Source organism: Haliaeetus leucocephalus, unplaced genomic scaffold (genome assembly GCF_000737465.1).
Source record: "Haliaeetus leucocephalus isolate CR32 unplaced genomic scaffold, Haliaeetus_leucocephalus-4.0 Scaffold162, whole genome shotgun sequence".
NCBI classification, from domain to species: Eukaryota; Metazoa; Chordata; class Aves; order Accipitriformes; family Accipitridae; genus Haliaeetus; species Haliaeetus leucocephalus.
The window spans coordinates 15,333,837-15,478,015 of NW_010972598.1; the positions used below are offsets into that span (position 1 = coordinate 15,333,837).

The window sequence follows — 144,179 nt, forward strand, 5'->3', positions numbered from 1 at the left end:
AGCTGCAAGTTTCAGAAGAGGGCCCACAGATACATATAAGGGAGTAGATAAGAAAACCTGCTGATACCACTTCCCCCATCATTTACATATGCAAATTCTATTCACACACCATGGGCATCAGCAGGAGCTTAATTAACCATTGAACTGCTGTGCAATTAAAACACCTTATTTCTTGTCACTTTCATGCAAAAAAAATACAACACACCCAGTCTCTCCAAGAACTGTTAGGTATTTCACACAAAAGCTATAGTCTTCATAATGTTTTTGTTTCTAGCATTTTTAGTGAGGGAGGGACAGACAGAAATTCCAACGCCCTCTCCTGTGTCTCACATGAGCTTCCCATTATGGAGCTGCTTTTCTTAGAGTGTTGATGGTGCTATTACCAGATCATAAACAAAAAGACACATTCTTAAGCATATGAAGAGGACTAGCCCTGGAGAAAATGAGAGTTACAGCACAAAGAATGATGTTTCATTTTGTCAGCAGCTCCGTCCATCTCAGAGTGCTCTAAGCTTCATCTGATGCCTCATTCCTTGGCTTTTCCCCAAGCTTTCCCAGGCCTTCTGTCAGCCTGAATCCACAGCTACACAGAGAATCTGATCTCCTCCTCCATTCCCCCAGCTAGCTTCAGGCCAAAGTTATTTTCCTGAGGTACAGGGTTTTTTTCATTGGTTTTTTGGGTTTTGTTTGTTTGTTTGTTTGGTTTTTTCCTTTTTAATCTCTATATATTTATTCATCTTGGGGCCAGTCAGAAACAAATGAAAGAGACTATTAGTCTGTTTTTAATCTTTAGGCAGACACAGGTCATAAGCTAGTGACAAAAAGATACTTTATCCAGCTGCAGCAGGAGCCTTAGCTGTACCTCAGATCACAACCTGGCCCTAAGTACTTTTCCAAAATTTCTCAAAACCAGCACATCAGTCCCTAGAGAGGAAGCTTTTCTTCTACCCCTCCTATTTTTTTTACATCCTCCATTCAGCTCATTTTCTTTTAAAATACCAAAAAAGAATCCATGGACTAGTCTCATTCCCTTCCCCAGGGCAGTACAACCTTCAAAGACACACACAAAACTCTCTACACATAACCTCATGGTTTGTGCAATTCAAGCTTCATAACTATAAACAGATTTGTTCCAGAGCATCCATATGAAACTTTAAAATCCTCAAATACTACCTGCTTACCTAACACACCTATGCTGGCTACAGGAGCCACAGCTCTACACTTTATAATATCTCCCAGCAGCCTCCTGTCACAGGATGTAAGCAACCACATCACTCAGATATGCAAATCAGCAGGTGGCAGCTCCACCTCTTTTCCACAACTACACAGAAAGGAGCACCTGCCCTCACATTTTGCCTGCGCAAGCCTGGTGCAGGTGCTAACCCTCAGTTTGGGCAGCACCACAGCTACCTCAGCAAAAAGCTCTCATATATGTTTCTGACATTGTGCTTTATTTCTGTTCCTTATAGAAAACCTGATATAGATCTTTTGCCTATTTGGTAATGAGCTGTGTTACTACTCTCGTTTCAGGCTAAGAGATAAATGACAAGACTCATACCCGCACTCCCAGCTCCCCTTGAGTTTAGGTATGGAAGCGCAGAATATACACCGACAAAACACCTGGTTCTGCTCCTGTCTAGCCCTAGAGAAGCTTTGACTTCCAAGGGATCTCCACTTCTTTCAGGTCTGATCAGGATTTGACAGCAGGACCGAGGAGGTACCATTTGCCCATGTCTCTGTATTATCCACATTAGGGGTGATGGAGCTGGTGTATTTGCTGAGCATAGCCAGGTGTGGGAGGGAGAACACTGCCAAAGTTTTAATCATCAATGCAGCAAGGTGCCTGACTAATTTGTAATCCAGGTGTTTCCACTTCGGTCACAAGTCTGTTATCATGCTGTTTGTCATTTTCCCTTTAAACCTATCCTGCTACATTTCCTGGTCTTTCCTCAGATTGTTTGCTTTTGCTAAGAATTTTTTAAAGACAAATTTAACTCTTTAAGCGATGAAGAACAGCTTGAAAGCCTGACTCAAGTGCACTTGCATCTCCTGTCAGAAACCTGACTTGGTCCCCCTGCACTTGATGCAACACCTGAAGCTGCTCTACTAACCAGCAGTTAGTACTGGGAGAACAGGTGTGTTGCTATAGCCTGAGAGGATTTGAGAGGGAAGGCTAGGAGCCCCTGCTCCTGGGATCTTTAGTTTAGCTTTTGTTGGTAGGGGGGCTGCTCTGATTGGGGAATGCTCTTGCTCTTGAGCTGTCTTGCTTAGGTTTTGGAGTTTGTGGTGCTGTTTGGGGAAGGAGACAGAAAATGCAAGTGTAACTGAAGTTACATTTTCCAGCAAGTTTTCTTGGAAGAGGAAGGGTTTAGGCTCTAGTAGCTGAAATGAGTTTGCGAAGGATGGTAAGAGGGGGAAGCCTGTTTCACAGGCACAGATATAGCTTGATATTTCTCAGGGCTGAGAAAACAAGGGATGAAACCTGGTGTGGCCTGTCACTTTAACCTTTGTGAAGCTACTCCAGGTCTTTAAAGGTCTTTAAACTCAGATGTTGCCTACGTGGGAAACAAAGATATCTTTGCACAGTACTGTGTGACTGCTGTAAGAAAACTGCTTCTATGTTCGTAGCTAAAGCTGCTGTGGTATGTGTGCGCTGTGTGCTCGGTGCACGAATGAGATGCTTGAAACTAGAGACTCCAGTCAGCTTGAGTTTTGGCCACAAGGTGGCATTCTCTGAGCCTTTTTTGCTAAGGGAAAATAAAACTTACCATCCTTAATAATAACAATAATAATTGGGGGGGGGGGACACGGGCCCCCAAACCCCCCCTGTGTTTTCTGAAGTCTGTGACAAAGCAAGATTTGTTAGGAGGCTGCTCCTTCTCTTGCAAAACAATGGTGCTGCTTTCAGAGAGCTGCAAGTGAGACTGAGGGTCAAGTCCCTTTAAAAAAAAAAAAAGTTAAATACAGTATTGTGCATCTTGAAATCTGAAACCAAGAAACAGAAGTGCAAGGGAAACAAGGGGGAAAGTCTTGCAATTCCTGAGGACAACTGTTGCAAGTGGAGTTTTAAGGATTAAAATACACATATATATATATTTAAAGGTCATTGAATGGCTTTTGTGGAGAAACCTATGAAATAAAGGAGCCTTGGAAGAAGAGATTTCTTTTTCTCCTCATCTCTGGATATAATGGCCATTGCAAAGCAAAGCATCTTGAGATTTGGCTTCAAATGTCTCTTCCTAGCAACTTTTATGCTAGCCTGTGATGGACAAGGTGGAAAGAGAGAGAATGGTGGTCCTGCCTGTTACGGAGGATTTGATTTGTATTTCATTCTAGACAAGTAAGTCAATTCTACTCTGTTCTTTTTCAGAGAAATCTTTCTCTAGGCATGAACTGGAATGGCATATACTGATACTGAGGAGGTTTTATTTGGATTTTGGTTTTGTAGAAGTCCCCAAGGGACCTGAGAAACTCCTTACTACTCTAGCTTTGTTTTTGTTGTGGTAACTTTTTTGGTAGGTCTACTATGTAATCCCATTGTGCTCTGTAAATTAAATTGTTATAAATTTTGCTGTGGCTGATATAGAAGCTTTATTGTGTACTTGACCCTGTAGTTTCTTAAAAGAGTGGTTGGGAGGAGGGCAGCACCCTGGTCACCTCTAGTTTCCCTATGAACCATGAAGGTTGAGGCACACACGAAAGCAGGGGCTGGAGAGTTATTATTGCAGGCATTAATTCTGTAGCTGAAAACGTGGAGGAAATGCTCGCCTGCCTGCAGGTCTGCTTCTGTACTGCTTGCTCCTTAGCTCTGAACGTTCTAGAGCAGCAACTTGCAGGTAAAGACCAGGCTCTGAGAGGTGGCTGCTCTCTTTGAAAGGGTCCAATTTTGGCCATTGTGATGGAAAACAGCTAGAATGCCTTATTTAAAGAGAGCTTTATTTTCCTTACGCTGAGTCACATTTTCTTTGTTTCCTGCTAATCAAATGCATATTTTTGACTGCTTAACTGTTTATACTGCAGATAACTTCTACCTCACTTTTTTTATCACTAATTGTGATAGTGTCATCTTCTTGGCACTGGTAAGTTTGCCTCTTTACAGGCCTTTAGATTGTAGGTGGAGCAGTGTGAAATAGGTATGTGCTGAGTTTTGGAAAGCTTCGTATTGAAGTAATTAAAAAATTTACAAAAAAGTATTAAAAAGTACTAGCTAAAATGATTCTCCTAATTTTCTTGATTAAGAGTAGTTGTTTTGAGCCAAAGGTTTGGAAATACTGGGGAGTATGCATGCCAGAGCCATGGTACTGACATTATTAACCATAAATTTCAGAGACAGGAAAGTATTTGCAAGTTGCCAAAAGTGCTCACAGACGAAGCTTTCTGACTGATCCTCTTGAGTGTTTTGCAGTAGCTCCCACATTCCGTTAGTATAAATGACTTGGAATTACATAACACTTTATTACAAAATACTGGGTAAAATGTAATACTGAGACACTGGATATTTTAGTATGTCAGTTGTTCTAATGCTTCAGGGGGAAGATTTTTTTTTTTTACTTTATTCAGTGGAAATATCTACCTGTCTAATGCATTTTGTTGCTTTGGCTGTTTAGTTATTAGCTGGAATACTTTTATTGCTGCATATGGAAAAAAAAAAAGAAAAAAAAGAGCATGATTTGTACTGCAGATGGCTTTGCAAACTGCATTTCTGTGAAAGTTGAAGCAGAATTGAAGGTTTTCTCAAATCTGATGGTTGTGCTGTGTTACACCTCAGAGCTAATGTAATTTTAACAGTCACTTATTTCAAGTTCTGTGCTGTCCTCTTACTAAAAGGCATGACTTTCTAGGCTTGCTGAAGGGATTATGAATTTGGGTGGAAATATGAGGCTTGGCATAAACTTTAAAGTAGGCAGGTTTACCTCAGCGTATGTATCCAAGTATCCAACAAAAAATCCTGCTTTGACACTTGCAAGATTTCTATTTCTGGGATTTTTCTGGTGCAGAAATGTACACAATCTGATGTAAAAATGTCCTTGGTCTCCAGTGGAATTTGGAGGAGGGTTTATGGTGTTTAAGCTACTAGTGTGTACAACATGGTGTGGACCTAATTGTTTAGCCTTTGAGGAGGCTGATGAAAGACTTACTGTGGTGGAGTAGATTATCCCATATCCTTTATCTTTAAAACTTTCTTACATTCTGCAGAGGCTAAGCTGAAGTTCTAAAAAAATTGAGTCTTATTTAGCCTGGATTTTTCTACCTTCTAATTGTCTAGACAATGTTTTGAAAAATGCTGCTGAAGTCCTGAATGCAGAGAGAGGTGATGCCTATAGAGGCCTTCAGGCAAACTATGAAGTAATAGTTCAGGGCTCACTGCTTTTCTTTAATAATTTTTAGAGCTATTTCAAAAACTATTAAAAGTCATAAAGGACACTGAAGCAGAAGAGATACAGATTTTTAAACATCAAATGTTAGTTTCAATGGTGGAAGAAAGCCATTAAAATATTAAGCAACCTGCTTTCTGGGATCAAAGGAGTAATATAAAAACAATAAACACAGCCCTGGAAGGCACCACTGCTAGAGCCCTCTACTGACCCTTTTGCCTCAGTGCCTGATTGGATTTAGTGACTACTCAGTCCGTTTAGCACCCTGTATCTGTGCTGCTCATAGGATGTGTTCCAGCTGCCGCACTGTATGCAGTCCTTGTCACAGTGCTGGCTCCTGAAGCATACTTCTGGCCACAAGAAGCCCCATCAAAGTGAACACCTAACCCACTGGGGAAGGGACACGTGTTATAGGCTGTTCTCATGAAGTGATGCTCTAGCTCCCTGCAGCATTCTCCTTGGGAGACTCCTGCAAACTTGCTGTGTGAACTGTTGAATGGAAACCAGGTTTCCTCTGGCCATCTGCAGATGGCTGGACACATGACTTCCTGCAGATGGCATGCTTAGAGGACCTGAAGCAAATCTCCCATTTCTCATGGGCATGAAGTAGAAGAAAATCCAGTATTCAGCCATTCAGAAATAATCCTGTTATGCTACACAGCCTTGATGTACATGTACCAAACAGAACAAAAACTTGAATGATACCAGATGTGCTTGCTAGGTTACAATAGCATCCTTAATCTTTGTGCATGCACTTGCATGTCCTTTATCGCTTCTAAGAGTTCTCACAGAGCTTAGGTAGCAATAGAGAAGGCCTTTCATGCTGTGACTGTTGGACCTCAGGCTAGCAGAGTTATGTTCCAAAAGTGATGCAAAGACACCCCAGAGGACTGCAGTTCGAGTTGGGCAAACTCCTTGCTGAATGAAACTGATGTTGTCACGCTGTTGTTGGTGCAGTGCTCCAACTTTGGAGAAAACTATGGTTTGCCAGCTCTGTTGAAAATTGCTGCTTGACATGCAGCAAACTTAAAAGGACAAAAATAGTGTTACACGCAGAAACACCTAACCTGAAATTCTGAGCTGCCTGACAGCAGTTTTAGTGAAGGAATTGTCTTCCATGAATTAAGACTGGATTAATCCATTTCTTTTGTGCCCTGATTGTTGGGGGGGGGGGAAGGTGGAGAGGGGCTACAACTCAAGCTGTATGCTATTTAGAGTACAGTTGTATACACAGGATCAGAATCATTAAGTTTGGAAAAGACCTCTAAGATCATCACGTCCAACCGATAACCCAATACCACCATGCCCACTAAACCATGTCCTGAAGTGCCATGTCTATGCGTTTTTTGAACGCCTCCAGGGGTGGTGACTCCACCACTTCCCTGGGCAGCCTGTTCCCATGCCTGACAACCCTTTCAGTAAAGAAATGTTTCCTAATATCCAATCTAAACCTCCCTTGGCGCAACTTGAGGCCATTTCCTCTTGTCCTATCACTAGTTACTTGGTAGAAGAGACCAGCACCCACATCACTACAACCTCCTTTCAGGTAGTTGTAGGGAGCGATCAGGTCTCCCCTCAGCCTCCTCTTCTCCAGACTAAACCACCCCAGTCCCCTCAGCTGCTCCTCGTAAGACTTGTGCTCCAGGCCCCTCACCAGCTTGGTTGCTCTTCTCTGGACACGCTCCAGCACCTCCATGTCTTTTCTGTAGTGAGGGGCCCAAAACTGAACACAGGACTCGAGGTGCGGCCTCACCAGTGCTGAGTACAGGGGAACGATCACCTCCCTGGTCCTGCTGGCCACGCTCTTTCTGATATGGGCCAGGATGCCGTTGACCTTCCTGGCCACCTGGGCACACTGCTGGCTCGTATTTAGCCGGCTGCCTACTGGCACCCCCGGGTCTTTTTCTGTCGGGCAGCTTTCGAGTCACTCTTCCCCAAGCCCGTAGCGTCGCATGGGGTTGTTGTGACCGAAGTGCAGGACCCGGCACTTGATGTTGTTGAACCTCATACGGTTGGCCTTGGCCCACGGATCCAGCCTGTCTGGATCCCTCTGTAGAGCCTTCCTACCCTCGAGCAGATCGACACTCCCTCCCAACTTGGCATCGTCTGCAAACTTGCTTGGGGTGCACTGAATCCCCTTGTCCAGATCATTGATAAAGATAATAAAGAGAACTGGCCCCAAAACTGAGACCTGGGTAACACCACTCGTGACCGGGCACCAACTGGGTTTAGCTCTGTTCACTACAACCCTCTGGGCTCGTCCAGCCAGCCAGTTTTTCACCCAGCGAAGAGTACACTTGTCTAAGCCATGAGCTGCCAGCTTCTCAAGGAGTGTGCTGTGAGAGACAGTGTCAAAGGCCTTACTAAAGTGCAGGTAGACAACATCCACAACCTTTCCCTCATCCACTAGGTGGGTCACCTGGTCATAGAAGGAGATCAGGTTGGTCAAGCACAGACCTACCTTTCATGAATCCATGCTGGCTGGGCCTGATCCCCTGTTTGTCTGGGATCTAGTCATACAGGGTGCTGAGCATCTCAAAGTGGAGGTCATACCAAGATGAGCCCAGTGTTGTGGAACGTAAGGCTGGCTTATCTTGGGAGAATTGTTGGGAGAGCTGGTCCTAGATGGCATGTCCTTTTGTGTTACTGTGGTGCTGAAGGGTTTCATGGATTGAGGGTCCCATAGACTGAATGGTAGCAAAACATATGGCAGAAGATGGTGCCAAAGAATTTACACTGATGTGAACAGGGCCTTCATTAAGAAGGATGAATGAGGAAGCAGTGAGATGTTGGTAAAAAAGCAAACATTTGGTTTTGCTGATGTCGTCCAGTTATTCTAAAAATATCATCCACGTGACTATGAAGACTATGACCCATCTCCTAACTGACATGGTATCTAGTGCTGTAGTAACCACCCTCCACAAGCACGGTTGGAACATTTAGAGGCAGCTCCCCGATTAATTTATTTGCAGGTAGGGAGGAAGGAATAACAATGAGTAAGTGTCTCAGTAATCTTTTACTATATCCTCTGTATGTCAAAGGTGTTATTTCTTATGGCCTTGCCTGTTGTGTGCAAATAGTAGGCATTTTATAACCATGTGCAGAAAACACACAAGGAGCTGTACATGTGTGAAAGAAAACTTGGCTCTAAAAGATCCTTGGCAAAATGAAGCCAGTAATCCAAGCTGTTTTCTGTGATCCCTTCGTTATTCAGCCAGACAGCTGATCTATTTTTAACCAGTTGTATTGAAGTGAAACTCCTGCTCTAGAGAGGCTAATGGCTGTTTCTCTGAATCTAGCTTTAGTAGCTGCAGTTACCATGACTTAAGCAGGACTAAGTACAGATTTACACTCAGAGTATGGAAGCATATAGGGGCCACAGTGGGATGGAAAGCAGACAGACGCTCTGCATCACCAGGCAGGGAGACTGACCTGATGAACCGCTTCTGGTAGTAGTGACTCTTCCCCTGGGAAATGGAAGCCCTCCAACGGAGCTAACCACAGGACCCTTACAGAGCTGAATAATACTCTAGCTGCTGTAATGTGAAGAAATACAAATCTTTAGTAGGTAATTGTAAAATTGAACATCTGCAGAAATAGATTCAAAATAATCTCTGATCTTCATTGACCTAGCTAGTGATTCCTTGACTGCTTTTCTGGAATCACAGGCCTGAATCCAGAGCAATGTATGCATTTTGTTTGGATGGCAGGGGGTTGCAAGTATATGGAGGCATAGTTTTTCTTTGTTTTAGCATGAGGTTTGAGGGATGTTAGCAAGGTAGGGTGGAGAAATTTGCACATTCTTGTGTCTTTTTGCTCGTTGCCTGAAGGAATGTAATTAACTTCTAAGTCTGCTGTAGGCATGCAATTGCAATGAGCTATATTAATATTTTAAATCCTTGCCTGTCAAGACCTGTGTACATGTTTTTTACCCAGTGGTGAATCTAAGTTAACTATTCCTTAGTAAAAGGGATGGGTTGGAGCTACCTTACATTCAGGATTAAGCGTATGCCTGCAGCACTCCGCACTTATCTACTGCTTGATATAAATTCAGTCCATGGTTACTTGTTTATTAGTTGTTTTTTTACATATCCCGTGCCAAGCAGGAAAAGAAGAATGTTCTTGGACTGTGATTGGGCTTAGAGGCTGATCCTGCTCTGAACTGGACCTCTATAGACCCTGTATCTGAAATGTTTGACAGTATCTCTGGTGACCTGTCTCATGTGAAGTGTGGCACAAGATAGTAGTGTTTCCTCAAAGATGCATCACATCTCTAACATTTTTGTGTTATGTAGTGTTTTCAGAATTGCTCCTGAAGTATTTGGAAAGACAAAGGACACATTTTGGCTGATTTGTATATTTTTTAAAGAGCTCAATAAAAAGATGCTGCAAAACTTCCTGGGTCAATGCCACCTCTGACAGCTATGAGACTTCCTGAAGTTAGTCCAAAAATGTGCAAGTTTAAGGAGAATTTGGGTCAATATCAGTCTCTGAATCAGGTGTGTTTATGTACTTCTGTCAGCTGCAGTGCACGTAACTGGCGTGAAGTCTTTGTGTAAGAGTTTGTGAGCCTGATTCTGTTTTCTTCTAGCTTGTGAGTTAAATAAAACCATGGGTATTCTGAGAAGGTACAATGCCAAAAATGGAAATACAGAGTTTAAACTGTAAGGAGGTTTGGGTTGCTGCAGCTTTGGGTTACGGTGCATCTTGTCACAGTGAGTAGAAGAAAAGCACCTGCTGGAGGGCAGGGTTTAGCCAGCATGTGGCTCTCAGTGTCTGGAACCACAGAGCCACATGGAGTGTGTCTCTCACCCTTGCATTTAGTTCACGTGTACAAAATGCCAGCACAGTTGACCACAGAATGTATCATTCTTTTGTTAAAGGCTTAATGGTTTAGTTAGTCTTAATTTCCATTTATTGGGCTTTTGTCCAGCAAGAGAATTTGGCATCCTCGCAACGAGCCTTTTCTTAAATTGCAAGTTTACAGCATCAACCATTCAGCTGCAAAGTGTTGGCTCACTGATCAACTTGTTTCTCTTTGGGAATATGAAGAGATAACGATTTTAAATTTGGCTTTTATTGTCTTACAGTTAGGCTTTAGAAATACTTGTCCTGCTCAGAGTCTTGGCCTGCCTTATGAGAGGCTTTACAAGTGACAAGTGTCTTTCACTGCAGGGCTTCTGAATTACACAGCTGAAAGCTGTGGAGGTGAACACAGTAAGCTAATGTTGGTTTTGTAAACTTTCTGTTGACTGCAGAAAGGATAGTTTTATTGCTTTTGTCCATTTTATGCCAAGTGAAGACTGTAAGAAGTCTGAAGTGTGTTTCAGAAGATATATTTTATGTGTTAGAGGAGTACTTTTTTCTAAATGCAGACCTGGGCATTTATGGCCACTCACACCTGGGCTTGACTAGATGGAGAAATTAGCTGCAAGTAGACTGCTAGCTGTCTAGCTACAGATGGAAAACTTGCTGTGCTAGGAGGAACGATGTATGGTCAGCAAAAGTATGAGTCTTTGTTTTGGGACCCTTTTATAGCTCACTCTGGTAGAGCGGAAGAATAAATGGATTGTAGACTATTCCAATTACCCCACTTCAGTGACTTTGGAACTGAGAGCAGAAACCATCCTCCTTTTGTGGAGTAGAGTAGGTTTGTTTTTATGATTATAGCAATGGTAAGAAGTTTCCTTAGAATAGATGTTTAACATTCTGCTGCTCTTGAACTTCAGCTTGTTCCTTTTGTGCGTTAATAGATGTGTGGGAAGGTTTCATGGAAAAAGAGCTATAACTTCAGATGCTTGGAGTTTTGTTCCAGAGGGCATAAAGATGGGACTGTTGGTGGGAGAACAGAGTGAGGATGATGAAGGAGGAAGTGCAGCAGGAGCTGAAGCCATACTTGTGTGAAGAATTAAAAAGCATTGCTTACCTGAAAAGGCAAACACTTAAAGAGGATGTGCTATTGACTTATTGACAGGCACATCATTGAACAGAGCTATTGGTTTGTAAGCTTTATTCTGGCAAATGTTCTTTTCAAAAAATGCATGACTTCTCAGAGCCGTGGAAAATGACAGGAGTTTTATATGGTGACCTACATACCTTATGTGCTCTGTGGCTGGATCTCATTCCTTGCAGCTGCCTTGCTGCAATAGTACATTTAAGTGATGATCAACTTTTGTTCAGAGGTGAAGAAATAATCATACTTTTCAAGGCTAATGTAGCTTCTAGGGCAGCGTCCTTTTGCAAGCAGGGGCTGGCTAGAGCTTCTGTATTGGCAGAGGCTGAGAGCTAAGTTTTCCCTTAACATGAAGTGTAGTATGGCCATCTTATCTGATGGCTAGGAGAAGGTGGGTAAGGGTATGCTTGTGAAAGGGTCCTAGCTACATGTGTCTGCTACCAGATGGCTCCGAAGGCATGTGAAGCTCTGATGAAGTGTACTTTTTTTGAGAGGTGGATATATGGTCTAAAGCAACATACATTTCACTGAAGGAGGTAGTAATTGTTTTATGGTTAACAAAGCCTTGGCTTTATGTGTCTTCTGGAGACTGATGTAACTATTGTTATAAAGTCAAGTATTTCTTTTATGCCTCACCATATAAAGACAATAAATACTTATTTTCCAGACCAGTTCTCAGAAATTATTTGGGCTATTTGGCATTGATGGAACTGGAGTGCCTGTTACATTCAAGGTCTCAGAGTTATTCCACTTGTACCTGCGGTTAACTTTGTGTCTCCTATCAGTTTGCAGTTTGGATGCAGCAGGGGTTAAGTTTCTTGTTTGAGAGTAAGTTGTGATGTACATTGCCCTTCATCTGTGATAAGACACCAATTTTCCTGCTGTGTGGCTTAATTAGTTTATAAGACCCTTACTGTTGGTGATTCTTTGGTCCTCTGTGATACACATTTGCATGGAGAGCAAGTAATGATTTCAAGTCCGGGTCTGATGAAAGTAAAGAGAGCCAAGAAGTAATCTAGTACTATTAGCATTTGCTTATGAACAAGTCTCCTCCACAATCTGTCCCTTACAATCATGGAAAAAAACAGAGGTGCCTGTAAGGTTATCTTTAAAGAGGTGCATTTGGTATCAGGTCCTTTGTGCAATGAGAGCTGGAGAGTTCACTGTTTTCACAGATGGACCATATGCTCTTGTACCTGTGCAAGAGTCCTCACTGCATGTTGTCTAAGGTTGCCTTAGGACATATCGGGGTCATACGCAGAAAGAATGGCTTAAGGTATCATGGAGCAAGTGGGTAAGGCCAAGGTTTTTACTGAATGGCTGTAAATGAAAACCAGGTGTGGGGAGGGTAGGGAAGGAAATTTGTATGACCTGCACAATATGGTTTGCATGCTTGCTGTGCTGCTAGGAAGTGAAGTAATGCTCTCTGCAGCCAGGCTGGGGTTGGCTGTACCAGGTGTGCAGTACTTGGGTGAATCTATTCATGGCTATTCCTTTGCATTCTCAGATCTAAGGTAGAACAGAGTCGGGTCAGATGCCTTTTCTTTCTGTGAAGTGAAAAAACATCTTCTCAAACTTGCATCTTTCCTTCCTCAGGCTGCAGATCAATGAAGTTTCTATTAAAGCTAGAATGGTTATTTCCCCTAGAAATATTTTTAATTGTAGTCAATGAATTAAGTGATGACACATTTATTTTCCAACTTTAGGAAGAAATTTTTTCCCAATATTAATATTCCAGTGTTCATAGAAGTGTTTATGCCAGAAGGGGCATTTAGTGCTGAAAGATTCTGATTAACCTAATTTTTTCCTGGTTCTTGCAACATAAAGAAGAATAATCCAATCCCATTATAGTCTATGGTTTATTTTTCTGAGGAGCAAAGTTAGTTTGTTTTGCCTTTAACTGAGGTGTGAAAGAATTAGCCAGACAGTTGAGATGTGGACCTAAGGTGTTTTGCTTTCCATAGTCTCTAGCACAGTGGAAATCCTAGAGAAGTTTAATAATTTGTTCCTGCAACTGCATTTTATTCTCAAATTATACTTGAGCTAAAAGCTCTGCATAATGGTATGGCAAATGAGTTGGTGGAGTTAGTCTAACATACTGTGCAGAGACACAGGTCTTCACTCAGGGTTTACTTGTTTAAGGCTGTGCTAAAGGTCTAGCGTAACTGCCATATGTTATTGCCAAGTGTAGCTTCAAACACTTGCATGAGGTATAAATTGTTGCTTTTCAAAGTTAAGTAGGAAATGTCATTTACAGTTTAATATATCTTTAAAGGAAGAATATGGATAGTGAGTGTTAAAGAAAATAAAAAGAAATGACTAGCTGAGCAATGTATAAGAAACATTAGGCTGGGAAAACTACAATAGCAGCAATTAAACTAATAACTCCTGTAATCATTGTTTCCCTAGATCAGGAAGTGTCCTGCACCATTGGAATGAAATATATCATTTTGTGGAACATTTGGCCCGCAAATTCATAAGGTAAGAAGTGCACCTTTGCAGATAACTGAATGAGGAGGTGTGTGTGTGCCAGCAGCTGGGAGATGAGCTCTCAGTTGCAGAGAAGCAGCACATGCTGGTGCCAGTCCCCTGGTGGAGAGAGAGTTCTTAATGCTTTTCTCAGATCATCCCATTGATTGCTTTTCCCCAGATTTCTGTCATGCAGGAAAAAGGAGTAGATAAGCTAATTGTTCCCTTTTTTCCTGCCTGACTTCTATGGATCAAATCATATTTTTGTGGGGAAGGAATCCTCTTGTTTGAGATGGCTGTCTACTGCTTGAGGTACAGAAGTCTGGGTCTGAAGGGAGAGGCCTGAGGCTGTACCTTTCAGGCACAGAATGCCTTGAGACTGGATGAAAAATCCTCCAGGCCAGTGGGTGGAATGTGTTATGATAAACATTATTAGCCTTCCTTTGTCTCCATGGTGATACCAGGATGCATTTAAGCTTTTCTTCCTTTAGCAATCCTAAGGTCATGATGCAAATGCTATTTACGTCTTTTAGAAGGATTCCTTGTGGTTTGCCTTGACTAAGAAGGCCCAGGACAAAACACCTTTTGCTGCTCAGTTTTGTCTTTCATCCTGTTGAGTTATAATCTAGATAGCAATCAGAGCGCCCTGTGTGTTTGCTGTTATGTGTACAGTCAGCTTTGGTCTGGACCACCAAAATAATTTACTCTTTTCTCCCCTTTTCCAGCCCTCAGCTGAGGATGTCCTTCATTGTTTTTTCAACTAGAGGGACAATTCTAATGAGGTTAACAGAAGACAGGTAAGAAGAGATTTAAAGGTGTACAGCAGCTTTTGTGTCCTTTTTGTAGCTTCCTTCACCTTCCTTGCTCAATGATTTCCAGTCCACTGTGAGCAGTGTTGTGACACCTTTGTGCTTCTCAATTTAATTGTTTGAATCACCTGCCCATTTTCACGTATGACAATCATTCTGCTAGAATGCATTAAGGCCTCTTGAGGCAGAGGTTGCCTTCTTAATTTTAACTTCTAAATGTCTGTCTTTCAGCAATTAGGGTTTTAACTCAAACTGCTTTCATTGAGGGAGTCTGCCTGCCACAGATTTCCAGACTTTTGTCAGAGAACAAGAGCCTTGTTGCCTTTGAAACATCCTTAGGGAGTTTCTTCTGCAAACAAAAAGGTGAAACTCCTTTCCAATAAAAATAAACTTGAAAGCTGTAGGTGATACCCATACTCTTGAGGTAGAGGTGAACATGATTTCTTTGGAGGTCTGAAGGTATGTTATAGGCAAAGTGTCTAGGATGGATTGCAAGGGTGTATGTTTTTTGGCAATGACAATTTGATTGCCATGTTTCTGAAGCATGTTCCTGTCATCCCCTTGTAGATCCCCAAGTTAATCCTGTAAAATCTATGGGATGGATTTTTTTTTTTTCACTCTGACTTCAAGGAGAGCTGGATGAGGTCCTTTAATCGCTCTTGCTTCCTCTGTTAACTTCATTGCCACGTGGAGCAAAAATATATGTAACACATGTGAAGGCTGTATAAGTCAGCATGTGTTTTACATATTGGATGTCTATGAAATTGCATACCAGAGCAGCTACTATAGAGGAATGAATAGGAAACTGGCTGCTTTCCTAAAGAGCAGTCCACATACATATCAACCTTGAAAAATGTCATTAAACCCAGCCAGCCTAAGCATCTCTTGTCACTTATTGCTACTATATGTATAAAGAGAGTGAACTGTATCTAACTTGGTGTCAGAGGAAAACCTGTTCCCTGCCTCTTTCTGTCCCCCACCCTGTGAGCACACCCCATTGCAAAGATCTCTAGTCCGTTAAGGCTCTAAACTATGAGACTTCAGTGTTTCCCATGTGGAAATGTATTTCATATTTATCCAGCTGTCCTAGAAATGTTGACTGGGAACAGGATATTGATATGGTATTAGTCTAAAAGCCAGCTGACTGGAGAGCTGCTGGTTTTTATTGGAGGACTGATGAACAAGGTGTGGGCTTTGTGCAGGTCCTTTAGTTAACACTGGCCTTTCTTAATCTGGAAGCTGGAGTAGTGGCAAAACCTCTTCTACCTTGGCCGTGCCTCCATGTGCTGTATCAGCACCTGAATGTGAAAACTGAAGGTGCTTAGCATCCCTTTTTGGAAAAACTCTGTGCATCTAATGGTACTGGATTGACATATTAAAGACTTTTGCTGTTTATTTTAAAATTTCAGTGTTCAAGTTTGAAAAATAGTTCTGATCGCAGGAAATGCTTTTGATTTTTATATACAGCTTTGGCTTGGTATGTGCATGGGTAGCCGAATGGAGGAAATATCTGCCCCTAGCCCACCTGTGATACACAGTTCAGTGTCTAACTAGTTTGGGATATTGCAGGTACAGAAAGAGTTCTTGAAAGTTTGATAATTCAACCTACTGCAAAAGCAGATACTCTTTTCTCCCTGTGGGAGTTTCTGCTCTGTAGACTGAATAATGTTAATGCACTGCTGCAATCAGCCTCACAAATGTCAGATAGAATATGTGATGGTCACACAAACTGGATTTTCTGAAGGAGTTGAAAAATGCAGGGAAAAAACTGACTTCTGGCATTCAGTCTTTAGGAAAGACATTGAGTTGCTGGAGCATGTTCGGAGGAGGGCAACCAAGTTGGTGAGGGGCCTGGAGCATAAGTCTTATGAGGAGCGGGTGAGGGAACTGGGGCTGTTTAGTCTAGAAAAGAGGAGGCTGAGGGGAGACCTTATCGCTCTCTACAAATACCTGAAAGGGGGTTGTAGTGATGTGGGTGCTGGTCTTTTCTGTCAGGTGGCTGGAGATAGGACAAGAGGAAATGGCCTCAAGTTGAGGCAGGGGAGATTTAGGTTAGATATTAGGAAAAATTTTTTTACTGAGAAGGTTGTCAAACATTGGAATGGGCTGCCCAGGGAAGTGGTTGAGTCACCATCCCTGGAAATATTCAAACAGCGAGTGGACAGGCTACTTCAGGACATGGTTTAGTGGGCATGGTTAATGGTTGGACTTGATGATCTTGAAGGTCTTTTCCAACCTAAATGATTCTATGATTCTATGAATGTCAGTGTGGTCCTACATGCAGTGACTTAATCTGCTTCCCATGAAGATTGTATAGTTTGCTCAGAGAGACACCCCACATATTGCAGGGTTTTATCTTGGTATTAAAGACTTCTGGCCTGTACTTGGCTTCCAGAGTTTGGTGTCTGCAACTCAGTGGAACGACAAATGGGTCCCCATCCCATTTAGCCTGCAGTTGATTTGTCAGTGTGCCTGGGATTTCTAGAAAAATTAAAACAGATACCCTGAATCACAACAAGCTATTGCGAAAAGCTTTAATCTTCAAGTCAGTTTGAACAGGAACTGAAGGTGTAATGTCCAAATAAACTGGAGTTGCCAGGATGGGCTCCTGTCTCCATGGGTCTGCAGGTCCCGGCAGGAGCCTGCTCCAGCACGGGCTTCCCACAGGGTCACAGCCTCCTTTGGGCATCCCTCTGCTCTGACGTGGGGTCCTCCCCAGGCTGCAAGTGGAGATCTGCTCGACTGTGGACCTCCATGGGGTGCAGGGGGACAGCCTGCCTCATCATGGTCTTCCCCACAGGCTGCAGGGGAATCTCTGCTCTGGCACTTGGAGCACCTCCTCCCCTCCTTCTTCACTGACCTGGGGGTCTGCAGGGTTGTTTCTCTCACATATTCTCATTCCTCTCTCCAGCTGCAATTTCTGTGGCACAGCAACTTTTCCCCCTTCTTAAATCTGATATCCCAGAGGCACTACCGCCACTGCTGATGGGCTTGGCCTTGGCCAGTGGCGGGTCCATCTCAGAGCCAGCTGGCATTGACCCTGTCGGACACAGGGGAAGCTTCTAACAGATTCTCACAGCAGCCACCCCTGTAGCCCCCCTGCTACCAAAACCTTGCCACGCAAACCCAATACAGTCATTTTTTGTGGCTGTTCGATTGTGTGTGTATAGTCAAGTCAGCAAGCATAAGTAAGGAAAGTGAGCCAGGTGCAAGTCAGCTGCTCTGCTTCTGCATCAGAGGTTTGACCAGGGTTACACAGGGAATATTTATTTAGAAAGAAATGTATGGATATTGACCAAGGAGATGGATGCTGCTGTTGTGATGCTTTCCCCAGGCTGTGGGAACACTGGCAGCGCATCTGCTCTATTTTCCACATCCTTAGAAAGATATCTACCCAGACATTACCTTAGCCTAAATAAACATTGGGTTAACTCTTTTTTTCCCCTCTCTGTATCTGGTTCTGCCATGCCTGTCTTCACCTGGATATTGGCTCCCGATAAATTTGATCTTGGATCTAACAATGATCTGCATTAATTTCAGGGAACAGATACGCCAGGGTCTAGAAGAGCTGCAGAAAGTCCTTCCAGGAGGTGACACATACATGCATGAAGGATTTGAAAGGGTAACTAGATGCATGTTATAGTGCCTCTAAACTGTGTTTGGGTGCTCCTCAGGAAATGTTAAACAGAGGAATATGGTTAATAATTCTTTGGTAGGTAAGTGGGGCTATTTCTCTTGTATGCAATAAGTACACTAAGTGTACACATTCAGTGTAGGAGCTGGTACAAGGGAGCTGCAAACCCTGCTACTTTCTTTTTGCCTCCAGCTTTTATGGGGGGAGCTGCCTTTTCAGCTTGAGACAAGGCAAGAAGGCTTTGGCATTGTAATCCCACATGGGACCATGTTCACGAAGGGTGGAAAGCTATAGTACGGATGCTATAGTAGGCTTGTCAGAGTGGGGTGGGGGTTGAGGCCATGGCTCTAACCTGTTGTCGCTGGTGGACAAATAATGCTGCATAGAGGTTATTGCCTGCTCTGATCTTCTCCTTCTGTATATTTTACAAGCTCAGGAGTTTCTCTAAACCTGAACTCCTGACCCCACTCCCACTTCTGTGCTATGCATGCATTTGGGAGGATTGTGGAACTGTGTGCCTATTGAAAATGCATGTGAACACACAACAAAAATTCAGGTGACCTGACAGAGATGCTGGCTCTTAACTAGGAGTCCAGAACCAAATCCCAGAGTTTGGTGACTTCAGAGACTTTGCAGAAGAAGTCCAAAAAATCAAATTTAAATTCAGAACAGAAATTAAATTTGTAAGCCAAATATGTTCAGGGTGGCCTACTTTTTAATTTTTAATGCTCACTGAAGCATTTGCCCTTCTACCTTGCAGTATATGCTTATCGATAGATCAAGTGGGAGGTAGAAGCACAAGAATATCTCTCTGCAGTTGGTTTATTTGCAATTAGAGTAGTTGATCTAGAGGTGCTGGGGAATATTTATCAATGGACCTAGGATGTTTCTCAAGGAGGAAGGTGAATGTGATTTTTCAGATAACAAAATAGTGGGAGACTACTTTATTGTTGGCCAATGGCCTTAGGATTGGTTTGACTGAGTTATGCTTTAGATAAGACCTTGAAGTAATGGAATCAAAACCATACGCAGGAAACTTGTTCTGTGAAGCAGATATCTCTGAAAGCAGAGGTTATGTGCGGACTACAATCATGACATCATCATTGCCATCTTCTCTTTCTTTCTGGTGCATGTGTAGATGCCCACAAAGTATTATTATTCATTTATTGCTAATAATCTTCTGATTTAATTTCAGGCAAGTGAACAGATTTACTATGAAAATGTTCACGGTGAGAGACTTTCTTGATCCATTGAATTTTTTTTTTCTCTTTTTGGCTGATAACTTTAATAGATTTGAAATGCAGCTTCACTGTGGGAAAGGTGGGGGGTGGCTTCTATTCTTACAGGAATGCAGTGCTCTTCAGGGTAGTTGTTTCTGAAAAGAAAAAAGAACAGGTGGAGCATTAAGGATCTGGAGCTGGACTGAATGCGTTTCAGGCCAAAAGTGCGAAGCTGGGCTGACTGAAGGTGCCTACTCTTACCAAAACTGTCTGGTACCTTATTTTGTTCATTTTGTTTGAGGACTCAGGTAGTCATTTCTTCTTTGTTCTGAAACATGATTATGCAGAGGTGCTGTTAGGTAAAAGGTCTTTTTTCAATAAGCAATTATTAAATCCAGAAGTAAGTGCAGACAATTGCAAAAATCTTTGTCCTTTGCTTCCTTGTAATTAATGTAAAAACTTTCTGCACTGCAAAGCCTGAAGTACAACTATAAACATTGCTGGTTGAAAACCAAAGGACAGGTGACCAGATGTTTGAGTACAAAGCCAGTCCTAATACTTTTGCAGGGCCACTCATGAATAAAATGTAGTGACTAAGTCTGCACAGCTTTGGGACTCATCTGTAAAATATGACTGCAGCAGAATGGAATAGATAGCTAGAACAATTCGATTTGGGATTGATAATGCTTTTACATGCTGGCATACATATGGCAAGTAAACAGGTTGCCACCATATACAAGAAGCAGTGGGCAACTGGGTCCTCAAGTCTGAATGTTGGCCTGTGTATTTTGTCTTTTAGTTCTGTGTGTTTGTCCTTGCTGCACTAAAAGGAGTGTTTATACCATCTGCAGTAGGTCCAAAGGCTCCTGCAGTAGTCAATGGAGGGAGAAGGGCATCTCTGGAGGTCATTTGGGCTCCTAAGTTTGTACAAGAAGTGCTCACTTTTCTCCATTTCCTACAGAAAGAGGCTAGGTACTTGAGTTAGGCATCTGCAACACGAATGACTGTGCATATTGCTTATTGTTCCTCAAGCACTCGACTTTCTTGTTGCATCATTACCACATTATTTAAAACCGGTGATTTCTAAGTGACACCAAGAAAATTAGGTATTGGATCTCTGTTCTGCAGTAATTGAAGAAGTTGCTTGTTTGGATTTTTGTTTCTTCAGCAACAGCTTGTTAAAGGCACAGCTCCCTGTAATGATAAGAAAATGCCCTAGAAGTCTGAAGAAATTTAAAGGTTGATAATTTACACACCTTGATATACTTAGCCTTTATCTTTCCATAACAGTGTTTGTGCAAGATGTACCTACAGAGCTCCTTCAGATCTGTAGCACGTCTCTTGTCAGAAATATGAATTAATTCTATTTGGCCACTCCTGAAAACTAATACAAAGCTGTAAAACCCAAGCTATAATCAATACAAGGGGAAGACTGCAAGGGTTAACTGCGTTGCTGAAATATGTTACATAGGAAGGTTGAAGACTTTAGGCCATTTTCCTACCATATCTATTTAAATCCCATGAGCTTTTTATCACAAGCTGAAAAAAATCTCTGGATTTCTTGAACTGACAGCGTTAATAAAATCAGGAAAAAAAAAACGAGGAACAGTTTGCACTGTTTTTTTGATGGCTGCTGTCTAATCTACTCATCTGAAATATTGAAATAGTTATGAGGAGCTGTCAATTAAAAATCATTGACACATCAAAGGAGTGTGGTATAAAACTGGTATTGAAGGCAGGTGCCTGAGTGGAAAAAGTGTGCAGAAGACATGGAAAATTCATGTCTTCTGAAAACTGGTTGGATGAAAGGAGGTAAGGACCTGGGCTTGCTGTCCACTATTTCTGGTCCTTTAAGTGTGCTAACAGGTCACTAGCAGGATGTTTTCTAAGCTAGTTTAGCAAATACAACTCAAAAACAAGGGACTAAAGAAGTTTGTGTATTTAGGTTACAGAACTGCAAGTGTCATCATTGCATTGACAGATGGAGAACTCCATGAAGACCTGTTTTTCTACTCTGAAAGGGAGGTAAGTGTCTTACACATTTTTTTAGCCACGGAGACAGTGCAATGTCTGGGCTTGCTGCTTTGAAGGCAAAAGATAGGGAAAACCTTCTTCCCTAGTAACAAAGCTTCACTTTGGTGCTCTTTAGACATGAATCTTAAGGATAAACATTAACAGCAGCAACGCTTCTGACTCATCAAAACTGAGACCTTTCACGGGAATGGATGAAGGTTTAAACTTCCAGTTAAAAAAAAACCAAACGAATGCGAAGGAAGGAATAGCTCACAGCTGAAAGCTTTCAGTATTTACTGGATTGTTCTGGGAAATACCTGAATCTTCTCACTTTGACATTTCTTCTTTCACAAAAAGTAAAGACTGCAGACAAAGGATGACTGTTGTTCCTATAATCTTCTGTCACATCAGAAAGCCTTTCAGATGATCAAATCCAAAATTTCCGCAAGTGTTTCCAAGATTCAAGTGTGTATTCTCAACACCCTCATTAAGTCAGCGTATTATGCAAAATGTTAGATAAACAGCAGGTCGAGCACTTGAAAGCTATGCTGTATAGTGTTTCTACTGATGTCCTTTTGATAGTCATCTCTGAAGAGATGAACCAATTTGCACTTGTCAGTCAAACAAATTAAGATGACCTAAACTTGGAAGATGTTATTGTTATGTGAATTTGCTATGGACAGATTTTTTTCCTCTCAATCTCTCCAAAGTGCAGCTTTAAATCCAGTAACAACAAAAAGAATGGTTTTGTAGAATAAAACTAATATTGCTACAGCACAAGCAAACGTCATTAATCTAGAGTTCCCCTCCTTACTGTTCATCTCCCTTTTTTTCCCTTCTGAAATAAAAAATGCACAAGAAAAACAAGTTTATTTTTAGAGGTGAATGAACAAGTTGAGAGGTCAGAAGTGTTATATTAGTTTTGGTTTGGGGAGGTACAGTTAGTGAGCTAGTAGAACGGAGATCCTGAGCTCAGCTCTTACACTGTGAGTTGTTTCAGTTGTTTCAGTTTAAGCTTCTCAGTGTAAAACTGGAATGACGCTTTTCTTGTAAAGCACTTGGCTATCTAACAATTTGAACTACTATTGTCTTCTGATATAATCTGATTTTCTACCATCTTTTCTGGGAACGGGTTTTCGGTCAGGTGTTCCTGTTCTAATGAAATACAATTAAATGACTTAATTCATACTTAAACACAGGCAAGAGCATTTAGAACAGTTGCTTTTTGAATAGCAAATGCAAATTCATCTGCATGTCAAAGAAATAGCTTGGAAAAATCAAACCTGTGGATGTTCTGCCTTTATTAGTTCGAGATGCTGTGTAAGTAGTGGGAGTGATATAGTTTTGCAGCAGATGGAATGAAATGTCTCTTCACCTATGGATATCATGAGTCCAGGCACACATGTCTGAAATAGCAAACACTGAAACATTTTGGGTTACTATTATACTGGGATGTGTCCTAAATGATGAAAAGAAAATGGATTTAGACTGTCTTACATCTGGTGGACGGAGAAATGTTAGGAAGTTGGAATAGCTAGGAAGGTGAGCTAACTGGGTTTGAAAACCCCACCAAATACTTTGGGTTTTGCTTTACTAAACAATTAGTAGCAGATAAAACCTGTTTTTGCAGAATCAGGGAGGAAAGCTTTTAAAAGCTTTCTGTGGTCAAGCCCCCCCATTGCTCGTTTTACAGAGGAAGACTAAATTTATGATTAAGACCTTTCAGAAACCTGCATCTCATCATGTTTGCATCCATGTCATCTTATCTTTCCTTGTTCCAGGCTAATCGGTCACGTGACCTGGGAGCAACAGTATATTGTGTTGGTGTGAAAGACTTCAATGAGACCCAGGTAAATGAGGCACTAGTGTTTACTGAGGTACTTGGCAAAGGTACATGTTGAACAGAGGCACATGCTCCCAAATCACTTTCTCAAGTGGTCTTCCTCTCCTTCTGTTGATTGTTTGACGGTCTGAAGTGTCTTGGTCTGGGTGTTGGGTTTAAGCCCCTTTCTGTCTTAATCTCCATATGTGGAGAACTCTCCCTCTCTCTGCATGCCACAATGACTCTTGCTAATGGTGGAGAAAAGCAGAGAAAAGACACATGAAGAATATCAAATCAGTCTGGCTTAAGCTGTAAGCAGAAGGAGATTGTGGGGACTCCCGCCCCGCCCCCCCCTTAAAATTGACGTATTGTCATATAACACTTCAGTTTCAGTCCAGCTTTTCTTTCACAGGAACACAATTCTGTAAAAAGCAACCAGCTTCATTAGCAACACTAATATTTTACAGCATTTTCCCATTTGGTACTCTGGCTTCTAAATTTATCATATGAGTGTTAGTACGTCCATGAATTCCGTTTCACACCAAGTGTAAGAGTTGACACTGTATTTTTCTAACATTAGTGAAACACTGGTACAGCTCTTAAGTGGAGTGCTGAAATACTTATTGGATAGAGCTATTCCAGGTTTTCAGCTTTGTAACAAAGCTTCAAACACTGATTCAAAAAGGAGTCAAAACAAAATTGGCTAAGAACAATCTCCTTTGAATCAAAACCAGAGACTAGTGTAACCCGGAGTTAGTCATAGAAAAAGCAAGGAGGGAATAAAAATGGCAAAGAGACTAGATCTAAAGTAGCAGACCTTAAAGACAGCTGCTACTTGATGTCATTTAGATGCTGAAGAAATTAACTGGAATTAGATGACTGTGTCTGAAGTCCCAGAATGCACTAGGAGGATGACTATGTGGAATGAGTTGAGGAAACTGTAAACATCCTGGTTTACAGAAGGTGCTGTATCTCGGCCAACAAACCGTAAGCAGTTTTACTACTCTTCTCAGAGCAGGCAGAGGAAAGTTGCTTGGAGTATTTCTCTGGGTGCAAACCAGGAGGCTGGCAGTTTGGTGTTTTGCTTGAGAAGTAGGAGTTCTGAGTGGCATGAGCTGGAAAGGTGGAGCCAGTGGGGTTTAGGGAAGAATGTGTGGCTAGTCTGCTGCCTCCAATTTGCAATGCTACAGGAAACGCCAGAGGCCTGCTGGGTTGATGCTACCTCTGCATGGGAGAGAATTACTATAACAAACGGCCTTGCAGCAGTAAAACTTGATTCTGCTCCAGCAGATGCATGGAGAGCTCATTACTTGTGAATTGGGCTTATATTTTTGTCTTAACCTTAACCCTTAGCGTGCTATTGACAAGTGAACCTGCATGTAGCTCTTTACAGGTGATGTCCTGGTTCCCCTTATCTTACCAGCACCTTATGAATGGCCCTTTTCCTTGTCATGTAGGCTTCCAAATACTCTTCTGCTCCCTTTTTCCCCCCACTCAGAAAATATATCCTGTTATAGCTCTCTGCTTTCTTCTTGGCTCTCTAATGGTTGAGCCTAGGACAAACAGTCAAATCTCTGTCCTGACAGGAAAGGTGAATCAGGCCTATATCTCCAGATAGGCTGTAGTTTTCATTAGTCTTCTCTATGTGTAAAAATACTGAATCATTTTGATTAGTTCCCTGGTTTAAATTATGTATGTGCTGAAGTGTTTTGCTGCATTAATGGCATGTCCTGTTGATGCTGTGGCCTATTTTGGTTAGGGAGTTACTGTGCTGGGTGATTTACAATCATGTGGGAGATATTTTTTTGCAATGAAGATCATTAGGCTCTGGGCATCAGTGAAAGCCACATTCTATCTTGTCTTCAAAGGTAAGGGAAACCTTTTCTGATTCCCAAAAGAGAGCCTTCTAAAACCAATCAGGCTAAAGAGATAAACTTTTCAATGCTTGGCAAATTATAATGCACCAGCAATCCATACAGAGTACTTGGAGTATTTGGGTTTTTTATTTGTAAGTGGATGAGTCTGGAGAAGTCTTAACTTGCTGCCTGCTGGCTAATTTATCTCATTCTTTGCATTTCTGTTTTATTTACTTTTACTGCTTGGTCAGCTGGCTAGAATTGCCGACAGCAAAGATCATGTCTTTCCAGTGAATGACGGTTTTGAAGCCCTTCAGGGGATCATAGACTCTGTAAGTATTTTTAATCATGTGTTTGCATGTGTGCATGTTAGTTTGTGTTAGCTTGCACAGTTGAAGGTTTAGTTTTCCTGTGTTCACTAGGACCTGCTGGCTGCTAATAAATCACTTAAACATTTGGTCCAAAGAAACTGACCTTTTTTATACTAATATTGCTACTTCAAGGTAGTGTTTATCAACAGGTCACAATACTGGAAGCCTTGAGCCCCAATATTACCTTTGTATGTCTCCCTCCTTGATGGGAAGTAACTGACTGAATGGACTAGGCATATGGTGACAGTTAATAAAATGGCTGCCACACACTGGGAAAACAGAGATGTGTTAGAGCACATTCTGTATGAAGGATTAGGGCACTCTTTGATCTCCAGCCTTCTGCTTGAGTAGCATCTTTTCTGTCCCAAAGGATGTGCTGTGCTGCTTACCTGTTTAGAATGGAGGAAGGGATCCTGCTATGTGTGCCACAATCCCAAAAACTTGGCTTTCTACATTCAGCCTCCTAACAAATGGGCTATTTTTTTTTTTCCTTTTTCCCCTCCAGACCTAGGTTTCCCAATTCAGATTGATCAATTCCTGGCATTTCCTCTAAGGGTTGAGTGCAGCATATAAGAGCTGGGCTGTTCCTGAGTAGCTGGGATAAGAGCTAGTAGTTCAGCTGACAGAGGGAGGGCCATAGATAGATTCCTTTCCTATGGCTTGTGTCAAAGTCATGCAAATGGTTCCATGTCTTTACCAGCAAATAAGGATAAGGCATCCCTATTTCTAGCTCTAAAACTTTGAGTGGCCTAATACTGTCTCACCTAGAACCAACGCTTCCCTTGACTGAGCAGGAAAGGCATTATATGAGAGGGTGTGTGTGCCATTTTCATTATAAGTGTAAAACATGCCAAGTGTTCACTAGGAAACAGTATGCTTTCAGGTAGCTTTCAGTATTTTTCTGTTCCTTTTGCTCAGTCGTATCCCATAACTGTTCTAATTAGATTGCTTCCCATGGCTGCAGAGAAGGATGGGAAATCCTTTTAAGGACACGTGTTCTGTTCATTTTGGTATAGGATTTTTAGTCGATAAAACACAGATGAAATATACAACTTGAAGCTAAGGAGGGTAGGTTCACCAGGGGGGTCTCAGATTTCTGTGTTTACAGTGGTTACACACTATTCTGACCATGTAGTACCAAGCAAAACTGTTCCCTCAGCACAGGCTCAGTTTTCACTATTACTCTTGCATGTAGATGGAATACAATCCCTTGCTTATTGGTTTTCCTGGCACTGTCCAAGTGTGGGGCTACTGCCTCAATTCTCTTGGACAATCAGGTGTTGCATGTCATTTAAGAAAGCAACAAAACAACAAAAACCCCTAGTTTGTTTCCCAGTCCTGCATTCCCTTTGCAGCTGTTTTTAATGAATTCCAGCAGCGGTTCTGACTCCCTTTCCAGTTATACTGAACAGAACGGGAAGAGTTCAGCCTCCAGGAACCTAGTCAAGAACTTCTTCAGCTGACTGGTGCAAGATTTACCAGCCCTGAGAAGGAGGCTCACAAGGAGGTGTAACTGTACAGTAATGAATCTGTGACCTGGTCACTTGCATTTGAGTGGAGTGATTGCAATAGATTGGGTAGAAAGAAGGTGTGTAAAAGGAATGGCAAGAAGGACATTAATTGCTCTGTAGAATGACGAAGAATCTGTAGATTCCTGTTCTAGCCTGAAAATAAGCTCCCTCATTCCTTCTTTTCTTGTCCTTGAAAGCACCTCTGTCTTTGAGAAAATGAACAAGGCATTTGTGTTCACTTGAAAGCATTTTAATGTTCAAAGGGCCATGAGATTTGGAAGTTTGTTTCAATTCCTGTGTAACAGTATAATGAGGATGCTCATCCATGTGTAGAGGGGATTGGTTAGGCTACCCGCTGCTGGTTCATATAGCAGGGGAAGGAAAGAGAAAATTATGAGTCTGCAGGAGATTAGTGCTTGAAAACACTCTAGAGATGTGAAGACCCGGGCCTGTTCTGGTCTGCAGCAATTTGGTGTGAACTGCCTTGTATTCCCACTGAGGCGGCCTGACTCTTCCCTCCTCCCCTTGTCTTGAGGAATAGAACTTTTTCAACCCTCTGCCTGTGCAGGGGCGGTGGACTTAGAAGTTCCTCTGGAGTGAGGAAAAGGGTGGGATCTGGGAGTGGTGGAGCTTGAGGCTTGCCTCTGCTGGGTCTCTACATCTGCTGAGCAAAGATGTTCAAGGTGGTGGGTCTGAAAATGTTTCGGTACACCTGCCCTTCCTTTTCTGTGGGAGCCAGCATGTTTTGAGTTAGCAGCTGCAGGGAGATCTGCTCAGTGCTTTCTGAGGAGGACTGTCTCCCACTCAGCACCAGCAAGCTATTCAGGCTGTGCCCTGGAGGCTGTACTTAAATGAGCTGAAAATATAGTTCTGTGCTGAAGTTGTGCTTAAAAACATGATTCTTAGTGGGAGCTGAAGGTATTTAGTGCGCTATAGGTTTTGGTCCTTTCTCTCCTGTGAGTTCCAGTGTGACTTTTCTATTAAACCAATTGCTTTTTCTCCCTCATCGTGAAAAAGCCACTGCTAAAACTTCAGCTTCTGCCATGTTTAATGGGAATTTTGATTTTGTTAGGAGGGAAGTATCTGGTAGAGAAGCAGACATCTGATTGCTATAGGCTGGGAAACAAATGGAAGGAACTGAAATAATTTATTAAATTTTTCTTTGCTGTGAAAAATTTCTGCAGATCATAACCTGTCAATTTAAAGCAAATGGAGCAAGTCTTAGAAGGAAAACCTGAAACTCAACTTCATCTACTGCTCTGTATGTCTTTGGTAGGAGTGCTGGAGGCAATGGAATGTGAAGCAACATGAAAGTCAGGATCATTGATTTGCTTCGAGCCTTTAACAGAAACTGACTGCAAGAGCAGTCACTTGGAACAAGAATACTCCTTGATCCTTGCCATGTGTTAAACAGTGGCACTAGCTCAGAGCTTATCTCAAATAGAGATGTAATTGTGGGTCCCTTAGAAAGGATTCTCTGAGCGAGCTGCAGAAAGCCTCATGAAGCAGTTGTGATGTATAAGAAATGAAATAGTATGAACTAGTTCATGGGACTGTCTCCAATCTGTGCAAATTGTGCAAATCATTCATCTTTTTAAGTTTAATTTCCTGTGTACTCCTTTCAGATCATCTTGCAACGGTGTCCACCTACCCTCAGTATTTTTCAGGTCTTGCCTCAGATCTTAGAGTTGACATGGCAGTTCAATGGACTCCTTCACCCCAAGAAATTTTAGCTTGGAAATACACTGTCTCTGAGTACTTCTGTTACACAAACCACAGTGCTTGGTATGTTTAGCGTGGTAACTTTTGTGAGATCTTGATGTGAGTGTCTGGTAGACGAAGTATGAGAAACACGATGCTTTTACGTACTCATCCTGAGCTAGCTGTTCAAGCTTCACTTGCAAATAGATAAACTGTATATTCCCTGGTGCAGGGAGAAGGGCTGAGACTCCATGAATGGGGGAGAGAGGTGAGAGAAAATTACTTCCTTTGCAAGACATGTCCTGTATGTTCAAAATCTGTAATGTACACAAAATGTCTGTCAGCTGTCTGCCTTGCTGCTAAATTGTAGTCTGAGCTGTACATGTACACTGCCCAGGGTCAGCAAGCTGAGCTCTTTAAGCTCCTGCAGCCAGTAAAGAAGGGTGGGATCTCCAGAGGGCAATTTGGAGCAGGAGCTTCACGTAGAAATTTTGAATCTGTCCTCTGTCGGAGCCAGGCTTTCTACATAGGCCAAGGAGAAAGTCAACAACTCAAGCATCTTGGCTTGGGTAGCTAGCTTACCCATCTAAAGTAGAGGATGTGAAGCCCCAGTCTCAACTGTATTGTGTTTCTCGTTACTTGTAGTGGTATATGATCGTGCTTTCTACTTCTTTCTTCCCCCAAATGCATCTTTAAAAAGGACTTAAATATATTTATTTTACTTAGCTCATGCAGATATTATTGGCCAGGAAACACTTCATAAATAAATTACTGTTTTGTAATTGGCAACAGACTTTGTTATTTAGTAATTCAACAGAGCTTGATAATGAGTACCTAGCCCCAGACTGTAGGTCATTCACACTAGCACTGATTAGGCAGTAACCTTCTATTAAACTTCAGCATCCTGTTTGCTAATTAGAATTCCCAAATTTGGTGAAAAAAAATTTATAAGAAATATGCAGCTGCTGTGGTGAAGTAATCTGTCTGCATGCTTGTGGACCAGAATACCAATGAAAACTTCCAGCAGCTGCAGAATTTCACTCCCCTTCTTCCCTTTGTTTCTAAAAGGGCCCCGGTGACCTGCAGGACCCCTCCTGGTTCTCGGCCTTTAATGAGTTGCCTAGCAGAAAGCTAAACTAGTCACAGGTAGTGCTCAATCCAGTTCTGTCCTGATAGAGATAACTGTGACAAATAAAGCCATGCTTTCACTAGGATGTGTTGCATTTTTTATTTGGCATGTCAACAAATATTAACAAGTGATCCTCCCAGGAGCCTGTGTGAAGCTGGAGCATAATTAGAGCCCCACAGAGTACAGCAGGAGACTGATTTGGGAATCTGAGCTTGGTCATTAAGCGTGTGTTGCTAAAGACAATGGGGTGCTTCCTCACCAAGAGTGAGCACGTGCTTCAAATACTTTTCTGCATGGATACCAAGGCAAGCTGCCTTGAGGCCTGCAATTAGTTACCAAGTAAACCAGAACTGTTGTAGTTCTCCCTATGAAAATGAGGATGTGGAGTCAGTTCTCCCATCTATGCTGTTGGAGCAGTTTATAGGCATTGAGCTGGGAGATTGCATCACCACTCTTGCATGTTATTTTGCTTTCCTGGGGAGCCAGCCTGCAGTGAATGAGGTGCACCTACAGCCCACACAAGGCTGTGCAGTCCTCAGGAAATGAGAGAACAGAGAAGATTTGATGTAATCTTCTACGATGAATATGTTGAAGTCCTTTCTGAATGTATTTTTATAATGAGGAAGAGACATAAAGGAATTCTTTTGCAAGTTACTGCTGCCCAGTTTTCACTTCAAGTTAGGGTGGGTGCTTGGAGCATTGGAAACTTATTATTATTCTAAATAAAAATAAATGTTGCAGTTGGCACTGTAAAAAGCTGTTAAGGCCAGCTTTTTATAGTCATGTAAATGGATTGGGCTGAAAGGGAGCTCTGCATCATCTAATTGAGACACCTGCTAATCCACCCCCCTGTCCGAGTTGGCTTACAGCATGAACGTTTGCAAATGACTGAATAGAAGTCATGAATTTCAAACTTAGTCATGTGAGATTTTACTTGATTTTTTTTTTTTAGAAAATGAAAGCATTGATTGTATTTTTTCATGCATTTGTTCTCCAACTCATTTGCCTACTTCTTTCACTTCATTGCTGAAAGGCAATGAAGAGTAGTAATATACATTAAAACATTTGGGGATGCTGAGGGAGAGTGGAACAGAATCTAAGGAGAAATTTGGAAAAATGTGAAAAGATTCTCTTCTTAAAGGAGACATTTTTCAGTGGAGAGGAAAAATACTTGGAAAAACATCAACTCTTAGTTGTGCTTATTAGCCCTGGCAGTCACTTTGGGCAAAAAATGCTGTATCTTCAGAGAAGCAGAAGCTGGAATGAGTAAGGGGCGGGTAGTAGAGGACTGACCGGAGATGGTTGGATGGATAGCTACAGACAGATACTTTGGAAGAGTGTTCTTACAGTCCTCTCTATTTTTTGTGTTTTTTCCTTATTCTGTTTTTCAAATTCTTTTAGTGCTTTTCAGTTGTGTTCTCAACTGTTGACTTTCTCTTCTTTCTGCTTGACAGTTCCTGTATAACCTTGTTCCTGCAAATATTCTTTCTCCTCACTTGTCAGGCTGCCAGCAGTTCAGATCATCCTGGTTCCTTCAGTCCCTTGGTACTCCTTCAGTCTCTACCAGCCCGGCTTCTGAGTAACTCAAACTTTTAAACAAAAATTTTTAAAAATAACTCATGGTTCTCTGTACCTTTTGCAATTAGGTATTTGAGGCAGAGTGCCATGATTGTGGAGAAAAAATAGATTATCTTTTTCTTGCAGAATTTATTGTATTGGTTGCTGTTCTTTCCTTACAGATGTTTCAATTTAAAGTTGGGAAAATAGTTTTCATGTTGGATTTGAGTCATGATGCTTGGCTGACATTTACTTGCCTCTTTGGAGCTGACCTAAATTTTGATCAGTATTACCTCGTCTAGGGGCTGCTTAGCCCAGTGCTGAACACCCACAGCTCTCAGACGCTGCTGCTGTTCTCACAGGAGCTTATGGACACTGTCACAAGTTTGCTGACTGCATGCAGTGAAGAATTTGAGTTGGTCTTTAGAGCAGGGGAAAGGCTGCTGCATGCAAATAACAGCTTGAGCAGTTTTAGCACTGTATGGGAATAAACAGTATCCAACTCCAGCATGCTCCTTGTGCCTTGCAAGCAGTCTGCCAAGCCTGATGCTGAAGTATTTGTGTAAATCACTGTCTACATGTAAAGTGGTTAAAGGTGGTGCCAACTGTTATGAAGACATACTGCTTAATTTAAGTTTGGTTTAAGTAAAGAATAACTGTCCATACATCTTGATTTGAAATGACAGTGCAACTTTGAGGATGCACTCAGGTACACTCTCATTGATCAGATTAAAAACATAAGAAGTTTGAACCCCTATGCTGAGACTTGAGAAGTGGCTATATAGATATTCCTAGGATGTTTCAATGCAAAGGTAAACAGCTTAGCTTAAACTTGTGATGTTTTATTTGGAGTTTTGGGCTCCAGAATAATTTTGGAGAGGGAGGTGTGACTGCAAAGGGAGGGCAATGACGTTGCCTCGCTAACCGTTCAGAGTGCACCTTAGTTGTTATGGATCGTAGTCTGCATAATAACTTGTACCACAGACAAAGGCAAGCTTGTGCTGAGATACGGGAGAGTGTTGGCATCTGCTGCCTTCCTCCATAGCAATAGGTTGCTGTGGAAGAGCAATGACACTGGTGTGGTTGGTTTAAAGTGAAAAGCTAAGATGGCATAATTGTGATATGAATGCGAAGTGCAATGTGGAGTTAAGCATTTATGTGAGAACAAGTGCACCTTCTTTCTCACACTTTCAGCTTTGTGTTTCTATAGAAACAAATCTGAGATACTTCATGACATTTTTTTCCTGTCTTTTAGATTTTGAAGAAATCCTGTATAGAAATTCTGGCAGCAGAGCCTTCCAGTATATGTGCAGGGGGTAAGTATAAATTGAGGCCCTAGTTGTTCATGTTGCCTAAAATACATCTTTCTGTCCATCTCTAATTGCTGGAGAGTACAAAAGGAACTGATTAACTGGAGGTAAATCTTTTGCTTTTTTTGTGACTTTCTTTTTCATCTTTCAGTAGCTTGCACATTTCCCATTTCTGCCAAATGACGTCAAATGGGTTTTTCTTACAGAAAAGGCTTGAATTTCACAGTTTTGCCTAACTTTTTTTTAGTCAAACCAGTCTGTCTTACTCGGACTGTGCCAAACTTGAAGTAGATATGCTGCAAAATTACAAACCAAATCAGAAAATAATGCTTTGATTAGGTTTAGAGTTTTGCAAATTCATCACCTCAAAGGATTGTTGGGGAAGTGCTTCTTAAGAAACTAGCAAGAAAGTCAAATGAGTACACTTTGATCTAAAGGCTTGTAATATTCTTGGAACGTTTCTTAGGCTTTTAGGGTTGATACAGTGACTGAGGACTAGAATTTAAACATAATTCAGCTGACTTGTGTGAATGGTACTTCCCCCTCTTTGTGTGCTTGTTCAAATATGATTGTGCTACGTACATAGTGGCTTTAAAGTTCTGGCAAGCATTTTTGCATTCAGCAGAACCCAGCCTTTTTCAAAGAAAGCTTGAGAACCATTTTGGCCTCTTCCGTGTGCTTCCTGTGAATTCTTCACATTTTATGAAGTGTATCCTAACTGTTTGTTGAATGTGTAGCAACTCACTAAGTAGAGAGGTTGTGAGCAGAGCTGAGGTTTGTAGAGAAGGACAAGTCCCTGACAAATTCAGCATCTTCCTTTTTCTTAAATCAGTAGTCCAAATAAGAAAGCCAGTTATCATTCCTTCTTTGTTTTCACTTCCAAACCAGCTGCTTTAATCATCCTTCCTGCATCTCCTGTTCCTGAAGCAACTGCCTGTATACTTAAACATATATAGGTAGTCATATTTTCCTAGCAGATGCAAGACAGATGCTAAATGCCCAGTAAGTACCAGGTATCAGTTTTGCATTCCATGCGTGCCACTACAGTAGTTTTTTTCGAAGCCAGGATGGCATAATTGACATGAATTATATTACTTAGTCATCTATTTCTCATTTTGGCTGGCCAATTAAATAGTTCCTGTATTAATGTATTCCTGTAAGGTTCCAAAACAGGGCTCTGTCTACCTGAGCATGGTAGATGATTGTTGCCATGACAGTCTCTGATACAGTGCAGTGATGTTCCATAAATGCTTGGGAAAGGAAATGAAATTGTGTGAAGATTCAGATCCACTTTACGCTTATAGTTTTGGGGTTTTTTTTTAAATATATTTACATACTTACACAAGCGATAAACAATGGTGCTTGTGTAATGTCATAAGCCAGAAGATGACTTATAAGGATCATTTATAACTATCTTTAACGCTCTCTAATATGCTTGTCAGTTGCTTATACATCTTATCACTCCCAGTCATTGTGTCTCAGTGACAATGTAGGGGTAATGTACAGCTGTATCAAGCAGAGCCAGCTGAGGAGAAATGTAGAGGGGTTTTATATAAACCGTTCACATCAGAATTTGGCCAGTACTTCACAAGAGGAGCAATGTTAAGTTTGAAAAATGCCAACAGCTATTTAGATGCTCAATTCAAGACCTAATCTCTGAGTTTGGGCAAATACTCCATTGCTCTCGAACTGCAGGTAGTTTAATCATTTAAGACTTTGAGACTAATGAAAGTGCCATTGAATATGGAAGTAATGTGCATTAGTGTCTTTTTTTTTAAATAAATTTTTGCAGATAGAGCTCTGATACCTTGTGTTTTCATGTTTCTGTGCACATTCTTGAAGGGTGGTGGCAGTTTGGGGGTTTGGGTTTTTTTGTTTGTTTGTTTGGAAGGAGAGGACATGAGGGGTCCATGTTACCTGAGCCCAGTCTTGCACTGCAGACTGGTCCCAGACACTTAAGTAATGAATTTCAGCAGCAACATATCATTCTGAAAATCTAGTTTCTTGATGATTTGGTTTTGGATCAGTAGAGACATGCAGGGTGCATACTGTATCTGTTCATTTCAGTCTCAAGCAGAGACAGGATCCCCGTGGTTAATCTGACATCATTGATATGCTGTTCTTTGACTGTACTTGAACTCTCGTTCCCCAGCATTTGAGACTTCTATGATTTCTCCTAAGTATTCATCAGCCCCCACACTCCAGAACAGAGCTCCTCTCCCCCGTTCTTCCCAAATGCTCTTGGACAACACATAATGGGCCTGTGAGGCAGCTTCCCTGGCTAGATGTGGCGGGATGATTTGCAACTTGGCTGTAAACGAGTGGGACCTGGAAGAGAGCCCAGATTCCAGAGCAAATCTGCTTTTTTTGACAAGTACAGTGTGTGAGTCCTTAAGGGAGATGAAAGAAGATGGGGACTGTAAAGTGCAAGGCAAAAACTTTGAATCTGCAAAAACTAGGTTCCTTGTTGCTCCTGAGAATTTTAAAACCAAGGTGGTGTTTCTGATGCACCTGTGATTACTTCTGAATTGTCTTGGATGGAGAAACATTTTGCGTTCAAACCACATTCACCAGCAAAGCATTGGTGAGCATTATCTGAGTGCCTCTCCTAGATAGTAACAGGAATTGTGGGGGCTGTTTTCTTCGCCATGGGGAACTGCAGAGTTTGAGTTTCTATGTCTGCTGCCAGAACTTTTCTGTAACTGTGGCACTGTTTCAAAATCTGGAAGTCTGAAAATGGTGCTTTCCTTGCAAGGCAGTCTTAATGCTGGTGGCTGCAGGAAGTTTGTAAACCTTTCCCAGTACTAGGTTCAAGTAGTTGGAATAACAAGGAACGGTAGAGAGTGGTCTGAAAGACTTGTGAGGATATGATCTCATTCCTAAGCCCTGCTTGTTCCAAAAAGAACCGCTCAGTTCAGCACTCAGGTGTTGGTGACTCCTTGATGCTTTCTGCTTGCGCCGCAGCTTGCAGTGACCTTGTAGAGTTGATCTGGAAGAATAGCAAAGAGGAAGACTTGGAGAAATGCCCACAGTCTCTGAGATCATAGCCTTTGTCCAGAGACTAGAAAGCTGGTCGGTTGATGAAATCCCCAGTCATTGTATAGAAATGAGTCCAGCCAGGGACTCATGGTCATTGTACAGGTTAGTAGGGCAGGATGTGACAAAACCCATGGCAACTGATAAAATTTTGCAGTTAGCTAGGAAAGTAGCACTTGAACTTCTCCAAGTTGTCTGTCACTAGAAGATTTTTTTTCTTTCCATGGACAGATACTTTTGCCTTTCTTCACCCAAAACTTTCTGCCATTTAAAATGGCAACCTGGGGAGGGGAAAGCTCAGTGTCTCTGAAGCTTAATGTTTTCACTGCAGGTCAGTGAAAATGTTTATGTTGTGTATTATTTCCTGTTTCTAAAAGCTCAAGCTGAAATTGTGTAGGGAGAGAGTGGATCTTAACAATTTTTAAATTTAAAAATTGTTAAACTGCAAATTTTAGCTCAAGAGATCTCAAGTAAAAACTTTTGACATACATGCCTTGTCTAAATGACCATTCTTTGCCTCACTATATATCAATAATCTACTGTCTCTTTTGCCACAGAGTCATTTCAGGTTGTCGTGAGAGGAAACGGATTTCGACATGCCCGTAATGTTGACAGAGTGCTCTGCAGTTTCAGGATCAATGACACGGTTACTCTCAGTAAGCTGTTTTTATTTTTTTACTTTATCTGACCCTGCACTGGCACGCATTTGCTTGGAAAACATTTTGGATCTCCAAATATGTTGACTGTCAAGGTAATAATTATGGGACAATGAGCTATTAAATTTGCAGAATGCAGAAGAGATTGATTTTTTTTTTTTTAGGGGAAAATTGCTGGTGGTATTATATGCTGTGACTCTGACAGCAAGTATCTGAATAGATAAGCTTGGGCAGTGGAGAGGACGACATACAGAAGATAAGAAACTTGCCTGTAAAGAGTATCTATATGTTTCTTGCTGGGTTAAGTATATAGTGAGATCAGGTCTGTTTTCCTCCTTCCCTATATTTTGTGGTACTTAGCAGGCCTGGTCATGCAGCTTAAATAAACACTACTGTTGGAAGCTGTATTGGAGCAGGGGCTAAGGCACTGCTGTGATTCTGTGGATACAGCTTGGAAAGATGTTTCCTCTACCATGTTCACCAAGCAGAAGAACCAAAGTAAGAGAAGTAAATTAGACCCTGAGTGTCTGGTCTTTTTGTGAAGTTTACTGAAAGCCATTTAGCTGGAAGAACTAATGATCCTATTGTTCTCACCTGTCATGCCTGCAAACCCACCTAGGAAACCAGACAGCATAACTCATAGTTAATACTATCAGTGACAGTAGAATTCATCTTTTCTAGCATGGAATCTGTTCAGAAGCTGATTGTTTTGGAGGTGGTCCTGACCATTTTGAGTATAAAATAAATGCATGAATTAGTCTATTATGAATTAGACATGTGAAAGCCTAATGGCTCAACATTGGACTTGCTCGTGCTTTGAGCATCTGTGTAATTTGCTCTTTGGAGCAGGGGAACAGTTTGCTAAGGCTGTTTGTGCTGTGAGGAATGCCACTGAGCATTCAGGGCAGATATGTTTATAGGACAGTGAGTGTATGTAATTTGTCCTGAATGGCTTTATGCTGGCCCCCTCTATAGTAGGCAGGTTCTGGAATTGCCAACTCTTGTGTCACTAAGCAGAAAGCTTGGCTGGCTGTGGTTCATGTTTGCTTCATTCGGATATGGTGAGTATTGAGGACATGAAGAGCAGAAACTGGAGGGCTAAGTGTCCACGGAGGAGCCGGTGGCACTGGAGGGTGGGAATAGGGAAGGAGAAGGATCTGAGTAAAAGCACTGAGGTGGGGGGAATACAGTGAATTAACTGGTTTGGAGGAGTTTCCATGCAGCCTGGAGGTGTGTGAACAAGTGAGAGGTGGCTTTCAAAAAAGAACAGCAGAGGCAGCCACACATTCATGCTTTTCCTTTTAAGCTCCATAAATTTGACCCAAACCTGACATGTGGCCAGAAATGCTTAAATCCGCATCATGGCTGCATTTAGGTGTTGAACCATGTCTGGTTTCTCCCCAGAGTTAAGGTCCAAAGTTTCATTTGGATCATACGTGTTACAAAGTCTCCTGTAGTTCTCCAGAGCTGGGCAGGAAACCTTCCCTTCTCTCCACATGGAAGGTTCCAATGGAAATGAAATTGCTGTTCAAATATTTAAAAGTTTTCTTTTCATGAAAAGTCTGAAGCCATGTGGTGCAAACCCAACAGCCTTTGGGTTCAGTTGCTGGAAGCAGACAGTTTCTAGCATTCTTAGTTTGCAAGTCTGCTGTCTTTTTTTCAATTAAAATGTGAATATTCCATATTAAACACATAATTTGGGTGAAAGCTTCCACTTTGTGGAGGAGCTACTTTAAACTCAAGAGAGAAGTTAGTGGAGGATTTTTCAAGCAGCTGTATTTTATGATAAGAAATGTGTGGACATGTATAATAGAAGTTACAGGAGTTACAAGACCACCACTCAGCCTGACAGAAGCCCCTGAAGCTGCAAGGTTTAGGAGTACCCACATCACCCTGCTGTAGCTTGGACTGGCCTTGTTTTAAGTCCTGAACATTCCTCAGACCAGATATCCCTTCAAGAGACTTGTGCTGTTGGTGGTTTCTAAAGCAAGACTGATTGGGTCAATGTGTGCAGTGTTTCAGTTTTAGGACCACCAGGGGCCAGATTTGCAACCTGTGTGGGAGGGGATAAGAGCTAGGTTTGGTCCCTCCTTAGTGGAAGGTCATCATTACTCTATTTCCCCAAATTGCTTTTCATTTCTTCTATAAATTGCTTTCAAGAGCTGTAGCGCAAAGGTCTTTGAGTGTGAGTTCAGAAGGCCTGAAGAACTTGGATCTTGGGCTTAATTTGAACTTTTTATTAGGAGCTTTAAAATAGATCTGTATCTTGAGGAGAAAAAGCATTGGAAGCTATATATGAAATGAGTAAACTCTACTACCCCTGGTTTACAGACGGGGAAACTGAAGTTACAGTACTGAAGGTAGGTGCTCCAAGTGAGGTAATAGCAGACAAGCATGCGGATGTCCTGACACCCAGCCTAGTACTCTTCCTACTGGTTTATGGGGCCCCTTCAGAAGCTAGAGATTTGGTGCATGCCTCCTTTCTTGATTGCCTGTTCTTCATGCATTTCTGCCTCCATATCCATCCAACAATTGTCCTCCTTATGGCCCCCTTTGCATTGTGAGTCCAAGACAGGACTCTGAGCCTGAATGGAAGGTAAAAGTAGCTACTGTCCCTGCCAGCTTTGTGAGGTAAGGAAGTGAGATTAATGCTATCCTCCTTTTCTCTCCTATGTAAAGTCTTTTCATCACTTGATTTGCTGTTCCACTTTTTTCTCCGGAGAAGACTACTTTCTTCCTTGTCATTAGCTTGAAAGTCACCTCTGTTACCTGAGGCTATGCTAGCTGTGACCTGCTGTTGCATCCCAATTGCTTCTCAGCTCAGCTTCCTCGGAGCTGGCTGGCTCTGGAGCAAGGCATTCATTCCTGGAAACATCCTAAAGTCTTCACAGAGCTAAGAATGTCACCCATCAGCTTTCCACTATTCAGTATGTCCTGTCTATGGAGACACAAAAACATCCAGTATTGCCAATGGGAGGAGCTGTTTGCGAGGGTTACCTCACTCCCAAACGCTGTGACCTGGTGTCTGTGGGGGTGAGGAGGAAGACTCCTTCCTCTCTTTTTGTGTGCTGACTGCTTGTCTAGCTAAGTAATTTATTATGGTGCCTGTCATAATTTCATAGTAGCTTTCAGGCAAGATCAGCTTATTTTAGTGTAACCCCTGGGCTTTTCTTATTTGAAGCTGCCTTCCTGTGTCCACAAGATGACTGTGGAAAATGAGGATAAGGGCCAAACATATTTCCTGCCCTCCAACCTGATGCATTCATTGTGTCCTGAATCAATGCATAGGTGAAAAGTGAGCTCATTCTCCTTGGCACTGCACCAAGACTTCTCTGTTTTGCACAGCCCTAGATTGTTTGATGCAGTGACCTGGAAGCAAGAGACCACAAACTCAGTTTCTGAGTTCAAACAGTTCCCTGATTGAGGGAACTCAACAGTCGCTCATCAATGTTCTCAAACCCAAGTCTCTCCGAGTGGGAACTGCCACAGCTCTGTTAAGTTTAAGTTGCTCTGTGTGAGAATGTACTTCAGTGTTTTGCTTTACTGGAGCCTGCAGCTCCAGCCTGTGTTCTCAGTGTGCCTTTGTGGCACTTAGCGGCACACAGAGTTACAGTAAGAGTTAACCGAATGAGAAGTTTATGGAAACCTTATGGAGATTGACTAGCTCAGCTGTTTTTGTTTGCTTGAAACCTCTCAACCTCTGATTGTATCAGGGAGGGAGGTATTTTTAAAGATAACACTAAGCCAACAGTTCCCGAAACCTTAAATTATCCCAGATGAGATGTAGACCAGCACAGCTAGGACTTGCTGAGGTTAAGGGCATGAGCTAATAGATTTTTATTGGGATTATTGGCACAGAAAAGTGGCAGGTGAAGAGAGCATCGGCTCATAATGTTCATAGCTATGGGATAAAAAAAAGGAACATCTGTTGAAATCATGGAGAATATTTGGCTGAGCAGAACTGTAATCAGATGCATGTTCGACAGCAGGGTGTTTTCTGCCAGCAGCCAGGACCTAGGAGAATTAGTTTCAGACTGCACAGAGTTAAAAGTAATTATCCAGTGCAGTGACTTATGACTGCTTTGTGGTGCTAAAATGTCTTTGTCTGCCCAGGTTGTGCAGGATCCAGCAAAGATAGTTCTGGGCATAGAGGCGAGCTCCGTCCTAGGCAATTTAAAACTGAAAAGAGAGACGAAAAGTTGGTGAGGAAACAGCATGCACCACAGCAGAGGTGGAGCTAGATCTTTTGCATTCTAGTGGATGCTCTGGACACTTGGCCAAAACCAATCCTTTGCAGAAACTAGCTTGACTTCCCCCCCCGCCCCAACACCAAGTACCAGAACCAAGGGAAAATGAGGCAAATATGGTGGGAGCAGGGCTTTGCCAGGTATCAGTGGAGGGTGAACCATATAGGGAACTGTATCCCAAAACTGCCCAACAAATGTCTTCTAAAAATTGTCTTCTGTTTTCAAAGCCTAATAGGTTGCTCCATTTTCCCCATCTTTCCTTTTTCCTGGCAGCACAGTACTTCTCTTGTGATATCATCTTTACTTTCTCACACCCTGGTCACTCTTAGCACTGGAACGTTTTGCTTTGCAGTTCCACTCTCCAATCCCTGATTCTCCCCTGTTGATCATGTCACTTCAACCCTCCACTGAATTTTTTCCTTTTACTTTATTACAGTAGCTTTTCCCTCTTTCTACTGTGGTACTAGAGAATGTTGATCGCTGTGTACAAATTCCATCACATGTTTTTGGAAATGTGACCTTTAAGAAGGACACAACCTATGCCTCTAATTTTTCCTATGTGACAACATACACCAAGGTGAGCTTGGCATCCTGTTTTTAAGGGTGGCTCACATCATTTCTTGACAAAGAATATGAAAACAGAAGAAATGGTTACACTTCTCTCAAATGCTTTCCTAATCTCCAACAAATTGCAGTTTAGGAGACTTTAAAACAGGATTCCTGTGTGTTTACCTCCAGCAGACTTCTCTGCGGCTGTCCAGGCCGAGTGTGGAGGAACAAGCACAGAGCAATCAGGAAACTTGGGCTGAGTGAGGAGGAGAATCGCTGTGCAATGTGGAGTGCTTTACCAAGCTCACTTATTTATACTGTATGCTGCTGGGGGATCAAGATGGTCTTTCACTGTGACATTAGTATATCTGTGCAAATAAGCATGACAGGGCTTATGGTAACAGCTCTGAGATTGGAGTGGAGCTGTTGCAGTGCTGGACAAAGACTACTGCCTGGGAGTGACCCTGTTGTACTGCAGCATGGGCTGCTCTCCTGAGCTGCCAGTTGTGAGTGTAAGCAAATTAATATCGTGGTGCTTTGCCAAGTTCTATTAGTAGCCTTAAAGCTGTGTGCTTGTTGAACAGAATTGTATGCACAGCAGATGAACCCATCAGAGAAAAAGCGATTCCCTTCCAGATTCCTTCTCTCCATCTACAGATTGTTATGAATATGATATCATTGTTCTGGGCTTATCTGTCTCTTCCCCCCATCCCCTAACTGCTCTGAGTGGCTTTGGCATTCAAAGCTCATGTGTCCCTACACAAAGCAGAGCAATTATAGCATGATCTCAAATGTGGTTTTCATTACAGCATTAACAAAACATTTCTTATTTATGGGTCTTTCTTGTAGGCAGTTTCTCTAGCTCAGAGAGTGTTCCAGTGTCTTTCTACATTCCTATTTCCCCACAGAATGGGTTTGAAAAATAAACCTTTGCTTGCAGAGTTGTCACAAGGAATGGCATAAGAGGAGGAGTCAGCCAGGATGAACAGAGATTGTGCTTTGGTAGGCGGTGCAGACAATTATGGAGGTATTTTGTCTCATCTGAGGTGATAAAGGGACAGTGGAAGTGCTCAGGGCTACCAGTCTCCAGTGGGCCAAGGTACAGACAACAGCCTTCCTAGCACAGATGGTCCTGAGGGAGTTTTATGTGAGAGCAGCCAGACTCCCACCCCCAATTTGGCTGTACTAGTCTAATGAACAAGAGTCTTCTCTCCTGCAGAAACAGAAGACTATGTCAAAGCATTTTCTGAGATGTACTTTAGTTGAACGCAAATCATAAATACAGGGATAACAGAAGGAAATTGCCGGTCTGTGATATATGGGAAGTTTGGCAAACAGCTTTTGCAGCCTTTTCTGGACTAAAATATTGCTGATATTGTGAGTCCAACAAGCAGCACTTGCGATATTTGGTGGCAATTTGAAAATGTGCTTTCTTAAACTCTTCTGTAAGGGATCTTTGCAGTCAGTTTTCAGTATGACAATTAGTTCTTGGATGAACCATTACCCAAAGAAAATGCTGTTATTTTTAGCTTGGTTATATGACTAAAAGAAAGTACTCCTATCTGTCTTGGTCACCTTCTTTGGGTTTTTGTACCTCTCTCTTATTGAGGTTTGCTTTTCTGTGTTAAAACATCATGCATATATTGAGGCTTTTATTATTATGGTTGGGAAGTACTCCAAGTCCTGGCTTGCCAGAAGGTTACACCCTGCTAATGGCGAAAGAAACTATTCACTAATGCTGGGACTAATAGATTTTACAGGCTACAGATAGTTGTTAAAAGGTATAGGAATGCTGGGTAGCAAATTACAGGAATATGAGCAGTAGAAAGTACCATGTTGAAAGGGCATCCACAGAAAACAAATGTATTTGTGTGAGATGTTTGACCCTTCTCCATTTCTGCACACTGTTCTGAATGGCTTATGCCTCAAGACTGACTAGTTTTAGTTGCCTATATGTGCTCTGTCCTGAGGGAGGTGGGGGGGTGAGAACCTTATTTTGCTTGATGGAGTGATTATTGGTGCACAGGTAAGGGGCAAATTGTGCCCATTACTGTGGGCAGACTTTCTCAAAAGTGAGGCATCGCAATACTTCCTGAAGATGTCCAGCCTCTTCCCTTGATTAGTGTCTGAGATGCAATCAAGGCTTGTGCATCCTTTCTATAAAATTGGCAAAGGAGGCAAAGTGATTTCTTCATGGTTACACAGCCAGCTAGCAGCCGAGCTGAGAATGGAAATCGCTTCCTGGGCAGCAAAGTCAGCGACATAGAGTCGAGTGCTCGGCCCCCCACCTTCCACAGCACTTCCACTAGTATAGTCAGCTGAGAGGAGTCCAAACCACAAAATTCAGATTTTGGCATGAGATCTAGAGTTTGGGAGCATTCAGGCCCATCTCTTGCTGCACAGGAATACGGCAAGTTTTTTCTGTAGCCAACAAGAAAAGCGGCGTTCTTTCAAATGCATCCTGCAGATAGAGATGCAATAGCAGATGAGAAGCGTTGTTTTGTTTGGTTTCCCTATGTAAGTTTTCCAGGAAGGAGTCAGATGGCCAGAGTTATGCAAACCAAATGGATCTTCTTTTGTTTAGAGCAAAGGAAAATAGTCACTCATTTTTGTGGTGAAACACAAACATTCTCCAAACAAAATAATCTCTCCCTGTAGCCAGCCTGGCCAGCCATGAGTTCCCTCTTGGGACTCTGAGTCTGATAAACTTTCTAGAGGCATAGACTTTAGTGCAAGCTGGGGGTGGGAAGGGAGAGAAAGAGAAACAAAAAGCTAATGAGATCTAAGTAAAAGGCCTGGCAAAATTTAAGCCAGCTTTTGTTTTAGTGAATGCTGGCATGGAGAATCCTTTGGCCTTTGCTGCCAGTGTTAGCAAAGGAGAAAACAAGACATTGGTCTTCATTCTTGTGGCATGTGTGCACTGAGACAATGTCATAAATTTATGGGAGTTAATGATATCTTCATAAAGCAGGGTGACAACAGAACTGTAGGGCCAGATTCACCACCACTGTGCATCTGCTTTGCTTGTGCAAAGTGGGAAATGCTGCTGGTTTGATTTGGTAACTCCATTGCAAAACTGAGTGCTTGTATATGATGCAAGCTCATCATAAATCTAGTGCCTGTGCTGTAGGCAATAAGAAGTGAGGGATGTGCATTGTATCACTACAGTGCATGCTTGAAATGCCTATTGTCTGTCTGCCTCTTTCAGTGACGAAGTAATCTTCTAGTTAGTATGGGGCTAGCAAAGGAATACCCTGTGCTAAAAACATCTGCTCCTAATGTTTAGCCTAGTGCAAATGTTTGTTATGTATTCTTGCACTGAGGCTGTGGGAAAACAGCAGTAATATGGTACTTTCCAGGCCAGCAGCATAAGCAGGGATCTAGAGGCATCACAGAAGCTTGAAGTAGGTGAGCCATGATGCAGAAGCAAAGCCTGCCTCTGAAAACCCTAGGGCTGGCTAAAATGTTTCACTTTCAGCTGTTTGCCTGTGTCAAACAGTCCTTAACAAAATAACTGCTGTGGGTAACCCAAAAATTCTAGTGTGTATATGTAGGCATGGGATCTGCTGGAAGCTGGAAACATAAGGAAAACTTCAGGGAAGGTTACAACTTCTCATTACCATTTCATTTTTTTTAATGGAGTGTAAAAAATAAACATTTCCTAACCTGCCTGAGGAAATCATCTTTTATACTGCTGCCAAAGCAAAGAAATAACACCAGGATGAAATAGGGATTACAATGTGTGATAGGAATTACTAGAGCAATATTACTGCTTTCTAAAATTTGTATTCAGTGGAAACCTCTCTTTTAGGAATGTCTGGGAAAGAATGCTTGACTTGGTGAGTCCTGGTTCTGCATGAGGGGACAAACTCTCGCAGTCTGTATCTTATCTTTATGCCTCATCCACTGCAGTAAAATATGCTGCGTGACTCTGCTTCTGAGTGAACCCTGCTGAGCTAACCACTGAGAATGGGGCCAAGATCAATAGTGGTCTTTTGCTGTTGCCCTAATCATTATTAGACACCATCCACGTGAACAAATTTATCTCGGCAGCCAAGTGAAGAATGAACAAGGCTCATAGCTGATGCAGAAATTACTTCAGAGAAGGTTGCCACATTCTCTTTGGCTTGTGTCTCTTCATGGCTTTTCCTCTTTCTACTGGCACCTTAAATGGAATTGTAACTTGCACAAGTTTCCTCAAAAACAAAAGACCAGACAGTCAGAATAGTTCAGCTCTTCATTAGATTGCTAACAATTTGGTTAAAATTTTATCCTTGCTCCTTTCCATTCCCTGTTGCTGTCAGTGGTGACCTGAACCCTGTAACCTTGCTTCCATGTTGCCAGTGTCATGTCCACCCTGGGAAGTAAATTGTGTGCTATGCAGTTGTGAAGAGACTTTAGATGGTTAGAGACTCCAGGTTTGCTGTCTGTGTTTCAAATAGCAAAGCAAGGTGGTGATGAATTGTACTCCTGTTTCATGGCCCCACAGAATGAACGTCTTTTCCACCCTGTGGTATATAGAGATAAGACTGATGATTTGGATTGAAGATGAGATTTGAAACCTATGGGTTTGAGCTGAAGGGGAAGGAATCTGTCAGGAGAGGAAGGGCTTTCAAACAAAATGAAAATTTTAACTGGAAAATTTTAGGAAGCTGGTAATACTTGGTAACAGCTCATTTCAGGTCTATAAGCATCTCTATAGAAGGCCCTAGAGGTGGTTATAAGTACAGCTGGTAGAAAGCTTTCTGATGCAGTGACGTGCTTCTGGAAAATGCTGATTCAGCAGAATCAACTCATTCTGTGGGAATATGTGGTTTCCAGTCCTAAAAACAAAAACCACCCAGCCTGTTTGCCTGATTTTTTGCCAATCTGCCCAATCTCTAGTCAGCTGGCAAATGGGCTGAGAACTTCCTTGGGATCCCCATCTGCCTGGTCACCAGAGTGAGGGTATAAAGTTCTGATTTAAGTCTACAAGAGTATTAGCTAATGTTCCTGTTTTCCAGGCAATTGCCTATTGATAATTTTTCTCGCTCCGCTTTTAAAACCATAGTATAATTTAGGTTGGAAGGTTTAATTTAGGTTCAGACAAGTCTGCCTTGAAGTGCAAAATTTCCCATAATAGACAATTTTCTTAACTCAGCTATTTCCAATTACATGTAATCTGTTGCAACTCCATCTGGTCTCCTGTATAGAGCGGCTGTGATAATTTACCCTGACCATTCCAAAACCCTTGTATCTTCAGTTTTGTTGTGGCTCAGATGTGTAGCATGATAGATTTCAACAGCACTGAGCAGCTGTAGGAATGATGAAGGTTCTGCATACAAGATGTGGGTGACAGGCAGTACAGGGCTTCTGATTGCCCTGAGGTGTTCAGCTCTGCAGGGGCAGGTAGTCCTCAGCCCTTTCATAGGAGTGGTAGCACGAAGGGCTTTGTGGAATGATATTTCACAGTGAGAATGACAGAGAGCTCTGTGGCAGCTTGAAAACAAGACAGTTTTCATGAGGGCTCTGCAAAGAAATGAAAAAGGAGGGTCAGCGGCTGCATTTCCCCATCTTTCTCAGGGGCGGGGGGAGTAAATGCAAGGTGTTGAATTTTTTTTTTTTTTTTTTTCCTGAGATGCAGGGTCTATGCTCTTATCTTGTGTTTATGCTGTAAATCCATGAGCTAAAATCATGCCTACAGTTACCTCAGAACAACTGCTGTGCAGTAGCTTTTTATCCCTCAGACAGTGTTTGATCTTGTTTGTGTATCAAGAGCAAGGAAAATCATTATTTAAGCTTGGCCTTTAAGGCCTGTATTACTGATCTGGTAATAAATCCCAATATTTCTTTTTTCCAGATGAGAAGCCTTTTGTAGTGGAAGATACCTACTTACTCTGCCCAGCACCTGTGCTACGAGAAGTTGGCATGTATGTGTTTTCTAAATACTCAAGTATTTACTTTGCCTGTGGGAAAATGAGTTTGTGTCATCTCACTTTATTCTGTTGTTTTTATATGCATTTAATTCTGACATTGTCTTTTGTGCTTGTTGGGTTAATTGGCAGTTGTGCATTGGAGCACAGGGAAGAGAGCACCATCAATGTGAATTAATCTGTACAAAAGGCTTCTCTGTGCATCAGGAGCCCAGGTTCCAGAGGATATTATCTAGTAGAGGATTATAGACTAGCTGGCCTGACTTGTTTCTTGTGGATTTTTTTCAGGGAAGCAGCTCTTCAAGTCAGTATGAATGATGGTCTAAGCTTCATCTCTAGCTCCGTCATCATCTCCAGCACACACTGTGTAAGTTTTGATTTGTGTGCCTAAAATGATTCAGTAGGATGGTGGTACTTAACCACAGATGTTTGTTATACTGGTATTAGGGCTTCCAAGCTGAGCAAGCCTCGTGTGCAGAGGATCCGTTTCCCTCTTTTAAAGGTGAGCTTGTGAGTGTGGTAACATCACATTTTGTATATCATGTGTGCCATAATGTGGCAAAGCTCTTGAGTCTTCAGTAAACACCTTGGACTCTGTATCTCCTGTAGGATGCAGACCAGAATAGGACTAGTAGCCAGTGGTCTGGAGCTGTCTGTGCCTGCTTGTCCACTGCACAGTGAACAAGAAGCAGGTCTGCTGGCTTTGTTATCTAGTCTGTTTCCTCCACAGCAATGGTGCTGCTAGTTGTGAAAGGCATATGGCAGTTGTGCTCACACCCGTTGTCTGAAACCAGTATGGTTGCCAAAAAAATGCAGGAGATTCTCCACTGAAGTAGCTGGCTTTCAGCTGGCATCCTTCATTGCCAGTAGTGAGTTGCTGCACTCAGTCTCTGGTGGAATCGGGCAAAGGACAACGAAGCCATTTATAATTCATGGTATTGCTGAAGATGCTGCTTCTTCTAAGTCAGGGTTGTTGGGAATAGAGCATGAAATGACTTGCACTGAAGGAGGTAGTGGAGGAATTAACTTTGAGTTCAGAGCAGTTCTTCATGCTTCAGTGTATTCAGCTGTATTCATCTATGGGAAGACCTATCTTCTGTACAGGGAATGGTTGAGGTGCTGCTTTACTTTTCCCGTGTACTGACTTAGTAAACTATTTTTTGGGGAAGCCAAAATCTTTCTGGTAGTCTCACCAGAAAGACTTGAAAATCTGTCCATGGCCTGCTTTTCTCCCTATCTAGTAAAGGTACATCATGTTCCCCTACAGAGTAAGTGAAAGGTGAAGTTGTATAACATGGGATTACCGGCAGTCTTCTGTGGTCCACAAAGTCTGATGCACATGATGAGAAGTCTTTTGTGTCACTTGATCTTGATACTCGTTCAATAAGGACAGGATTGTATGGAGAGACGGTTTTCGGAGCTTACATGAGAGGTTATATTCCAAAACTTACAAAGACTTCCTTATGCCTTAAAAGAAGGGAATTTATTTTATTAGTTAATTTTTTGGTTCAAGTTCTCTTTGCTCACTGGCAAAAATGTGTTTGCATGTTGTCGGCAAATTACAGGAATATTTTCCTATGTTTTGTTCACAGGAGGCAAGACCTGGGAAAGAATTCTTAGAGAAAAATTATTCCTTCCTGATATGCTTTCTTCTGGTGATAGAATTATTATTTCTAGGTTATAAGAGATGAAATACCTGTTCCTTTTCTTTTGTTTTAATAGCTGTAAGGAAACTTTCAAAAATACTTACACTTCACGGCAGCGCCTACTACTATGATGCCTCCAGACTGGGAAAATGGATTTGCAGTGCAGCTAAGCAGCCAGAATTCAAACCCAGATCCTACATCCAAACCTAGATGCAGTGACATTCAGTGGCTGCTTTGAAAATTATATCGCAGGCTTCACTAATCGAAGAAGTTACTTCTGGGTAAACAGGCGTTTTTTCTTTGTAGTAGTGGGGTTTGTTTTTCCAAGTTCTTTTTAAAGATGAAACTGTTTACCGAGACTACAGTCCCCTCTTTAATTAAGGTTACAAGGGCTCCAGTCCTGGAAATAGCCCTATACAAAATGTGCACCAAATGATTTGTTTAATTGACTTCAGACCTGAAAGTTAGGTCTGTTTGAAGACCTGCAGCCAAATTGAGACAGTCAGAAAGCTGTGGAATGAAGTGATGGTAACAAACAGGGGAAAAAAAAAAAGAGGTTTTCTTCCCTATGTGCAAAGTAGAAATCAGTGCTTTCCGTTTCCTCTCTGTGCTGTATTTCAGAAATGATCAGGTTTGGAAAGAGGTCTGGAGTGTCATCTTCAAAAAGCTTCCCCGATGGCAATCGGCAGTGACTTAACATGGCAGCCCCACACTTGCTTTGATGCGAGTGCCTTAAACACAAAACTCATTGCTCTCCAGAAATGGCTATTTAATGGGAGAAGGAACAAAGCAAGGGGCTTGACAGCCTGAGAAGCTTTACCATTTCTTTATTTTCTTATGTAGCTCCGTAACAAAACCTTCCTATGCAACATGTAAATAATCCGCAAATATCCCGTGTTCCCTATAAACAATACCTGTCCTGTTCTATGAACTATCAGTTTTCAAGGACAATCTGGAGGCAGTCCAGGGGGGAAAACTCAATTAGGAGCATAGCTGAAGCAGATAGCTACATACCCAGCAAGAAAAGGCCAAAAATGAACAGTCACAAAAGTCAGTCAGACTTTGACTCCTACGTTATGAATATAGGTATTTGAAGATCAGGACAGATAGAGCCTAGACATTGAACTATCTAATAAGCTTTTTTTATCACCCTAGCTAGCAAAAATTTTACTGTAGGTTTTCATGCTAGGGATACTCGTTCAGTTTCTCATAGGTTAATAGAGCAAAGCTATTTTCTACTAGCGTAGGTCCCAATCTTTATTTAATATCTAAAGACTCCTAGGAATGAGGCAGCTAAATACATGTCAGTTTTATCGAGCAGTGAAAACTCTAGAAGAAAGAAAACACTTTTCACCTTAAATAGGTCACTTTTGGGGAAGAAACAAGGGATCAAAACCTTTGCCTTTTCTAGAAGTGCATCACAGCTTCAGTGCTGTAACTCAGCAAGACTTGACTCCTGCGACTGCCAGAAGCAGGGAGGGAAGAGTGCTTAGTACTCCTGTGCTCACATTGTGTTTTCTAACACTGAGTGCCAGCTGCTGAAAATGGGATACTGGGATTTTTTGTCTTGCCCAGTGCTGTAATTTTTGTGAGGTTGCCAGTTAAAAGTGCTTTTCACAGACTATGCTGCCTTCATATTCAAATACTGAATGCGTGGCAGAAAGTGTTCTGTGCGCTTGTCCCCTGTAGGAAATGTCACTGTTTTATGTCTCTGAATGCCATAATGCATATGTCTCTGGTATAAACTGACTCCCTCTGGGAATAGGCAGAGCTTTTTGCTTGAGCCCATATTGCTTAACTGTGGTAATTATACTCATTTTTTCCCCTGGAGGTGTAAAATCTGCTACAGCATTTCAAGGGGGAGAAAATGAGGGAAGGTTAGAAATGAAGACATACGTAACTGCTGATTTCATCTCGTCCTTAGTCTGAGACACACTTAAATACATCTCACTTTTCAGCATTAAGTGATACTACTTGTCAAATCTATCAACACCAAATTAGACCTCACTGTTTGAACGCTGGCTGGGGTTTTGGGGTTTTTGTTTTGTTTAAAGGAGTCACATGTACAGCTAAAACAGCCTCAGAGCTTCTACCTATGCTTTGAAAACTGGGCACTTTGGAATCCACGTCCTGGACTGCAAGTGGTCTGTTGTGCTTTGAGGGACTTCTGTTTTCCCTAGCTTTCAGCTTCCTGAAAGGTGGCAGGCTTCAAGGTTTGCAGCCCCAGAAAAAGTGCAAGGGGTCTCAGAAATTAAACTGCATAGGTTCTGTTGTTTTCTGCCTTTTGCTCGATTGTTTGTGCTTTCCAATATCAGAGCACAGGTGTGACTGTATATGCTCTTAAACCTCCTTTTCCATGGGACTCAAGGAATTGCTGGTTTAGGTTCCCAAAGTAAAATTGCCAGAAGTGCTTAAATTTTGTTTTTTAAAGTGAGTCTCCAGGCTTTCCTGGTACTTACTGCAATTCTTTCCTCTCTATCAAAAAGTAATTGATTTTTTCATTTCACAAAAAAACCCAGAAGAACGTGTGGGAGAGACTTGTAAAGATGCTTTTGTTGCAGGGGATCTTTCAGCTTTTCCATTTTAAAGCACATTTTGGGAAGGCTTGCAGTCACATAAAAGTGATCTCGGCTGGATCAGGTGGAGCAAAATCTCCATTTAAAAAAGAATCAAAATTCTAGGTTGGCGCAGTTCTTTTCAAGCGTGAGGTATGAAACAGTCCAGGGGAGGTCTTTGGGGATTTTATTTTGTTTTTCTTCCTTGGTATTTTCAATATGAGTTTTTAGAGGCAAGATAGTCAATTACACACAGGAGGCCCTTTTAAATCCCTTGTGGTAAGTATCAGTCTGGAATTTGCTCAGGCATGTTAGCCAACAAATGAAAGTCCAAATGCAAGGTCCATCTTCTATCTGCTGCATAAGGAAGTATCAGTCAGAACAAAGCTCGATTCCCCAATCCCATGCAGAGGCCTTTAGTTAAAGGTGGAGTTGTCATTTTCTGGACATGGTAAAAAGTATTGACTGGAATTGCATGGGACTGCTCAGTTTTCAGAGTGCAGTCTTTACCTCAAAGAAGAGTGAAAGAAATAAAAAATAGAGAACCAGGTTAGCAGAGGAGGATGTTTTTGTTTGTTTTGGTGAATGCAACTCCCTCTCCCACCCTTTTGTTAGTTTCTCAGGAATAGTGCTTTTGTTGTGTTTTGCTACCATGTTGGCTTTTCTGCTGGTTTGGTGGCTCTAAAGACTAATGGGAAACCTAGCTGGACAATGCCAGGTGCCCTCAAGATGATAAAAGTGTCAGAGCATATATGTGTCTGTCAGGGATGGAAAATAACAGCATGCTGGAGAGAGACCAGGGGTATTGCACCCATGAAACCATAAGGCCAAGCCTACCCCATTTAATCATGTCTCCACAGGTGGTTAGGGGCTGCAGCATACATTCTCACAGATCCCCCGGTGGTGCAGGGCAAGAGATGGTATGTACTTCAGGGGGGAGGAAACTGGGAAGGCTGTGTCCTGCTCACCTTTGCAGGGTGCCTGCAGCACCCTTGGGGAGCTGGGCTCAGTAGGCAGGGGCCCATGTGTCAGTAAGGAGCAATGAGGACAAAAAGGAGTTTTGCTTGTTGGAAGAATACAGTGATTTCCATTTATCAGTCAAAAATGGGCCAGACGCAGGAGGAGTTTGGTTGGGCAAAGCATTTGTTTTATTAAATTATGGAATGCAGATGAGACCCTCTAGCTTAGGGCAGAATGATACTGCATGTAAATTTCAAGCTTGCTTGTGCCCTCTCTGTGGATGGCTAATACTATTTTTTATTCGAAAGTTTTGCTGACTGCACACCCCAGACTGAGGATTAGTGGCTGGCTTCTGGTAAAGCTGCTAACAGCGGCTGGGTTTATTTCAGAAGCAAGAGGGTAACACTGTGTAAATCAGGGGCTGCAGACAGAAGTTTAATCCTGCTCCCCACTAATTTACGTATTACCCAGTTAACTAAGACAGGGCTGTCCTGAGTGTAATTTAGGGTGTTATGTGGCCTGGGCTATGTGACCACTGGCAGCTACCCCAACAGAACAGGGGAATGGCTGGAATGAGTGCTCTTAAGGTTTGGAGACAGCATGCTGTTTATATGCTTAGCTGGGGGATAAGGTGCCAGCATCTCCAGTATGACAAAGCTCAGCTGGCTGGAAGTATTTGATGAATTTGTCTCTTAGCTTGCTTGTCTTGGAGAGTTACTAATTTATTTCTCTGAAGTTGGCTTTTCAATATCTGTACCTTTTAAATAATGTTTTTCTTTCATTTGAATGTTCCCCTGTGGGGGGAAGGAATCCCCCCTTCCATACAGAGAGCACTGAGTCTGTGTTGTTACTGCATTACCTAAGCAAAAGAGAGCAAAACCATGCAGGGACATCCAGGTGACCTCTGCTGCTGCAGAAGGTGCTAAATGGCAGCCCTGAATATTGAAGCCTGCAAAGGCCAGGCACACCTAGGGACAGGGCATTGCTTCTAAAGGAATGTTCTTAAGGCTGTGACATCGCACTGGCCCTGAGAGAAGCTGGGCTTGTTCCTCTGTGTTCTTTTGGACAAGGTAATCTCTCCTCTATAGAATCCAATGTGGATTTAAAACCCTTCTTCCTTCCAGCCCTTGGAATCAGTTGTGACTGCTTGGACTTGAGATTTCAGGAGGAGGCTACTCTTGAAAGCATTCTTTAGTAGGCTAAAGATGTGGATGTGTCCTGCGCAGCTGTTTAGCAGCTGGGTCCTCCAGTTCTGAGTGTCAAGGAGGTATTCTGTTTATAAATAATGTTTAATTATCAGAACTTGTCACTATCTGTCTCTGTTGCCTGACTCAAATTAGACAAAGGCCCCTTCTGGGGACAAGACACATACACCCCCACTTTCTGCTGATATTCTTTCTTGCTTGGCCTTTGTACTGTAGTCACAATTACGGACTGACTTGCTCTAGGTGCTGTGTAACCACAGAACACAAAGGCATATCCTACCCCCAAATTGCTTCTGTTCAACTTCTTGCAGCAAGGCTATTCACTTAAATTGTTACAATGCTCTTGCTGTCAGCCAAGCGCTCTGAGCTTTCCAGTGCCTCAGAAAGACATCATCTCTCAGGGCGGGCTGGGCTGTCTGCTCTGCAGGTAAATGAGGTGCCTTTGTTCTCCATTGCAGAGGTCTCTGTGCAGTATGCTAGCAGAGGCCAAAAGTACGCAGTAACTGAATAAAGCTGTCGGTGATTACAATAAGGACTTCAAAAACAATTGGACACATTTAGGCGTGACTTTACAGTAAGGGAACAGTATGTTTTAACATAGCATGAAAGACTAAATTCCTGTTGCCATGATCAGTTTCCTCTCTTTAGCTTTTGATACTAGAATTTTTTAATGTGCCTCTATTTACAAAAGAGGCATTAAGGCAGAAAATAAAGATTAATGTATCTCCAGTCCCAATCTGGAAGTTGACAACTTACATTGCTACAGGTGTTATCGTGTGGTTGCACACTTTCTACTTTTTATCTGACTGACCAGAATATCTTAATTGGGTGGCAGATAATTAATGATGAGAGTTTAAAAGTAGTTTCATTCTATTGCTGACATCAGTGGACCTTTAGTAGTTGGAGGCACCAAGAACTATAGTTTACTCTCTGCTAAACGTAAAAACCTCATCTTGTAACACCAATAATATAGGGCATAGGACCACAAATGCAATGGGAACTGAGCATCCTCAGCTTCCACTAGTGCTAAGACTAAAAAAAAAAATTAAAAAAAAAAATTTATTTCTTCTTCAGCTATTAGTCTCAGCATACCACCAATTTCCTATGTGAAGTTGTCTCACATTAGGCTTTAGTGGTATGAACACAGTGTGCATTGCTTTCATTTGCACCTGTTAATGCCTGGGGAGTGTATGCTGCAGTGGTTTTCCCACTGCTTGAAGAAGAATTAGCAAGTAATGGCTGGTGGAGTTGGGAAGCTCTTAAAAAGGGATTTACTCCTGTTCCCATGTTAGGACTTTGAAGAACTGAAAGAGGGAGAAAGTATTAAATGCTGCTTTATGAACATGTATGCATGCAGATGTGCACAGAGCAGGTTGCACACCAAGCATTGTCAGGAAAGGGAATATACAATAGAGGAAATAATTTATAAGGCAGAGTTTAGAGGCAGGAAGTCAGTCCTACTCTGTTGACTGGAGGGCTGCTGCCAAGTTCTTCAGTGCAAAAAGAGTATCTCGGAGGGAAGCCAGGATGGGAATTAAAATAAGTCTTTGTTCGTTTTCTAAAATGCTCCCAGAAGAGGAAAAAACACTAATGACCTCTTGCACTAGTAACTCTCAGTCTCAAAACTGGAAGGGAGGTGAAAACTGCAGGGCTGCAGTGACAGCGTAAAACAGGTCTTCCTGGGCAGCTCTTGACTGGAAGAGCAAGGAGCATCACTAGCTGATATTCATATACGCCTTATGTCACCTAGCGAGAAACATGTGATGCTTTTTTGCAAGAAGGCAAGACAATGGACGTCCCCACACGTGGCCTGGGAGAACATTTCTGTGGCAGGGTGTTAGACTTGCCTTAGATTAGCATTGATTGAAACTCATTTTTATTTGCCATGTGTATCTAGTTCGTAATGGATGTCTTCCCGCGTTATGCCCTGTTCCTTCAGGGCTAGGGGAGTTATGCTTATAAAAAGGAGTGTCTTTCAGCTGAAAGGGGACATGTTGGGTCAGGGCAGTTTGGGGAAGCAACTGCATTTGGGAGGCATATGCAGTGCTTAAACCAGGCTTACCCTTGTAAACTAAGGTCCTATCCAGTGCTCGTAGATACCAGGCCCTCCTCACCTGAGATGCTGGTGCTCCAAACCCACTCTTGGCTGGGAAGATCTCAAGGTGGTTAAGCACACTGCCAGGCAGTTAGCCATTCCAGATTTTGGAAACCAGAGGAGAGCTGCTGGCCAGCAGTTGGGCCAAGCCAGTCCTTGGCTGTGGAAAGGGGCTTCTTGAAATGGTAAATGTGGAAGTGAATGGATGCAATGGCTTATTGCACCTGACAGCAACTTGGGGAAAGAGAAAGTCTTGCATAGGCAGATCAGAGAACTGGTTATCTTGTAATGAAGCAGTTACCTTGGTGGCAACCATTGATAAATGGCTTGGGATGATTGGTGAGGTGACAGGTGGGGAACAGGCCTACCATTCTGGAAGGAAATAGTCCCTCTGGTCTCACACTTCCGGTTGCAAGGGTTCAGGAGCCATTGAAGTCTGCTAAAAAGGAGAATTTGGCCTCTTAACCTCGACAGGCTTTGCATTTGACAAAAGGATGTGGGTACTGGCACAGCTTTATTACATCTGGGTATCCTGGTTTTCTTCCTGTGGCTATTTGAAACTGAAGGAATTTGCACCTTTGAGTTAAACAACAGTGGGTGGATTTGATCTTTAAATATGGAGAAAGAAAAAGTTAGAAAATCAAGAAAGCACTACAAGTTTGTAGTAAAAACTAATGATGCCCTTCACTGAAGGTGGTTTTTTTTTTTTTATTTAAAGGGAATGTAGTTCACTGCTAAAGGAGGGTTTTTTCAATTGCAACTTTGTTCTGGGCTGCACAATTAAGGCTCTGCTAGTTACCAGTGTTTCTAACTCTGCAGGCAATTAAAGTGCATTCACTATTGTATCAATAGAGGCTTTATGAAACTGCAGAGTAAATTTAATGAGCACTTTTCTAGGCCCTTGACCTGTATATTATTAGTTGAGGTATTGCTCTGTGGGAATTCCAGGGCATATGATTTCAGGTTTGTTTCTAAAAGAAATTGCTCTTAAATGCTTTATGCTGCAAGTATAATAGGCAGTGAATGTTTTTGCTAACACAGGTCACCCTTAGAGTTAAATGTGCAGAGATTATTTCACTCTAATATTGCTACGTGGGCTGTTTTATAATACCCTTAAGCGTGGTAGGCATATTACAAACAGCATGTTTCTATGGTTTGGAAAGTAGGGATTCACAAAAGAGACCAATAAATTGGAGGTGGGAGCAGAATCACAGAATGGAAGTTTTGAAAAGATTTAATTTGGGAACATCAAAATAACTTGTGGATATGCGGACTTTTTTCCTGTGACAGTGCTGAAATTAACTAGAAAATATGTGCTATAATCTCTGCACGCATGTACACCTCTAATAGTGAAATCCCATTTAACATTAAGTTGAAACAGAACACTTTGAAACAAAATGTTTTGTTTTATTGAAATGTTTTTCCGTTGAAAATGTGATTTCAATTTAAACTGAGTTTCAGAAGGAAACTTATCCCAAACACGTCTTGTTGTGTGGGTTCAGGTCATGCTGGCATGCTGTAATGGCCTGTGAGGAAATTCTCCTGTTCAGCTTGTGGGGGATACATGAGTGTTAGCTCAAGGAAGGTGCTCCTGAGATTTATTTTTTTTTTAAGTGCTGCTTAAATGCTACAAATCTCATAGACATGAACAGAGTCAAGACATTCCAGAGCTGTAGCATGCCGTTTTCCTTCCTTTGCTCCCTCACAAAGAAGTAAACTCAAGTCAAACCATAAATGGTTGCTGTTATGACAAAATCTAATTCCACAGAATTTTGTCTGCTATTATTCCAGTTGCTATTCACCTCCTGAAATGGATTTAAGATGATACTTGTTAAGGACTGCCTTCAGGCACAAATGGAAACCAAAATAACTGCTTAGGTTTCACCTCAAAGGTTTTGTTGTTTAGCTACAAGTGTTGGCGGACAAGAGATGGCTGTTTCAGAATAGGAGCTCCTTGTACTTCCTCGATCTAAACAGAAACATCGACAACCAAACATGTACTGTCGGGGGGGGAGCACTCAAGCTGCTGGCATTATTTCAGTGCAAGTGTGTGTGCAGATTGAACCTAAAAAAAGTGCTCAAGAGGCCTCTGCCTTTGTGCTAGCTGATTTCAGGCCTGTGATGTCCCAGCCACAAAGCCAAGGGTCACACACTCACATCCAGGACAAAACTTGAGGCCTGACAAGATGCTATGATCTCTGCCTGTAGCTGTAGGGTGTAATTATTAAGATGCTTATCTGTAGTTAGTGTGCTTGAAGGCTTGCAGCTAAGAGGCCCTGCTTCCTTTGATCTGTGCTGCTTTCTGCAGTGAGGCTGTTAAAATTGTGACACCTTAAGTTTGATGATTGACAGGTAATGGCATGACTAGTGAGAGACCTGAGCAGATGTGCAATGGCATGAAGTCTTACCACTATTTTTAGCCTTTGGTTCAGAATAGGTCTCTTGGCAGTGAAATTCAGAGGTCAGGAGCTTTGTATCAGAAACAGTAAAAGAATTTGGAGCATTTTACCAAACCCGATGGGATGTCTGAGGAAGCTGGAAAACCAAAGAGGTGGGTAAAGGCCTTTGGACCTCAACACCTCTGAATGGGGAGGCACCTATCATCTGAAGACTACTGAATCCCAATACTGATGTAAACTATATGCAACTGAAGAGGGAAAGCTCATCAGACTGTAGGGTTTTGCCATGTGTTTCTTCATAAACTATCCCACCAGACCCTACTGTATTTAATGCAGGGTCCCAGATGCAATGCCTTATGGGTGAGGCACTACACTAGCCTGGGACTGGACAAACTTGAATTCTACCATCACTTCTGCCATATCTGCCTTTCAGAAGCCTTGCGAACACTTCTGTTTAGCTGGAAACTTTTAAGTATTTCTTCTGAAGGAAAAGCACAGCTTGTTTTTGTAAGCATAAACACAGCAATCAAGGATTAGAGAGTTGTTTTCCCTGACCAAAGATTTTTTTCCTTGTAACAGAAGGAGTAATGATTACTCCTCCTTTTTTCCATGTGTTTGCCTGCTCTGTTTGGAGTGTGAACTCTTCAGGACAAGGGTTGTCTCTTGCTCTGGGTTTATACACCATATGGTGGAGTGAAGCTTCACTGGTGTTTATGATGGCCTGTAAAGCAAATAACATAGGATGCTGGAAAATTCTTTTGTAAGCAGGCTCTCATCTCCTTTCAGCACTGGAAGGAGAGGAGGGAAACAGATCATTGCCAGAGGTGCGTCTCATTTCACAGCACAGTATACTTGGAAAAAAGGAGCTGAGAACACCTCTACTGGGTGACCCAGAACAGGTGTTCCTTGCTCGCATCCCCTGCTGAGCTTGGCTCCCACTCCAGCAGCCTCACATAGATGCCGATCAGAGACTAGTATTGCAGAACAGTGCATTCAGTGAGTTTTCATTTCCTTTTAGAAATTAGGCCAGATTGTTTCTGTTATATTAAAAAAAGTTCCTGTGTGTGATAAAATAAATGATAGACATCAGTTTCTGTTGCTGTGATGGGAGAGTCCTCAGGAGCGTTGGGCAGAAATAGAGAGTGTTTCCTTCACAATAAAAGCTGCCTGAGTCTCTCTGGTGTGAAAAGGCAGGGTCATCCTTTGTCTTCCCCACCCATATTGAATAAAGAGCATTAAAACTGTTTCTCCTTTCTCTCCAGGGAAAAAACGTCTGTCTGATTTTTGGATGCTCATTCAAACCTGTACTCAAGAATTTCATAAAGCTTTTAAAAGCACTTCATTCTTTTTACTAATATCTCTGAAGTCTTTCAGCATGTTATTGCTCTTTGCCTGCTTGGCAAATGTAAGAAAGGACTGGGATACAGGAGCCATTCACATCTTCCCTGTCTCTGGAATGGCATTAACCATGTTTCTCCTCTTTGTAAAGCACCTAAGGTTTAGCAGTGATAAGTGTTATTTAAGTTGTTATTACTATAGAGTCACTCTGAAGTGAGACTTGGTTATATGGCTGTCTTCGCACTGCTGTTCCCAGTTCTTGGTAGCAGTGCAGATGGTTCTGCACTCCTAGCCCTGACACAGTAATGTCAGCAGCCTTCCAGCCTGCCGTGGAGGTGACATCATGGGGCTGCATGCCAGCCTTAGGCCCTCTGCTGCAGTTAACAGCTGGAAAGTCTCCCACAAGCTCTTCTGCACAACACAGGGGACTGATAGACTACCTGTAGTCCTGAGAGCAGCTAGCTGATAGGGTGCATCGCTTTCGTTTGCTGGAGTAGTGAGTGCAGAACCAGATTAAACAGAGTATTTAGGCTTCTTACTTTCCAGTGAAGTCTGTAGGAGCTCAGACTAAATCCTTTTACTGAGCCCAGCCTTCAAGGCCTACTAAAGCCAAGCGCTTGATGCATGTATTTAACAGAAGTCCATCCCTCTTAGGCACAGCATGAAGTCAGCACATTTAAACACATGCTTAAAGTTAAATCCATTTACTGCTGTGGTAACAAGCATGCATGCTACCCACTTCCCTCTCCCTATTAATCATCAGTGCATTAATTCGTCAGCCACAGTACATGAGTGCATTTGTTAGATGCACCTAGTACTTCATTAATCATTCCTGAATGTCAGTAGTCAAAGCTTTTGAGGGTCCGTGCACTTTGGGGTTGTTATTCCAGGTTACCTTTCTGGAAGAGCTAATGTATGTTGCAAACGCCAGTGCAGTAAAGTGAGAAACTAGGAAATAAAATCTTAAACAAAAATAAGAAGATTGGAAAAACCAAACCAAACCAAAACCAAACACAACAAAAAATGCCCATCTGGTGCATAGTAGCATTTTTTTTTTTAAAACCCTCAGAAATAAGCCATTGTTCCATTGAAATGCCAATGAACTTATTTATGTTTCTTTATAAATCAATTTATGTTTGTTTCTATATTAGAAGCCTCGAGGATGCCTAAGACAAAATAGGGGGGCTTAAAATCACAGATCCTGTCTTGGCTTTGTCGCTCTGCATGATTGTTTACGTGCTTCCCGGGGCAAAATTCTAGGAACCTGGTCTTAGGCAGCAATCTCAGCAGGCAATAGCAAAAGAACTCTGGAGGATGAGTCATTTCCTCTGTGGCATGACCATCACTGGAGTGGTCATCCCTGTTCCCTGGCTGTTAAAGGAATGTGCCTGCACCTGGTTTACGCTAACCTTTTTGTTAGATAGGATTCTCCCAGAGATTGCATGCATGCCTTAGAGGAGTGTGGTCCTTTGTAGGACAGCACGTATCTGAATGTTTCTGGGTAGATTTAAGGAAATAGCCCATGCTGTTTACTGGATCAGACTCTGCCATCGCTCCCCTCTTCTCTCTGGGAGTATCTACAGTCCAAGAGGTTTCAATTTTGTGACAAGAGGATTCCCCCAGTCACAATCTGACTTCTCACAGTCCATAACAGTTCTACAATAACTTCTGAGTGAAAGCATATATGTGTGTGTGTGTGTGTATGCACACACACCCCTCCACCCCCCTATGTATGAGGACATGCCTCTAATCTGTCCTGTTTCAGATTTCTTGATATCTTTATATTTTACAGTATCTTCCAGAGGTTGTTTTCCATTCCAGTACTTCAACTGCCAGCAATACTTGTATATTTTCTTGGCCTTGTTGGACTCTGGCAGGGAAAAGGAGGCTTCAAGGCACAGCTGCCTTCCTTTCTCTACCAGCTTATTTGTTTCAAAGTCTACATGGTAGTTTTAACATGTTGAATGTGTAGCACCTTGAAAGGTCATTTAAAGACCCTGCTCTTTTTCATGTGACTGTTTCTTGATGTAATAGTAAGGCATTTCAAAACAATGACTCCAGGCATCGTCTAGGTCTTCAACAGCTGTCAAGAAGCAAGTTGCCAATGTTTTACACTTAGCATTTGACAGAAGCTCTGACGAGTACCTTAGCTGTCTGGCTTTTTTCAGTCAGTCAGGTGTAGTGGAGTTTTAGGCTGTTGATCTCACTATGGATACGAGCACCACAGTTTTATTTCAGTGTAAGTAGTCAAGATGAATCCCTATGGGAAAGCACTACTGATTTCAGATGACTGTGTGTATTTAGGGGTTAGCCACACTTTGTCTCCATGGATATTTTTAATGGAAAATTGACTAGTTTAGTGTTAAAATTCTCCTTTTTTTGTCTTTAAAATGAATGTTGTTTTTTTGGTTTCAGTTGATAGCCTTTATTCAGTAAGTATTAAACACAGCTCATTGAATTATTCCATGGTTCAGTGTTTCCATGAGCATTTGTATTGTTCTTCCAAATTTTGATTAAAAAAATAATGGAATGAAAACAGACATTTCAAATGCTTCAGCCCTTTTTAACCAGCTCTAAGACTGGCAGGAAGATTTCAAAATGTCAGTGGAACTTTTGCAAACTATTTCAGCAGGCATATTTTCCTTCTTGTTTATTATTCAGCTTGGATAAGTAGCAGTTTCTATCTAAGCATAGTTCTAGCTGTATAAAACTGTAGATATTGCACAGAATGTTAGCTAAATTCTAGCGGAAACTGACAAAATAAAGATAAAACCAAAAAACAGACTTCAGGCCACTTTGGATGATTATAGTAGGATTTATTGTGTATATATTCTTTGTCCTGGTCTGACTTGCTAGGGTTTCTTCAAAACCTCGTTTACAGCAGTGACAGCACAGGCAGAGTAGATGAAGATAGGATTTGTGGTTCCTGATTAAGGGTCTCGGTTTGACACTTTGTAGCTATGGCTGAGCCCAGAAAATTCAGTTCATATTTGTCTGGAATTTTTTTATGTTTGTTAAAATATAAGAAAATGAATTAATCTAGCAAGAATTTGGGGGGGAGGGGGACACGGGATGGAGCAGGGGTGTCTGGTTTTGATATCTGAAGAGGGCTTATTCCTGCAGACTTGCCAGGCAATGCTGACTTTAGCGAGAGGCATTACCTGAGTGAGAAATGTAAGATTTGGCAAATCAAACCCTTCTATGTCCTCTGGACTGTTTTGCTGCTGTGATACACAGAATACCAGCTGGCCACATCAGCTGCCTTGCAGAGAAACAGATGTGTTAGGGTAATGTAAATTGTTCTTTACAGTCTTGGGGGGGGGGAGGTAAAAATAAATTCTGTTTTTAAAAACAAACAAACAATCCCCAGAACAAAACAGTTAAAAGGCCACCTTAATTTGTTTCACATTTTTGCAAATTGATTTTAGAATATTCTTAATGACAAAATATTTGTTACAATATAGGGGCAAAAGGGGCAGACAACAATTAGACATAAAAAGCCCTATTTCTTCTACAATTTCATGACAGCAGAGAGTCAGGATCACATTTTCTAAAGCATTGAATATCAGCAGGTTCCATTTTGCAGATTATGGATGTGACTATATGCTGCCTGTCTAGAGGAACAGCACCAAATGTACAGCTCTGTCTTCTCAAATGAGCTTTTATTTTGTGTTGGGGTCCAAGGTCCATTCCCAGAGATGTCTTGGGTGAATTATTCTCCTGTGTGGACTACCTCTCTTTTGTTTACAAGTGTCAAAGATCAGGTTGTCTTGATCCAAGTTCTCCAGAAATTCCTTCTACACCAGAAAAGAGTTTGGAAACTGTTCTCAACCTGATTGTTTCTTCCATTACTCTTCCCATTATGGTATGATGGGAGATCATACAGCCATTGAATTACAGTGACTTAAGCAGGCACCCAGTTTTCCTATCCTACAGGTCAGTCTGCTCTTGAACGTGTCATTAATCTGGCATTGTGATCTTGACACTTGGGTGGGGTTTTTAAAATGTCTGGCTTTTACATCAAGAACATCTCAAACAAGCTTAAACCAGGACTGCTTGCTTATCTCAGAATAGGATGATATTGGAGAGAGGAGTGGTATAGGGAAGTTGGCATGCGTCAGGAAGCCAAGAACATCTGGTTTGGGTTAAATCTAAGCAACAAGAAATAATGCACATTTGGTTTTGATTGCTATATTGACCTGGCTTGTGCAGCAGTTTGCATTGTTAATTGATATCAGAGAATTGCAAATTCCTTTTTAAATGAGGGAAGTATTCCCAGTTAGAGAGGAAAGGGTCTTCTAGAGTTAATGACTTCTGATGTAGAAAAACCCTGTATATTGTTGTGATGGTGTGTATATTCAAATCTTCTCGAAAAGCTCATGGCAGATCTACCCTGGCTCAGCACTGCTAAGAAGAGCAGGATGATCTCAGTCAAGGGCCCATGGAAATCTTGCTTCAAGTTTCCTGTTTGGAGTAAACTTGAATTCTAACATTGCTTTCAAGTTTATACTGCAAGAGGGGAAGAGAGTTGCAAAGAAAGGAGAATGGTTAAACTGCAATGAAACATTGTGTTGTGAGCTCTTTTTTAAATCTTTTTTTCTGGCTTCACAATAATCTGAGGAATATTACATTAGTTTTGATCTGAAGTGAAATAAGTGTTTTACATAATTGTGAGGTTCAGAAAATTGAGGCAAAACCTGTAACTCTCTGGGAAGTGAACTAGAGGTCTCAGCTTCTTTGCAAGGAGGTGGGAAGGGTGGGTGCCACATTTGGGTGTATGAGGAGGGAGGAAAATTGCATTTTGCCTGAAAAGTAAATGGAGTATGGTAATGGCCTTTGGGACATGTACTTGCCTGGAAACAGGATGCACAGGAGAGGTACCATGGAGAGGGGAGTTTTGTGTTAGTAGTGCTCACTCACTCTCTGTGTTTCTCTTCTAGTCAGATGGGACCATCCTGGCTATTGCTTTGTTGATCCTCTTCCTCTTGCTGGCATTGGTCCTTCTCTGGTGGTTCTGGCCTCTTTGCTGCACAGTGGTAAGTGACAGAAATCATTAGCACAAAACAGTAATTCAGTGTTGCCTGAATGTAAGAAATGAATGGGAAGGAGGCAAAGTTTTCCAGTAACAAAGAGTGTAGGACTGGTCACTGAACAAGATGGCGTTTCTTCCATTGCTGGCGCTGTTTTGTGCATCTATTTCATCTGCCTGACCTTTGGATTATACCCATGAAATAGCAACGTTGCTAACACATGGACCGTGTCAGGAGCCTTTTAGTCTTATTCATTGTTCACAATATGGAAGTGGTTTGCAGAAATGTATTAGTTGCCATGCCTTTTTAGGAAGGAATAGCTTTTCTGGATTTTCCAATTCCTGTGTCAGTGTCCCAGTGCTGGAGGGCTCCTGTAGAAGGGCAGGCATGCTGAACCCTGGCAGGAGTCCTTGTTCTGCCTCAGGTACAAGGAAAAGACATTTCTAAGTGTGCAAATTTTTGCAAGACTAACTTTTTTTCCTGTCTCACCATGTCTGAAAAGCACTTTGAAACATCCAAATGACAGTTTCAGTAGAAGTATGACTATGCTTCACTGAGCAATATCTTTCCTCCATGCTTTTTCACAAAATGTTCTATGGAGTTAAAAAGCACAGTCACAGAGTTAATAATTAAAAAAGGCAGACAGAAATCAGGAGAAAACGGGAGAGAAGGAAGAGGTCAAGGCAGGCAAGAATGAAATCACAGGACTTGAGACAAACTTTTCTCTCACACATGACCCTGCTCTTTGTCTGCAAGGACCTGTCATACCCCTGTACATCTCTGCTTGTCATCCCCTAGGGCTGCCTTTTCCCAATGAAGATCAGGGCAAAGGCTGGTTATTGTGGAATGTACAATACAGTGAAACTCTGCTCTTGCTTTGGGTCTTGTTTGTGCTGCAAATATAGAGCAAGAATTAGGGATGTATAAATGTCAGCAAAATTGGAGTCTGGTTTTGGTGGCTGGCTGTATGTAATGTTTCAGATGCTTCTTTTAAGACTGGCCAAACTGGCTGCAGTTTCTGGGTCACTATCATTATTCCTGATTTTAAATCACTTACCCAGCGTTGTAAATTTGCACCATGTTGTACTAAACCTACGATCTGGTGCCGAGAGCTTTGGAGCCACAAACTGCAGGAGCAGTCACATTTGAGGATGAGTCTTTGTGGTGAGATGTATTTCTCTATCCAGAACAAGGATGGAAATCTCGCAGGAAAAATCTTAGTTGTCTATTTCTATTTCTGGCTGGAAATGGTAGGGGGTAAAACGCTGCTTTTCACAGTAGTTTGGCACCTCTGTCCTGACATGAAAACCAGAAAGGAAAAAATATTTATTTGGGCTTTTCAGAATAATAAAAAAAATCAGTTCTAGAAGTGGACAAAGGATTAGCAGCGTGGTAGGCTGCTCAGAGTTATTTGACTAAACTAGATGGCACATTCCAAGAGAAGCTGGGCCAACTTCTTTGTTGGCACATCTGCATAGAAGTCAATGGAGATGTGCCATGTACAGAAGTTTACACTGGGATGTGGTGGAGAATTGAGGTGATAGAGAGGAAAGGCTCTAAGTGATGCTGCCGTTTTAAGGTTCTGTTACAGGAGAAGGATGAAGCTGATAGGAAAAAGGCATAAATAAAAGCAGCAGGGCATGGAGTAAAGAGAATATGGAGCTATGCCTTGAGAGGGTAGTATGGTACTGCTCCAGTGGGATGATATGAGGATAATGGTCGTATAACAGTGTTCTCAAAGTGTAAGAAATACAGTCCAGATAAGCAAGGCGAGTGCAACAGAGATAGGGAGTCTCTTGTCCACATGAAACTTTATAATCTTAATATTTTCCAGATTTAAATGCTGTACTTAAAAAATTTGTTGTAGATAAAAGCTTTTCCTCACCCTTTCTCCTCCTTTACCTCCCACATTCCCTCTTAGCAAGGTCTCCAAGTGGGGACTATCTCACTGATATTTTCCAAATGTAAGTCAAACATCTCTCTACTTGCTGGAAAGATTTTAATTCAAGAGCCTGTATGAAACCTCTTCCATCTCTCTGGGAGGGCAGTCCAGTATGTTTGGCAGTAGATCAGCAGCTAAGATACCTCACTGTGTATTGCTTACCTAAAGATTCTGTAAAAATAAAGTTAAATCCAGAGGAGTACCCAGCTTGTTTGACTTAGGGTAGGGAGAAAGAGAGCAGAGCAGTGCTTATTTACTAGTTTGGTAATGGCACGTTAAGGAATGCAGTGTTGTCAGAAGCAACAGAGTGAATTAAGGGCAGAGGAACTGGCTTGCACAACAGACAAGAGAGGCAGGCAAGCAATAACCTCTAATAATCAAACCACAGGCCCAGAGACACTGCTGTGGATTCAAGCCCAGGGACATTTCAGAGATAATTGTGTATGTGTCCGGGGGGGGGGAAGAAAAAACACAAAAAAACTTTTTTCTTACCAACTATAAATTTGTTTGAGTGACAAGCACATTTCTAAACCCTGAAATTCCTCTTGGCATGCTTTTTAATTAAATCAGAATCATTATTATCCAGCAGTTCTTCAGGAAAGACACCAAGCCAGCTTTGTCCCTGGAGTAAATGGACTGAAGTCAATAGACTTACTCTGGAGATTTATCTGGAACCCACTATCTCCTTGGCATGCACCCATCAAGAAATGCTGTTTCCAAGTGTATCCAAGTTTATTGGTCTCAGAAGTATTCTGGGATGAAGTCTGGAATTTACCACTTGGTTTACAGTAGATGCAATTGTTGCTTAGTGGATCAGAACAATAATTAGGTCTTTGCTGTGCCTGATACTAGCACAGGCAAAATTTCCCTTGATATCTGTGGAGGGAATATTACAAAAGCATGGGAGCCAGGTGCTAACCTTTCAGAAGGTTTCAAGGATGTTTATTCAACAACAGAAAACAAAGAAGAGCAATTCTGCTAAGCTGACAACCCCAACACTGTACACGTTAGAAGAATGATGACAAATACCAAGACATCTATAACAGGACAACCCCACTGTTCCTCAGTTGAACATATCAGCAAAACAGCAGATGCCAGATCCTGGCCTCGCTGATGTTAGTGGGTATTCTGCTGTTGTCTTCCCATTCGTCCTCTTTCCTGAACACAGCATAACCTGAAGGATTCTGTGCGATCATAGTTGTAACTGTGTGTGCAAGAGGCTAGTTAGGTGTCCAAGGGTAAAATTGTTCCAGGTAGGAGGCCAACATAAGGCTTAGTATTAATATTGATGTAAACCAAATAGATTTTAATATAGATGTAAACCAAATAGATAACAAGCCTCCAAAACCATCTTAAGGAGGATTTTGCAGGCATGTTATTAAATTGACTTGGAAATGGAACTGGTTAAAGTGCTTTGGATGTGTAGTGAAGGCATAATTAATACAATAGTTGGAAGGCTCATCTGTGCTGGGACAGTTTTCCTGTGCCAATATGCAGCACCACACTGAGCAAGTGTCTCCCATAGACACTTAAAATTGGCAGGCTGTGCGAGTTGTGTCTGGGCCATGCTTTGCACCTGAACAGGATCTGCATGAAATATTAGCCCTGGCATAGCTGAAGTGGTGGCTACAATCAGCCTGCCCCGAGCCTTGGGCTGAATCTTAGCTAGGGCAGTCCAGGAGATAAAATGCGGAGGATATGAGTGGGAATATCTCCCTGGTGCAGCTGAGACTGAGACTCAAAGCATTTCCCCACATGCTCATACATCACATCTCCTTACAGTTTTATGAAGTAAACATGAGTCTTTGCCTCCCTTATGCATCCATACAGTGTGGCCTGAGGCAGGAGGGCATGAGAAGCTGGTCTGTGTTAATTGCCCACTTAGAATATATACACCATCTTACTCATTTTTATGCTGCAGCTTTTTTAAATACAGAGGTGTGGCTGGCATATAAATGAGGTGTTGGTATTTAAGTATCTAACACCAGTTTTAACTTTAAAGCTGTTTTCTGGAAGGAAGCATGGAAGAACCCAGCAATTTGTTTGGCTCTCAGTCTGTACTGCAGCTGACCAGAAGTTTTGGAAACAAAAAGCTGGATAGAGAAAATACAGAAAATATATATTAAACCCACGTGAAAATCATAGCTAAACTGGATGAAGAGGAGGAGAGGAAATGCATAGACTACAGCAACCCTGAAGAGTCATAAAATTACATGGTGCAGGTTGGCTTGATGGAGATTACTTGCAAGGGTCCACGTATTCTGATTCCCACCTGCTCCCATGTGTACGAGGGACAGTTTTTCTGCAGTTAGGATGCTTTGGAGAGAAGGGGGCACAGGATCACGAATCATCTGAAACATTATTGAGGCAAACCAAGAGAAAGAGGCACAAATGTGCAGGCAGAATTTGCTTGTGCACCGCACGGTTCCTGCCTTTGGTTCAGGTCTGAGCTATTGAGGCAAGCGCTCACATAGTATAATGTGGTAGTTTCACTAAATTTATTGGAGCTTAATGTCGTGTGTTACATTCAAGTCCTGAATTCATGCATGCTGCCACAAATGAGTTTATTTATAGCACAGTCAATCCAAAACATTTGGAGGTAGTACTGTTATTGTAGGTTTAAATTAGTGTAAATAATAGAACCTGACTTTGCCATGGCTGTGCACAAATGGGAGCAGTAGGATAAAGACAGTCTTATTAATCATCCAGAGTACCCACAGCAGTTCACTGCTCCTCTCAGCCTCCTGTCAGTCAGATCAGAATGGTTCAGATATGGATATAATGCTCTATAACTGGCCACCTTTAAACAGGCTAGCATGAATCCTGAAAATAGCATAGCAGAGGCATTTTGCCTGGGCTAATACCATCAGCTCTACAGCAGTCCAGGTAGAGCAATGGGCTGGTAGAATAGTGTGTGTGCCAGGCACTGAACTAGGGTGCTTTGATGTGCTGCTGTGATGTGTCATTACCAAAAAGTTAAAGCCAAATTCTCTAAAGTGTCCATCAGTTCTGGGGTGCCCAAACTGAAAGATCTTCATGGAGTTCCCGTTTTGGAAAGTGCTAAGCATTGCCCTCTGAAAATTAGGAAGGTAGCCATTTGCCTTTAGATGATATACCTAGACTTCAGATTCCCAAACCGTTTTACTTGCTAATGCATTTCCTTAAGGCCAGATCCAATGACCAATTATATTAATCTTGACCAGACCACAACAGATACTTAATGCAAAGGAGGCACTGTTGTTCTTTGCCCCAGTCCTACATGGGAAATAATTAACTCAATAAAAGTGACTTCTTCCTTTGTTTTTTTCCCTGGCCACCTCTCACCTCTTCCGAAGAAAGTTGGCTCAGCCCAGCTAAGGAGAAATAGATCTTTAGGACATAGTCTTACTTAACCAGAAAATTCACTAGCAATCAGAGACTGAGGGCAAGGGCTTCTGCATATAGCTGAAAGTAGCTATGATGTTTTTCTTTAGTCCAGAAAATAAATTTAATTTATATAGTTTTTTCAAAGAAAGTGCATCAGACACTTAGAGCAAACCCCACTCATTCTAGCCTTGTTTATCTGTGTAAATGAAATAGCCTAGGAAAAGGAATGACCTTTGCAGATGCTGCATTTTTTTCCATGCATTCCCTGGAGAACTACAGGTCCGCCCCATTCAGTTGCAAACTGTACAAGGGTTACTTAATCGGAGGGCTTTTTTTTCCTCCGTGGTGTCATGTCTTTCATAAGTGTATGACTTTGACATGTGCTATGATCTGTATTGAATGTGGTTTGTGCACATCAGCTTGAAGTCTTAGGTGTGAAACAGGCTTGTCTTCTAGTTTTAGTGAGTTAAAATTGAGATTCCTGGATCTGCTTCCAGGCTGACAAGAGAGGTTATCTTAAAAGGATGAGTTAGTTTTCCTATTGAACTTCATTTACCTTTTACTAGTATGTCTAGGAAGAAGAATGTATTGTATTGCAGATGAAGAAATAGGGACAGGCTCCTGCTTGTATTAGGAACTTTGAAGTGTAGACCAAATCTCCAAGGATTTAATGAGTACTTAGAAGACACAGCAGATATGAAACAAATAAAAAGGAACTGTTCCTTTATCCAACTCATAACTAAACTATGAACCTCTGTCACAGGACTTAAGAGGAGGTCAAAACTATAAATATGTAAGGGGAAAAAATAAACATTAGTCAGATGGGTCATAATTAATGCTATAACCCCCACCCCTGCTTATTAGGATAGCAAAAATACATACTTTGTATTTTCCAGAACAGTGGAGGTAAATAAGGACAAAAAAATCTGCTCAGTGAACTGCATGCTCCCTTCCCAAATTATACGTCCTGATTAGAGGCAAAGTCCTTTATTTCTTATTTCGTATTGTTTTCTCGTGTAGCCTTCATTTTAAATGATGCTCTGTTCCATCTTAAAGCAGATACACTTCACTGACAAGAAACATATTACCCCTATTTATCATATAAAACTCCAGGGACAGTTACTGAGTATGTGCTTGCTCTCACACTGTAAAGTGGTGGAGTTTTCTGGTCTCCCAAGATGGAAAACATCCTAGACACATTCCTGAAATATGCAAAATTTGGGTTCAACACGTGCTCTCTTATGCCTGAATGGCTACAGAAATTTCAGGGCAACAGAAAACCAGTCCTCTCCAATGCTTTTAAACTTGTAGGAGGTGGCTAATAGCATTCTTCTGCTTTTACACTGGATTATTCATCAGAAACAGCTGCTTCTCCATGCATCTGTGACATCAGGGTGGGTCAGCTAACAGAGACCTCTGTCAATCACATGCATGTTGAAGATCTGTGAGGAAGGGCGATAGAAAGGCAAAGAATTACTTTACTGTCCTGAATTTTCACAGCTAAGTGTGTAGAAAAGCTGACAACTACCCTCGAAGTTCCTTCCTCTGCCAAGAAAAGCCACTAGCCACCTCTCCATCCCACAGGCCTTTACTACTTGAAAACAAAAGACCTCATTGTAAGGTTTTTATAGCATGGCAATGATATAGAAACCCTCAGGTATTCCTCACCTAGCAAGCAAATATGGTTGCTGAACTATCATATTTTTCTTCTTTGAAACACAGGGACAGGAGATACAGTTGCAGAAGCAATCACAGAAATGGCTTGGGGTTATCAAAACAATTGCAGCACACATGAACAAACACTTCAGTCTTGCCAAGCTAAACTAGCCTAAGCATTTTGCTTGGCCAAGCATGCTCCCAGCTGATTGCGTTCAGCAGGTCCATGTGTGTCATCTGGCGAGGCAGAGGGAAGGCGAGAGGTGCAGCCCAGAACAAAACGTGGTGGCCAGTGTGGGCTGTATCCTCACTGGGTTCCCTGTTAATAGCATTTTCTTTCTGGTACTTGAGTAATTGTTTCTATTTGTGCAAAATGAGCAGGTGTAAGGCACTGCCTTTCAGCTCTGGGACCTTGTTATTCGCACTTGATGCTTGCTTTGCTCACTTGTGTGAGATGGCACATTTGCTTCACTGCCTTCGGTACCCCAGAATAAGGGTCTCATGCATATACAGCTGTAACCGTAAGAATTCGAAAGGGAGAAAGAAAAGATTTGTACTGTTTGTAGATCTAAAGCCTTTCCAGACCTGGGTGGCAAGACAGAAAATAGATTTTTTTTAAGGCTTGAACTTTGAAAGTTCCTACAGGCTCAAAGGCAGAGAAGATGAAACTCTCCCCATCTCTGGACTTGTCCAAACTAATCAATCTGTGCTGCCAACTTATGGGGTGTCCAGTGGCTCTTAGAAGTACGTAGCACTTAAAAATGGAAGGAATCTCCCCCACACCCCCCACCTTGGACTGTGATAGAAAAAACTTGATCTGTTTATAGAAATCAGTTTGCGTGTATGTGTATGCATATGTTATGAGAAAGAATGCAAATGTATGAAAACCAGCCATCTCTTCATTTCGTCTGTAATCTCAAGAGTTTCTAGTGATACTGGCTGAGAAGTTGTGTTTGAATGTTTAGCTGGACCAAATATGTTGGACAGATCATCCTGATGTTTCATGCCAATGCAAATGAGAGAAACTCCACTGAAACCCATGATGTTCCACCAGAATAATGTTAGAGGAGGGAATGAGGCCACTTCCAGTAGGTATATTTTGGATCAGATATCTGAAGTTTCTCAGCATCCAATGGGTTTGGATTAAGGGGGATGGTTCAAAAGGAGGTCTGTTGACAAGTGCCACCCCTCACACTGACCAAAACGTATCTGAAAACGTGGCTAGAAAAGTCTTCTGTGTATTTTGGTGCTTTGTATACACTGTGTCAGTATTGTGTCAAGAGACGCGTAAGAGATGATGCTGTCTCCATCTTAAACCAAGGAGCAGCACTTTGAGTAAACCATGCTGATACCCATTACTTCCTTTCCACAGAGTAGTACTCTGATGCAGACAACTCTTCGTCTACTTTTCATCATTTGCTTTCCATCGGGGAAAGAGCTGGTATCCCCCAGAGCTGCAAGAACAAGCTAGGAATCGCAGGGGAGAGAGAGAGAGATGGATGCTGTATGAGATGTTCACCAGCTCTGCTAGTCAGCCTGAGCTCCTCTGGGGCATCATCCCTCCTTTCTCCCTAACATGGTCAGTGGCTCTACGGCCACAGCCTGATGCACAGTTCTGCTGTGATGTTGTGAGCAGGGCAGTGGGTGCACCTACCATGCTCCTCAAATGTCATTTCATGCTTCCACATGTGCTTTGTGCTTCTGTGCATATAAATGAAGATTCAGTGTTGATTCCTAAAGCATGAAGATTCTTTAGCAGGCATTCCCTGAGGGCGTACTGTAAGCCACCAAAAAAAAGCCCTGCTGCCCAGGAACAGGTAGTGGCAGAGCTCTACAACTATCATTGGTCTAGGCTGAGATACAAACAAAGGACTGATCCAGCCCAAGATCTCTTCCTTAGCCAGAGGCACATGCTCTTCATTAATGGCCACATTGCATGACTCGGGATTTGCAGAGGAAAATAAAAACAGTGAGCTCATCAGAGAAGGAAAAACACGAGTGAGAAGAATTGTTGTAAATATTTATATCTTCAGGGCCTTTAATGTGATTGTCGTTTTCCCTTTCTGCATTTAAACAGCCAAAATGTTATTGTTTGGGACTGTGATTTTTTTTTTCTTTTGAAGGGTAATTTTTAAGCCTACACATCTGTACCCCATGTCTAGGCAGCCTCTACACTTAATACACGCAGTCATAAGAGGAGCTGAGGATATTTGGAGCTATCTCCACAGGCACTCAGCACCCTGACAGCATCTGACTCACGGCCTGGTGTATAAAGAAAGAGCTGCCTCATCCAGATGGACTTAAAACTACTGGAGAAAATCAATCCCTGCAGCAATTGCATTGACATGACTGGCTGGATTCAATCTGTTGACTGCAATGGCTGTTGTGCAGCCATTGTGTGTAAGGGAGAGATATTTGACGTGCCTGTATGCAACTGCTTTCTCTTTGGAAAGCTCTCTGTTGCTCTTGGAGTGGAGGGCTGTGATAATAGCCAACTGCCTGCTGAGCCCTAGATGCAAACTTTTTGCATGAAATAATAGCCTCACACCCACATAAACTTAAATTGTTTCTATGGAGAATATCCTGGATCAGTCTAAAACCTCACCCTGCTTGCTTTTTTAGAAACCCAGGGAGAGCCTCAAATGTGTGTGTGTGTGCGCGCGCGCGTATTTATTTATTTATTTATTTAAGCTTATGAGAGTGAACTGTATTAGCCTGATAACGTGAAAAGCATTTTTTGTGAGAGCATGAGGTGGCACAGCCTTCTGGAATGAAGTACAGGCCTGGGAGACAAAGGCTGGGGATTTATTACTGCTTTGCAACATCTCAAGGGCATTTTAGTTCACCCTGGTTTCGCTTTCCAGTCTTTGTTCAGACTGTAAATTATTTAAGGCAGGATTTGTACACGTGTGCAGTGGCCAGTAGAAGGAGACGCTGATTTTAGCATGGTTGTTCAGGTGAAACAGTGATTGCTATCTGTTGCTTAGAGCCAGCACTGACTATGGCTCCTACTGGGGTTAGGAAGCTGGAGAATCAAGGATATATGACTTTGAATTTGCTGTTACCTCACATAGGGCAGGGGTGACCTAATGAGAAATATGAGTCTGGACCTGTAATTAGGAAATGTCTATGTGGCAGGACTTTGGGACGCCTCCTGTTTCCCCTCTTACTCTCAATGACTGTGACACCAGCAGCACACATAGCCACCCTGTAATCATACAGTATTGTAACTAAGTTCAGAGATGTTCACAGTGGCATATCCTGTTGTTTTCTCATTTGTTTTTTTTTAATTGACATTTGAATTGCGCTAAAGAACAAAGTATGAATTTACTATTCTGTTTCTCTTTGATCCTTCTAGATCATCAAAGAGCCCCCCCCACCTCCTGCAGAAGACAGTGAGGTGAGTAACACTGGCAACCTGATTTCCTCAATGTTTTGGACAAAATTTTGTTCAGTCTTCTCACAAGAGAAACCTTTGTGCTCAGCTCTGTAGCCTTAAAGTCAATAGTGGTTTAGCTAAACTAGGGGCTTTTTAGCTGATGTCTGCCATGTGTGTTTAACTCTGCTCACTTTGCTTTCTACAGAGGTAGAGATGTGGTGTTAATTTACTTAAGAGTGAGTGTAGATCTATGTATACAGTACCTCCATGGAGCAGGTAGGAAAGGAGGACAGAGGCAGACAATACTTCTACTTTGTCGGAACAGCACTACAGAGTTAGGCTGTGATTCGCAAAAAGGACAACCCTTAAGTTTATGTTTAACTTTTAAGTTAATGGAACCTAAACATATGCTTAACTGCCTTCCTGGAATGGTGTGGTAATAATTTTGATGGTTTAGCATATATAACTGCTCTTGGTAGCTGAGCGGTGACTCATGATGCTAATCCCTTGGACTACAGTTGCTGTGAGTAAAGGCAGCCCACGGTCTTTGCAATATGTCTGAAGACAGTGGCCCAGATTCTGAGCAGATGTAAAACCCCAGTAAAATTGTCTTGACATCAGAAGAGCTGCACTAGCCAGGGAAGTTCTAATGGAGAGAAATGGTAAAGCAACATAAACCCTTCCTCTTAATTCTGCTTATGCTTTTTAGATGAACCTAGTACAAATGGTTTAAAGCTATGTCACTATCACTTAATTTGTAGACTCTGCCCAAAAACACGCTGAGTTTTTCATCTGCCTCTTTCTATGTCCTTCTGCTTTCAGCATGCAATGAGTCTCTTCTTTGCTTTCACTGTTTTGCACATGGGATTACATTGAAAAGTCACTGGGCTGTGTTCTGGGTGTATTGATGTCACTGGGAGTTTTTCCATTGACTTCAGTGGGGTTTGGATCAGTTCCTCTTAGCTGTGCAAGAAAGAGAAGACTTAGATCTATGCTCAGAGTGATTTGGTTGGTTAGTTTGCCTTGCTTTTTGCGTCTGCAGACAAATTCATTGCCTGCTTCAGCTTGCAAGTGGAAAAGCTTGCTGAAACGATCCTCTCTCTGTGCTCTCCATAAAGTCTGGCCCAGTGAGTGTCCTCTGTGCCAAGGCAGACAGGCACCCTTAAAAGCTCAGTCCTCTGCAACGCTACGGAGGTGGAATCCAGCCTAGCTTCTGCCTGCACTGAGCACAGAGAAATAGTTCAGGGCTGCTGGAGTCAAGGCCAGTACTAGAACCTCCATCTTGGTGGGACTTGTCCCCTTCAAAACAGGCCTGAAGCAAAACTCTCAATCTGAATGTTCCTGGACCCAAGGGAGATTTGCATTTGGACCCAGTGCTCCCCATGCCTCTATATGTGGGCATCTGGCCTATTTTCCTAAGCAGACGTTTCTGTTTGGGCTGTATGTAAATCCACTAGCTTTGTTAGCTTCTATCGGAATTAAAAGGAAAATATTAATCTAAAATTGCACATGCTCTGTTCTGCATCACACATGTCTCCAAGCCAAGGGATTCAATTGCTGAAATTAATTAAAATACATAATTCTGGAATGCTGGCTCACTGGCCAAGGACTGGTAGGGGAAATTACATCTCTCTGCTAAGAGAGAAAGCATGCTTCATGTATAAGGAAGCCTTTTATCAAATCAGGAAGTGCTGCAAAAGCAGACCAATTGCTGCAAAATAAACTAATTGCAGCAGACCAGTTATGTTTGCCTCAGGTTACGTTTAGTTAAGCTGCTAAAGATATTTCTGGACATGTTATATTTTCTCTCAGCCATGATTCTGACAGAGAGGAACAGTCTGTGCAGCTTTTGGATGAAACAGTCCTCAATTCATCTGTCTTTTACAGCTTTCCTATAGCAATGTATTTGCCACTGGCTTTTATTTTAAATGAACCTGGTCTTGTACTGTGGAGAACATGGGGCAAATCTTCTTTGTATAGAAGCAGAATGTTGTTCTGCTTGCTCTTAGGCTTGCTCCCCAGAGGTGACTGCTTTAAATGCAGACTTGTGCAGGCTTTAGTTGCACCTAGAGTAAGGTACTGCACAAGGCCTGAAAAATTGCATCAACTCATACCTCTAACCTGCTTCCTGCTCAATACCTGTAACCTGCATACCTGGTTACCTGCTTCCTCGTTAATACATGAGGAGAGCTGTATGATCTTTTGGCCATTATTCTTCCCGTTTGGGGACCCTGGGATGGGGGTCTTTGGTTACAACAGTGTGCCAACATTGTAAGGACTAGTCTCATGCTATAATTTCACACATACTTTCCACCAGAGCACATCCCCTAAGCAGTTATCCTGTAGCCATCTCATACAATTAGCAGCCAAATATTTCTTAGAAAGGAAAATGTAGTTTATACTATTTTAGAAACTGTATAGCATCAAAGCAGCGCTCAAAGATTAGTAAAGCTTGAAGCTGTGGCTTGTACTATGCATTTTTTCCCAGACAGAAGAGCTTCCTGCTAGTGGAAAAATAGCAGAAGCTCTGAAAAGATGCATTTCATTGGTCCCATTTACTCTTATAGAGCCTGGTCCACAGAACAGGATTGGCAGTAGTATGATGCTTTCACAGAAGGTTGCATACTCAAGATTTTCTACTTTGCTCAAAACAAATAGAAGATGGAGCTGATTTTCTACAATCCAGTTTTTCTTACGTGTTGCAGATAGCTTTCTTCCTTGCAGAAAACCTAGCAACTGCTTGTCTCCAGCATGAAAGAGTGCTAATCCCTTAAGCAGCAGCGTTACAGTTACAGTAAGATTATTATTATTTTTTTCTTCTCCCAAAAATCTTGGCAAAAAAAAGACAAGAGGAATTCTTGCATCAGCAGATTTGGGAGCTGAGGCCCATATGTCTTTGCACTGCAAGGAGAATGCATTATACTGTAACAATGAAGGGAAAGTAGCATTGCTGTCAGACCCGCCAAAGGTTTTATTGAACTCTACTTTAAAGGCCTTTTGAGACATATTGGAGACACACTCACTGTTGGTGAAGGAAATAATTATTGGCTAGAAACTTCCAATTAATTCATTCAGAAATCGCAAATGTCGTCAACTTACTGCTGTGCTCCTCGGACAACGCAGGATACAGGAGGAGGTTAAGCCCAGATGAAGGACAGATGGTTTTACTTACAGCCAGGAAAGATTGAGTTAATGCCAATCGGAAGAGGTGAATGCCTCAAGGAGCCAGCGAGCACCTTTCTGGCCTGTGATTAGTCATTGGTGGTGGATCAAAACCACATTCTTCTACCTCCAGTGAATAGGAAGGCTTTTTCTAGCCCTCTTGGAGGAAGACACAACTGCTTTTATTTATGTGTCCCGTCACCTTCAGGCTGGGCTTACTGGAACAACTCTCACTCAACTCAGACCAGAAGCTTACCATGAGGCTGAAGCTGGTTCTCACTATAGCAACTCATCTTCTACATCAAAAAAACCCCAACCTGCAGGGCTTAACAGCTTCCAACAATTTCCTATTCACTACCTGACCCATGCCAGAGGTCTGCGGCTAGTCAGTCCCACAGAAGGACAGTCTCTGAGTGCAATCAGAGGGTGCGTAAACTGGAGCCCTCCAAAGTATCCCCAAGAGGCACACTCTCTTCTCATTGCTTCCTTGCTCTGTAAACAGAGATCAGGCAATGTTAAAATACACTGCTGGATCTTCATTTTCCATCATGGCAGTGCTTTCTTCCACAGTAGGGATTCAGGGACACAAAGTTCCCTGAAATCTGGCAAAACCAGTCAGGAGATCTACCAGATGACCAGAGCATGCCCTTTCCTCATCACTCAGACCTGTTTTTAACATGTTGCTCTATCACCCAAGCTCCACAGTCACCCTTAGCATGGCACCAGAGCCAAGCCACCAACCAGCCTGTAACTGGATAATTCTTATGTCTGTTGTCATCTTACCCACATACACCAAAGCAAACACACACAAGAAAGTCCTGGAGAGAAAGGACCATTCAGCAGTACAGTCATGAGGTGCTGAAGGCGATTATCACTGTCATGGGAGGCCAGCATGAAAAGGAGGAATTTACCTCATTGCATGGCAGTTATTGTTAAGCCAACAGATGAAACCACCTATTCAGCTTGAATCACTTTGATCTTTGTGCACTAACTTCTTTCTCCCACAACAGAACATTTATAAGGCCAGAGAATGGCTAAAGGGGTTTCATCTGCTTGGGGAGCTGCTTGCACCCTCACTTACTGATGTTTATTAATCTTTTCCAACTTGTTTTCCTCTTCCTGAAAAGCCTTGCTGGGGAGACAGCAAAATAAGCTCCAGAGAAAGGATCTGATAGGAATTTTTTGTAGACACCAAGGCAGGAAATGTATTCTATTATTCCTGAAATAAAGCCAGGTCACAGTGGTATGCCAGCTCTTTTCCTTCCCTTTTAGTCCCCTTTTCAGTGAGTTGGGAAATATGGGAGGAGGAGAAAAAGAACCTTTCAAGAGACAGTCATTTAAAAGAAAAAGAGTTGGGATGTTATTGTTAACAGATGAGGTATAGGTATTACACCATGAAGGTGTGGAGCTTTATAGCTAAATTTCACGTGAAATATCTAGGCAGGCCCAGCACAGCAAACTCAGTGTAGAGGCTGTGAAAAGTTGGGTTTAATCACATCACAGTTGCAATGGGAGAGCCAGTGTTAATTCCCTTGACCTTATAAGATCTAAGATCTTATTTCATCTTCCTGTAGCTCAGTGTCTGAGCTATAGAGCAGGAATAACTCAACGTCCTTTCTTCTTTATCAAAACCGGGGGTTCTCGCTTAACTGTGTGCATACAGTGCTTTGCACTTGGAGGATATAACTTCAGGCAGGATCTCTAAGAATCTGTACCATAGATAAACTAGGAGTTTCTGTGATCAGTAAGACCAACAAAGGCTGGTTTTCTAAGCATTTGTGTCTCAAGGATAAGCTTATACATGGATTTTTGGTGCTTCATGAGATCTGAGGTCTTTCTTCAGCCTGCTCCTTAGTAGAGCACCAGTAGAACATTTTCTTTTAGATGCTCTTGTGACCTGTGAGTGCTTTCTGATGGTAGTTTGCAGGCTTGGGCAAGTGACAGGCAAAGATATGAGAAAAACCAAAGTGATGAGTTTATGCAGTTGCGATTTACATGCCTGGCAGAGTATAATGTAACAAGCAAAACCTTCCACAGCAGGGAGAAAAAGTTTCTTGAGAACTGAGCAAGGTGCCCTCAAAGTGTAAGAATGCCTTTGCGTCTGAGAGATGGCCATGCAATTTGGAAATGAGTCTGGCGTTGGGAGAAAAAGCAAGCAGTAAGGAGCCAGAAGCCTTGAGGACAGTGGATTCACCTCCATGTTTCCTCAGCTGTAAAATTAGATGATAACATCTCTTACTCAGCGGAATGATTGTCCTGCCGTGTCTTACAGCACTTTGTGCAGGCAAAGCTCTCTATAAATGCTAAATTCTGACAAGATTCAGGCATTGCAGAGACAACTGTGAAAATAATTATAAGGGTGGGGAGAGGGGTAAGTTGTCCAAACTTTTTTTATATCTGGCCAAATTGAGTTTGAATTCTTACCCTGAGTGGTTCAGATGTCCCTAGTGGAGCCTGAATTATCCTTGTGTTACCCACAGATGAGGTTCCCTCAGGTCAGGGTCAAAGTATACAAGAGCCCGGCATGGACTCTGAGATAAACACAGATCTTTGTCTTCTGAAATCCAGCAGTTATGAATCTGGACCTCTGACTGTGAAATGTAGCTCTGTCCTCCTGCTTCTTATTTTTTAAAAGAAACTCTAGCTCCATCTAAAGCAGATTTTGGGAGTGGAAAGATGCCAAGTTCTGTACAGCCAATTTCCAGCATCCTTAAATGCACTTGAATTTTCCGGGGCTGTTTTTTATACTGCTGCTGGGTCAGAGCTGAAGTTGCTTATGCAGTTCTTCTTCAGGCAAAACCCCCACTGTAGCTAAGCGTAGAAAAATACAGGCAAAACTGAGCCAGGATGAGAGAATTCAGCCCTGGTTTATTGGCTTACATCTTGTGAATGGGGCAATGAGCTAGGATGCTGGACATGGGGATTGTATGCCTTTTCCTTCTTGTTTTCCTGCTGTCTCCCTGCCCTGACCCCCAAGTTTCCCATTGCTTTCCTTTAGCTACACGTGTGTTGTGAGCATATTTGCCAAGTGTGTAGGACGTCACTGGTGGGTTTGGGATTTTTTTGCTTGTATTGCAAAACCTCCTATGCCCTTCAAAACATGTAAACAGACTCATCCTGGAGAAAGCTTGTGACTCTTTTGTTTTTCAAGTGTCCACTGTTGTCTTTTTGTGCGTGTGCTGTTTCTGTTGTTGTTCTGGCAGAAACACTCCTATCTTAGATTGAAGTGACTTGCAGGGCTTTTAAGGGCTTGTGGGGAAGATTTCCTAAACCTTGGTATTTCCTGTTGTGAGAAGTCCAGTCTGTGCTAAACTGAAGAGAGAGAAAGAGAATTGCTGAAGGAAAATATTTAGATGGCTTTGATTCCAATTTTTTAAAAAAGTCCTCATGGAAAACTTCATGCAGAGATATTAAGTTCTTAGGTTGCAGCAAAGAGCCTCAGCAGCTCTAACCAGAGCGAGAGAAAGAGGTCAGTTACGAAGGAGAGGAACCTTGCATTTATGACTCAATTGTTCACTCTTCCTTTAGATCAGAACAAATTTTGCAGCTGAACTTATGTGTATTTTGAAAAACAGAAATGCTTTTGTTTGACATGAAAAGCATAGTTTGTCTTGGATTTTTTTCCCCTAGTTTTTAATTTTTCCTACTAGGGGGTTCAATTTCAAAGTATTTTTGGCTTTTCCAGTTTTGGAAAGCTCCTAAGTTTTGGAGTTTTGCCAAATCCCTGTGAAAAATTAAAGAAAGAAAAAAAAAGAGAGGGACCATTTTTCATTTCTCTCCACATTTTTCACAGGAAATACTTCACGTTTTTGATGAACTCTGCTTTTCTGCTTTGCCAGTTCACAGGCTGAACTGCAGAAATTAAAGGGACAGGCACTATGTAGGTCAGAGCTTATGTGGAGTTGTTATATAGTGCAACAAAGAATATAGAATATATAGAATACATTTGCTAGAACTTTAATTAGACTCATTTTAAATAAACTTAAGGATATTTTCTTGATTTGTTAATTTGGCCATATCTGAGCGTCATCATGAAGGCTAGGGTCCTGAACACATTTAACTTTGTGTATGGTGATGTACTGTAGGTTTCTGCTTGCAGTATGTAGGGGTAGAACACATTCAAATCTGTACAGAAATTGTCTCATTTTTCACACAGAACCTGAATTTTTGCTGGTATAAGCCCATGAAAATCACTGAAGCCACATGGACTTCCATGGGCAGCCTCCCTAGCGGAGGCAGAAGTTCATTATAAGAGCTAATGCTGTTCTTGTAACTTTTCCATTAGACTTTTCCATCCTATTACACTTGGCCAGCTCATTTGAAAAAAAAACTCATCTCCGTGTTGGGCATTCACGTATTCATGCTGGGGTTGTTTCCTAATTTGCCTTCGCTCAGGAGCAAATTTGACTTGCTTGCTTTCATGCTTTTCCCCCCATTCTGTCAAATCTGAACTACAATACAATGATTTATCTGGGCCCTGAAGGGTTCCTCCAGCATGGGGAGCCATGAGTCAGGGAACACTCCTCAGAGCAGCAGCTGTTCCCCCGCTAGTTGCAGGAATAAGTGAAGGGATGGCAAAGAGCTAAGTCCCTGCTACCATCACTCGTGGCTAGCATATCAACCAGACTTGCAGCCAAAGGACCCCGGCTCTTGAGCTATGCTGAGTGCTGTTTTGGTGGCTGCTTCAATGATTTTGCAACTTGGAAACAATTTACTTCCCTGAATTTAAAGATGATGAAAGACAGATCCTCTTTTAATTAAAAACAAAACAAAAAAAAAAGGCAAAAATCACATTCTTGCTGGAGCAGGTCTGTACCTTTCAAGTGGTGGTGGTGTTTATATCATGAAACATTTTCTTTTCATGAGTGTACATCCTCTGGAAAACAACCAGTGAGAGACCAGAACCTTGACCACACTGGCTCTAGCAGGCTTAAAGGGCCACATAGCCTGTGACTGTTTATTCCTTTCCATCTCTAGTCATGCTTCCTAACAGTGCAACCCCTTCCTTCTGTTTTGTAGGAAGAAGATGATGACGGCCTTCCAAAGAAGAAATGGCCAACAGTAGATGCCTCTTATTATGGCGGACGAGGAGTTGGAGGCATCAAACGAATGGAGGTAGTTAGATACCAGTTCATGTATCACAAGTTCTTATTTGTGAACCGACCTGTGATATTCCCCTGCAACTTACCCAGAAACTCAGGAGATGGGCACAAACTTCTTTAAGCTTTTGTTGTACATGTGAGCCCAGGTCATTTTTATATAGGAATATTTGAGGGCCAAACATAGATTCCTGAAGTTTAGAACCATCTTTTTCCTCTAGCACAGTAAGATCCTGGCCAGTGCCTGGAATACAGGAGCAGTGTTGCCATGCAAATTGCAAGGAAATATTTTTAGTTTTTCTGAAAACCTTCCCCACTCTCACATTTCCCATAAATCACAAAGAAGTTCAAAGTTTGGGCTCTAGTCTAGAAACAAGCTTCACAGCCTGTGCCAATATCTATTGTTCTTCACCTTGGATTTGGACACTGGGAAAACATGGACAAGGATCTAGTTATTACACCAGGGATGTAACTCTCTGCAGAAGCTACTATTGTAATATGCCCTGATGCCATCTTTTCAGGTGCGCTGGGGAGAAAAGGGCTCCACAGAAGAGGGCGCTAAGTTAGAGAAAGCCAAGAATGCCAGGGTCAAGATGCCAGAACAGGAATATGAGTTCCCCGAACCCAGGAACCTTGCAAACAACATGCGCAGACCTTCCTCTCCTCGGAAGTGGTACTCTCCCATCAAGGTAAGTCCAGTCCAGCGTTGTACTGCATAGGATTTTTCCAGGAGATCTGTATTAAGTGTTTTCACATCCAAGGCTAAGATGTAGAACTGTCCACAAACCTGTGATCTCAAAACGCTGCTGGAGTAGTTGTGCATGACGGAGTCCCTCTGAACATGTGTTTAGGGAGGTGCTGTGGGGCAATGGGAATTTCCCACCAGGTTGATCAGGTTTTGGGGTTCCATTGCTTGCTTAGACCAGAATAGGGACCTGATCTCTTCTGGTGGCATAGCTAGCTTCTGTAAAGTGCTTACAGACTCAATGGCACTTCCAAGGGCAGGGCCTTTAGTCCACGCTGCATATTGCCTAAGATGTGGGGAATAAATAGCATCCTCTTTCCTTAGAAAGAGGGGAGAAAATAGGAAGAAAATTGCTACTAAGTGTCATCAGGGAGGGTTGTCTTCAGCAGATCAAGGATTGCAGTGCGGCATATGGATGTCTGCCAGCAGGCATGGGTCACAGGGCCAAGCTTGCTGCTGGGCAGCATGCTCGGGTTCTGAGGAGAGAATGCCCTGCAAGAAGCGTTTGGCTGAGTTAGAGTGCCTCGGATGTGGAAGGTCAAATTCACACTGATATCGGGTCATGAGCAATGCAGAGCTGCACAATAGTTGCCCACAGGAACTGGGAAGACTCTTGTTCTCTGCCATCTGTCCCAAGGGCAGGCAGCTGTTCTTCAGCTTGTCTTCACTAGTACAAATGGTTGGCAGTGTACAAAATGGAAACAAGCAAGCAACTGAATAGTTCACTGAAGCAAAACTCTTCATTGCACATGTGAATGCTTCTTGTGGATTAAGAGAAACAAACCACACAAAACAGATACTAACTGCATCATCCAGGGCGTGGTACGAGGGCACTCCAATGTCAGAAAGCTAATCTTTTGCTTTCAGGACAAATTGAGCTGTCCTCAGGAAAGGAGGACAGCTTAACTACTGTATAACTACTCTAATGAAAGAAAAAGAAAATAGTTCCATGCTCCCATTCTCAGGTTTAACTCTTTTGGGAAATGCTAATACTCTTCTCGTCTCTCTTCAGCCTGGAGCAGCAGACTGTAATTGTAGCATACATACACATATTTGTAGCAGCACTGTAGTTATCAGTCTCAGAAAAGACTGAAAATGCCCAATTCATATCGAAGTGCAAATCTTGCACCACTGGAGCTTGGATCTCATTTTGAAGAGTAGCAATGCTGGTTAGGGTCTTAGAAACCCTCTACAGGCAATTTATCTGCAAGTAGTCTGCAAAAAGGGTGTGTGTAACATATGTAGTAAACCTTTTGGTGTATAGAGCTCACCTTAAACTTTATGCTGCGGAATGAGGAAGTGCCTCACTGCTGGAAAACAGAGGGTTTATTCTCCTGTTTTCTTCCTCCCCAATAGCAGTCAATCTAGTCAGACATATTCTATTAGCTCAGTTATTGCAATGCAGTTATACTACACTGCAGTACACCCAGGTTTCCCTGCATTGTGTCTTGTTACTGATCAGCTCCAAGCATTGCTCATAGGAATTTGGGCAAGTCACGTGTTTTGGCTTTCCTCAGTCATTGATCTTGCAGCTGGTTCACATCCAGTGATGGGAATGGCAAGGATGCACAAGGGAGTAAGAGTGGTTTCCGGAGGATACGGAAATGTGAGCCTCTTTGAAAATTTAGTCCAATGCCTTCTCTCTTTTCCCCCTTAAAGATTATCATCTAATAAACATAACCTACCAACAAGTCATTTGCAATTGTGTTATAATGACTTCAACATGTGTTCATGAAGGTTATTCATTCCCACAGTGGGACAGGTTAGAGAGTCAACTGTTTCAGTTCAGAGTGGGGAATGCAGTAAGCACGATCCCATATAGCTGCTCCTTTGTTCCAAAAATGCATTGCATTGTCATTTTGCATCAGTGCAAAGCATTTGTAAAACACAGTCATCCCATCTGAGAGATTTTCACTCCTACTGTGTGCTCATGGAAATGACCTCATCTAGCTGAGAGACACAGCTCAGTTGCTTTTTGCATGCTGCAATCAGAAGGCTGCACAGCACACAAAGCTATACTCTAACCACTGAGGAGCTGACAGAAACACTGATTTTTAGCACAAAGAGCCCTGAATACGTGCTCAGGCAGCTGGAATCCATGTGGGTACAACTACCCAAGATCATTAGTTGAAAGCTGGGTCCTTTCCCATAGACGATACTGCTGAGTTTTTCCCCTCCTCCTTCACCGGTTCACGCTGTTGGATTACAGCCTCAGGAGCCTTTCAGTTAATTTTCAGAGTTTATTTTGCATGGTAGGAAATCAGTTCTGAACAGAGGAGTCAAGTTTGTTGCAGATCTGTGTCCCAGCTGGAAATTCTCCAATGTTCAAGAGAGGCTTGGAGAAAAGATTCAATGTATGTAGGGTTCAAGTTCAGTTCTGACTAGGAACAGCTTTTGCTTCGTAACAGCAAGAATTCAGTTATAAGGGGGCCTACAAATATTAGGAGTATCTCATGGGTGATGTATATTCTTATTTCTTTTAAAAATATCCGTCTTATCTACCGTTCAAATTGTATACAGTATAAGGGCAGTTCCAATCCAAGACCCCATATCCAAATGCTCCCAGAACTTTGGGGTGTTCCCCATCTGGATAGTATTTAGCAGCCTGAGTCTGTCTGTAGACAAGAATTTACCTAATTATTAATTGCCACCACACCCCTTACTGAACTGCACCCAAAAAGACAGTGTATGCAGATGGGATAACTGCATCCAACACTTTCCCCATGTACAGTCATGAGCACTCATCAGAAAGAGGGGAGATCAGGGGTCCTGCTATTACTCTTCCTGTGCAGTAAGGAATTAGCAAAATTGGCAAAATTCATCAGCACTCTTGGCAGAAGCTCTTGTCCTGAAGATGTGAGCATACGAATATAAGTTTGCATTGTGTTATGCAGGGAAGCTATCACAGAGTCATAACAGGCAGAGGGAGGCGAGGAGGGGTAGCCTATTAGGTCATTGGGTCTGTACTCTCAGCCAAAGCAGGACTGCTAATTCGAATCTATCCTTCACTGCTTTTTCCAGTCTGGTTTTTAAAATAACATAGAGGCTTCCACCACTTTTCAGGGGGGAATATTTCACAGTCTACCAGACCTCACCCATAGGAAATGTCTCCTGATACTCAGCTTAAATTTTCCCTCATCCTCATGCTCCAAGTGCACTTGGCTCTTTTGGTTAAAGCAGATGTTAAACTTCTACCCACTCCACTGGACTTGTTGAAACACCTCTTCGGAAGGTAGATAAAATGCATGTAACAAACTACTTTAAAAAAGTCATTGGTAAAAGAGGAGGGCAAGGAATTAAATCTCAGGAACAGGGAACCAAGGTAGCTTGAATCTGACAAAGAGCCAGGAAATTCACATTTTAGGGCCAGTCATCTTGCTGGCCAGCAAGCCTCCTTTTCTCCATGCAGCACAAGTGCCAGGCTTTCTACTTAGAATGTTCTGCCTTTTTGCCAGTTTATCTGACAGAGTTTTTCTTCCATCTCTTTGTTACTCTTCCCAGAGTTGCGTTTATAAGGTAGGTAGACAGCTGAGAGTGGATAGATTGCCTTTTGAAATGCTCCAGAGATTTATTTGCTGCCAGTGTGGCTACTGACACTTAACAGATTGTGATTATTATTATTATTATTATTATTATTATTATTATTTGCTGCTGCTACTTCTTAGCACAATACCAACTGGATTATCCTGCTTTTAAAGTATCATTTCAACAGTTTGAAAAGTCAGTGCAAATAATCCAATGAGAATGACAAGTCTGAAAACTTCTTAAGAAACTTGCCAAATCCTCAGTTCATCTGACAGAGAAAAGGGCTGCACAGATCATAGATGCAAGTGAAGGATTGTAAAGGACCGTGCCTTTCGTTTTAATTTGGTTTGGGGCATGCTCCCTCCTACAGCCAGCCACACAGCTCTGTATGCTTTGGTTTGGTTAGCAGCTTTCTTCCTATCTCTATTTCTACCTCTGCTTTTATCTACCTGTCTACCTAGCTACCTCTCCTTTCCACCTTCTCAGAGCATTTATAGTGCTTGTTTGACTTCAAAAGGACCAGCCTCTAAAAAACAATGCAGAAGGGACCACAAGACAAGGCTAAACTCACTGTTCACCCACAAAAACTCACATACAGGACCTGCCTCAAGGCTGAGGTTGAAGCAACAACTGGTGCTCTCAGGAAGAAACCTCAGGTGACTCCTAAGTGGAGGCTACTGAAGCATTTACTAAGCCATGTGTTCCTGGCATATTTTCTAGCCTTTGTCCCTCCTGTCTTTATTTACAAAGCTGACATGGCACAGCTTCCTTGCTAGAAGAGGCCCAAGAGCAGCTTGGATTTATAGGCAGCTTACAAAACTGCCTCTAACTGACACCACCAGATACCAGGTCTTAGGAGCACTCTAGGTGTCAGGTCAGTCACTAGACCAGGGTCAATACAGCGGTGAATTAACCATTAATCCAGGAAGAGAATGCATTCATGTTAAAGCAATGGCTGAAACTATGCCCTCCTTCATTTGTCATCTGCCCTTATTGTTTCTCCTTTCTGAACTTCATGTCTAGTAGAACTCAAAGCTTTATTTGCCTCCAGACCTTTTTTTCCTCCAAGCGACCTTGTGCTTCAGTTGCAAAGGAGTTCCCAAATACAGAGACACAGCCCACCCACGTTTATATTTCCAAGTGAATGCATTGCCATTTTCATTTCTTCAACCAACATCATCCTTTCCATGATCCACTCTCCCTCTCTTCCACCCAGATGTCTCAGGCAGACCCTGAAGCTCCACTGAGACTCTCAAAGATGGAGCTCTTGGCTTTTCCCAAGAAATCTTGGTAGGCTCTTGGAAATTAGGACTGCAGAGTAAAAAGGACTTTCTTGTTCCATGGAAAGTTGTAATTTTCCCTCTGTTTTCCTAAAGGAGAAATGGAAGAAAAAGCTACTTATTTCTTAAGTTGTCAGAGGGGACAGGAGATCAAGAGCTTCAACCAGCTCTGATGTAGGGGGAAAGATGGATTGGGATAGACAGGGATGGCTTTCCTCAGGTCTAAGAGGTTGTGCTGTCTAAATGCCGAAGAGTCTGACAGAGGAATTTCTTGCTTCTTCCTTTGAGAATTACAGGCTTTCCTGGCTCTCACCGTAGGAAGTCTTTTCTCCAGTATCCTATGGAAACAAGATCTATGCAGTCATTCTGTGTGTCTCTCTGTCTCCACCCATGTGTCCCTCCAACTCCCAAATAAGCTTTGAACCATTGGCTCAACACACCGGTTGAGCAATATAGGTCTCAAAGAGGATTATGACCCTACTGGTTTCTTGAAAAGGGAAGAGAAAGCCTCTGTGTCCCCCTGAAAGGAAGAGTATACATTGAGTGCTTTGGGTCTTTAATTAGATAGCAGAGAACCAGGTCATAGAAAGACCTTACAAATACCCTGGCTGTCAGGAAGGTCTCACCGCCACAGACGCTGAAGTTTACTATCAGCTACGAGACCCAAGCTCTCAGAAAAGCAAGCTTCCTTACTGTTAATGAAGCTACTTGCTCTTTTCCCACCATCACTGCAATATTCAGCTTACACTTCCATTTGCTTAATTTTGTCCCATTATAGTTATATGAGACAATTCTGCTATCGTAAAATTTTTGTAGCCTTTATTTCCAGGAAAGAGGTAGCAATCATACATGAGTTTCTGAGTCCAGCCAGGGGTAGCTAGGTCTCTGGGTTTGATCCTCTCAACTGCAGGAAATCATTTTGTACCAAGGGACAGCTTTGTACGTTCTGAGTAGCTTGTCTCCATCTCTACAGATACAATAAAGTTTACTATTACTGGTGGGAGTTTCACTCATGATGCCTGCTCTAATATCATAGCATTTGTAGCATTCAGAACAATACTAATGGAAAGCTTAATAAATACTGTCTGTTGTTAACCTTCTCAAGAAACTTTTACCCATTTCTGGTTATCATGCACTTAACAGACCAAGAGTCAAATGAAGTTAACGTGAAGAGAGTTTGATAAATTAATCTTTAGCTTGTAATACATCTGTAGCATTCCACTGAGCCAACATGCTGCACTCATGTAAACCCTTCTGCATATCTCGCAGAAGCTGAATTCATTTTGAAAGTGAAACCCTGGCCAATTAGAATGGGTATATAGCAGGGAATCCTTCAGCAGCAGATGTATGTTTCAGAGCAGATGATTCAGTGGATATTTCTATATTGCAGAGCCCTGTGCTGCTCCTTCTGGCCTCATTCAGCTCATTTGGAAAATAACCACAGGCTTGGCATTTTGTGTCACTGCTGAATTTCAATCAGGAATGAACGCTTTGTTGCATTGCAGAGAAGCATTGTGGGAACGGCAAGGAGGGCCCAACCCCACATCTCAACCAAACTTTCTGTCAACAAGAGATTTCAACACATTGGGTTTTCAGCAAAACCCTTCTGGCTCTGTGCACGTGCACACATGTGCATTTGGGTACAGGCTGTTGGGTATGAGACCACACAGTGAGGCGAACATCTTGTCAAAACAAGTGCAATGTGTTGAGAGTGGCATCTGTAGGGCAGCTGACACTGAGCTCATAGGAATGGAGGACTTTGAAAGATGTGTGTTATTACCTGGAAAAGGTGCAAATATTAACTGACATATAGGGGTGGGACTGGGGAGTTTGTGTGAGACCCAGTAACCTGTCACTCTCTTGCTAACACATAGCTGACATGAAAGATTAAGTGGGTTGTTACGCAGCACCTAGCTGTGACTCAGCTCTCTTGGCTGTGTGGAGAGGCAGGTTTTTTATTTCTAGTATGTCACAGTGGTCACCCAGAGCTAGAGGCAAGCCACTCAACCAGCCAAAGGAGGAGGCTGAATAGTTAGGAAATGCATCATATAAAGTCACCTGACCGCTTTCTGCATTGATTTAGCATTTTGCTAGCAATGATGTCAGGAGCTGAGTAGGTATTAGACTCTCTCTCAGCACAGGAGGTCTCTAAGTCACCTATTACCTTTGGAGATTTTTCAGAAGAATATGTAAAGGCTAGACACATGAATACTGTTGGCTGTCAGACACACCTGCTTATTGCTCATCCAAAAGCCTCTTCCTTTGCACTTGCAGAAAGTTTGGAGTGAGTTTCTGTGAGAGAAAATATTGCTCTCCAGCATCTTGTATAGGCACAGGAAATGATTAAGTAAAAAATGTGTAGGTCTAAGCTGTGTTGTCCCTGCACTGCACTTTGCACAGTGCATTTATTCTTGCACAGAAGATAACACTGTGTTTCTTTTGATTGCAGGGGAAATTGGATGCTCTCTGGGTCTTGCTGCGGAAAGGTTATGACCGTGTATCTGTGATGCGCCCACAGCCAGGAGACAAGGTACTGTGCCTCAAAAGAAAACTTTTTTTTTTTTTTTTTTTTACAGCTAGGGAAAAATAAAATCCCTCTAAAGTTTCTGACCGCCTTTACCTACGGGACTGAAGGCAGATACTCATGACAGCTTAGAAACAAAAATTCAGTCATGTCCATCAGCTCTGTTTGCAACTGCAGTTCATGCAGTTTGACTGATACAGTTTCAAGTATGAAAACTGTCCAGGTGCAGTGACAGAAATACCCATTGAAGAGCCCTTCATTAAAATCTTACATTCTGGAATAACACTCTGAACATACACATAAATATATATATACACTTTGCTACATAAATTTAAACTTCATGAGCACTTTCACAAAGCAAATTTTGAGAATGAGGTTTGGACTGTTGTGTGAGAGGGAGAAGTATTCCCATATATTTCTAGTAAAAACTGGATTTGTGCAAATTTCTATCTGTTAATGTGCGCTTATGGGTGGAAACAGAAGCCGTTGAAGTGAATGGACTAACGTCACTTTACAGGAATGATACCATCTATGACAGCAGGATACTATAGAGCTACCACTCATCTCCAAGGTACTAATCTCCTCCTACTCAGTGGAATTAAATGTCTAGGTGCTGCCTAAAGCATTTCAGGACAGTTATCCCTGAGTATCTCTAGAGGTACCTAGCTGAGCAGTGGAGTGGCCAACACACACTCATATGTTGCGTTCAGCTCTAAGCACCCAGCAGACACGCAGGGACTTGCAGCTGGGAAGGGAGAGTGAGAGGTGCACCTGAGCTTTGCCAATTTAGTCTGTGATCAAGGTACACAACGTGGGTGAATTGAAATCCCCATGGTAGCCATAAGACATCCCCTAACTCCTTGCAATTTAGATAGTTACACCCAGTTGCCCAGGGTTGTTCCCAATCCAAGGGTGGAGATTCAACATCTCTCTGAGCTCCTGTCCATATTCACCTCATGGTGAAAAATGTCAGTTACATTAATGTCTTATGTGGTCAGTTTACACATCCCTGACATAAATCAACAAAGGAGCTTGGAGTTGCTTCAGGAATATATTTGGCCCAAAGTGTAAGTAACTGTGTAGCACTCTGAAGGCTTCAAGAAACTCAACTGCACATGAAACAAAACGTAATTTTTTGGTGGAGAATCATAGTTCTGTAAAATTTGGCTCCCTGTAAGGTTTTCCATTGAATGCAGGACCAATGAAGTTTTGTGAATAAAAAGGTATAATATTTTATTCCTTTAGGGGGAAGATTTGCTAAAATTTCTTCACTGAGTGTGACATTGATTTCTGGGAGAAAAGTTCGTAACATACAGATTTGCTAATGCCTGGCAATTTTCCCACAGAAGTCAGGGTTTGAAGAATGCCTGTTCTATGAATAATTTTTTTGACTTGACAAGCTAAGATTATTTACATGAAAGATGTCACTTCTATTTATGCTAGGGAAAATCCAGAGCAGTTTAACTGAAGCTGATATAGTTAACAGCAATTTATATTAGTGCAACTGACAGCAGGCTCCATCCCTTTTTGGTGATGTATCTCTTAGACATGCAGTTCTGTGTCCTGCCAGCATAAGTAATAGTAGAATTAGCCCATACAGGTGTTCTATGATCCAGCCTCGAAGTAAATAAAGCTCTTTATGATTCTGCTGTGCTATAAAGGATCTCTGACTTCGGTGCAAGTATAATTTAGTGTGAAAGAGAAGCTCGCTGAAAACGCACTGAGGCTTATAGCTGCTAAAATACCTGTTTCTCTCCAGCTGATTCCTGGAAGACTTGCAATATTTGGGCACTTTCCTGTGTAGATATGAAGTGCTTCTTGGACTTTCTGTGATGGTAGACTGCTCTTAGAATGTTAGTTTTCCTTCATGTAAACAAAACTATGAGCCTGAATGACGTGTGACCCTCTTGATGTTTTTAATCACTTTCAGACTTAAGTGAGCAGTTTATGTTTATTCCTTTGCAGTAGTGACATAACTACCTGGTGATGTCACTCCCAACAGTACAGGCAAAACCAATACGAGAACTCACTGTAAAACACTGAAATGACATTCATTAGTTTACACAGCTGAAATGGCAGAATTAGGCAGGGTTTTCCCCTTCCCTGTTCAGCAAAAATGTGGGGCTTGTTTCCCTACACCAGATTTAAAGTAGGGAGAAGAATCTAGCTTTCAAGCACTGGCCTCAGCTTTGAGATTTCTGAGTCATCTCCCATCTTGCTCTAGACATTCCCCATGATTTGGATGCTGGTTTTAGTCTGTCATACTTCACTTTCTCCTTTGTAGATGTAGAAGGTGATTTTACCAGAGCTGGGCATTAGGAAGGTTGGCTTTACAACATTTAGAGGCTTCTGTGAAAGGGGCTGGGAGGGAATGAGGCAATATTACTGTTAACTGAACTACCACAATCTACAATTGTGCCTTGGGAGACAAACTAGTCAGAAAGAAAAGCAAAAGATTGCAAAAATGGTTGAAGAATTTGCACCTCACAAAACAAGGAAACTCTAAGCCCTATTTGATCCCTGCCAACCTCCCTCTATTCTTCTCTGTGGCACTGTTCTTCTAAGAGAAATTTAAATGCATGTCCAAACCTTAGGATACAAAGGCTGCATGATTCAGGTTACCTTAAGGCTAGTGGCTTCTCCTAGGTCAGCAAACATCAAATATTATCTCATAAAACACGTTAGTGTGTTGGTGTGATTGGAAACCCAGTGGGAAGGTCAGTGCTGAATTGATGGGGACAGCAGCATGGAAATATCTGCCAGTGTTGACTGCAGCTGTCAGTGCCTTCAATGCAGATAGTCCTGAGTCAGTGTGAACAGTTTGCTTTCCTTGCAAGAAAAAATGTCGAGGAAAAGGAGCAATTCCACAGAAAATATTTTGTGAAACGAAACCTGTGTCTGTAGGACAGTGTTGCAAAAGAAAAGCATTGGATGTGTTGCACTGAAATGATGGGAAATTTCTACCCATGAAAACAACTGTGTGGCCAGAATCCCCTGCCAGGGAAGTCCAGGCTGGTTTTGATGAGCTTGGATCCAATCCCTGCCATTAGCTTGGACACTTTTCACCAGTATCACAATGAGAGGGCCTCTGGATTACTTATAAACACAGCCCTTCCTCTGAAGTGGATGTTTGATAATGTAAGTTTAATAACCTGTTCATCATTTCCTTCATCCAACCTGGGACATAGTTCTTGGCATCTCTCCAGCTTGCAACAACACTCAGAGCAACAGCATTTCAACCCTTTGCTGTCCAAAGACAGGACCGCTTTTGTGATGGATGCATGGCCTGTGCACTGGGTCACTTAGCAGGCACATTTATACACCAAGCACACCTGTACTTGGTGTACATACACACCAAGCACATGGCATGTCTGATGGCTGACAGCTAGTGTGAGGAGGGTGTCTTTTGACACAGTGCTCTGAGATATGGCATGTCACCTCCTTGACCTGGCATGCAGACTGAGGCCAACTGGCTATATCCAACAGGTTTAGATCTTCCTAGTGCAGGACATGCTGAAGAACAGCACTGTGGAGAACATTCACACCCAGGCAACCCTGCACATTCACACGCACACCCCTAGATGCTCTTCCAGCCACGTGTTTCTGGTGTGGGGTTTGCCAGCACTAAAGATTAGCCAGCAGGGTAGAGCTGTAAGAGTTGTTTTGGCAGTGGTGAGCTCAGCTATAAATTCCTGTGGCCTCTCCTTGTGATTCCGAATAGCTCTTTTGGACCAGGCAATGTGGACCAGGGGCAGAGCAAGGACAGACTTGGTCCTCACCAGGTTGCAAAACCTTCAGTGGCAGGTCTGCGGGCTTTCATAGCTGTCCACTGGCAAATCTGGATTTGATTCTGTTCTACTGGGAAGCGTAGTTAAAGGAGTGCTCTACCCAGCTCATCAGCAAAGGGGGCCCATCAGAGCTGGTACTGACAACTCGAAGCCAGTCATGTGGTTTTAAAGTGGAGGCACAGCTGGTTTGAAACTCCAGCCCTGATGCACTGGCGTAAACCCAGCCTTGCCAATTGCAGAAGACAGGAAGCTTCAGGCAGTCAGATGCAGGGCTTTGAGGTATTGCTGCACAAGGCAGGGCACCTTCAGCTTTCCAGCTTTTTCCTGACTGCCTAACTTGATCCCAATGCCATCCTTTCACAGCATGCTGTGGTGCATGCTGTCTGCTGCGCCACAGGGGACCAGGCCACCCATCACTCTTATCCCAGGTCCTCTGTAGGAATGCTAGGCAGTGGAGGCTGGGCTGGGCACTCTGGTTTGTCTATTTGGCAGTCACCCAGAGGAGTTTCAGACTAACTAGCTCAGTTTCAATCGTACCGTGCAGTCACTCGGTGCAGACTTCACAACTCAAGCTGAATAAATACTCCAGAGAGGCTTAGCAGCAAACTAGCATGCCCATGCTGCCAGCTACATACAAACTGCCAGCTGTAGCAGTCTTTACAGGATGGACATGCCCTGGGAATGAGAGAACCAGTGATTAGCAAAGCATCGTACAGTAACCAGCAGCCTCAAATGGAGCCACCAGATTAAAAACCCACCACATGATGCATTCTCAGGCTAGACAAATATTCAAACCCTTGCAGGCAAAATTTATGGCTAGTAAAGAGTAGCCTGAAATTTGCAAATGGGAGCCTTTGACCATATGATATTCCTAAAAATTACAAGGAGGAGCTGTTTTGAAAGCAATTTGTACCTCTTTCCGTCTCTTTCCTGAAGAAAAGACGGAAGCAGTTTTCAGACTCTTGGTGGTGTCAAATGGGCACCCTAGTTCACCCACTGGTCCAACATAAAAAAGCAAAGCCAGATGAAAAATAACTGAAAGGCATATCTGTTTGCTTTGGAGCCTGAAAAAGAATTGGACTTAATCCCAGGGTTACATCATTTTCATATATAAGCAATCCCTTGCTATAATCAGTTACTTTATCCACTGCCAGCACATTAGCTGAGCTGTTCAAAAAGATCACTTGCGCAGAACGAAACATGGATTCAGCTTCAAACCTTGTGTTGACTAATTGTTACTGTTTATTTGCTGTAGCCCACGCAGCTTCCTAGGTACCATACAAATTGTCAAGGAAGACACCCCCTGCCCTGAAGTTCACATTAGTCTGTAACAAGACATTGGTTCGAGGGTAGTAATGACTAATAAATTTGCAATTTATATACATTGCAGTGAATAATGTGGGGACTGTGGCTTAGATGCCAGTCCTCCTCCTCTGTGTGACCTCATTTCTCATGTCTTTGCCTATTGTCTGTTCATGCGCTGAACCCTCTAATCAAGGTTGAGATGCCTTGTTCTAGGACTGTGTCTTCACTGCAAAAGATACAGTTACAGAAATAACTGACTAGTAAGTGCTGGTTACAGAGTTAGATGTTTCTGGGCAACAGAGAGCTGAGACCTCTTCAAGGAGAAATGCCAGAAAAGATGCCAGCCCATAGCGTGGCAGCAGTCTGAGCCAGAGTCTTACCTGACTTTGACCACTGTAGCTCTGTGAAAGCTATGGCTGTCAATATCAGCAACAGGTCCTGATCAGTATGTTGTATCTGCAACAACTGGCCGCATTTGCCAGAGCAAACCATGAAGCAAACTTTGGTCTGGTTTGCAGAAGGCTTTTAAAAACGCATCGTTTGTTCCAAAGCAAAAGGAAAAGAGAGGGATGTTCAGGACCTGTTTTGAAGTGCACCCAGAGAGGCTGAGATGCACAAAGAGGTTGTGAAATTTTTTTTTTGGAGTCAAACCTGGAAATGGTCTGAAGTTACCAACAGACACAGATGTTTCCAATAAGGCAAGGAAGTCAGAGTCACATGGGATTCCTGTGGTCTTCTCACATTTTCGAGAGACTAGGTTTGCATTCTTGTCAGCATTAATGAGGTTATTTTTACATTCAAAACATCATCAGATAGGGGTGATGTAAAAATATATATATTTTTTAGAAAACTTTATAGCTTTTACCGTGGAGTCATGGAATGCTTGTTTGTGCACATTGCTCACTAAGCACAGGATCCACGTAATTAGTGTCTCTTCGAAGTGTCAGTTGCATTTCCTTGATAAACATTGTTCTGTCAGGAATTTATGAGGAGATTATTAAAATGTGTTTCAAGCTCAGACTTGGCCAGGAACATCTCAATCTAGGAGGAAATTATGCTTTAAATTTTTATTGCATTGCATTAATTTAATTTTTGTTTTGTGTTTGTATAGGTAAATATAGATATAGCTGGGTATAATTATGGAGAAAAAGTATAACAAAACCATGTGTAATTATGTGTAAAGATGAATCTTACCTAAATTAATGAAGATGCAGGGAGAGGAGCTTTTTCCAGAACTAATATAGTTTTGCAAGTTTACTGGTGAAATCACATAAGGTCATATCTTGTTAGATCTCAGTGATATGGTTCTGGTATAAATTGTGGTTAGTTATGATGAGAGGATGAGGCTACGAAATACTTTAAAATATCCCCATTAAAGTAATCACAATTGTTCTTTTTACTTGTCACTGGAAGAAGTGACAAAGGAAGAATGCGTGTGTGTGTGTGTATGCATGTGCTGACATAAAAAATTGATCTTTATATAAACAGAACAGTCAGAGTATGAAATAAGATGAGTTTACAGCCAAATTGCATGAATCTTCACTACAGAAAAGCACTGTTTTTTAACAAAAGCTTACAAAACTCCCTCTGCCCTACTATCACACTAATGGTTTTATATTACAGTGAAATGCCAAAACCTCAAATTAACTTGATTTCAGGCTTCGCTGTGAATGTTTTGTGCAGCTTAAGGAGTTCAGATGACCACTCTGGATTATATCAGCCATTCATCCCAAATGACCATTTTTTGTGAAGGGCCCGATTCTGCAAAGCGAGAACTTGCTCCTGCATGTGAAGTCCCACTACGTTTCTGGAGAATCACTGGAGCATGTGCTCCAGTGCTGATGACCGGGGGCCTACCTCTACATCTGTGTAACAGGGGACAGCAAACAGCTGTCCAACCCCAGCCAACAATGGTCTGGAAGTCTTAAGCCTAGAGATAGATATCTCTTTTAATTTGTATCCTGCTATTGTAATTCTAGATCTAAGATGTCCAACTGAGCTGGAGATTTGTGGGCTACTCTCATATGGCAGCAGAGAGATCTGAGGTTTGGGCACTAGACTGGGAGTTGAAGCCTAGAGTCATTACAGTCTCTGCCACGGGCAGACAGAGTGACCTTGACCAAGCCACTTAATCACCTTCCATTTCTCAGAGGCTTTTCCTGTCCTCTAAATGAGGCTAATCCAATGTATTTCCTTTCCCAAAGCATTTGTGAAAATGAAGGCTGAAACTCGGTAATAAAATTTAAAGGATTTTAAAGCAACAGTCATGGCTGTGGGCAGGGATAGCTGTATTTGCAGGTATGTGTATAGGTTTGCACAGTGGCCTGTGGGTTCACGTGGTTACAACATGGTGCTAATGGTACAGAGATTCAGGTCTGTACATTCTAGACCTGTATGATGCTCAGATAGTTTGAAGTCTGGCAGTGTTTCTTACATGGTTCGTTTTTCTTTTGCAAGCTGAGGCGTTACAAGAAGAAACTCGGTGGGAACCAGGAGCTAGCTTTGCCAATTCTGTCCACATGCCATCTTTGGCACATGTGTCAGGAGTTGACCTGTTTCAGCAGACCATGATTCTCACTCAGTTCATGGGACAGCCCTCCTGAGCATTCTTAGCTGAGTGAACAATAATCATTGTGTCTAAAAAAAAATGCAGAGGAGGAAAAAAGCAGCCTGAATCATTATGACATTACAGTGAAATTTCCTTCTTCTCTGTCTCTTCTTATGCTTTGGAAAACCTGGAAAACCTTTAATCTGCTGCATGCAATTGGGTATTTCACAGAGGAGATTAGCATTGGCTGCTGTGCCATTTGAGGAATGTGAATGTCTTTTTATTTCTGGCAAATTCAAACTCAGAAAACAAAGTCTCCTTTCCGTGACTTCCCCTGTCTTGTGGAGAAAGCTGTGTACTTGCAAAGACCTATCTGAGAAATAACTAATTGTCTTTCACTCCCACACAGTGCTGAAATGGAAGGAAATTAAATCTGAACTAAAAAGAGAGGGACAATGCTGCCACATAGCCTGGGGCCTTGCTCCTTGTTTGTCATAGCAGTGTATTTATATGCTCCAGGCATCAGCTTAAATCAAACCCATTGTGCCAGGTCCTGTACAGATGTAAAATAAAATTGGAATCTCAGCCTTGTTTGAGGTAAGGGGCAAGAGCAAGTATAGACAGATACAATGAGAAACACTGAGACAATGTGGCAGTATTAATTTATTTGAATGCTAAACAGTGGATCTATACCACCAGCTGGAATCATCTGTTAATGTAATTTAAATCTTCATTTAACCACAAGGAACAACTTTTCTTGCTAGTTCATTCTCCCTCAGCACATCTCCCACGCAGCTTGCAAAGAAGGAGCAGTGCAGAGTTCCAGGCAAAACTGAATATATATGTGCATGCATGCATGCACATGTGTTAGAGCCTGGAGCAGGCACTGCCTCTGGAGATGGGGTCATAGGAGGGGGAGAGTGCAAAACTCTTGCTGGGTCAGAGCAATACCCTTTTGGACTAGTGGGACAGGGAATTAGACTGTCAGGTGTGTCTAACTGTGCAAAACTTGCAGAATATATTTTTGTTTGCCAGAGGACGGATGTCTAGGTGAAAGCACTTAGATAGTGATGTGGATTTCTCCACCTAACTCAGTACCACTTCCCCTCTTGATACAAAGGTAGGTGCTTGTGTTTCCACTCTGGTTCCTCTTCCCCCCCCGCATCCTCCCTAGCCCCAAGCATAAACTGCTTTTTGCTCCTCTGAGAAACTGTATGAAACAGGGTTTGTCCAGATTTTAGTACAGCACTGAAACCGTCACAAGTGCTGAGCTTTGCTGTAAAGAATGATTTGAATAGAGGCAAGAAATTAGCCTACTTAAGTGTTGACTTGAGATTTTCAGAGCAGTGAGGGACTGGGCAGGCTCTCTGCTTGGAGGATATTCCTGTGTGGGGGCTCATGGAAAGGGCAGCCTTCAGTACAATGAGCTGAGAAACAAAAGAGGTTCCTAGTCTGCTTTAAAGAGCAGAAGGCAAAACAAGCCAATGGAACACCATAGTGCAAACTTTCCTCTGCATGGAGTGACTAGTTCTGCAGCTGTGGGGCAAATGAAATAACTACTGGAGTAAAACCCTTACTGGAGCAGTGCAATGCTAATAATGCTATGCTATGGGGGTAGAATTGCAGAACCCAGGAGACCAGATGCAGAAAACTGTCTAGGTATGTAAATTCTCACAGAAAACATTGCAAATTTTTTCAGTAGGTGTTTAGGTTCTTAGAAATCAGTAAAAACATAGGAAGTGAAACTCCTATAACAGAAATAAGAGGATTTTGATGCAGAGAGAATCACCTTGTGCCAGATGTCTAGAAAACCCATCTCTCCCATGCATGTTTCTTGCTGAGTGAATGTTGATGTTGCATTTGTGTTGTGTCCCCCCCATGCAGCTTTCAGCAGTGGGCTGGACTTACTCTTCTTATGGGAAAGCAAGGTCGTTGTTTCCTGTGGGATTGCAATAAATTCCTAAAAATAAGCAACAGCCCCAGCTGAAAAGTTTGGACTGTTTCTGGGTCCATCTGCACTGAGAACTTGTGAGGGGAACCCTAGGTCTTACATCAGCGATCAGAGGGCCCTCAGAGACTTGCGAGGCACGCAAAGCCACCCAGAAACAAAAGGACCGACAGCAGATGCTTCACCTGTAGTCCAACACACAGAAAGGGATGACTTAAACTACAGCTTAATTCAATCCTTGGCTTTCCTTGGTCAGGCCCCCATCCTGGATGTGAAAGCATGTGGTACCTGCAGGACCCTGGGCAAATATCCTGCACAAAGTGCAAGAAGAGCACACAGTGTCAGACAGAAGAGTTAGGATGGAAGTTGTGAAGACAAAGGCACAGTGAATCTAGGAGTGGGACAGTCAGTAGAGTGGCTCATACCATATCAGTGTGTCACACAATAGACAGGTTGAAGCATAACATTGGTAGCATTAGAGCCACACCTCTCTGGTCAGCTGTCCCTGGCATTCCACATGTGTAAGTTCTAATAACTGCAGAGCCCTGCTTCTTGATCTTGTTTTTGTTAATACACATACAAATTCCAAACACCTAGAGGTATTTCAGAAGAGCCATAGAGAGACGTGGTGGTGCATGGCAGGGCAGCAACCACCCCACGGTGGGTCGCTAGTGTAACTCCAGCTGGCCTTTTGCTGCTCTATGTAACAGTTTTCTGCTGCCAGGGCTTCAGCTCTCCCTCCTACCTCTGCTGTAACTGGTGTCCCACTGAAGCCTGCAGGTACTGTGTGGTGTGTGCCACCCCTTGCCCAAGGCAAGTGGATGTGCAAAGCCCTGTCTCTTTCAAAGAGGAGTGCAGGACTCTACCAGTAATGAAGAACCTCTTCCTGTATGTCCCTACAAGCAGTAGGCACCTATACTTCGTAAATCATGGCCTACATCCCACCTTGTACCACCAGTGACTTACAGACCACGGGGAGCACAAAGGCAATTTATTTCAGCATTCGTACCAATGATTGGTCGTCAGCCATCAGCAGGTTCATGAGGAACTGTAAAGCCCGTTAAGTATTGCTGGCACACAGGAATACTGTTTTTAACTTAAGGCTGCGTTATTAGAGCTATATAAAAAAAAACAGAAGGAATGTAGCAGTTAGCCTGGGCCTTTGCTTGGAGTGCACAAATCCAATGAAAACATACCCAAAGCCGTAATTATTTGTTCATAATTGGATACTGAGGAGCAACTTCTGCCGCACAAACCTCCAGTGAGTTCACTGAAAGTCATGAAATCTGTTTCATTATAGAGTAGCCAAGATGAATGGTAATATGGGGAAGGCTAGGTACTACTAATTAACTATGAACATCACGAAGCACATGAGCAAAGTCTATCATTCTGGAAAGTCCCCTGGGTCCTCTCATTTTGAATTAGGATTCTATTTTAGAGATGAGGAAATTCACATTTAAGGTAATTGTCTGATTTCATACAATGGTGTTTCAGTGTCATGAATAGAAACCTCCTCCTGAAACAAAGAACAGAAACCAGGAGATATGATTTCAAATTCCCATGCTTTAAACACTAGATCACGTTCCCTTTTCAGACTTGAGAATATAACTAGCTGTGCGGACTCCCAAGTCACCCCCCGCACGCCTATACGTTGCTATGTAGGCACTTGCTTAATGATTCTTCTTTCTACAGACTCAAAAATGCACAAGCGCTAATAAGGAGCTATTGTTTAACCCATTATTAAGTCTAAGCTAGCAGAGTTCTATTGATAGGTTGCAGAGCTTGAGAAAAAAATTGTAACCTTTTTGCACATGCTATTGCTGTGTGGTTTTCCATTAATAGCCATGGAAAAGTTAACCTAAACATTAGCTCTTTTTCCTGGAACTAACAGCTCCAAAGCCAAAAGTCCAGTGATATGCTCATCAGCTTGCAGGACTACTGCAAAGCAGACTGCTCGTTACTGTAAAAGCAAAGCACAGAGCTGGCTCTTGAACTGCTGGACCTCTGTGTCTGAAGCAGGGAGTACCCAGCTCATAAAGGGGAGCATCCCAGTCATACCTCAATCCAGAGCAAAATTTACCCTAGACGGAATTACAAGGTTATGCCTTTAACATTGACAGTCAGAGATCTGCCTCAGAAGCCGAGGCAAATCTAGCAAACAGGGATGGCAGGGATGGGAATTATTTCTCACTAAACACAGGTAGGACAATATTCAGCAGACAGTAATTCCTGTTTCCTCAAGCCATTATCACTGCCCTGCACAGGGTAATTTTCCCGAGTCATGTAACATGAAAACAGCCATTGTGTTGTGTTCTTGTCATGCTTACATCGTGGAAGATCCTGTCCTGAACCATGCTTTGTCTTCTTTGCCCAAAGACAAATTGCACCCAGAGAGATCCTCCCCAGATCACTGATTTCTGCAGGCTGCAAGATCCTGCAGGCTCATTTTTCCTCTCCAGAGGGATGTTTACCACTGCCCTTGATTAGTTGTTCCAGTTATCACTACCAAAAGAATGTGTTTCATTTTTGATTTGAATTTTTCTCTTTTCTTCATACCCAATAGGCTTTGTTATTCAACATCCAGATGAAAGATTACAGTCCTGTGTGAGGCAGTGTCTTTGATGTGTCACTCAGCATTTCTCCAAGACTAGCTACCTCTTTCCAGAAAGACAATGGGAAGAATGACCAGATCTTCCTGGAAATGACACCCATCCCACAGTGTAAATAAGCCAAAACTAGCTCCTGCAAAAGTAATCAGGCCTGTTTGCTGACATACAAATGCCCACTCATCACTGAAAGAGCCACACTCCCAAACTCCGGCATAAGCCAAAGATTGAGGCTATTAAGCTCATTCCCACGCTCGAATTTGGCAAGGTAGAAGCCTGTATCATCTTGTTTCACTTTTTGGAGGAGTTTGCTCTGAATGTTTTCTTTTCAGTAGGTTCCCCAGCTGGTTCAGTCCTGCATAATGTAGCTACAGATATCAAGAGCTAGAGGCTGGCAGAGCAATGTGTATTATCTGAGTTGTGGTAGTTCTGAAGAGCCAGGCACAGACAAGAAGTTATGAGTAAGCTTATGAGTAAGATTTCAACTGGAGGTTGAATTGGCAGAACCACTCTTTGTACTGTGGGGCCCTCAGATGCACAGTGCTATATACATAGGTATATGCAAGCTTTAGTCATAAGCAAACATGACTGAGCTGATATTCTAAATAAGCTCTTATTTCAAATTCTGTGAAAGATCTGCAAAAGTTGCAATACTTCATGGTGTTTGAAGTAGTTTATTCTTCAATGTATGCTGCTTTGGGGTTGCTTGAACAGAACAGGATCATATAAATACAAATACAAACCATCGCTTTAACATCTGAATAGACCAAACCATATCAAGGCACCAAAGAAAGTTAGGTAGTTTTTTTCTGCTTCTTTTTTCCTTCTGAATTTAGACAGGATGCTTGTCTGCAGTGTAGGAAACTGCCTCTGATATAATTGGAGTTCAGTGGCCATGTGTAAGATTACTCATCACTAGTTTCAATAATGTGTTTATCATTCTCATTTGGGGTAAATCCCATCTCCTTACTGATTTCAGAAGGAAACGCCATTTTGTATCACTCTGTTCCTGTGAGTTAGAAAGTCACATATAGTATGGCATATAGTACTGAGAGCCCACAGAGAACTCTGGATCTTGCTCCAAACTTTACCACTCTGCAGTATTTTTCACAAGGTCTTTTAAGGTAAACCATAACAGCGCATAGTTTTCAGTGCTGCCTCTGCAATAAGAGACCAGGTTATTAGACCCCTGTTGGAGCGATGATCTTATCAATGGAAGTCTTCCTCTTAATTTTGGGATAAAACAGGTCAAGCCTCCAATTTATTCTCTATTGAGTGGCCAAGGTGGCGGGAATGGTAGGTTTTATGAGCAACGCTGAGTTCTAGGCTCTGTATTTAGTAATGAGACACAGATGGGAATGGTTTTGTTGCGGTGATGTTTTATCACGAAATGAGACAGTTTTAATAGTTGTTTGGTGACTAACAGATACAGAGGTAGCCATATAATTAGCGTGCTTGCTGCAGGAGGCAGTGTTTCCTGGCATTACCAAGCATACTCAACACAGACTGATCTCACTGAGAGAGGCTGGCTAACAAAGCCTAGAAGCTAGTTAACAGTTTCCTAAAACTGTTTCCAGACACCCTTGTGTGATTTAAAAGGCAGCACACTGCTAGCTCAGGTCATGCAAGCAGGGATATTTCATGCTCACAGAATCCTACCATGTAGCAGAAGCCACCTGGGATTTTGGGAGTTATCTTGATGGGGGTTTGGAGCAGCAAAACCCCCTGAGAGCCCAAGAGTTCCCCGACCAATGCTGTTCACAACTGACAAAATGTTGTTGGGAAGCAGATATTGATTATTCTCACACTGGTCTTTTCCCAGTATCACCGTTGTCCAGGCACAAAGGGATGCATTTCTGGACAGAGGTTTAATGAAATACCCAATGCAAAGACCACTTTCAAAAGAGGGGATCCACACCTTTTTGGCTATAGGCAATTTCTCTCTGTAGCCACAGGAGAGGCAGCATGAGCTGTCTGTGCCATTTGGCTCTTGCAGGCTGCGGACAGGCAAACTGCCAGTTTACCGCCTTCCTCTCTCCGTGGAGCTCAGAGCTGCTATCAGATCCACTGTGACTCTCCACTCTATTCCTCCTTCTCCCCCTACTCATCACCCTCACAGATGTTTGTAGAAGTTTCATGCCTGGACTGGGTTTAAATCAAGCACCCGGGATCCTTGGTAGGGTGGGTTTGGCTTGGAGAATTTAGCATTAGTTTCTCACATCCATGTATGTGCTTTGCTTTTAAAGTAGCTACAGTTTTCCAAGTCATCTCTTTGCAGACACTACTGGTAACTCTCACATTTATTTAATATATTTAATGTTTGCCTGTTATTAATTTAGTCAGCATCTCCTACAAGTTTTTGTGCATGCTTGATTCAGAATCAGGTATCAAATCACAGTTTAATTTTTATATGTCTTTCTCCCCCCCCATCTCTCTTTTTATTTTTCTCTTCCTCTTTCTCTTCTCTTTATTTCTGTATTTCTTTTTATCTCTTTCTCCTCTTTGTCATAACAACAAGGTAAACCAGGATATTGTTTATGGAAAGTCTGAATTACTAACGACCCATACAAAACAACATTAAGGATCATATCTTTTCCAGTGCCTCTTTTTAAACCCGGGAGCTCAGAAGCCAGTCCCAGTGTTTTATGATCTTAAAATGTTGATATTTTTCCAGGTATTAATTCCAGTTTGATAGGAAACCAAGAGAAACAGAAACATTTTTCATCTTCACTTCAGAAAAATGTGCTCCATCTTCCTCTGTTAAAGAGGTATCTTTCCAGTACCGTGGAGGGCATGCCACTGCTCTGGGACCGACTTCCCTTTCCTAAATTACCTTTCCACTGTGCCGTGTGTGAGCCTTACCCTGAACAGCTGGAACCACAGAGAGCAGGGCTGAAATGAAACAAAGAAAAAAAGCTTCCTCCTAGTTTAAGTCCTACTGTGATGGGGGCCGGAGAGCTAGCTGGTTAGAGAAAAAAGAAATACTGCAGTGTCCCAAGAGAAAGGTCCATCCTCCCCACAGCTGGATTCAACATGCTGAATCCCAATCAATGAGTCTGTGCAGGTAGAGGTCTGGGCAGGTCATTGTGCACTGTGCTCTAAGTGACAGTCCATCTCCCAGTTAGTTTCCAGACTCAGATAAAGGCAGAAAGAGAGGCAGGAGGAGGTGGGAATTGGCTTGGACAAGGCTCTGGAGTTCCTAGGAAATGCCACAGCTTAGCTGAAGCATCTGCTGCTCTTTGCACCTCTGCTTGCCAGATCCGTGTCCAAGACATAAAAGCTCCAGCTCGCTCTCTTCAATGCTTAGCAACCACCACCCTGTGCTACAGCCTCAGTAGCCTAATGTCCCCCTCACCCCACATCCCACCCTTCTCTTTCAACCCTGGCAGCGCTCCTCAGTCAACCAGATGTGAAGAACAAAAGGAAAAGGTTGGATCAAGTGTGCAACCCTACGGCACTCCACATGCAAAGAGCTCGCAGGGTGAGGCCCGTGGTCAGAGGAGACGAGCCTCCCACGGCTGAGTGCTTTGTTGTCCTAAAGGCAGTGCTGCCTGCCTTCATCCCTAAGACAATTAGCTGTTGAAGGTGAAAGAGCAAGGCCACTCCAAGCAGAATTCATTATGCATATGCCTGCGAGCAGTACTCTCTAGAAAAACAACATAAAATGCGAGAGTGGATTGCCCGCACTGATTTTGCTGATTCCACTAAATTTCAGAACTAATAATGTCTCCATGTTGCTTCAATTGTCTCTTCTGAGGCACAGCTGTGACTCTCCCTCCTGAAGCATTGTGGCTGCAGAAAGGGAAATAAAACCTAGCCAAGGCGTTCAGCACAGCAGACTTTTAATATACAGCCTGTTTTCTATGTTCATACATTCTGTATCTCCAGCTACTCTCTCCCCGATAAAAAGACTAGTAGAATTGGCTCCTCTTATTCTCAAAGCTGTGGTATAATCTGGTTAAGGAGTTTCTTCTCCTGGGTTCAAAGGTGACTTCCATTTAAGGATGCAAAGTAGCATTAGTGGAAATGGGTTCATTTCCTGTCTCCTGGATGTTCTGCCACCATCTTCCACATCCACCCCATCTAAATTTGAACATCTAAATGAGGTGATAAACCTCCGTGGGTAGCCAAGAGGGGCTCCTAACTGGTGGCCACTGAGACCCTCCTAAAATCACAGTCATGTGAGGGTCCTTATGTTTCTACTGGTTGTAGAGAGATCCTGCACTTCTCTTACCTGTAGTATGTCAGACACTCACTCTGGTTTTGCATCCAGATCCCAAGGCTGAACAAGGCATTTGGGCCCATTTATTTAGGGGGTCTGTTACTGCTCACGTCAACTTCTGTTATCTGTGGGATGAAGTGAACTGTGCTGGCAATGGAGAGCCCTGTAAAAGCTTGAATGGATGGGTGATTAGCCAGCCAACTTGATCTTCTTCCAGACAGTTTTCCAGATAAAACAGCACTGAACCACGGAGGAGGTCGACGATGCTGGTTTTATTTTTCTATTGCAATTGCATGGTATAGAGGCCAGCTGTGAATCAAGGCCCCCTTCTGGTAAGTGCAGGTGGGAAAACACATCTCTTGCCACGCATTTCAGAGAAAGCTGGGTCTTCCAGACCTCTAAGATTACTTGTTTGTGGTCACACTCTGGCTAGCACAACCTCTCCTCTTTTATGTCTGTTATCAGATACAAGATGAGAGCCCTGTCTAACATCCAGCTTTTTGGTTAAAGTAGCTCTCTTCCTCCTGGGTCTGCTTTGCATTTGTACCCAGGGCATTAGTAAAACGTTTTCTGCCTCTCATGTGCAATGGCATAGTAATTCGTTTCTTGGATATCTCCTTGTCATTCAATCTGACAATTCTTCTCCCCTAGGAGATGTTGGCTTCTCTGTCTCCTCTGAGGCAGTGTAGCTGCCAAAGTCCATCTCAGTCCATCTGGACTGAAAACTCCTATCTGGCATTCTCCTCCCCCATCTGCATGGGTGAAAGAAATGTCAAGCAATGAAACACAAGAACTCCCTTGGTCTGCCAGTTCACGTGAAAGGCGGAGAAAGCCTGAACTGTGTATCTACCCTTCACACATGTTGGATGCCCTGCAGAATTACCCATTGCACAGTAGTAGAAAGTGTTGCCAAACAGGTCACTGTCAATTCGCTGCAGAGCAACTGACCCAGGCAGCAACGGAAATAGGAAGAGATAGGGAACGGTATGCTTGAGCTGAAAAAAAGGCACACTCTATCTTGTTTTAAGGGGAAGAAGGTTTGAACTCTGAAGTTAGACCAGCATAATGCACAAGGGAATGGGGAAGCTGTATCTGATGAGTACAGTTACATGCTATGCTAGCTCTGGGTCAAGTCTGGCTCTGATGTCTGCACTCCCATGCTGTCTGTTCTCTGGTCTGCATCTGAGCAGCTTATGCTCAGACTCCAGTCCAACTACTTGTTCAGACCAGACAGCATGTCCAAGAAGCCCGTGTTAAAGCATAGTTATCAAGGACTGTGGAGACTCAATCATGTTTGAAAAAAGAGTGCTCTAATTTCAAAGCAACCCTATTACTCGAGAAAAAGAGTTATCATTAGTCATGGATATAAGCAGTAGTTCATGAACACAGGCTCACTAGGTTGTAGCTGATTACAAAAATAGTGCAAACACAGTGCAGCTACACATTGGTATGAATTGCTAGCACCTTTTTTATGATAATGGCACTGCTGATCTATCCAAGCCATTTTTCATCAGTAAGAAGTCAAATCTTTGCCAGCAGACAGGATGTACAGGATGTGCTCTCTTACCCTTTCGGACCACCCCTTGGGCATTGCCATGAGTATTAGATGGCTTTTAGTCCTCAAGCCCTGCCCCAGCCCCAACCCCAAAGATTTCTGAGCTTCACTGCACCCTCTTGAATGCTCTTAGGGCGGTGCTCAGTTCGGTTTGGATCAACAGCACCATAACCTCACCCCTGGAGCATCCAGACAGAGTATCTCTCCACACAAAAACAATTGCAACTTTTTGTTCTCTGGCTGGGATTCCTGGACTGCTGCTTTTTGTTCAGGTTTATTTTATTTTCAACATAAATAGAGAAAACAAAACTAATGCAAGTAATAGTCTGAAACTACTAAAGTCGCATTGCAGGAGATGTGGAACTAGAACAAGGAAAACATTCTCATGGGGTTTTTTTCTGAGTAGAATTGGTTAATTTGGGGTTCAGACTTTCAGTCACTCAGCAGGCCTGCCCCACAATATTTACATAAAATCACAGCAAAGTGCATTAAAACAACGTTAAAGCAGAGACACCAGCCCACAAATTGCAAATAGAACCAGGGACGCTCCGAGATGAGACAGCGGTGTGCTTATTTCAGGCTTTCCTCTCCCTGTGGGATGGTGCCCCCTTTTTGGTCAGCACCAGAGATGCTGAGATGCTGCGGAGGGAGTGCAGTGTTTCTGGTCAGGGGCATTGCCCACTCTGGCACTTCCTTTTGTATTGGCATTTTGTCCTGTGCAAGGGATGGAGAACTTGTCCCCACCGCACAGATGCTAATGGTAGCACAGAGTACACAGCAGCTGTCAACCCTCTCCTCCCTTCTCCCCTCTATGTTGTCGTGCTGTAAGGACAAGCCTTAACCAAGAGAGCATTAATCCTCAAGGAGGGGCATTACCATGGGTGTATTCATGACCATTACATGGGTCTCTGCTCTGCCCCAGAACCTGATTCCTCGAGGACAGCCTGACTTGAAGCCAGAGGTTCTTCCTGCTGCCAGAAGGCCAGGGCCAAGCTATGCAGAGAGGGTTCAACTGCCACCGCGCTCACAGCAGCCCTGAGGTGATGCTCTCATCTTGAACTTGATGCGGTTCAAGGCGCTGTGAAATCTTTGTTTTCCTTAAATGACCTTTGCTTGCACAAGACAGCCTGCATTCAGCTGTGGGCTGCTTTGCATACTTCATCGCTTCAGCAAGGAATTCACTTTCTTCGGCTGAATGGCTAAGGCTCAGACAGATGTTTCTTCATATCCACAGAGCATGATGATATAATTGGCAGAGCTCTTGGAGAGGAGCTGTCTGTATCTCTTTATGTGTCAGCCCCTTCCGCACCAGCTCCTCTCATCCCTGTCAAATCCTTCTCCAGCACCATTCTGCCTTTCTACCAGCATCTCCCTTACTTCACTTTGGGTCCCTCTTCTGCAGAGCATTTGCCCTTAGGCTGGGTACAGCAGGGAGAAGATACAGAGCTGTGCAGAGGATTAAAATGGCTGATGTTGTTACCCCAACAGATCTACTCCAGCCTGCATGGGCTCAATGTTCCCTTTGGCATTTTTTCACCAGGAAAAACATTTACTTTGGGAGAGGAAAGAGGAAAACAGAAGATAAGCTCACTCACAAATCCAAAAACAAAGTATGGACTCAGAAATCCTCTAGTGCCTTTTTGGATGATTTCATATCTAAAAGAATGAATCCATAATACAATAGTGCTGATTCTGACATTTGAGTATTTACTGTGGGATCTTTCACAGGTGGAAATTAGGAAAAAAAAAAAGAACAGCTTGGAGGGCAAAGGTTTTATTTAAAAATATACAACAAACTGTAGCTTAGCACCGAAGAGTGAGAAAAGCAGTTTATTGGCTTCTCATGAGCACTAGAATATCAAGACATCCTAATGAAGAATGGATTTATTTCAGGAAAAATTCTGAGCAAGAAAGTGTCTTAGTTAAACAAATCTTCCCTTTTGCGTTGTCGGTAAATGTTTAGAAATAGGACACAAAACCCAGGTATTTGAAGGAGAGAGAGGTTCCAATGGTGCAATGTCCAGATTTCATGCTCTTGGAAGCTTAAGACTGAGGTCTGGGAAGAGGCATCTGTAGAGGCAGGGACCACAGGGTCGTGCAGTGACTCAGGCACCATCTCGGAAGAACAGGAACGGCTCTTGCCAGTTTTTGCAGCTTCAGTATGACTTGAAGTACATGATGCTCTGTTTAAACATCCTGAAGTCAGAAAACAGTATGAGAGGATTTCATCCTCCTTCACTACAAAAGCTGTTGTTAGGGTTTAACCTCTTGGTTGCTCAGCACAGGACTTGCTCTTATAACCTCTGTCTCTGAGAAAGAGAGGGAACAAAGCAGTGTGCCCAGGAATACTTAAACTGACATCAGATTTGCACACAGCCAGGAAGGTGTCTCAGCTGTGATGCCATTGCCTCTATCAGTAACTGTGCTTTTCCACTTTGTTCTCTTTTGTTTTAGGGCCGTTGCATCAATTTCACCAGAGTGAAGAACACAGAGGCCCCACCCAAATACCCACTCAACAACGCGTACCCTCCATCATCTCCACCTCCAGCACCCATCTACAACCCCCCGCCCCCAGCTCCAATCTATACCCCACCTCCACCCAGCTCATCCACACCCCACACCCCATCCCCATCCTCCACGCTCCCACCACTCCCCCCACCGCCCCAAGCCCCACCACCCAACCGGGCCCCCCCTCCATCTCGGCCCCCACCTCGCCCAACAGTCTAGGGGGTCTGCCTTGCTCCCGTCTCTTCCACAAGCGTTTGAGAGGCTTTTTCAGCAGTACTGTATCACATCCATCTTCCTGGGGGGGTAGGGGGGCTAGAGGAAGCCGGACCATTTTTGAAATGGGTGACAACAGAATGAACGACTTTGTAGTCGTCTTTCTCCTGTAGTTTTCTTTTATTTTTAAAATCCCTTGTGCATCAGTGCCACCAAACTATCGAAGCAAGAAAAGCCAAGAGACTGCAAGAACAAGGCAAATAACCTGAGTTCCATTTCAGCAAGGATCTCCCCCCCTTTGTTCCGGACACTTCCCTGTGCCTTACCATGGTGATTCCAGGATACGTTGAAAAAAAAAGAATGAATAACTAGAGTAAGCTCTCCGGAAAGGCAATTTCCCCAGGGAAGGACTGCAAAAGACTCTTCCAAGTGCAGACATCCCAGCTAGCTACCTGGAGACAACTGCACAAACTTCACAGTACAAGACTCAAGGTATGACAGAAAGCTGATCACATCTCGCTCACACGCCAGCTGCCAAGCAAATAATGACAACAGCAGGTCTGCAAGTACAGAAACCCTTGTAAATCTGAAAAGAATTGATGACAGGCAGCTGTTCCCATGGACCATGAATTGGAGAAGGGAAGGTATTGTCATCTTGGAGGGTCTGGAAAGGAGAAGGGGTAGGTCTCTGGTGTCTGGATTTGCGTATGTTCATGTGTGGAAGTGCAGGTGAATGAAAATGGAGTGCCACTAGGAAAAAAAATTACATGGAAAAATAAACCAGTCGGTATGTCACAAGGCTTTGACCCCATCCCCTGAGGACAAGGAATAAGTGACGACAGGTCAGCCTTCAGCGCTCCCAGTGGGACAGAGGAGTTCATAAAAATTGAGCAAAGGAATCTGGGAAAGGTATGGTTGACAGAAGAGTCTTTGCATTCAGTTTAGACTAATTATGTCCATCTAGTTAATAGCTCTGCAGTTCAGCAGTGTAATTTAATGCTGGTTTCCATTTTAAAAGGAAAGTTTCTGAATATAAACAAGAGGTTAGGTATCGATTTCTCTAAATCCAGTCTGCTTGGGCTCCTTGTTATTGTCAGTTTGAAATGGTTACCACTGATGCGTTTCTGTTTTTTCTGTAAATTGCATTCTTTCACCCTAGAAATGTTTCCACATGGATTTTTATTTTTTGTTTTCCTTTCCTGAATAAGTAGCAGATGCCTTCCAAACTCGTAGTGAAGAAGAGCCAGTGTGCTTACTCACTCTTGTCAACTCTCAACAACATCACTTCTATTAGCAGTTGTTGACTAAGGCAAAAACCAACACACCGGACATGCAAGATGGGAATCAGTCTTCCAAGAAATGCACTGGCTGCATTTCTTCATGTTTTCTCCTTGCCTTCATGGGACCCCCACCATCTTCCACAATATTGCGTACGCATATCTTTTATCCTACAGCAAACCTTCTGAGCACCTGCCTTTGCAACACAGTGCTAGAAATAGGTGAGATCACTCAGCACTTCAGTCAAACCTCTGGCTCTCTAATTTACTGTCTGGATCAGTTCTCATGAAATAACGCTGGAAATTGCGAAGTCATAGGAGGTAAACTGTCTTTGTAGCTGCAGTTCTATAAATACCTAAGGGTTCTCATAATCATATCATTTTTTACCAGATAAAGAAATGCTTTGCCAAGTACTTACTTCAGTGCTGTTGGAAATATTAATTCTAGCTTTTCTAGCAAAAAAGAAAAAAGGAAAAAGAAAAAAAATGCTCAAGGAGGAAAGGGACAAAAAAGACTCAGTGGAGACTTGACCTGGGACACTTTTGGTAAGGACATTTGTGAATGAACCCTTACCATGAGACTCAGTCTAGTTGTCATTCACCAGCCTTACCCACTGCTAGGTCAGTATGTCATCTATAAGATGAGATAAATACATCAGTCACGATGGATCTGAAGACTCGATCTACAGCCAAGGCTGGCTGTTCTGCAAAAAGGATGATTAATTCACCCACAACACTGTTTTGTCTGCAGGCAGCACAGAGCAGTCCCCAATTAGGAGCAAACCCAACACTTTTGCTACTAGCTATTTCAGATTGTATCAGCTACAGGCCATGGTTAGTTCAGCAAGATGACTTTGTGATTGGCAGGTGGGAGTGGGAAGCTTTTAACACCCTGACACAAGTTTAGTCAGACTCCCTCTTGTGATGGATGGGATCTAGTTAAATAGCTGTTTGATATGGTTTCATGATGAACGGTGTAAAAACTGGGAGTAGTGTAATACAGGATCAATAGATATTTCTCTTAACAGATCCTCAGTATTTTGAAAAAGTTTGGAAAGGAAATTGATTTTCAACAATACAGCATTGAGAATTTTTTTTAAGTGTTAATTAACCAATAAATCTAAACCTACTGCTGGGGGGCGGGGGGGGAAGCAGTGTATACTCCATGACTAAAGCTAACTTCTTGCAGTTGTATATAGAAATTTTCATTCTCCCTGAACTAAAGGAAAAAATCCCCTACAGTATTAAAGAAGCAAAATAAAACCTAGATCAGGCTAGAAAAATCATAATTTTAAAATAGCCCCTATGTAATCATCCAGTTTATGAATAAAAGACAAACTCCAAATTTTTTGTTGTACATATTGTTACTGCATGCTTACCATATGTTAGATGGAAGCATTTCCTATCCATTGTGGATAAAAGAACATTTTTCAAGTTGTAGTAAATTATTATAAAGCCAATGACATTTCATGGCATGTTATCGTATCAAGCTGTGCTTGTTGTATTTTTTTCTTTATGGTTGTATTGCTTTTTTATAAATGTACAAATATTTCCTGTAGTGACGAATACCTATTTTACATAGCATTAATTGAAGCACTAGAGCTCCAGGCTATACACTGCCTTGATCCATTGGCAAAGAGTTTTGCACATCGACCCAGGGTGGTACACGGCCAGAGCATAGAGGGTAGGGACAACAAAATGGGTGTGGGGTAACTGGATGCCAAAGCAGAGCACCCATGCTGCTTCCAGTGAATTGGTTTTGGTGGACCCTTGCTAATGTTCTCAGAAAAATTAGAGCACGGTTGGTGGCAGTCTTTGTACCTCGTCTTGTGTTTAGGATCAACCTAATTGTGGCTGCTAAAATGGCTTCCCAAAAGTACTGCACATGCTTTTAAAAATCATACTCCTTTTATGCTGGTCCCTAAAGATTAACTTAAGAACTTAACATAAGGCAATCAAGAGTGAAAATTTGGTCCTGAATTTAAATCAGCTTCCACTGACAATTAATGCTATGTAAATGAGGTTGAATTAGCTGGTGTACCATATACTGATATATGGTATCCTATGTATTCTCTGTCTATAAAACTTTCCTAGAAACACATTACACAGGCTATCAATCCACACTAGCCAATTTTTAAGTAAACGTTCATTATAGATCAAAAGGAGTTGAGTGGCACTACATCTGCTCTGCAATTTCAAAAGACTTCAGCAGGTCTCACTGTTTACTAGTTGCACATGCTCCTATATAGGCTGGTCTAAACAGCAATAAACAGATGTCTGATGGCATTAAATAAACAGTTTTTCATTTGCTCCAAATAGGTCACTTTGATTACTCCTGTTGTTTTTCATTCATGTAAAACGTTCTGTCAGTGTGTCTTGCAGCCTCAAAGGACTAAGCAGCTGCATTTGACAAAGATTCAGATTTTTTTTTAATTGCTAAAATGTTAAAAATTGTTACTGGCTGTATTTTGAAGCATTCACCCACATGAACTTAGCGGTCATCCGAATTCTCTCGCTACTCCTTAGCGTGTGAAGGCATCTTCTGTCACTGTTTATTTTGGGGAAGGGGGGGAACGTCTGGCTTCTGAGAGCTCTGGCAACATTTGAGGGTAACCAGTCGGTAACATTGCCTTATATGCGGTGCTGATGCAGCAAAGGAAAAGAAACAAGCCTTCTGTTTTGATATTGAATTACATTTTGTCAGTTCAGCCAGTGCTGTGCAATGATGTTTTACTCCCTCTGTTTGTTGCATGTGTCATTTGTTAAATTCAGTCATTACTCTTGCTGACCTTGATGTTATTATTAAAGAACTACACAAATTTGTGTTGAGCTCCATAAGATTCATTGACTCGGAAAGTGAACAAAGCAGGAGGCAGGAGAACCCTGGTCAACAAGTTTTCTCATAAAACTGGCTTTCTGTCATCCTGGAGAACTCAGACTTGGTGATTTTCTTCCTGACAGCACATTCTGCCTGACACAAAAGCTATTTTCATTTGGATGTGACAAGCCTAAACTGTCTGCTCCTCTGCTGATACCCAGAGCCTCGCGTTCCAAATGCAGGATAACTTCTCATTTCATGCAGCTAACTTGGCAACCTTTAACAAAGACATCCTTTAACAAAGCATAACAACTACTAGAAATAACTAAGCATGTTTCCGCTCACATTTGCTACTAGTCCTTTCTTCCTCTCTGCTTAACTATCACTAACTCATCTGGATTTTGATATGGTCGGAATATTTTATTCCATAAAGAAGATTAACAGAGCATGAAGAAGTTCAGCCTCAACACCCTGCTGTCTTTCAGCAAAGCACGCAAGCCCAGTCTTTTTAGCTTCCTCTGAAAATGTGAGCTAGCAGTTTCCTCAGCACATCAAACCTTCCAAGCCTAGGGTCAGTCTGGATTTTTCTTGCTGCGTTTTATTTAAACCCAACTTGTATCTAGTAAATGCAAAGAGGGAAGACACAGTACTCAACAGGTCCTGCTCTCTTGCTCAGACAAAAGGTGCTTTTTAAATGGAGACTATAAAAAAAAATCATAGTTGCTCTTCTCAGAAGATGACAGGTGAAAAAAAACACGAGGAAAGTTAAACCTCAGCATAGCCCAAACTCAGAAGATATGATGCAAACCTGCCAAGCCTTGATGGTAGCTCTGGGTCTTTCAGGGCATGCATTTACACAGAAGTGGCTGCACAACTAGACTTTGCATAAAGTCCCATCACTACACTGAGGAAAAAACTGAGAAAACACTGTAGTGACACCCAGTCAGGCTTGTTTGCCCGTTGAGTCAGCTGCTAGCCCCACTGCCTCAGGAAACTCTCAGCTCCCTGAGAGTGTTTCCTGGTCAGGGAACCGCATTGTGCTACCATCGTGGTAGACTTCATCTTCATCATCATCATCATCATCATCATCACCACCACCACCACGCCGCATGCACCCCCACCCCAGATGACATTTCCCTAGACAGAACGGAGGGGGAGCAAAACTGCTCCAAAGCAAGAACATGTAGAGGCAAGGCTGCTAAGTAGCCCTGAGCGTGCGGCTACCCCCAATCTTGGTCTGGCTCCTAATTAGCCACCTGTCTCCCTCAACAAGCCTCACCTGTGAGCAGGTCTGGGCTCCAGAGCCTGGGCTGCTGAGGGAGGGAATGTGTGGCTTTGTGGCTGCATGAGGTGATCTTGGAGTGGTTGGTGACAGAGTGCCTTGGGAGCCAGCTTGTCTACAGAGTGGGGAAGTAAAGGAGGCCAGGATGGCACCTGCAGCAGCTGGAAGAAGCCAAAATGGTGAGTTCTAGCTGGGCCATTTCCAGCAATTTCTTTTATTTTTCTGTTGAGGCTGTAAGGGAGAGAGACTGCTTTCTCCTGGGCTTTGCAGCTCTGTCTAGAGGCTGTGCCGGGATAGATGGTGGTCAGCAATACCTGCCTTAGCACACAGGTACATGAGTGGGGTGCAGGGAGCAGCCCCTTTCCTGAACAGTGGTTGTGCTTGTGCGAGGGGTCTGCTCACAGGGCTCTCCTTGCAGATGAACCCTGCTTGTTCCTCCAAAGGCTCACCTGGCTTTGGGCAGCTGAGGAGTTCCTCGCTTGGCAGGGAAAGAAATTACTGTTTTCTCAAATTGTGGCAGAGAAAGTCCCTTCTGAATCATAGATAAGGCTTTTGTATGGGTGCTGATGGAAACACCAGTGAGACTCAAAGCGTAGTAGGATCCTCTTTTTGTTGTTAGTGTTGCTGGAGAGTGTAATGCACTTTTCTGAAGAAACAGCTATAAAATAACTTGGAAAAGTAACATGAGCTACAGAATAAATCACATCAGACACATACAGTGGCTGAAAGTCTGTAGCACATTGCCAGAACAAACTTCTTAAGATTATTTAAATACCTTTTTAATATTTAAATGCTTTCAAAGGTCCTTTTTGCTAGCAGGGGAAGGCAAAGTATCTTTGAAAGGTCCAGAGCACCAGGGAAGGTGTTTTCTCATGTCACTAGGTCAGTGTAGATGTCGCCCAAATGTGTCCCTGATAGCGAAGGACTGTCCCCTCCACTGAGGAAATTTCCCGGCTCATGCTGGCTGTGGCCTGGAGCTGTAACCTGTGCTGTGCTGCCTTCAGCTGCGATCTCATATGATCTCACGAGCTAACCATGCTGCAGCCCAAACAAGAATTTTTCTAGTTCTTCACAGATGTTAAATCGTGGGGCCTTTTCCAGAGCTGGAGGAATTAATAGGGATGGAGAAACTATAGCATGCAAAAATACCACAGAGAGTGGAAAACTGAACCTAGCAGATGAGATAACTTTTACTTGCAAGAAAGCTGGGGATTTCTATATTCCACTTTCCATTCCCATTTAAAATCCTTCCTGGCATATCCTTGAGGCCTGCTGCTGTGTGCCTCAGGGTGTGTATGTCTTTAGCTGCTTCTAGAAGATGCTTAGTGCTTATTTTTTCTTGCATATGAGATCTTGTCTCTGTACATCCAGGGCTCACTAGTAGACGACTGGGAATGGGGGTGTCAGGATCCTTTTTCTAAGTATTTCTTACTCAACGGAAAGTCTCTGTGAAAGTAAAAGCCAGGCAGAAATAGAGTATGTCTGCATTCCTTAAATCTGTTTTTGGTCATGGGTGATGTGAAATGTGAGCATCTTTGGCCTTAGAAAGGTTTGTCTGCCTGTCAGCATTGCCATGTAATATCCTATCTTGCCGTTACTGTGACCTGCGTAGGCAAACCTTGAACTGTTTTAAAGAAAAGCTGGGAAAAAGCCTCTGGGAAAGTGAGATTTTTTTTTTGACTCATCTTGGCTCTGCAGTGCCTGAGTTCAGATAAACTCAAAATTTCTGTACATTGCAAATGCTCCAGACTGGACTGAAGTGGTATGGCTGAAGAGAATGCTGGTTTTGTTTCCCAGGCTTTAGTTAAGGTAGGGCTCACAAGTGCCCTGATGGGCTGCGATATTATAATTTTCAAATGAAAATCAGGAATCAATGTTCCTTCCACTCAGTTGCTTGCATCCTAGTTTGGCCCCAATGTTCAAATGTTTACCCATGCTGTTGGCATGGGGTGGGGATCAGAGCTGGGGAGTCACCGGCAGCAGGGTCAGGGATCAAGGTATGCATCAGCAAAGGGGTATTTCTTGGGGACAGCAAAGGGGCAGTGGCTGCTGGTTTGGGAAGAGCCCCTGCAGCTAATGGAGCCTGATTCCAGGTTTGCCTCTGCTCCTGGGAAACCATAGCAAATCCTGCCTGTGCTCAGAGGAGCTGCTGGGAGTGTTTCACAGGGTGCATTTGATAGAGAGATTGTGCTTCTGGACGGTTCCTTCACCATTCATGGCTGTGCAGAGTGCCCCACTCTCCCTGTTCAGAATGGCATGGCAGGCTCTCTGGTAACTACAGCAACGGCAGCTGTGGAAAAAATACTAGGAATGGATCGAAGGTATTTTTAGTTGTCTCTAATGCAGTGCAGCAGCAGGAAGCCAAGGCAGTCTGCATGGGATATATGGGCAGCATTTCCATTGACTGCCAGAAAAGAGCCCATAGGGCAGAACTTGGGAATTTCTTTTTTGATGTGATACACTGTGAATTTGATGGTAGTTACTTGGGGGGCGGGGGGTGTTAAGAGTAGTGTCTATCTGTGTGTTTGTGAGGTACACTGTTGGCTTAAGGTAATAGTGATTACAGATGCCTACTTCACAGGCTGTCATGGAAACTGGAGAGATTTGCAGTTGCTAAAAATGTATTGAAATAACAGTAGTAGCATCAGACAGTTTTTGGTTTGTTTTTTTAACAGTCCAGCTCAGAAGGTCAGATTCTGAAGTCATTCTCCCTTGTCTGTCTCTGACTCTGTTCCTGTCTGGGTAGGGATGTGAATGGCTTAGTCCAGACTGCTCCCCCAGCCTGCTTGAGATAATCTGGTGAAAATAATTGGCTCAGAGTGGCTTGCAAAATAAAATAGAGATTGGGGGTTTTGTTAGAGAAGGATGTGGACATAAATGACCTGTCAAGGATGAAAGAGGTAGTTGTTGGCAGAGCTATTACTTGCATCCTAGGTGCTTAGATTCCTATGACAACAGCCTGTCCTCAAAACATGACAGCAAACTATTGTTTTCTTCTTTTCAGTTGTAGGAGATTTTATAAGCTGCTTTTTTAGGACACTGAGTCATTTGCATTGACCCAAATAATGCAGTGTGTTAGAAATGCGGTTTTAATTCTTGACCATGACACTGGGTGAACTGAGAGTACACATGGCACTGTCAGTCTTCAGAGGCAACAAAACCAGACAAAGTCCTCAATAATTTTTTTTCCCAGTCCCTCTGGCTTTACAGAGCAATAGGGCTTCCCTGGCTGAGGTCAGTGATGTTATAAAATCGGGTTCCTGTGCAGTTTCTTTCCCTGTGTGCAAACCAGTCTGGAGGTGCGTCCGCAGCGAGAGAAACCATTTCTATCCAATGAGTGGTGAAGCCACCTGTTTCCTGGACAGCAGCAATCTGTGTGACACCAAGGGGCAGCCCCACATGGATAGGAGCATCCCCCGGGTTTGGGAAAAGCCAGATTTAGAGGATATAGGGAGAAAGGTCCTGGAGCAGAGTTGTTGGTGGCACTCGTTGCTCCAGAAATAAAATTGGAGCTCAGGTGATGGGAATAACAGGTTACAATGAAAGCCTTGGTTTTTTTAATAGTTAAAACCTGGCCATTTGCTACCTCACAAGCTGTTTCCAGCTGGTGTGCACATTCCTTCAGCATTTATGGTTAACGACTCAAACCAGGTGTTGCACATGTACACTCAAGTTGTTTGTGCTTCTGACCCCAGGTCCGGTGCTGGCTTTGTGAAAGAGCCTGGTCATCCCTCATGGTGCCCATGTCCTTCAGCCTTGCAGTAGTGCCATCCCCTATACCTTGATCTCAGTTCCGTTGCTGTTCTGTTAGGGCCAGCACAACTGCATAGTTTTGGGGGCTTTTTGAAAAAGAAACCCAGGATTAGTTCCTGTTAACAGATTGCTGGTTCTTTAAATATCCAAACATTCTCTGTAGCAGGCAGGGGAAAGTTTAGGTAATGCTGCAAGTATGGAGGTAACTCTACTTATCTGACGCCAAATTGGCAAGGTTTTAAAGAGTGCCCATTATAAATGGAAGACATCAGAGATAGTGACTAAGAAAGCCCTGCTCTGGCTGCTAATCGTGACTGGATGCTATCAGTACCCCATCCCGTCTTGTTTCCATGCAAAGGCCAAGCAGACAAAGGAGTTCCCTGTGTGGGGCTGTTCTGTCTGACATGTGGGAATAAATGAAAGGCAAATGTTAAAGGGGGGCAAGGGCTTGGGTTTTATTCCCAAAGCCAAAAGATTTTCAGACATTCCTGAGAAGCATCTCGAAAATGGGAGGACTAGCACCAGTAACTGTATCCTATGATCCGAAGGTCCTCTGCAAACCACGAAAACTCCCCAAACTTCTCGTTAGTCTGGAACACAGTGTGAAGTGATGGTACAAACGTATCTTGATGCATGTGCATGTAATGTATCTAATTGAGTCTCATTTCACTGTACACCATTGCAGGCCACGGGCATGCTGTTTCCTGTGGCAGCGCAGGTAGGAGAGGCCACAGCAGCACTCGGAGCTTTGCAGAGGTGCTGTTTGTCCTCCAGGTAGCATAGATGTATGTTTGGGAGGTTGGTACAGTAGGACTTGGGCCAAGACAAGCACTCCAGCATTTAGACCTTGATCTATAGGAAGCCTTAGAAGGGAATCTGGCTCCCCTCGCAAAACAACTTTTGATTTTTTCTCTTGGCAAGAGCTTCCCTTTGTCTCCAGATATATTGATCTCATGCCTGTTCCAGCTGTGACTCCATAGCCATGCTTAGAGCCTTCCAAGCCTGGCCTTCAATAACAAACTTCCTCATAAAACAGAAGGGCCTCATGTGTCATATATACCAGACAGCTGAGAGAAGCATGCGCGTGAATGCCAGAGAAATGCCACGTTTGCTTTGTGCCGTCCATCTTTTACAAAGGACCTGCTACAAGCAGGTTATAAGCACCAACAGTGCAATTTTGTGCCTAGTGTTTCTCTCATATGCTTGTAACAACGGGTGGCTGTTGACCTCTGGAGTGAGAGGGTTTTCTCCATGCTGTTTAGACAGTCAAAATGCACCAGGGAAATACAGAGGGGCTCCACCCGGCCTGTGCTATCACCCTGTTGGGAGATGTGTTTGCAGATCCCTCCTATCTGTTGTGGTGCAGTAGAATACAGTATCATCACACATATGTTCCTGTAGCCTATGGTATTAGGGCTAAGTACCCCTCAGTAGTTGGGTGGCATAAATCAGAGGGGTCCTGTGTCATTGTCTGTGCCTTTCTCTAGCACAGATTTTCCTGTTTCCTTAATTTGTGCATCCCCACCTCTAGTTACGTGATTCCTGACTGTGGAGGTAGTTTGTCCCATGCTGACACAGGTGTCTGTGTTGCAGTGAGCTGGAGAAGGCTCTTGTGTCTGGAGAAGGCTGCCAGTGCCGTAAGTGCTGGGGCATCCTGCCCCTCACTGGTCTGCAGGGATTTTTGCCTGAATAAGGACTAGGATTTAGCATTTGCTTTATACCTCTTCAAAATGATTTCTTACTGAAACAATTTGGCCGAAACAGACACCAGCTGAGGCCAAGTGCTGGACCACCCAGGCCACTGGCCTAATCCACTGTGGCACATTTTTACATTCCCACAACATAAAATTAAATAAATAAGAAACAGACCAGAATGTGAGAAACAAAAAAGAAGGCACGAACTGCTGGAAACTTGCCAGAGAATCTATTGATTCAGTAGGATAAATGCAGATCTTGATTGGAACGGTAGGTAGGGATCCCATTAGCTTATGGAGTCCTTTAATACTTAGGTGTTAGCAGGCGAAGGTCATGAGAACATAATAATCTAGATTTAGAGAAAGAACCATACTGTTGCAAATGCTGATGCCTCTGAGCATCATCAGCAGAACAGCTCTGAAAGCAGGAAGAGGGGAAATCCGTTAAAACAAATTGCTGTCTAGGATTGCCAAGGAGGAAGCAAAACTTCCCCGTGGCTCCAAAGGTCAGCGGTGAGCTGGGGACCGCGCTCCCAGAGCAGAGCACGCGTGGGAGACGGGGCGGCAATTCTGCGGGGCACAAGGACATGAAGTGGAGCTGCAAAACCTGCTGGCGGCAACCACGGATATTTTGCAGGGTAGAGCCGTCTGCACAGAGGCAGGATTTTTTTCTTGAACATCTTCTTTACTTGTCTGTGTTTACTGCAGTATTGAGGGGGGAGGGGAATGCTGATGAAAAGCCCAAGGGAAATGTTTTCATTTCCCTAAAAAGTAATTAAGATTTGGGCTTTAACAAGCGAGCTTTATTTGTTTTATTTGTTTTAAAACAACAAAACCAAATTATTTATCTGAAAAAGAATATTTACCGAAAACTGTGGTGTGGCCAAAAATGAAAAAGAAACCTCCTCCCCCCCTGTTTTTTTTTCTCCCCCTCTTTTTACTAGAGACCTTTTTAAGGTTGAATGTATTTTTTAACCTGACAAATGTTACTGTAGGCTCTAATGCACATCTAAAACATGTCAGACTTGGCAGAGCCAAGTAATTTTCATGCAGCCTGATCGATCCCTTCTCTAGAAGGCTCATCTGATGGGTGCTTGTGGCTGGTGGCTGTGGGATAGTTTCTCTGAGTGGTTCCCCCCCACACCAGTTAGGCCAGTGACAACTGGGGACAACTGTGTCACACAATGGTGTGCTCCTCCTGCAATGGAGATGGGAACTTTGCTGCCACCACGCGTGGTCCTGGTCCTTGAGTCATCCCTGCCTGCAAATGAAATCAGTTCAGGAACTAAGTAAATTTAGTGCAATCCTCTTAAATAATTCTGAGCTGAAACAAACACAGAATTGTTTTTAAGTTCATTTGGATTGTTTTAATCGCAGGAAGCGTGTTCATGTGCAGAAGACCTTGCCTGTAAGAGGAAAGGCCATAGTGAATTATGTGAGGAGGTTCCTTTTCCTGCACTCCCAGCCTTGTTCCGAGGAACATGCACATGCCTGCAGAAATGCAATGTGGATTCAAGTAATGCCAACTCCTTCTGGGCTTGCAGCTCAGCTGAGCTTGCACAGACCTCGGTGAGAGAGGGATTTCATCACCATCAGGAGAGGAGTCTGTGGCAGTGGGGGACGGCGGCCCCCAGCTCCCAGCAGGTTCCTGCCCCTGTGGCAATAAAGTCTTGCCCCAGACTGCTGTAGAAGGCAGAAGCTAGGCACCAGAGAGCAGTAAACAGGTCACGTCTTTCACACTTGATATGCCACCCCTGTTTAATCCTTCCCCACCTCTTCCCACGTATTTCCTGTCCAAAACTTCCTGACTTCTTTTTTCTTCCCTTTCTGCCATTGTTGGAATATGATTTAATCACAGCTAACTCCACTGGGGAGACAGTTAGCAGAACTCATTTGCAATGGTGATGTACAGCTGTCTGTTAGCAGCCAACTCGGTGATAAATCACTTCACTGGATGCTCAGGATGTTGGTTTGGTTTTGGGGTTGTTGGTGGGGTTTTTTTCCCCCCCTTCCCCTCCCTTTCTGTAGAAGAAAAGACGTGAAAGAGATGAGCTGCGCTGAAAGCCATTTCCACACTCACCCCCGCTCCTCTGAAGGGTTTGCAGCTGGGGGTGGGATACTCTTGTGTGCTGGTGAGTTCAAAATGCTGCAGTTTGCTAATGCATAAATGCTGCAGGATTTCACAGTTGCTTTCCATGCTCCAGGGCAGACAGGAACATATTCAAGCTGTTAGAGGCGTTCAGAGGATCTTTAGGCCATGAAAGATGGGGGATGTTGTCTCAAGTAGCAATTTCTTGCACAGCTGCACAGGTTTGCAGCAGGAGTGGATCTGCTGGTTATGCTGTTCAGTGGCAGATGAACTGGAGTGGGAGGGACTCAAGCAGCCTTTGGACACACTTCTGCACAGTTGGGTCTTAAGTTTTGTGGGGAAGCATCGAGTTTTTTTTCCGGCTTTGCCTTGTCAGTCTAATTTAGGCTGGAAACATTTTTGCTCTATATTAATTTTTTTAAATGTATTTCAATCAGAGGAGCTGATTTGTGCTAGATTTGGCCCATGGTGTCTGTGAACATCTTGCGCAACAGTGACCGATGCCAGTACGCAGAGTGCAGTTCAGCTTGGTTATTTAGGCCTGTGTGTGAGGCTTTTGAAAACAGTGCAAGGAGGAGAGGACAAATTTGCTTTCACATACACACAACTGTCCTTTGTTATTCTAAAATGTGGTTCTGGCAAACAGCAGCCACGCTCTTGTTCAGATGGCAGGAAAAGTGAGGCTATTCCAGGGCTGATGTGGAACAGTGCCCAAGCAGGAGCATACTGTCCTGGTTTTAGGAGTAAGCATTTGACTTGAGGCTGGGATTAGGTGTCATGGTGATGTTGGGCTTAGAGGCACGAGATCTCTTCCAGTCCTGCATCCCCCCTGCACAGCCTGATCCAAAGCTTGCTGAAGCAACTGGAAAGATTTCCCCCTTACTGCAATGTCTTGCATCAGACCCTAAGCATCTGTGCTGCCACTGGGGTGCCTGTGCAAATTAGCGTTATGAGTCAGGCAGAAAACTCATCCACTGTCTTCTGTAGATCTGCATGTCTTTTATCATGTGCCCTTGATCTGGAGGCACAACTGCCTGTGCAGTTTCCTAGCCCAGGCCAGCTGAAATGGTTTGGGTTAGCTACAACATTAGAAGTTGCATTTTGGGGTGTTCATTTGTTGTATTTTAGGTGGTTTTTTTTTTTTTCCACATTCTAGGTCATATTGACTGAATTGGGATAAGGACTGATTTATAACTTAAACGGACCATGTGCCAGGGGTTTTCCATACTCTCCAGAGCACTGGTGTTGCTGGACTTCACGTAGCTGAGCATGATGGGGGACTGATAGGCAGGCTGTGCGCTCCGTGCTTTGGTGCCCCGAGGAAAATGGGGACCCTGGTAAACCTCCTGTCAGCAGATTGCAAGTGCTTTGGGGGTGGTGGCAGGTCCTGTGTAGGTGTGTGGACAGACTTGGGCACAACCGTGCCACCCACCTCTCTCTCATGGCATTATCACAGGTCTGTTAAAGCTTTGGTGCCTAGAGGTGTGTGACTGAGCATCTTGGGTTGTGTTTAAAAATAGCAAAGCTTGATCTTTTGCTCCAAAAAGCTGCGAGCAGAGGGAGGCAAATGAAGGCTCCCAAACTTACTGCCTTCGAAATCTTGTAGTTGTATAAGCCAGCCTTAACTATTGCCTTGTATCACACCAGCCTCCTTCACTTCCTTGCCAAGATCTGTGTTATCAAAGCTCAAAGCACTTTGCAAGAGAGTATCAGTCCTGAACAGCACCCGTGTGAACACTGCACGTGCAAAATGCTGGTGATTGTCACAGCTAAATAGTCTGGGTGAATCCTGGTTGTTTCTGGGATAGTAACTACCAGATAGTGATGATCTCTGACCTGTGACCAGGGACCAAGTGGGATCTGGGTTTATTCAGGCTGGCTTGGTCCTTGATATCTTCAGGAATTCATAATCCGCTAGGTTTATAGCAGTGGGAGCTTTATGCCTCTGCAAGTCAGACCCCTCGCCTCTTCTTAGCTGTGTCCTCAGCCTGTCTGTGACGATGGTCACTGTAGGCAATGTTCCCCACTGGGCCAAGAGGCATTTCTTGACATCCCAGCCCCACAATGTTAACACCAAGCTACCACTCCTCTGTGTTTCAGACTGCTTTTGTAGTTTTCTAATCTAATCATATGGAAGGCGATGGTTTTTCTCCACTCCTGGGAGCTTGCCATAGACATTTCAGCAGGGTTTTGGGTCAGGGGTTTTTTTGGCTAGCTGTTCCCATCTGCATGGGACTGGTGGGTTGTACAAAGCGAGGTGCAGGACTATCCAGCGAGGCTCTTGACAAAACCATCACAAGGTCTAAAGGTCCAACCTTCACGTGCTGTCTGTATAAGACGCATCGTCACCATGCTAGCATGCAGGCTAGAAATTCAAGTCAAAGCAACGTAGGCTTAAGCCATCAAAACTGTCATTGAACAAGGAAAGAAGGGGGAGCAGGGGGGAGTCATGAACTTGGTGTTGTTTCTTGGGCTGCAGAAGCCAAGAAGGGAGGAAACCATCCAAGAAAAGACAAACTGGCATCTCTAAAGCAGAACGCTCTGATTTTGGCATTTGCTTTAAAAATCAAGACATCTTTGGAGACTTTTATTGTTTAAAACCTAAAAACAAGGCAAGAACTGCAGTGCAAAATGCAACCAGCAAGTAATCTGTGACTGTCTGTCACTTATCTAGGGGGTTTTTTTTATGCCTTAATCAGTGCAAAACACTCAAATCTGGGGCTGCCAGCCTGTGCTGCACAGAGCAGATGGGACCTGACTGATGCTCGTCGCTGCCACGGAGGGCCCTCAGGTGTGGGCAGAGAAGGTGGCAGCCCAGGCACGTTGTTTTGGCTGCTGGCAGCTCACCCCTCTCGCTCCTTCTCCTCGAGGCTCTCGGACAGCTGCATGGAAGGCGAGTTGCTCACACAACGGCGAAGCGGCAATGGCGTTCAATCTCTGGAGGCGGCAATGCGGTCCACCTGCAAAAAGGACAGGCAGCCATAAAAAGGACATCCCTTTGAGCAGGGAGGTGCGGCCGTGCTTTGACACCAGCTGTGCTGATCTGGCACCCAGAAACGGGGGCACTGCTGTGGACAGCCGGTGGCTCAGCCCAGTCAACCACAGGAAAAGTAGCATGGGGTTTGAAAAACCCTGGAGATAAGGGTATCTGCTTTCTGTGGTGTTAATTCTGGGCTTAAACAAAGGAGGACTTTGTGCGTGCAGGATAACAATCCAGACAATGGGATTACTCACTGTAACTGAGATACTACAGGAAAAATTCAGCATGATGGGGGGGTTAATCCTTGCTCTCCAGGGACACGTGATGTAGCATATCTCCGCTGCTTTTTCTTGCCTATCTGTTAATGACTACGGAGACTAGTGCTACCTCCTCTGCACTGTTGGGACCATGGTGGGAGCTTGCAAATAGCTGTGCAGCCCTAGGGGGGAGTCAGGTGTTTGTGAATTGGAGATTGTATTTTTGGGACACTGAGATACAGTTACTGTTGAAACATGCTGGGCAGGCTGGAAACCGGGTCATTTGCTCCAAGTCCAGCACTGAAACTGGCCTGGTCTTGGCTGCTGTTTCTCTGAGAAACAACTTTGCAGTGCACCTCTGGTAGAGCTGTGGCTCTGAAGGGACCAAGAGTCTGGGGCATGAACTCCCAAACTCATTTGGGGGAACGCAGATGTCGACAGCGTAATTAGCAGTGTCAGCTACAGGCTCTGTGCCAGGTTGGGTGCTGCTTTGAAACTACCTGGGGGTCACGCTGGACCCCTCGCTTTGGGCTTTTCTACCTGTTTTCATTCTGGGAAGCAGCATCCACCCAGGCTACGTGGTCTTAGGAGCAGCTGTAGTTCTTCCTCTATTTTTTCCAGCTATAGAATAATGGCAGATATTTTCCTTTGGAACGGGACTTTATATAGTGCTTTCCATAGTCACTGAAACAAGCAGAAAATGTCAAAGAACACAGCATTCCCAGGCTGGTGAGCCCTTGTCCCAGCTGAACGTTTCCCTGCTTGTTCCTACTGATGAGAAAAGTGTTTCCTAGCTGAAGTTTCCACGGTGTTAAAGCCCACGTCTTGCTGCAGCTCTCTTTTTTCCTATGCTAATAGCAACCACCCACATCTACTCAAGAACAGTTTTTCTCGGAGCTGTGACCAGTGTACCTCCAGTTATCCACAACCCCCTGGCTGCTGGCCTGCTACAAACCAGCTGGTTGCATGCAGCTGGTGCATTAAATTGAAGACAGCTACAAATAAATTACTTGCTTTATTGCTTTTCCATGTAGGCATTGGCCACAATGCCACTTGGACACGTGGTAACCCAAATGGGAGGGGTAAAGTGTTGAGATACAGAATGCTTCTGAGAGAGATGAGACAGATTTTAAGCTGCAATGGATTTAGGAGCAGGTTTGAGCTCTTGCTTTGTCTCGCCTGCTGACCAGGAGCCATGCCTTCCTTTCAGTGGCACCTTACACTGCACAAAGTGGCATCTAGTGACTGAACAACAACCTTCAAATCTAGATTAGGAGGGGAAAGGACAGGTGTCCTTTTCTGGATCCAGCAGTGCTGGGAGGAGAGACGATTGCCCCCAGGCCTCTGCCTCCTTCCCCCTTGAGGGGGTACAGTCCTCCGGCTTCACCATGGTGAGACGCAGCCTGCAGGCACTCCCTAAACCCATTCCTGCCCTCTCTCAGCTAGGCTAGCAAAGCCCAGGATGAAGCTTGGGACTGTGACAAGCCCTTGTTCCTGGCTGGCAGTGCCTGGAGGGGGATGAGGGGCAGATGGCTTCAGTCCCTGCTGATCCCTACCCCAACTCTTGTGTCCAGCAGCAAAAATTCCTTCCTAATCCCAGCTGCTCTGCTTGTAAGCAGGTGCCTTTCTGGGTTAGCTCATGTCAGCCTCAAGACCCACTTGGCCCCTGACTTACTTGGATGCGGTCCTGCAGGGACAGTCCTCGAAGCAATTAATTCATCCTACATTTTGAGCCCTGTCATGAGCCCTTCCTGAAGGCCATCTGCCAGTTATGCTAAGGGAGGTGATGTGGCTGTTCTGTAGGCTCCAGCCTGACCTGTAGAGAGGAAGGGGATGAGGACTACCGTTTTCCTTTAGCAACAGGATCAGCGAGGGTGTAATACACATTCACCAGGTCACAGAAACCTGTGACTCCTCACGGTGTGGCTCTGTGGGAGTTTTTCCTGTGTGCGTAATTCCCAGCTTTGTGCAACTCTGAAATGCCCCCTAAATTCCAACTGGCAATGGCTGGCGGCACAGGCTGGATGTTACATTACCAGGGAGGTCACCCTCTGAATATGAACGTCCTGTCCTGGCATGGGGCATGTGTGTCTTGAGTTTTCCCAAGGAGGACCAGTTGGGACTGTTTGGTTAGAAGAGAATTTTAATTTTCAGCAGTGTTTCTGGCTGGGCTTGGAAAAGCATGTCTTCTGGAGGATAGGAGATGCTGCAAAAAATGCAAGAAGGAATGTAAATCCCTGCCACAGTTTACAGCAGAGCGGTCCAGCTGGTGACTACAGGGGCCATTCAGTCTGTTCTGGTAGTGCTCTTGCACCGGTCTCGTGGTGGGGCTGCAGGTGCTGGAGAGGATGTTTTGTAGCTCAAGCTGGGTTTTCCCAGTGCAGGTGTGCCAGTAGCCATATGCTGATAGCCCCGAAGGGTGGTTTTGGTTATGAAACCAACTTCCAGGCACGTCCTCAGGGTTTGCCAATGCGACACGAGTCATCCTGTGCGGGCAGGCAGTGTCTTGCCCAGTATTGGGTGCTAGAAGGCACCTGCTTGTGAGCTTGAGGAAGGCTTGTTCAAGTGGCAACTGCCATCAGAAGGGAGGAGAGGCAGTGTCTCCTTCCTAGCGATGACTCACTGGTGCGTGTGGTACCACCAAAGTGGAGAGGCTGCTGGCGTGTGCCATCCTCTGCAGCACTCTTGTGTCCCATGCCCTGCTCTGCTGGGGATGCAGAGATCTGTCGAGGCAGGGCTGGCACGTCTGCTGCCAGCCTGCACCGGCCGGGAGGTTCCCACACATCCCCTGCCCCTCAACACGTGCTCTCATCTAGCGCAGATTAATTCTGGGCAGAGACAGAAATGAGAGGAGTGGGGAGGTTTTGCCTGCATCCTGTGCAGGTTTGCTGATTGTTCCGCTTAGCAGGAGCTAAGCATCACTTCAGTACAGCCAAGGTGCGGGGTTTGTCTGTGCAGAGTAATTTGATGCTTAATAAGGTCTTTGGGTGCCCTCCTACCGCTCAGACTGAGCTGGCTGGGCCCGCCATGCTGCCGCCTGTCCTGCACATGGTCTGAATGTATCTCCCGATGCACAGGAGCCCTTGGGAGCCTAATTGGCTCTTAGCTCTGAGCTGTGGTGGTATTGTGAGTGTCTCCAGTGCGTCTGGGCTCACCGCCGCTTTTAGGATCCTGTGTTAAAGTAATGCTGCTACTCGCTGTCCAGACACAGGCTAGCAGTTTGTTTGTTTAAACTTGTTTCCATAGGAATTTGTAAGGACCATGGGAACATATTTTATTTGACCTAAACAATAAAGAATGAGACTGAGGAGGGGGGAAGGAGTCCCGTCATGTTTGATTTGTGGGTTTGATTTTCTTCTTAGGCTGGGTAACCTCTTCAGCACTGAATGGACCATCTTGGCAAGTCGGCTTGCTTTTTTTCTTCTCCTTTGTTTTTTCAAATGCCTGCGATATATTCCAATCAGCTGATAAATGCATAGAAATAGGCCAGAAATAGCCTCTTTTTAAGCACACAGGCAGCTTTTGGGTCAGCTTGCAGTAGGTCAGAAACACTGCTTTCACGCCTGAGCTGGCGCTGAAGAAGCCAGATTGTCCAAGTGTGAGCATGGGCTGTGCCTCCAATAGTAGTGAATGATCTCGGCCCTCTGCAGTCTCTCTCTCTCTATGCGTTTGACTGTGCCACTAAAGCAGTACCTAAGGATTTACTTTCTCGCTGCTTTGGAAAAGGACAGCGATGGTCTCCTATCTGATAAATGAAATGCATAAGGCCACGCAGAGCAATGTGGGCTCCTGGCGTGCTGTTAGTCCTCTGATGGGAAGTTCAGGCGGCCTCAGGGGCAGCGTGGGCAGAGACTGCACAGGGAGTTGTAGCAGAGATGGGAGATGAAGCTGAGCTGTTGCAGCGTGTTGCTTGTTGGACCTTCCAAGCTGTAGGAGCTGGAAACGTGGCGAGCCACAAATAGCAGCAAGGAGATGCTGGAAGAGCAGCCCAGCAAAGAGGGTGTGTGGGCAAGGGGGAAGGCAACTACTCAACAGTGGAACTGGCCAGGATGCTCCCCTGAGATGAAGTTCCATCCCCATACAGAGTTTTTTAAAGTTTCCCAGGAAGTCCTGTCAGCTGTGACTAAAGCTAAGGCCCTTAAATCCTCCTTATTAGTGCTCTGAATGCCAAGAGTGTTGCTATGGCACTGCAGGGTGATGCTGTGGGGCTGGCGAAACCACCAGGAGCTCAGGACCCACAAGCTCAACAGTTCGGGCTGTCCACTTGGTAATGGTGTGCTGCCCTGAATGCTTTGTGCTCTCTGCTGCTGGTCTGTGTACAAAGCAGGGGTAGTTCGTTCACTCTGTCCTCATGCCATTGTGATGAGTGTGTCTGTCTTCTAATTTTTTCCCCCTAAGAAAGCAAATAGCTTTTACTTCTTTCTGAGCTGGTGTAAAGAATGGTTGCTTTTCTCAAACTAAGAAGTGCAGTCTGTAAGCACCAGCCTGCCCTGGGCAGAGGATCAGGCTAATGCATAAGAATGGCTCCGCTGCTAGTCAGTGTTTCTGTGAAACAGCACCCTGGTAACCGGGAGTCAATTTCACAGGCAAAACACCCCCTCCTCGTTCTGCAGACATCCAGCAAAAATGTTGCTGTGTACCGTTTTCTTTCCAAACTTGTTAAGTGTCTAAAGGGGCTCTGCGGCAGGAATTCCTCATAGCATACCTATGGACTGTTGCTTCCCTATTGAGCATCTTACAGTGACCTGAGAACTGGCTTTTTTTGTGGGGGCAGGTGGCATTTCTCTGATCCCAGGTGCCACATGGGTGTTTTCTGTGCAAGCAGTTATTGTACAGGTCTACAGGTGTGAAAAACAGTTTAACAGAGAGCAAGAGAAGAATAAGGTGTTGAATAAACACTGTTCCCAGGGTGTTGGCTACACACAGTACTCCTGCAAGCAAGAGTGAGCACTGTTTTAGAGCAGAATAGGTAAATATAGGTAAATTAAAGAAATTTGCATGAATGCATATAGTCACCAGCTTGAGGCTTAGCACTGAAGCTGTGCTGAAGGCCAACATGCTGTGGGAGCATGTGAAGGGTAAATGTCAGGAAGCAGGTTGCCCTAGAGGGGCCTAGGAGCGCTTTGGAGCAGGCAATCCATTATGATTTATTCAAACCAAATGCTTATGCTCTTCTGTAAATCTCACTTAGCTTCTGGGAGCTTATTTATTTTCAAATACCATATTGTATAAAACGAACTCTATGTGGTATTGAAGAGTTTCTGTGCAAAGGGCCTGCAGGTCCTTTGCCCATTGTCTTACTGCTTTCAGCTACATCAGGATTTAAGGAAATGGCTTTCTTGCAACCACAGCTCAGGACCAACTTGCTAAGGACACTGGATGTGTCCCTTTGCATGTCTTCTCACTGCCATTTTTATTAGCTTCAATTAAATGCGCTGTATAATGTGTGTGCTTAGATGGCCTGGATGGAGAAATGAGCAAATGAGAACCCTGTCTTCTAGTTACCTGTTAAGCATACAGCTCCCTTTCTCTTCAGAGTATAGTACTTGGAATGTATTAAAGAAATGGGGGTGCCCTGTCCCCTCCCCAGTGTGACTGGAAATGCAGCCGGCCCCGGACAGCAGCTGATGAGAATCTCAACTCTCTGCTTTGCGGTGCATAGCCTGAGAACGAGTGCCTCGCGCTAAATGAGGGACTGAGGGTGGTGCAGCAGCCCTGGAGTCACTTTGGGAAGATTCTGCACACAGCCAACTTTCCATGCAATATTCCCTGCTCCTTTAGTGTCCTGAGCAGATGTGACCTACAGCTATGACATGAAAGCCTAAAGCTTTGAGCTGTTTGACCTGTTTTTGTTTATCACTGTAATACAAGCTAAATCTGCTGTTTATTTTTGCAGATCAGAGCAAGCAAAAGTGGACAGTCTTGCTCCCAACACCTGCATAGGCACTGACTTTTATTGTGATACTAAGGACATATGTGCATTGTTTCAAGGCAATAAGCCTTAAAAGTAGCCTTGTGCCCTTTTAATAGTGGTACTTGTATAGGAGAGGTATTTGTGAGAACAGCAGCTCCAAGCTGCTCACGTTATCTAGGAAAATAAATGATCATGTTTGATATGCTTCCCCTGGGGAGGTGAAGGTCCCTGAGGAAATTAATCCATGAACAGCTCTGACTGGAGGAGGGGTGGAATTTCAGAGAGGCTTTTGTCATTGTGGGGTTTGCTTCTAGAGTTATCCAGGCATTTTTTAGACATGAACAATCTCTTAAGCCCCCAGCTGTTGTCTTACAAGAATATGCACTTAATTGTACTATCTCAGCATCTGTGTCATAGTCCTCCACTGCTGGCTTTGCAAAGCAGCCTGTCTGTATGTTACCCAAATGGGATTCTTACAAAAGAAAGTGTAACTAGTATTCGCTAAGCATGGGTTGCGTATGGGCGACGCTGACAGAAAAGGAGTAGTTAAATGAGAATTAAGGTACAGAAGGTAATACCGACTGTTCTGCCTTAGGGGTATTTTATGGGCTTTCTTCTTTGTTCATGGCAAGATCATGGTTAGGAAAGGGCAGTTAGAATATATTCTATCTCAGACATGAAAAAAAGCCTGGCCGGTTAGGAGAGAGGTGAGTTAAGCCCTGTGTTTTTCTGCTTTGTACATATTGCCCTTAACTTTCATAGGGGTTACCTATTCTTGAATGGATTTAACTGAAGACCAGTAATTCCGTTTGTTTAATGTAGGGCACTTGATTTTATTCAAAGGGTGAGATACAAAAAAATAAGCAAAAAGACAAAACCCAAATTATAAAACACTACAGACAGAAGTGAGACGTCTTCTGCGTACAGCACACAACAGGAAACAAGATACAGACTGGTCCCCACAAACCAAGCCAGCTGGATATGTACAAGCAGAGGCAAATAGATTTAGAAGGGAAGAAATGGTGGTATTTGCCACTTCAAATGTCTATTTACATAAACTGAATTGAAGGCAAATAAAATAGTTTTCTTTCCTTTTATTCAAACCAAATACTTCTTTGTTTCTTCTTCTTCCTGTTTCTGATGCGGAGGAGGGACTCCATGCTTTGAGGCAAGTTTGGTACATTCAGGTAGGATCTAAAATTAGCCACAGCTAAACACTGATGTGCTACTTCAAGTGCTGAACTTCAGTCCCTCCCTCCATCTGACATGCTGCTGCCAGGCACCTACTTGTGGCGTTAAGGACTACTAGTGACGGCTAGAGAGGAGAAAAGCCTAATTTTGCACTAATGCGTTGGTCTTCTTTATGCCTTTACACATTTCAATCTGCAGCTTAACCAAACCTAGCGTGTCTAGGCTAGTCTTAAGGCTCCTAACTGAGCATGATTACCTGTCCTGTCATGTCTATGAGCTCTCTCCCACTTGACTTGGAAATGGTCTGTGTGAAGCCTTCAGCTCTTTCAGTACAGAGGGGTTGAGACTTCACAAATACAGGTGTCAAGGTAGCTTTCTGGCTCGAAGGGCATCCCCACATCAATGGTACGCGATTACCTTCCAGTCAGTAAGACCACGCTAAAAAGGATATGGCATCTGCCATGTCATTGTTGCACCTTACGCATGGACATGGCTACCCAAATACTGGTTTGGCTTCTTTATAAGAATATGCATGCAGACAGTACTTACTCATGTGACAAATTCAGGAATGAACTGTCTATAGCCTTTCTTCAATAGAGCTAGGAGGGAAAACCTTTCTGACAGAAGTATATTCCAAGTACAACTTGATTTCCTATTGTGTATGGAATAACCTTACTAGCGGTGTGGAATTTGTCTGAGTTCTGTTGGGCAGAAATATGTGCTGAGCCTGAAGTTCTCCGGTCTTTGGTCATTAAAAAACCCTAAGACCTATGGGCGTGTGCTTCCCTTTAAGCCTCTGTAGACATAGATGAGGAAAACATTACTGAAACCAAAATAAATTCTGACAAAAGTACGCAGTAATAGGAAGCTGCTATTCCAAACGGCAAAGGCCTTTATCTGCATTTACCTGTGGCTCAATTTTAGTGACAGGGCTACTGAATTTTTAAACACCTCAATTAGGAAGGAGGGAATTTTACTGGCTCAGTAAGCAAAACATTCATTTTGGAGAGCAGAAGACTGACTGGCTGTTAATAAATATCACAAGACATTCTAAAAGTTTTCTAAGGAAAAGAGAAACATCATCTGTTCATCAAAATGCAACACATCTAGACAAAATGAGGTAAGGAAAGCTAAGAAGAGTCCTTTATACATTCTCACTTCACACAGGCATGGCAATTAACAACGAGATGCTTAACGGATTCCCTACCATGCTCATCAGAGAAATTCTTCATAGCAAGTGTGCTCCACAGCATTCTTTGATATTAAGCATTACAACATCCGACAGCCTAGTTGCAAGTAGCGACTAAACCTCTGTTTTGGCAGGCAGTTTTGTACGCTTCAGGCAGTTTGCTGGCAACTTGCAGAATGCAGGGGGTGAATGCTACCTTTACTTCTGACAATGAAGAATCTGTCATGAGTTTTAATGCCTTAAATCACAAAGAACACGTATTTGTCTATCACAGCATAAAACCAAATAGCTCAGCAATATCTGTACAGTTACACCCAACATGAGAGTGTCAGACTTACATTTCTAACTTAGACTCCTGTTCTTTGGTCCTCTTTGTATACAAACTTACTTTCATAAATATTTAACAGCCTGCATTATCAAACTTTTACTGAATAGCAACTTGTATTTTAAGGAGGATGTCTACCATCCTGTTTGCTAGGAGACTGGGTAAGCTAGCGGACAATCATCTGTACAAGGCTAGATAAAAGCAATGCGTGCTGCTTCTGAGCGGAATAGGAGAAAAAGATCTTAAAATAATTCTCTGGCAGGGTTCTTTCACATGAGATCCCATGCTAAGGAGAACACAGGATGTGATACTGCAAGTCCTTATGTCGTTGTGCTGGGGGGAGGCACATGGGGGGGAAACCTGCCTTGGTTCGAGCCCTTCATGTGAAAGGTTTGCCCAGTTTCTCTTCTCTTAAGCAAGCTGAGTGGGAGGAAGAGGAAAAGAAACTGTCTTCAAATTGTTAGCGTTGAACACGCGTTGTTTTTTCCTTAAGGACAAGTATCATCTTCAAATGAAGCAGGGAAGTCTACTGGTCATGTTTAGGCAGAGGCACATAACTGTTATGAGTTAGTGCCTCATAAGCAAATGCTGTATAAATAAAATGCAGTATTTACTACTTTGTTCTTAAACAGACACTGGCAGCACAATGTGTTCCTAAATTAATAGTCTGAATACTATGTATTAATAAACGTACATATATTGGTTTTGAGAAGCTGTTTCCAAGCAGGCAGCATTTCCTTCTCATAATAAAACTAAGCCTTAAGCTGATAGGGAATTGAAGTTAAATAGTTACTGCGGTTTTATATGAAGTAGAATTGCTACAGACATAGCCTTTGGAAACACCTCGGTTTGAGCAGTCATCTTCCATTTTATGAGTCAGCCTGGATTGCTGCTGCTTAGCAATAGTCATCCTGTGCAAGGAGAACTAGGTTTTAAAGGGCAGTGGACAGTCCCCAAGCGCTGCATTTGCTAAAGCAATTCTTTGGGGGCACTAAGTGACCTGGAATATTTGCCAGCACTTGGCAAAAGCATTGCTTTACGCCTTGTAGCGGGTTTTTCTTTTTAAGGTGTGTGTGCAAAGCTAATTCAAAACCCATCAAGCTGGTAGGAAATTCACCTTTTTGCATTTGGAAATACATAGCTAACTGCCCTTTAATGACTTTGAGGAAGTCAGTGTTAAGTCTTGAAGGCGTATTTTCTCTGTAATTTCTGATTCTCTGCAAGCTTGTTATAAAACTATTACCAAAGTATGTATTTCTGTCGTGTCTATTAAGCCTTTTTTTATCCCCTCCAATTTTAAACCAGCTGAATTTGACAAAAGTCACATACGAACTGCTCCTAAATAAACCAGGGACTTTGGCTAACATAGTAAGCCTCAGAAAGGGAGCTTTAGTGCCATCTCTGCCAGAGAGATAAAAGGTAGAAACATTCTTCTACGCCTTCAGACTAGTAAGTGACCTGCATAAAGCTTAGGATGTGTTTATAGTGCCTCAGTGCTCAGTTCAAGGGGAAAAATCCTCAACACAGAAGACTTCTACTTGTTTAAAAAAAACCAAACCAACAGCAACAACAAAACACCAACACAAACTGAGCACTGTTCATATTCCTCTTTTCCCTCACTTTGGTAAGCATCTGTACTGAGTCAGCCACTGCTTCCATTTACACTCGAAGGCGTGAGTTCCACTGTCTTCATGGGCACAACTACAGGTATATGCTGGTGTTACACAGTGCGTTGTGGCCCACCGACTCTATGAGATTGTCACTTGCTAGGTATTTGGCATAGATAAAATCCTTCTGAAGCAACGTTATTTTCTTAAAACATTTACCATGTGCCTAAAATTTAGGAGGTTGTGACAGGTCAGTTGAATTCCCTTTTGTACATGAGGCAGAAATTGACCCCAGATGCTTGTTTACAGTTTTGTTCGCTGTTAAAATATCTGCACAAGCATGACCAGTAACAGCTCTTGTTCCAGTTGTATATTCTGGTATCCTGCTTCGCTGCCTCAGAGCATGACAGGTAATTCATTCAATGGTTTCTCATCAACAATTGGAATGAGCCACACCGGATAAGAAACAACGACATTATCTTAAAGTAAAGTGGAGGGCCCCTTACCTAGAAGACTCAGTAATCTTTAAAGAAAACCATTTAAACATCTTTCATGGAAGTCTATTGTTCAAAAAACCCCAAAGCTATTGACATAGCATGTGGAATCAATTTGACAATCACTAATGTAATGGAATTATGGTGATCTTATACACAAACAGTGATTTACCAAAATAAGATTTACCTAGGGGACTTTAAAATCAAGTTATTTTGGTACCAAAAAAAGTCTTTCATTTAATTCCCCTTTGCCCCTATGATTCAGATGATCTTTCACTCTACAGTTACGGACTTGGCCAGATTTCTTGGAAAATCAACCTGCAGAGAGGGAGGAGAAAGAACATGCTTGTGAGTATTTACACACTTTCTTTGTGTATAACTTTGTCATGTGTGGAACGTTTGTTCTGCGTTTAAAATTGAAAACGATTGAACATATTTTCTTGTTGATTTAGGACTATCTGTGCAAAAAAAGTCCATAAACCTCAATTGTTAACAACTCCACTGTCAGGAACTAAGGAGTTAGTCCCTTTAGTCTATGTTGTTACAGTGCTCAAATGATAAAAGGTCACTGTGATAAAAGGTAGAGGCCAGTGTCTGTATTAAGATCAAATACCTAACACAAACAGACTCCATTTTTCACATATTCTTCTGTGGATTGTTACCTTCCTTTCATATTCCTACCAGCCCTCCGGAAACTGTACGCTCATACCGGAAAACAGACACATGTCCAAACTCAAACTGCACAAGACTCAGCCAAGTGTACTAGACTGCCTTCAGGTTTTGTTCACGACAAGCTTCTGTAATTGCCAGGTTTACCATTTAACCTGGTCATTCCAGTAGCTCAAGCAATTATACAGACAACCCCTGCAGGCTTCCGACATCCCCCAAAGCATCTTTTCCAGATCTGTAGATAGCAAACACGAGTGCAGAAGGGAAGGAGTACTGTACTTACATCGTATCCTCTGAGAACTGCAAGATGGAAAGCCAGAAGCTGAAGGGGGATAACGCTCAGGATCCCCTGCAGACAGTCCACTGAATGGGGAACTTTGATTGTTCTCTTATTGTTCTTAATTGTCTCGATGTCTTCCTTATCACAAATCACGACAGGTCGCCCCTGCAACAAAGGGAAATGTTGAAGAAAAACAGGTCTGGAAGGTTCTTTTCCACTTCTGTTCAGAGCACCAGTGGCAAGAACTTTTTACTTAATTTAGAACAAAACAGCTTAACACCCCATGGGCATCCCTGTAGCATATTTTAAGGGATAGACAAACCACACTTGGCTTCTGCAAAACTGCTCTTGAGATGCCCAGAATATCTACTGAATTCATGTTTTAGGCAGTAACACTAAAGCAAATAGTTTGCACGCCCTGTAAACTGTTTTTATATTAAACCCAAACATTTCTGATGCACTTTGCAGGTACTTACCTGCCGCGCAATGACCTGCTGGAGAGCGTTCTGGCACTTGGCATACGTATGGTCTCTCATGATGATCATGATGACGGGCATGAGTTTGTCCACCAGCGCGAGAGGGCCGTGCTTCAGCTCACCTGCCAATATCCCTTCAGAGTGCATGTAGGTAATTTCTTTGATTTTCTAGATGGGGAAAAAAATCATTTGTAGAGATTTGGGCAAACTTGTAATTTTTCTTAACCACCTCCACTTTATTTGTAACTTTGTAATAACACGTTCTGGCTCTCCTCAGATCCAATAAGTTGACAAGCCAGCCTGAAAACCTAGATCAAAGTTGTGCATCTGGGCTGAGCTGCTTGCAGGCCATCAACACTTACAGTTCTAACACCAAACCTACCACAGGCCTTATGATTTACCATCAGCCAACATATCTATCATCACAGTCTTGAACTGGGCAGGCAAACGCAAAGAGGATGTGTTTGCACGTCAGTGGGTGACAGCACTTACAACACCAGGAATCTCCTCAAACGTAAAAACTGCAATATATGGTTCTAGAAAATACATGCTCAGTTTTGGATGCTGAGCGTTCATGGAAATGCCACACCAACAGTTCAAAGAACTGATTTAATTAGGGTGCCCAGACTGTCACAGTAAAGCATTCCCAGTGTGAATGTGGAAAACACATCCTTTCAACCCACTATAACGTGTGACTTGGGTATCTTTAAGTGGCAGTCTCAGCAGTGTTAGGGTGAGTTTTAGCTATTTGAGCCAGTATGTCAGCCACCACACCATAGCTGTTAGCTGCTTTTAAAACAACTTGTAGCCATGCGTCGTTTCCTGTGCAGAAATCTGAAGCCCATAGCTAAGTGTGTTTGAACCAGCTTTAAATAAAGAAATCTCTTACCAAAGCTCCCTCAAGACATGTAGCGTAATGGTAGCCACGTCCCATGATGAGAACAGACTTCTGATGGTATAGCTCTGTGGCTAGCTTCTGGATCTCATCATCCATACTCAGCACTTCTTTAATTAAGTCTAGAAGGAAAGAGAATTCAGGTTGTGTGTGCTTATATGCTTGTGCCTCTCAAACTATACATACTGTTTATACTTCATATACACAGATAGCAGTAACTTGCATAAAAATTGGACTCAGTGTTTTAGTAGTCCAATTTAGTGGTCTGAAGACGTTCGAGAGAACGTGGTTGCAAAAGTTATTGCCAATAGCCACGTTGCATATATCTGATCCCCTTGGTCTTTCAAAGCAAAGTTCATCTGTGCTATTGAGTTTCGCTTGGTGAGATGCAATAAATGCAGCAGTTTCCTACCTGGCAGTCCCTTTAGACCACGCATGATTTCCTTGCGCCTTTCCTGCATAGAAATTCTGTCGTCACACATCATCAGAGCAAACATCACCAGAGAGACAAACTGGCTGGTATAGGCCTAATAAGGGGGGAGGAGGGGGGGGAAGAGAGAGAAAACACATCATTACAACAGTAACCAAACAGCTGTCACCTACTACATAAAATCCTTAGACTAGTTATTGACTTTATTCTTAACATGATACTGAATGGCAGCTTTCATTCCAATTAAGTAGCAAAGATGAACATGAAATTCACAGGGCAAATCTCATTTGAGCAAATCTCAAATGGAGGCATACGATGGCATGATCTCCTTATACTCCAAGAGATTAAGATACAACAAGCAAAATGGAGTATTTCTAAGATTCCATGGCGACTATTAAATCCTGTTTTGTGACCATACCTGTGTCCTTCTTTACTGCAAGTAAATGCTGAAAACACTGAAGACATGCAGATCTGTTAACTGGAGCTGTACAGTGGAAGCCCACCACTAACATCTGGCCATCACAAGTCAGCTAGCTGAAATTTTTCTGGACCACATTCAAGGAACACAAAGGCAGCCGAAAATGTAAGTGATTTCCCACTCCCCTTCTTTAAGAACAGAGTCTGAACTCTTCACCTTGGTAAGGTTCCATATTGTCTAAAAGACCATAGTGACTGCTATCACTGACTTTGCAGAAGAACAACTGCACAGGCACGTGAAATTAGTGCTCAAGTCAGGGCAATTCTATTCACAAAAACATCTGAGGCACAGTATCAAGCAGCTATTGCAAAGTCTAGCCTCTGAAGTCCTTACAAGACAAACGTTATTAAATGGTCTGTGGTGCCAGCCTGGGATTGAAGTTGCTTAGAAATAAGATTAAGGTTCATAGTATTTCTGTCCCTCCCTAAACAACGATCAAACAAACTTTCATGTTGTCATATTGGAGGAGATTTATATAGCTCTGAAGGAATCTAGAAAAGCTTCAGTTATGCTGGCTAGCAGAGTTTGATATGGAACGCGATCTACTTTGTTTTGGTGCAGTTGACGGTTATGGAAGTAGAGAGCACTAAGCCGTTGCGCTAACAGTGCTTGGGTTGTTTATATTATGTTCTCAGAATGAAGTTCTGGGCAACCTTAGGGCAGAATCTTTTCAAGTTTGTATTTCATATATGCACAACTTTGGTAACTCCCCACATCACCAGAGAGAAAATGCCATTTTCAGTTATCTCCAAACTGTAATGTTGGCTACGTGAAAACAACCCAGGGACAAACAACTCGTTCAAGAGTTTCTTGTAAGAGACTCATGAATTTTCCATGATCAAATTCCCCAGTGAACTATTAAACTCAAATGTGGTTTTTGGCTGAATTTATGTAACAGATTGACATCATCTCGCCTCTAAATATAACTAAATCAAAGCAGATTTCACCATGCAGAAGCACTTCATCAAAATGAAATGCAGCAAAGCAAGTCATTTTATACTGTATCACATGTAGCCAGATGCATCAGCCACAGAGTAATTCTGTTAGGTGGGCATAAATACTGGTTTTCTGTAAAAGACCATTCCCCCACTTGCTGAAAGTATAGTTTTAATATCACACTTTCTTTAGTAAAGCAGTGCCATTAAGGGCAGTTATATGTGGTCAAAGTTTCCATAATCTTGTCTTTTCATTTCTTTTTTTATCTTTAGACCTTAGTTTCAGCTGAGTCTGCCCCTCAAGACAAATGATGGCAAAGAGGAGAGAATTCTTGTCTCTTGGGGAGTTCTTTCCTCCGAGACCCCTTTGCTTTCAATGTTTAATATTGCTTCCTTCATAATATTTTGTTTACAAAAAAAAGAAAAAAAAAAGCCCTTTGCACAATACAAGAAAAAGAAAATGAAGAGTGTTGCTGGGCACATGGTCATTAACTACACAACTGTCAATAGCAACTGGTAAAAAGGGAGCATTTAACAGAGGACCCATGATATAGCCAACACCTTCAGGAGAAATTTCAGTAACAATAATCATCATCAGTGAGGTCTATAAATTTATGACTTACCTTGGTACTGGCAACCCCAATCTCTGGTCCTGCATTGATATGGACCCCACAATCTGTCTCTCGTGATATAGAGCTGCCAACTGTGTTAGTTATTCCTACGGTTAAGGCTCCTCTCTCTTTGCAGTACCGAAGACCCATCAAAGTATCTGCTGTCTCACCTGAAAAAACAGGTATTGACAATGCTGCAGTTCAGTATCGGTTACTGCAGATGTAGAATTGCAGCGATTTCCCAAACAGAATCTCAAGAGGTTTGTATTTGCCTGCAAGTCAAAGGAGTTAGTAGTTATTCCATCCCCGGCACACTGTGGTTTAACCCTAGAACAAAGACTGTGAAATCCAGAAAACACAAAACCTAACAACAGTATTTGGTGTGAGGCAAAGTCAGTATTCTGCTATGGTTTAAAAAAGGCAGTTCAAGTGTGTCTTCTTTAACACAAACAACTTACTTTCTTCTCCTGGTTAATAAAAATTCACCTGGGGCAGAGCAGGGTGGGGGGAAAACATGTATTGGGGATATCTGGACATAACCCAGCTGAAGCATACAGTGGATGCAATGGCATTAAGTTACAGCTAGCCTTTGGAGTCCACCCACCACCTTACTGCCACTGAAACTCATGGAATTGTTTGGCTGATGGTGCTTACCAACAACACAAGAGCTTGCAAAATCTGTTATCAAAGATGTTATGTCTAAAACTAATGATCCCTGTTCAAAGTTGTTTGCTCTACGCAAACACAAGCTGGCTTAGATCAAGACTTCACTTAATGTTAAAAAACACTAGATATAAAGGAAGCAG

The 144,179-nt window shown here is 42.9% G+C and overlaps 2 protein-coding genes across 2 annotated transcripts in view; one reads left to right on the top strand and one right to left on the bottom strand.

The window, feature by feature from the left end:
• The first annotated feature begins 3,188 nt into the window (after nucleotides 1-3,188).
• ANTXR1 (anthrax toxin receptor 1) lies at nucleotides 3,189-111,735 on the top strand. The gene is made up of 18 exons (XM_010562875.1): nucleotides 3,189-3,340; nucleotides 13,738-13,809; nucleotides 14,523-14,594; nucleotides 18,147-18,228; nucleotides 19,436-19,469; nucleotides 21,406-21,485; nucleotides 23,255-23,323; nucleotides 25,403-25,483; nucleotides 32,676-32,736; nucleotides 36,324-36,422; nucleotides 47,058-47,127; nucleotides 47,419-47,497; nucleotides 64,269-64,364; nucleotides 74,681-74,722; nucleotides 82,883-82,978; nucleotides 83,484-83,651; nucleotides 90,962-91,042; nucleotides 111,463-111,735. Exons 1-18 carry the CDS (start codon nucleotides 3,189-3,191, stop codon nucleotides 111,733-111,735), a joined length of 1,707 nt encoding a protein of 568 aa, XP_010561177.1.
• Nucleotides 111,736-138,624: 26,889 nt separating this feature from the next.
• Nucleotides 138,625-144,179, bottom strand: part of GFPT1 (glutamine--fructose-6-phosphate transaminase 1) — a 35,494-nt gene continuing 29,939 nt past the window's right edge. The window contains exons 16-21 of the mRNA XM_010563032.1: nucleotides 143,386-143,543; nucleotides 141,332-141,446; nucleotides 140,914-141,041; nucleotides 140,025-140,192; nucleotides 139,552-139,713; nucleotides 138,625-138,917 (exon numbers count right to left, since the gene is read on the bottom strand). Coding sequence (XP_010561334.1) covers nucleotides 138,873-138,917; nucleotides 139,552-139,713; nucleotides 140,025-140,192; nucleotides 140,914-141,041; nucleotides 141,332-141,446; nucleotides 143,386-143,543 — 776 coding nt within the window. The 3' untranslated portion in view covers nucleotides 138,625-138,872. The remainder of the gene's footprint in view (nucleotides 138,918-139,551; nucleotides 139,714-140,024; nucleotides 140,193-140,913; nucleotides 141,042-141,331; nucleotides 141,447-143,385; nucleotides 143,544-144,179) is intronic.

Bases quoted from the DNA above. Each gene is read 5' to 3' on its own strand.
- ANTXR1 (XM_010562875.1), top strand. From the start codon at position 3,189: ATGGCCATTGCAAAGCAAAGCATCTTGAGATTTGGCTTCAAATGTCTC. The intron at 19,470-21,405 runs GTGAGAGACTTT...TTGTGTATTTAG, and splicing joins TTACTATGAAAATGTTCACG to GTTACAGAACTGCAAGTGTC. The intron at 36,423-47,057 runs GTAAGCTGTTTT...TCTTTTTTCCAG, and splicing joins CAATGACACGGTTACTCTCA to ATGAGAAGCCTTTTGTAGTG.